This window comes from Cetorhinus maximus, chromosome 14, assembly GCF_964194155.1.
Source record: "Cetorhinus maximus chromosome 14, sCetMax3.hap1.1, whole genome shotgun sequence".
Taxonomy (NCBI): domain Eukaryota; kingdom Metazoa; phylum Chordata; class Chondrichthyes; order Lamniformes; family Cetorhinidae; genus Cetorhinus; species Cetorhinus maximus.
Window position 1 is genome coordinate 101088431 of NC_135892.1, and position 144179 is coordinate 101232609.

The window sequence follows — 144179 nt, forward strand, 5'->3', positions numbered from 1 at the left end:
GTGTCAGAAATTGGACCCATTTGCATTCGTGCTTTTGGGCACCACAGGTGCTGTTGGGCCTTCAAAATGTCACGCGTGCGGAACCCTGGGGTGAATTGTGCGAGCTGCCATTTTGGTAAGGGTCTTGGTGTAACTGTAGTGAATGGCCCATGAAAGCATGCAGAGCGGGTAGATCGTGGCGTTAGACAGTGTGCAACACTGATTTGATGCCAGCTTGGAGCTCAGTGCTGCAGCTACTGACCTCGCAAAGTCTCGCATGGCTGAACACATGCAGGAAGAACCCCCCATTCCCCCTGTCCCCTGGTGCTATTTAAAAGGGTCATCACTACTTCCAGGTTAGTTGCTGGCCGATTTCTTCAGGCTGTTGCTCCAATTCTACAAGGGTTTTGTACTTTCTATTGTTATTTCAAATTGCAAAGGTCTACAGGGAGTGGTGTGGCAGATGCTGTTGCACTTTTTGCTGACTTCAAGGCTTCTCTACAAACCAGTTGCTCCCAGACATGGATTTACATGTAGGCATTCCCTTTACATAAGAACATCAAAAATAGGAGCAGGAGAAGACCATAAGGCCCATCGAGCCTGCTCCACCATTCAATATAATCATGGCTGACCTTGGGCTTCAACCCACTTTCCTGTCCACTCCCCATATTTAGAATTTAGACTTGGAGGCCATGAAGAGCAGGTCAGAGGCTGGAAGAGGGAGGGGAAGGCAGGGAGAAGGGTTTCAGCAGAAGGCCCAATCTGCCCAGGGTGTCAGGGAGCAATTCTCTGACCTGAACATCAGGGAGGAACAGTGTGTCAGACATCGTGCTTCAGTACAGAGGCCCTCACTGAAATCTGCCACCTGTTACACCCACAGCAGCAACTTCAGAGCAGGGTGAAGACAGCATTGCCAGAGGCTGTGAAGGTGACTCGGTGATGAACCTTTCTGCATCTGGCTCCTCTCAGGTTGCATTTGGAGAGTTTGCAGTTTACTGTCCACTGTTGCATTAGGGGAGGGGGGGTCATTAGGGATCTCTATTCAAAGAGAGGCAACTACACTTCAATCTCTCTTGCCACAGATAAATTGACAGAATGAGCACGCAGCTTCGCTAAGATTGCAGGCTTCCTCGTGGAGAATGACCATAAGATCATTAAAAATAGGAGCAGGAGTAGGCCATTCAGCCCATTTAACTTGCTCTATTATTCAATCAGATCATGGCTGATTTGATGTGGCCTGAACTTCACTTTCCTGCCTGCCCCCCATAACCCTGGACTGCTATGGCAATCAAAAATCTGTCTAACTCAGTCTTGAATACATTCAACGATCCAGCCTCCACTGCTGTCCGTGGAAGAGAATTCCAAAGACTAATGACCCTCTGGGAGAAGAAATTCCTCTTCGTCTCCATCTTAACTGGGAGACCTCTTATTTTTAAATTGTGCCCCCTAGTTCAAGATTCCCCCATGAGGGGAAATATCCTCTTAGTATCCACCCTGTAAAGACCCCTCAGAATCTTACATGTTTCAATAAGATCACCTCTCATTTGTCTAAACTCCTAAGGGTATCAGCCCAATTTGCTCATCCTTTCCTCATAAGACAACTCCTTCACCCCAGGAATCAGTGTAGTGAACCTTCTCTGAACTGCTTCCAATGCAAGTATATCCCTCCTTAAGGAAGGAGACCAAAACTGTACACAGTACTCCAGGTGTGGTCTTACCGTGTCATGTATAGTTGTAGCAAGACTTGCCTACTTTTATACTCCACCTCCCTTGCAATAAAAGCCAACATTCTAGTTGCCTCCCTAATTACTTGCTGTACCTGCATGCCAATTTCTTGTGATTCATGTACCAGGACACATAGATCCCTCCGTAATGGAACATTCTGCACTCTCCCTCCATTTAAATAGTATTCTGCTTTTCTATTTTTCCTGCCAAAGTGGACAACCTCATATTTTTCCACATTATACTCCATTTGCCAATTTGTTGCCGACTCATTTAATACTTTGCAGACTTCTTGTATCCCCCACACAGCTTGCTTTCCTACCTATCTTTGTACCAACATCGAATTTGACTACGGTATGGTCTGTCCCTTCATCCAAGTCATTAATATAGATTGTAAATAGCTGAGGCCCCAGCACTAATCCCTGTGACGCTCCACTAGTTACAGTTTGACAACCTGAAAATGATGCATATATCCTGGCTCTCTGTTTCCTGTTAGATAGACAATCCTCTAACTATGTTAATATATCCCCCCAAACCCATGAGCTCTTACCTTGCGCAGTAACCTTTTATGTGGCACATTATTGAATGCCTTTTGGAAATCCAAATGCGCCATATCTGCTGATTCCCCTTTATCCACCCTGCTTGTTACAACCTCAGAGAACTCGAATAAATTTGTCAAACATGATTTCCCATGCTGACTCTGCCTCATTGTATTATAATTTTTTTAATGTCCTGCTGCTACCTCTTTAATAATGGATTCGAGCTTTTTCCCAATGACAGATGGTGACTAACTGGCCATTGACTTCCTATGATATTGGTACCCACATAAACCATGAAAACTGGATCCTTCTACTCCCACTCCAAGTTCCTCTCCAGCTCTGAGGAGATGTCACTGGGCAGGAAACACGACCTTCAGGACTCACGCTCTCGGTTGCAAAGAATAGTATCTATCCCCGAACTATACAGACCCATTGTGCCATGACTGCACACATATTGCTTTGCGGGTGCCACATGTGAACTCTGCTCTATATCAGAATGAAAAGGAATTCCACTCCCTTAACATCCAGGAGTGTTACCATCGATCGCGAATGATGGAGGTCTATGCCCAGTGTCCTGGCAGCAGTCATGATACCTTTATTCTGTGCAACCCACCCTGCCAACTGCATTCAAGCCACCACAGCAAACCAAAGGGTGGCTACTGGGTGATCCAGGGTTACCTGACATGACTGATGACTCTGTGCAGAACTCGCAACTGCGTACAACGAAAGACACGCTACAATATGAAATGTGATAAAGCAGGCCAAATTGAGACTTGAAACGGATACTCTATCAGCAAGGTCCGGCACTTTCAGCATGCTGAAACAACATCTAGGCCACTCCGGAGCATCCCTGCAGTGCTGGTAGAGTGTTTGTCAAGGTTTCTGGTGGTCTGCTGCATGCTGCACCAACCTCACCGCATGAGGGGGCAGCCCTTGCCACCAGCTATATGGCATGGAGCTGAAGAGCAACAGGAGGAGGAGGAGGAACAGAAGGATGAGGAGGAAGTCTTGGAAGAGGATGAGAGGGGACAACCTAGGCATCAATGCAGGGTTTCTTGGCAGGCTTCCCAATGCTCCACCCATTTTATTGTGCATTCCCGTCTTTAGACACTTGACTGGTGCTCCATCCACTATCAATTTTTTATTCATTCATGGAATTTTGGGGCACCACTGATTGGCTGGGTGCTGAAATAATTGAAATGAGCAGGAAGCCCGAAATTGGAGTGCTGCGTGCATCGCATTCGATGGATGGGGGTTAATCGTGAATAGTGACCCCTGCGTCTGTTTTCGGGCGCCGTCAGATTTAGCCCCCAATGTCTCAATGGGAGGATTAAGCGCCTCAAACCAAATTGTAAATTGGCAACTAAAAGCGCTGGACCTTGCTGATAGAGTAGCTGTTTCAAGTCTCAATTTGTGCAGAAAATATGACATGAAAGGGGACTTTGAAGAGCTAATCTGTTAGCATGACCTTTATGAATAGAATTCTCTGGGCCTGTTTGGTGATTTCAATACCTATGTAGTTTTTCTTGAATATGAGTCATTTTTGTTAGCTTCATTTTTTTAACTTATCAAGGTGAAGCATATCAGGGCAGAGGAATCAATGTTTTCTCAGATTAAGCCCTTTGTGTCAGCATCAGGCCACAGGCCCAGCTTCAAGACAGTGTTCTCCAGCATCTGCTTTTTGAACTTTCCCTTTCATTTCCCAATCCTTTTCATCCTTTTCTCTGAATGCGGTTGACATTTACTGCTGGATTATATGCAATTTATGCTGTGGGACCTGTGCTCCCTGGGGACTGGATTGATACCTGCCCGAACTCATTTCAAACGACCCCATACTGGAAAGAGACTCTTTGACCCATTGGTTCGACAGCTGGACTCAAACTCAGATCCCCAAGGTGGCAGGACAGCGTGTTAACCCACTGCACTACCCGCTCAAGCAGTAGTTTAAATCAAAAAGCAATTAAAGTAACCGTGTGCCCTTGTGTCGCACATATTAGGAACACGTCTGGTGGGAGTGGAGGTCAGGGAGTCTTTGTCAGAGGCTTCATTTTACCAGCAAGGCCTACTGCCAGTCAGCTGCTTGCCTGCTTTGGAGGGGAAGCCAAAGCAGCGGCCAACAAAGAGGAGGGAAAGACGACGGAAGGGAGGCTGCCTCCCAGCACCGAGGGAAGGCTGCCACAGGACAGTAGCTCCAGGTTTGTGGAGTTGGAGGGGTGGTGGGGGGGGTGGGTGGTAGGTGTGTGGGTTGTCTTGTAGATGGGGGAGCCTGGAGACCAGGCAGTCGAGGCCTGGACTTTCCGTGTGGGGCCTTAAAGAGAACTCCTGTTCTGCCTGGCCTCACTGCTCTCCTGACAGCTCATAAACTGTTTATAATGCCTTTGGGGGTCGCATTGATGTCACAGGGTGACTAATGTGCATTCATTAATCAGGCTCCTGCTGAAATCTGGCAAGAGCCTCATCCACTGGCAGAACCAGCAGTGTTAAAATGGAGAAAGAGTGGGAAAGCAGAGACATTCCATATTAACTGCTCTCTCACTCCTTTCTGTTGATCAGGATATTTAAAATCACCTTACTGCCATCCATTTGATAAATTCATGAAGTTATATATATATATATATATATATATATATATATCTATTTAATTTTCAAAGGAGAAAAGTGATTGATCTGCCTCGCAGTCATTATAGGTGAACAAGTGGGCTGTAACTGGGCAATACCCACCAGTACCAGCCCGGTCCTATTCTGCCAACAAATAGCTGAGGGAGGGAAGTGAACCTGTAAGTTGTTCCTTCCCACCAATGTGGGTGTAGAAGCACATGAGAGAGTGTGGGCTCTACGAGGGTGCCTATTTTACAAGTGAATATTTTAAGAGAAAGTAAAAGATACTCCTGGCTCACCTGGACGTAGTGCTTAATGTCCAATGTGTATGGGCTCCCCTGCAAAAGCCTCATGAATTGAAGAAACTGGTCAGTACAGTACTAGACCAATCTGGGCCTGGTCTATGCCAGTTTAACTGATCACATCACCAGTGGGGCACCAGTTGGGCTACTTCAGTGCTCCTGGGTTTGGTAGGGGAATTTGTGGGGGGAGTGTGGAGGGAATTACCCAAAGATCCTGCTGTCGGGTCATTGTTCAATGACCCCCTGCTGGAAAACAGCCATTTTGATTTCTTTATTCTTTCCTATGATGTGGGTGTCACCGGCAAGGCAAGTTGCACAAGTTGCCCATCCCTAATTGCTCTTGAACTGAGTGGCTTGCTAGGCCATTTCAGAGGCTAGTTAAGAGTCAACCACATTGCTGTGGTCACATATAGTCCAGACCAGGTAAGGGTGGCAGATTTTCTTCCCCAAGAAAGCAAACCGATGGGTGTTTACAACAGATGCCATGGTGGGATTTGAACCCATGACCCAGAGCCTGGGCCTCTAGATTATTAGTCCAGTGACATTACCACAATGCCAAGCCTGACAGAACAGGCTCGCCAAGTCTTGTTGGATGCATTCCTGGAGGTTTCACTATCCTAGAGACGTCTCATCTTCAACAGCCCTGCACATTCAAATGCCATTTTTGCCCCCTATTTCCAACATTTCCCTACGACTTTTCTCTTCTACTGCTCCCGACAGTATCCTGGATGTTAATCCTCAATTCCTGGAGACTCCAGAGTAGTCCTTGAGGTTTGGTGACTCCATGACAGCAAGGTCAGAATGGTTTCTCCACACAAACAAATGTCCTTCTGACAGTCACAATTGAGGTTTTCAAGTGTAGAGTGGTCAATTGCACAAGGAATGGCGGGCCCATGGAACTGTATTCCCCAGCACGCCTTCAGGAGAGGGAGAGGAAATTAGGGAGACACGCAGTATGTTGTTTCTTCCTCCAATCGCAGATCTTTCAGCACATGGAGCAGGACATCCCATGAGATAGTGGTATCTGGAGTGCAGGAGTTACTTCCTTTCCTTTCCTTCTCTGGCACCATTCTACCTCATCGTTAAGGCGTTGTGACTCAAAGTGTGATGCAGCTTGATGGACAAGTTGTTGCCATTCTAAACAATTGGTAGCAAGCTCCTCCCAGTCAGAGAGAGATTCAGAGTGTATTTGAAGCATTTTCTTTGTCGTCCCCTGGAACGTTGGCCATTTGAAAGTTGAGAAAACAGATCCTGATGGGGGGGGGGCGTTGGTTTTCAGTCACCCAGACACAGTGTCCAGTCCATCCTGGTTGATTTTGCAGGAGTTTTCCCAGAATACTTGTGCAGGTGGCTTCAAGAGGGAACACAGGCATTTGTCTGACAGTCCACCCATTGAAGTAGAGGATCCAGCGGAGACATTACTGATGAAATTTGTCTTGCGCTCTTACATGTTACTTAATACCCAGTCCGGGTCTCACTGCAGCGCCAGAGTGTGGTGGCGACAACTGTTCTGTACACTAGGACCTTTCTTGACAGTGGAGACTTTTGTTGTCAAACACTCGCTGCCGTAGTTTGTAAAAGACCGAGCTGGCACAGCTGATCCGGTGTTAGATCTCCTCGTCAATGCTGGCCTTTTGAGAGAAGTGGCTGGCAAAGTATGGGGAGTGCTCAATATATTCCAGAGTATCTCCATCATGGGAGGTGGAATATTTGGCCGACCAGGTCTGGGTTGATACATGAGTTTTGTTTTGGCAACATCCAAGGACAGGCCGAGTCTCTTGCATGCAGAATTGAAGAGAGCGAGAGTTGCTTGCAAATCCGATGCAGAGTGGGCAATGACACTGTAGGCATCTGCAAACTGTAGATCACGGAATCACAGAATCACAGTGCAGAAGAGGCCCTTCGGCCCATCGAGTCTGCACCCACACGTGAGAAACACCTGACCTACCTACCTAATCCCATTTACTGGCACTTGGCCCATAGCCTTGAATGTTATGGTGTACCAAGTGCTCATCCAGGTACTTTTTAAAGGATGTGAGGCAACCCGCCTCCACCACCCTCCCAGGCAGAGCATTCCAGATAGTCGTAAATCATGTATATCTATGGTGGTCAGTTTGGTTTTGGCACGGTGGCAGCTGAGGGCAGTCGATCTTTGATGAGGCAAATAGCCACTGTCAGGCAGATTGCAGTAAGGTGATAATAAGTAGGGATGATAATTGCAAGAAAACAATCTTAGTAATTTACTGTGTTGACATTATGGACTTGGCCACTGAATTTTAAGTACATCTTTCTTTTGCTAAGGCTGGGGTGCATTTTTATCTGCATTTGGGGAAGTGTGAGGAAACCGAGTCAATACTGAACAGTACTTAACACACAGCCAGGTGAGGTGACAGAATCAATGGTATTTAATGAGATGAAAGGAACCTAGATTCCGTGGTGACAGAATTGTCCAAGAGCAGATCAAGCTGCAAAAAAACGAAACAAGACCCTTCGGCCAGGATTTTCTGGCCTTGTCGTGGCAGGACCCATTGTGGGAGATTGGGCGGCCCAGCCAAAAGTCCATTGACTTTCGGTGGGACCGGACGATCCCGGCGGTGGGCGGGGCCACAAAATCCCAGCCTTCACCTAGTAATATATGGGCAAAGTTACTATCATGGGCAGTCAGGCAAAATGCCTATTTGCAACACCTCCCCCACTTACGATAAGTCTAACAGAGAGGAAAGAATTTTGATGATTTAAAATATGCAGATCCAATCTATCCTCACCTTACCACTCCACACCTAAGTAAAGAATGAATATTTATAGCTCCGATTATACAATCTTAGATTATCTTGCTCAAGCTCACGTTAGTGACCCTATTCTGTACTAAGAAGGAAAGAGGCCTGTAATTACACTTCCAAAAAATTCTGCACGACCAATGAGTCTTGGGTCCAACATTTCTGGCATTTATTAACGTCAAGGAAAATGTCTCCCAAAATAAGTTTCCATCCATCAATGCAGAGAGAAGCATAGAACTCTCTCCATCCATTACCACTTCTTGGCATGGACTTCACACTGCCATTGTAAAAAATTGCATTCCATTCATCTATTAAATTCAATTCAATTAGAACCACAGCTGTAAAGGTGCATAGTTGGAACAAAGCTGGATTTTTTTTTTTTTGGACGGGTTCCTCGAGGTAGATGGGATTGTAAGTTCCATTGGTTTTGAACCTGAGGTAAACTTCAATCAGCATCTGATAAGTCTGGCCCACAAAAACGCTGATGGGTATTTCATGCTCGAAAAGATCAGTTGTGCGCGCACTTTTAGAATTAGGCCCTTTACCTCCTCCCTCTGGTTTCTCTCCTGGCATCTGTTTTTTCACCTCAGTCGCTGCGGTCCAATGCACTGAAATCCCAGCGGGTAGCTCCTTCTCTGGCCCATCCTTCTGCATTGAAGGAGTTTGGGAGGGAGGTGGCTTAGTAAGATGTAGCACCGTATGTAACAACCTCATGACAGCCATAAGTGCTGAAGAGCGCTTAATATAACAGTTTTGAGGCATAGCCGCTATTGTAAATGTAGGAAACATGGCAGGTTTTTTTTCCACAAAGTCCCACAAACAGCACTGAGATAAACAAAGATAATCTGTTTTGATGAGGGCTAAGAATTGGCCAAGGTACGAGGAGGATTCACCTGTTCTTCAAAATATTGTCGTGGGATCTTTTACATTCGCCTGAGAAGGAAGAAGTGGCCTCACTTTAACGTCTCATCCGAGATATGTCACCCCTGACACTGCAGCACCCCCCCTGTACTGCGCTGGAGTGTCGGACTGGGATTTTTACTGGTATGCTTGTAGAGCTGGTACTTAAACCCATGATTTTCTGTCTCACAGGCAAGGACACTGAGCCAAGGCTGACGCCTAACTTCCCTTACAATGCGGAAACTCGTAAATGCAGGCACAGTGTCTCAAAGGTGGCGACCACAGGACCGAGGCCATGCCGAATCTTGGGTCTTGCCAGATTCCGGCCGAGAAAATCGGGCTGTGGGTGGTTTGGGTCAAGCCAGGTCAGGCGGGGTCAAGGGTCACTCAGAGCCCGGGAATAGAGCGGTGCACGAAGCAGCAAAGCCGATAATGAATCAGGCCCCACACCGCGGTAATGTAGCGCCTAGCCGCATTGTCCAGGTAAGGGTTTTAAAAATGTTTTTCCATTAAAATTGATGTTTGGCACATTCTTAAAATGTCCGGTTTTCAGACAGCTCCAGTTTTTGAGACACCCGTGCTGTATAGACAGAACCTTGCACTATATAGCAGAGTATTTGATTCAGAGGTTTATTTATGCAAATTATATTTCAATTCACACAATTTTTCACTCAGCTAACATTTTTAAAAATCGTGACCCATTTAAAATGTCATCAGCCGAACACATTTTATTAAGGACTTTTTCCTTAATTTATTAAGGAATTGCCATGGGGAACATATTACAGAGCTCAGTCTATCAGTTCATTTAACACACATTAAGATGAAATGACACTCAATAAATCTACCAATAAAATGTTGCAGAGAACAGAAATGAGCAGTTTCAGACAGACATTCATCAGATATGGTTGTCTAGGAAAACAAAAATCACTAACCTTCAACTTGGAGTACTTTTTAATAATGAATTGCTATTGAACAATCACACATGGTAAGTAATGTCCCTCGCAGGGTTTTGCACTTAGTCAATGGAATCAATTTTCCACTAAAGAGTGCCACTTAGTTCTCAGCTAGTGTTACTTACACTAGAGACGGAACAGCAGTTTACATAGAATTTCATAGCACTTCACAGCACATAATCAGACCATTCAGCCCAGCTGGGCCATACCCTGCATGAGCCTTCTCTACCTTAGCTATTCTCAGCCTATCAACCTATCCTTAAGGTTGCGTTTGCTGCCTACGCCATGCATGAGCGGTTCTGGTGCTTTACTTCGTGAAGTGATTGTGAGCACCAGAGTAGGCACAGCTGGCAGCCATCACAGTGTAAAAAGGATTGACTTTTGGAGACTGTTTCAAGCTGATGCTCAAGGTTTATGGTATAGATCTAACGGAATGTGTGTAAATCGAGGGATAGCGAATCTCTTCTTGATTTTTATTTCAATTGACTTCAGTGGAACGCGGCGGCACACGGATTAGCAGCTCAAGTGTACACAACCTAATGGTTACACATCGGCGCGTACATTGTCCATACTTTGCCAATGATAATTACCGTCTGAGCCAACTGACTCTGTATAGGCCATTTCTTGAAGTAAGCTGTTTAACTCCTAACTGTTCCTGGATTCCTGCGCACGCGTGGACGAGTGTTCATGCGCAGATGGGTATTGATGGCCATCTTGCACCACCATGTTGCATTGGCAGGAGACGTAGTGTTCTTTTATTCCCTCACGTGTTTACCTAGCTTCCTGTTAAATGCATTCACACTAGTTGCCTCAAATGGGATCTGCAGGTTTTTCCCCTCTCCAGAGCTCGACAGCACTTACGCTGACCTGTGTGTGGAAGGAATTTCGTGGAGGAAATTTGTCCAATGGCTTCCATTTTTTTCTCCTCCCCTAAAGGCCATGACTCTATGGGCAGAATTTAATCCAGGTGACGGGGATCTCGCCCACTTTCTGGAGAGCCGGCGAGAGGCCTGCGCCACCTCATATGGGGAAGGCCTGGCACTTAGGTGGCCAGGACCCCAGGGCTGGAGATCCTTTCCTCCCTGAGAGCTGCTGGTCAACCAGGGGTCATCGGCTGTCCACTGCAGGCAGCACCACCGGCAAGGTGGTGGCTGTTATGGGCAAAGCACCCCAGGTGTGCAAAATCAGCAAGGCACCAGTGAATGAGGGTAGGTTGGAGATCGAGGGTGTAGGAGGGGAGGGGTTGTGCATTAGCTATGTGGGATGGCAGGGGGTTGGAGGTAAGGACATGGGTGGTAGCTCTCAGGGGGCACCCCCCTACCTGATGTTGGGTCCCTTGACCAGGCATTGAGTGGACACCTCCCCCCCCACCCCCCACCCCCTGCAAACCTGCAAGCAAACTTGACAGAATAAGATTCTTAAGTGTGCATTAATTGCCCACTTAAAGCTAATTGGTGTCAGGACAGGAAGGCCTTCCACAAGCTTTCCCACCTCAGGCTTAATTGGGGCTGAGGTGGGAAGGTGACGGGGTCCCCATCCTGCACCCTCTGGCCTGACTAAATGACTCCCACCTCCAGGCTCATCTTTGGTGAGGGTGTTAAATTCTCCAAATCTCACCCAGGAGCGCACTCTGCACGCAGCATGGAACAGTAAAGAGTCAGAAGGCCCTCCAATTGGGCCTATACTCCTGGAGTTCAGAAGAATGAGAGGTGACCTCATTGAAACATACAGGATTTGGATGCGGTTTGATAGGGTAAACACTGAAAGGTTGTTTCCCTTGCCTGGGGATTTAAGACACAGTCTCAGAATAAGGGCTTGATAATTTAGGACTGAGATGAAGAGAAATTTCTTCATTCAAAGGTTGTGAATCCTTGGGGTTTTCTACCCCAGAGGGTTGCAGATGCCCCTTTCAGGGAATCAAGGGGTATGGGGAGCAGGTGGGAAAATGGGACTGAGGCAGAAGATCAGCCACACATAGCATGGCGCAGCTAGGATCCAGCGGCCAAATGGTCTAACTCCTGCTCCTATTCCTTAACATAGACATTTCTATCTTCACAAAGGCATGCTGCCCAGCAGACCTGACTGGATAATGATTTATCCCGGTAGCTTTCCCCTTTCCAAACACATGAGATGCATTTCAAACATTTAGTTTGTTGGCTCTCATTGTCCACACCCTTACATAATCTAGGCTGACACTTCAGTGCAGTACTGAAGGAGTGCTGTGTTGATGGGAGTGCCGGCTTTTGGACAAGAGGTTTAATTGAGGCTCTGCCTACCTTCTCAGGTGGGTAAAAAGGATCACACGGCACTAGTCAAAGAACAGCACAAAAGTCTTCCCCGGTATCCGGGTCAATATTTATCCCTCAGCCAACGTCGGGAACAGATGAGGTGCCCATTTACTTCGCTACAGCAGCGACTACATTTCATAGGAAACGAGGAATAGGAGTAATTCATTCAATTAGGTCATGGCTGATCCAGTTACCCACCTTAGTTCCGTAATCCTTAACACACTTGCCTAACAAAAATCCATCGGTCGCAGTTATGAAATTTTGAATTGATCCAGCCTCAATAGCTTTTGCAAAAAGAGAGCTCCGGATTTCATTGACTGTAAGATGATTTGGAGATCTCTAATAGTCATGAAGGGCACAAGTTCTTCCTTTCATGAGAAACAGCCGCATTTTTTTTTTCTCTGAAATTGGAAAGTCCTACCGAATGCCGTGGATGAATTCCCACTAGAAAGTGGATTGAGGGCACCGGAACCAATATCTTCCACGCATCCACAGGTCAATATTCTCACCTCTTGCTGGACCACCCTTAATTCTGTTGGAACTATATGTTGATCTCTGTTTAAATCAGCAACCATTGCATGGGCTTGTGGTGTGAGCCGAAGAGTTCTGCTTTATTGAACCTCTCAGAAATATTCAAGTGCTTTACATGCAATTATTTAGACGTGGAATTGACCATTATCACTGAGCCATAGAATTTAACAGGGCAGGAGTCCATTCAACCCAGTATGCTTGAAATGGATTCCCTGAAAGAACGATTCAGTAAATTCTATTTGCATTTCTGCTTCACACTTTCAAATTTTTAATTTTCAAATATTTCTCCACTTTTTTTAAAGGGTTGTGGATTCTATTTCCACCATTGCTGTACAGAGCATTGGTGAGACTGCATCTGGAGTGCTGTGTACAGTTTTGGTCTCCTTATTTAAGAAAGGATATAAATGCATTGGAAGCAGTTTTTTTTAATTCATTCGTGGGATGGGGGTGTCACTGGCTGGGCCAGCATTTATTGCCTATCCCCAATTGACCTTGAGAAGGTGGTGGTGAGCTGTCTTCTTGAAACGCCTGCAGTCCATGTGGTGTAGGTACACCCACAGTGCTGTTTGGAGGGGAGATCCAGGATTTTGGCCCAGTGACAGTGAAGGAACTGTTTCCAAGTCAGGATGGTGTGTGGTTGGGAGGGTAACTTCCAGGTAGTGGTGATCCCATGCATCTGCTGCTCTTGTCCTTCTAGATGGTAGTGGCTGTGGGTTTGGAAGGTGCTGTTTAAGGAGCTTTGGTGATTCCTGAGGTACAATTTGTAGATAGTACACACTGCTGCCACTGCACATTGGTGGTGGAGGGAATGAATGTTTGTGCATGTGGTGCCAATCAAGTGGGCTGCTTGTCCTGCATGGTGTCGAGCTTCTTGGTATTGTTGGAGCTGCAATCATCCAGGCAAGTGCAGAATATTCCATCACACTTCTGACTTGTGCCTTGTAGATGGTGGACAGGCTTTGGGGAGTCAGAATGTGAGTTACTCATCGCAGGATTCCTAGCCTCTGCCCAAATCTTGTAGCCACAGTATTTATATGGCTAGTCCAGTTTAGTTTCTGGTCAATGGTAACCTCCAGGATGTTGACAGTAGGAGATTCAGCAATGGTAATGCCATTGAATGTCATGGAGTGATGCTTAGATTCTCTCCTGTTGGAGATGGTCATTGCCTGGCACTTGTGTGATGCGAATGTTACTTGCCACTTGTCAGCCCAAGCCTGGATATTGTCCAGGTCTTGTTGCATTTGGACATGGACTGCTTCAGTATCTGTGGTGTCACGAATGGTGCTGAACTTTATGCGATCATTAGTGAACATTCCCACCTCTGATCCTATGATGGAAGGAAGATCATTGATGAAGGAGCTGAAGATGGTTGGGCCTAGGGCACTACCCTGAGGAACTCCTGCAGTGATGTCCTGGAACTGAGATGATTGACTTCCAACAACCACAACATCTTCCTTTGTGCTAAGTAGGACTCCAACCAGTGGAGAGATTTCCCCTTGATTTCCATTGACTCAAGTTTTGCTCGGGCTCCCTGATGCCACACTTGATCAAATGCTGCCTTGATGTTACTCTCACCTCACCTCTGGAGTTCAGCTCTTTTGTCCATGTATGAACCAAGGCTGTAATGAGGTCAGGAGCTGAGTGATCCTGGCGGAACCCAAATTGATCATCAGTGAGCAGGTTATTTCTAAGCAAGTGTCGCTTGATAGCACTGTTGATGACCACTTTCATCACTTTACTGATGCTCAAGAGTAGACTGATGGGGGGGTGCAATTGGCTGGGTTGGATTTGTCCTGCTTTTTGTGGATGGGATATACCTGGGCAATTTTCCACAGTGCCGGGTAGATGCCTGTGTTGTAACTGTATTGGAACAATTTGGCTAGGGGTGCGGCAAGTTCTGGACTATTACCAGAATATTGTCAGGGCCCATAGCCTTTGCAGTATCCAGTACCTTCAGCCATTTCTTGATATCACGTGGGGGGAATCAAATTGACTGAAGACTGGCATCTGTGATACTGGGGACCTCAGGAGGAGGCCGAGATGGATCATCGGCACTTCTGGCTGAAGATTGTTGCAAATGGTTCAGGCTTATCTTTTGGATTAATGTGCTGGGCTCCCCCATCATTGAGGATGGGGATATTTGAGGAGCCTCCTCCTCCAGTGAGTTGTTGAATTGTCCACCACCATTCACAACTGGATGTGGCAGGGATGCAGAGCTTAGATCTGATCTGTTGGTTGTGGGATCACCAAGCTCTGTCTATCACTTGCTGCTTACGCTGTTTGGCATGTAAGTAGTCCTGAGTTGTAGCTTCACCAGGTGGACACCTCATTTTTAAGTCCTGACAGTCCTGAGTGTCCTGCCATCCATTCTTAATTAGCACATTTTCTTAGATAATATCACCACCTTTAACATGTCTTTGTTCCTTTGTCTGTGACAACTTTTGATTATCTGCTCCTATCACTGCTTGCTTGTCCCTACTACCACCCCGCACCACCCCCCCAACTTCTCTCCCCCCACCCCACCCCACCCCCCCACCTTAAACCAGCTTATATTTCACCCCTCTGCTAACTTTACTCAGTTCTGCTGAAGGGTCATGAGGACTCGAAACGTCAACTCTTTTCTTCTCCGCCGATGCTGCCAGACCTGCTGTGTTTTTCCAGGTAATTCTGTTTTTGTTTTGGATTTCCAGCATCCACAGTAGTTTTTTGTTTTTATCATTTTTAGGTATGCCTGGTGCTGATCCTGGCATGCCCTCCTGCACTTTTCATTGAACCAGGGTTCATCCCCTGGGTTGGTGGTAATGGTAGAGTGGGGGATTTGTCAGACCAGAAGTTTAGAGATTGTGACTGAGTACAATTCTACTGCTGCTGATAGCCCACAATGCCTCATGGATGCCTAGTCTTGAGTTGCATCTTGAGTCTTGAGATCTATTTGAAATCCATCCCATTTAGGATTGTGGTAGTGCCACACAACATGATGGAGGGTATCCTAAATGTGAAGATGGAACTTCGTCTCCACAATGGCTGTGCAGTGGTCACTCCTACCAAAACTGTCATGGACAGATTCATCTGCGGCAGGCAGGTTGGTGAGGATGAGGTCAAGTAGGTTTTCCCCTCATGTTGGTTCCCTCACCACCTGCCACAGATCCAGTCTATCAATTATGTCCTTTAGGACACGGCCAACTCAGTCAGTAGTGATTCTACCGAGCCACCCTTGGTGATGGACATTGAAGTCCCCTAACCAGAGTACATTCTGCGCCCTTGCCACCCTCAGTGAATCCTCCAAGTGGTGTTCAACCTGGAGGAGCACTGATTCATCAGCTGAGGGAGGGTTGTATGTGGTAATGAGCAGGACGTTTCCTTGCCCATGTTTGACCTGATGCCATGAGATGTCATGGGGTCCAGAGTCAATGCTGAAGACTCCCAAGGAAACTTCCTCCTGACTGTATCACTGTGCCACCACCTCTAATGGGTCTGTCCTGCTGGTGGGACAGGACATACCCAGGGACGGTGATGGCGGTGCCTGGGACATTATCTGTAAGGTATGATTCTGTGAATATGACTATGTCAGGCTGTTGCTTGACTAGTCTTTGGGACAGTTCTCCCAATTTTGGCACAAGTCCCCTGATATTAGTAAGGAGGACTTTGCAGGGCCGACAGGGCTGCATTTGCCATTAGCGTTTCCAGTGCCTAGGTCGATACCGAGTGGTCCATCCGGTTTCATTCCTTATAGACTTTCTAGCAGTTTGATACAACTGAGTGGCTTGCTCAGCCATTTCAGAGGGCATTTAAGAGTCAACCACATTGCTGTGGGTCTGAAGTTAAGTGTTGGCCAGGCCAGGTCAGGACAACAGATCTCTTTCCCTAAAGGGCATTAGTGAACCAGATGGGTTTTTATGACAATTGACATCATTTTCATGGTTATCCTCAGACTTTTAATTCCAGGTTGTTTTTTGTTGAATTCAAATTCAATATGGTGGGATTCGAACCCGGGTCCCCAGAGCATTACCCTGGGTCTCTGGATTACTAGTCCAGTGACAATACCACTACGCTTGACTGATACATTGGATGGTGGGGGGGGGGGCGTTATCTGCAATGTAATATTTTATTGTAAATATAGTATCCCCATGTTTGCAGATGATATAAAACTAAGTGGAAGCGTGAGCTGTGAGGAGGATGCAAAGGCACTCCAAGGGGATTTGGAGAGGCTAAGCGAGTGGGTAAACATTTGGTAGATGGAATGCAATGTGGAGAAATGCGAGGTTATCCACTTTGGTAGGAAAAACAGAAATACAGAGTATTTCTGCTTAGGTGAGAGGCTGGAAGATGTTGAACTTCAAAGGGATTTGAATGTCCTTGTTCATGAGTCACTGAAAGCTAACTTGCAGGTACAGCAAAACAAAAACAGAATTACCTGGAAAAACTCAGCAGGTCTGGCAGCATCGGCAGAGAAGAATATTTTCTCCACCGATGCTGCCAGACCTGCTGAGTTTTTCCAGGTAATTCTGTTTTTGTTTTGGATTTCCAGCATCCGCAGTTTTTTGTTTTTATGCAGGTACAGCAAGCAATTAAGAAGGTGAATGGTGTGTTGGCCTTTGTTACAAGGGGATTTGAGTATAGGAGTAAAGATGTCTTAACGCAGTTATATAGAGCCTTGGTGAGGCCGTACCTGGAGTATTGACTCTTCACCTAAGGAAAGATATACTTGCCACAGAGGGAGTGCAACGAAGGCTCATTAAATTAATTCATGGGATGGAGGGATTGTTCTGAGGAAAGATTAAATAGACTGGGCCTTCACTCTCTGGAGCTCAGAAGAATGAGAGGTGACCTCATTCAAACATACAAAATTCTTACAGGGTTCGACAGGGTAGGTGCAGGAAGAATGTTTCCCCTGGCTGGGGTGTCTAAAACCAAGGGTCACATTCTTAGAATTAAGGGACAGGCCATTTAGGACTGAGGTGAGGAGGAATTTCTTCACCCAGAGGGTGGTGAATCTTTGGAATTCTCTGCCCCAGAGGGCTGTGTCATTGAGTATGTTCAAGACTAAGATCGATAGATTTCTATGTATTAAAAACATCAAGGGATACGGGGATAGTGCAGGAAAATGGTGTTGAAATAGAAGATCAGCCATGATCTCATCAAATGGTGGAGCGGGCTCGAAGGGCTGAATGGCCTACTCCTGCTCTTATTTCTTATGTTCTAATGTTCTGTCTTATGAGGAAAGGTTGAACAGGCTGGGTCTGTATCCATTGGCGTTTAGAAGAATGAGAGGTGATCTTATTAAAACATATAAGATCCTGAGGGGACTTGACAAGGCGGATGAGGAGAGGATGTTTCCCCTCGCGGGAGAGACTAGAACCAGGGGACGCAGTTTATCAAAAAGGAGTCTCCCATTTAAGACTGAGGTGAGGAGAATTTTTTTCTCTCAGAGGGCTCTTAGTCTTTGGAACTCTCTTCCCCAGAGAACAGTGGAGGCAGGGTCATTGAATTTAAGGCAAAGGTAGATAGATTCAAATAATGTCATGGTCGGTGGGGATATGGAGTGAGGCCACAATCTGATCAGCCATGATCTTATTGTATGGCAGAGCAGGCTTGAGAGGCTGAATGGCCTACTCCTGCTCCTGGTTCGTATGCTCATTGCTCCTAACCCCTAATAACCTTCTGCATATATAAAAATAAATCCTAAATTCTCCTTGCATTTATTTTGGTACTGATTTTAAATATACGCCTCCAGCTGCACATGTTTAATCACTATTGAGTTAAAAAATAATCTGCTTCATTGCATCTCTCAGAGACACCTTTGCAAGCTTCGTATAAGCTGAATTTGAAGTGAAAATCATTGTTCTCCTACAGAAAAATGGAGCAGCCAATTTTACACAGATTACAAAGCCACAGACAAAAACTGGAGGAATGACAAATTAATCACTTTTTTGCGGGGTTAATTGAGGGAGGAATGTCAGCCAGAAGACAAGGAGAACTTCCTGCCCCTGCTTAACATCCATCGGACCTGACAGAACTTGTAATGATGTCAGCTCCACACAATCCTCCCATCCTACACTGGAATATTGGTTGAGTTTGACAATAACAAGGTCAGGAACTGGACTTGAACCCTTGACTTCCAAAGCGGAGCGCTACAAACTACACTAAATTGACACCCCAATAGCATAAGCATGTTAACACTGAACATTAATATCACTTATAGATCGGTTAGTGGGAAGCACTGCCCCAGATTCATGTGATATTCCACCTTGCATGGCTCAAGAGTGCTGAATGTCATTGTTTTGTGAAGCAAGCCTATTTGCCTTTCTTTTTCCAGCCTATAATCGGGACGCTATTTACTGAAAGACGTTTGGCAGAAGTAACTTGTTGCTTTTCTATAAAAATCTAGATTAATATACTAAGGTTACAATGCTTTACAGGTTTGGAAAGGGCAACTCCGCCTTAATTATCAGTTCCTGACAGTCAGCTTGTTGTAGTAATGCAAACTACCTGGCTTGAAATACAAAACTAATGTAAACTTCTATATCCGAGGAGTCCTTGTATTGGTTACACACAATCTATTTTATAACATGTACAAGTCCGCGTTACACACCACTTAATATTTCAAATCTTTGCAGTGACACAGAAACAAATTACAGATGCACAATTTCAGTTGTAATCATATTGAACTCATAAGATTTTTTTAAAATCTCCTCGGTACCCTCCTCAGCAGCATTCACATATATATTAGTTTACTAGTGGTTTTCAAAAGCAATAACGTTTTCATATTCTGACTTTAATCATCCAGTTTCTAGATTTGAGACACGTTAGAATGGTTGAAATTTTACAAAAATATTAGCCTCGGTTCCGCAGAGATAGCCTTAGGCTGCTGGGTAGGGTCTGGGAAAAAGAATCCAAAGTGTGACACGTTCCCTCTATCTTCTTGTCTCAAGTTAGTCACTGATGTAATGGGATTTGCACATGACATATGGCAAGCCATGCTTCATGGGAACAGGTGAATTTGGATCTGCAACTCCCAAAACTTTCCCTTGATGGGGTTTTCCCTCACCTCACGTCCGGGTTTGTTTGTTGTAAGCTCATTGACAGAGTCGGGTGCTGTGATTGGACTTACCGGGCAACTGCTAGAATGGTGAGGGGGTGACCGAGATGAACCTTAGCCTTTACTCACCCAGCAATTCCTATGTTTTTCTAACAATCTACAAAGTAAAAACGATTTTTTTCATCTACAAAACCCTTACTTAGAAACGCCATGGGGGATTTTTGTTGTATGCAAAATATGGTTCAGCATTTTAGTATAAATGAATTATGTTTCCTCTTTCACATTCCTAGAGAAGCCAAATTCGAACTGTGAAGAAGATCAAAAGCTGTTTAATATTTCTACGTGTGTTTTCATGTTTCTGAATATGCAACGCTGGTGATAATGAAAAACGTTGAAGGCCGATGCCCACAAAATTCACCTCTTCACACGTGGTTTTTGACTCCACGGCTGCCATTTTGCATCCAAATGGCATCCACGGCATGTGCACGCCCTTCTGCTGCGCCCTGCATCGGCTGGCTACTTTTGAAGGTGTTAGCATGTGAGCATGCAGCATTTGCCAGAAGGGTGCAGATTAGGCGGACCATAAAGTCGATCAGCATGTCAACACTAATTTGATGCCAGCAGTGTCATTCTGGAGTTCAACCCTCCAGCAACGCCTTCTTTTACTTTTGTTCAGCAGCACAAAGGACCTCTCCCCCCACCACACCATCAACTCGAGATCATCAACTCCTTTCAGGTTAGTTCACAGAATCACACAGTGCAGAAGAGGCCCTTCGGCCCATCGAGTCTGCACCGACACGTGAGAAACCATTGTTGCCTGATTTCCACTGGTTCTTGCTGTAATTGTAGGAGCGGTTTGTGGTTTCTAGACTTCTTTAAAATTGCTTAAGTCTCCAGGGAATGGTGTAGAACACGCTGAAGGACTTTGTCCCGACTTCAAAGGTTCTGCACAAACCATTTCCTCCCAGACCTGGGTGCAGCAGGATGCATTTTCCTTGGGCAGATAGAATAAGCAGAGGTAGTACAGAGGAGGACAAGTTGTTGGAAGAGGAAGCAGAGGCAATGGAAAAGGGCTTTCAGTTAGAGGCCATATCCACTCAAGGCGTTTGGGGGCAGGGCTGCAATTCACCAGCCTGGACCTTAGCAAGGAACAGTGTTTCAAACAGCTGTGCTTCACAAAGGACATTCTCCCTGAAATCAACCACTTGCTGCAGCCACAGCTAGAGTGGAGTAGGCAATATTTCCCACAGCAGCCAGTTTTGCTATTCACTATTGTATAAGGGAGGTCACTGAGGCTCTCTTCCCAGAGAGCTGAGTACATTTCATTATCTTTTGTCAGAGAGGAGCAAACAGAGGGACCGTCTGGCTTCACAAGGATTGCTGGCTTCCCCATGGTCAAGGGTGACATTGCCTGCACGCAGGTCATTTTGGGGGTGCCAAATGTCAACTCGGACATGTGCTGCAAGCAAAAGGATTCCACTCCCTCTATGTCCAACGGCTGTGCAACCATGCTCAGCAAACCATGCAGGGCAATGCCTGGTATCCTGGAAGCAGTCATATGGGTGGGATTTTCCGGCCACCACACCGGCGGGCATCGTCATGGGCAGGATGGGAAAATTTGGAGAGCCAGTGTTGGGGCCAGAAAATCCCACCCAATGCCTTCATTCTGCAGCAGTCCACTATAGCATCTGGACTTGGTTTTCCACAATAAACCATAGGGTGCCTATTGGATGACAAGGGTTTGTCTCATGACTCCAGTTGTCATGAAGCTATTAATGTACATAATATTTTGGAAAATATTTTTCTTTTAAAATACAGGATGTAATAGAGGATTAAAATAGAGTTCATGGATGTAGGTGTCACTGGCTAGGCCAGCATTTATTGCCCATCCCTAACTGCCCTTGTTCAGAGGACATTTAAGAGTCAACCACTTTGCTGTGGGTCTGGAGTCACATGTAGGCCAGACCAGGTAAGGACAGCAGGTTTCCTTCCCTAAAGGGCATTAATGAACCAGGTGGGTTTTTACATCAATCAACGATAGTTTCACGGTCATCATTAGACTTTTAATTCCAGATTTCCATTGAATTCAAATTTCAGCATCTGCTGTGGTGGGATTCAAACCTAGGTGACCAGAGCATTACCCTAGCTTTCTGGATTACTAGTCCACTGACAATACCGCCACACCACCACATCCCCTGCATAACCGGGTGACATTTCATTATGTCTTGTGCTGAACTATTTTTTTTATGTTTTGCCATGTGTGCCCACATCATTTAGGCATTAGTTCCACACAAAAATTGACATAATTTCTTGCAGAATTTCCACACTAGAGTGATCCAGGAAATTCTGGGTCATTAACTTGAGTGGCTGCAACAGATTTTCTACTGCAGGAAATCACATAAAGGAACCTCCTTTGCGCAACTCAGACAATAAATGACTTCCTCTGATGTCCAAGAGCCCAAGTAAAGTACAAATAGTTTAATTTATCAGCAATTTGATTAGCCAACATATGCGAGGACTCATACTGTGTTCTTTTTTTTTTTACAGTGATACGTATATTAGGAATTGTCTTTGAACACAATCGGTAAATAACATTTGCTTTAACATTCATAATGTAGTGAGAACTTCAGTTTTTATGGTTGGAATAAACTAGCTTAGTTTTCCTGAATCTTCTGGAGATTCTAACTCTGTAACCTGCTCATATGTCAGGGTGTGACCATTGGTTTCTTGAATATTGCTGAAAAGAGAGACATGTTGTCGAATCTTCTTCTCATTTTGACTGCATATTATGAAGCTGAATTGCCAATGTGCACCGTAATTTATTACAATTGACTGAGTGCAATCAACTTACTTTGTATTTTGTTTTTGTAAATGGCGACAAGAATTGAAAATAATTACCTTCCCATAATTACACACGCACCTTAATCTTCTGCCCTTATCTATATGTCACCGACGCATCCCTTAATATCCTCAATTAATTTGTAAACATTTCAAGGCAACTTGGGATTTTAATGCACTTTAATTACCTTCTCATGCAGGTTAAACAATCTTGATTTCAATGCAATTATCTCAGGCACAATGGGTGGAATTTTCTGTCCCCACCAGCGGCGGGAATCACGGCAGGCGGGCGCACTAAATTTGGCATGATGGAAAAAGTCAGTTTCCTGCCAGCAGGAAATTAGTTTGGAATCCTGTTCTCCCGACTCTGATTGCGGGTTAAAGGTGGGACCCGTGTCGGGAACCACGTTGGCATCTCGCCCGAATGCTCATTAAAAGGCCAACTCGCCGGAATTACGTTTCCCCTCCAGGTTTTCGGGTAGGTGGAGTTCAAGGTCAGCACAAGTGGCCGACAGAAGGGACACCTGAATTAACTATGAGGCAACTGGATGTCAAAGGTGCTCACTTGTGTTCTCCTCTCTAGGGTGAAGCCCGCATTGCAGCAGGTTTGTTCCCGGCTCATGGGTCTCATCACAGCTGCTGTACATTCTGTGCCATTTGCCATTGGCTGCAGTCAGAGGCAGAGATGAAGGGAGGGAGGGAAGGAGGTGGGATGCCTCCAAGGGGCACAGCCAGTGGAGGGCAGCCAAATCATCCACACTCCAAACCTCCATCTTCCTGGGTCATGGCTAACAAGGGGTCATGCGGTTAGTCTTCTGTGCTGCTAAGGGAATGGTGTTTCTATAGAGTCGCAAGGAGACAAATGGAAAAGTGTCCTTGTGAGGCTTCTTGCACATGGCTCTCATCAGCCTGATCAGAGAGCAATGTCACCATACGCATTCATGTATGAACGGGAGAAACACCCATATCGGGTCCTCCAGGATATCCTTTACCTGGCAGCAGTGGGGTGGTAGGGGGGGGATGTCATGTCTAAACATTGGCCAGGTGAAGGGCTTAGTACTTGTCTGCTGGTTTTGAGATGGAGGGAAACCTGTAAAGGACGTGCTCATTTAATGTATCACTTCAATTCATTCACACATCCACTGAGGTGTCGATGATGCAGACTGCAGGCAACTGTGCCTTGGTAATGGCTCTTGTGCAGATGAGGAGAAGGAGGGCCAGTTGCCATTTGGCACAGGGCCAGGAGGAGCAAGGACTTGAGCAGCAGAGGCAGCAGGGCATCTGTAGGTCAAGAGGCTGGCGAACATGGAACGCTGCACGAGCGAGCATTGGCCCCAAAGTGGGGGTATCGCCAGCGGTGCTCTTATCTACAGGTGAACAAAAAGCAAAATACAGGAGGCACCCCTTATATGTTCCGGGATGTGGTTCTTCACATCTGTGAGCTTCTCCAGTAGGACCTGTGACCACAAAGACTCTGGAGAAGTAACGTGGAGCTCCTGGCCTGCAGTGACTGAATGTCTGCCCGGGTGCCTTTTAAATATGACACCAGGACATTCGACCCCATGAAGTAACAGTGGGATGGGCGACTTTCTGCCTGCCCACCATGGGATCCACCAAGTTCCTCACTGATGCATAATTAATGAGCTGTAAAGCAGAAGATCACCCATGTTCACCCACCCCACCGCCCAAAAGGAATCACGCCGACTTTCCCGTCCACCACTGGACTTAGTCTCCAGAATGGAAAATTCCGCCCTGCATTAATAATGCCGCTATCCCATCATGACTGGATTAAAACTGTTGGGATAGAAGCAATGGACCTAATTGCCTCCTGTGCTGTAAGATTCTGTCATTCTATGATGTAGGGATAAAAGTCTGGATCAGCCACTTGTGCCACTAACACCAAACACAAAGACAATTCAGGAGGCAGTTCTTCATTGGGCTGAAACATTGTGATTCTCATTGGCTGGCAATAGGCGGTTTGAAGGTGCCATTTCACTAATCCACCTGGGGTGCAAAGGGAAACAAAAAGATCATGAGTGAGATCCATATAAAGCAGGAGAATGCTGTACTGTCTTGTCCTTGGATATGTATTTATAGGGTACAAGCCACATTTCACTTGATAAATACCTTGCATGATGTAACGTCGAGCCATTCAGACCAGTAATGACCCAAATTTGGCCTGTGGTTTATCCTGAGTCAGCTGGTCATTGCAGGCACAGCAGCAAGGGCAAATATACTCTTAGCACTTGTGAACATCATGGTGGGGCGGATGCTGTTCCTAATCATAGTGCCATTTGCTGCAAAGTGGACATTGGACATTGAGTGACGATGAGATTGGGCACAGATGTGATAGTTCCTACAGTTAAAAATAACTACCTTGGCTCATATTTAGGGGAGGTGATGACGTAGTGGCATTGTCGCTAAACTAATAATCCAGGAACCCAGCGTAATGCCCTGGGGATCCAGGTTGGAATCCTGCTGTGGCAGATGGTCAAATTTGACTTCAATAAAAATTAAAAGTCTAATGATGACCATGAGTCAATTGTTGTAATAACCCATCTGGTTCACCAATGCCCTTTACGGAAGGAAATCTGTTGTCCTTACCTGGTCTGGCCTACATGTGACTCCTAATCCACAGCAATGTGGTCGACTCTGAACAAGGATGAACGAATAAGTAAAATCTTAAAGATGGCCACTTTGAGACAAAGTGCTGGAAAAGGGAACACTCTTCCACTTTATTGCCGATGGTTGGCATCAAGCAGAACCAGTTGCTTCAAAAATGTCTCAACTCAACCTCATTACTGCGCCAATGTGCTAGTTATAGTTCTTACAATAGTCCTCTCCAGTGAAGTTGCCAATTTAGTGTCGTTCAGTGCTATAATTTAGCCCTGCTTTTTGCTGTGGAATCACATTTAGATGCCGAAGGAAGGCCTTCCTTGTTTGTCTTAATATACTCAGCATGACGCACAAGCTCCTTATGATGAAAATAATACCGAGCTTTTCCGGAAAGCCTTCCTCTTTCCAGATGGTGAAAACTCAGTTCTGAATGTCCACTGTTCCAACAAGAAAGGAAAGATTACGTTGCTATGAAATCATCAGTTCTGTTGATAGTTAAGGTTGATCCTCCATCTGAATGGTACCGAATGAGTCTAAGAGTTTTTTTTAAAAATTCCGTTGTCTCTCAAGCAACGGTGAGATTACATAATTATTTTGTAATTGTTGTTATTTGTGCTGCATCGGCTGGTACAATTTGAATTATTTTGTCAGATAAAAGGCAAGCCTTGAAACAGACATACTATTCCTTTCAGAGAATTCATTTGCAAATGAATTGTAAACAACTGTAGAAATACACAGCTCGAATGGGTGCAGAGTCACCATCAAAAGGCTGCTAACATCTCGCTGAGGAGGCTAATTCTGAGGTTGTGGTGGGATGGGGGGGGGGGGGGGGGGGGGGGGGAGTTGGGGGTGGGGGGGGTATGATGGTGTGAAGAAGGTAATTGAAGAAATAAATTACAAGTCCTTCTTTCCCTCTGTGGCGTATTGCCTCCTAGCCTGGGAGAGATACCTGAGCCTGGCTCTCTACCGATGTCATTCCGTGAAAGGTGTGCTAGCACATCACATGGTGAGGGAGACGCTCGTTTTACATTCTGCCCACAAGGAAGCAGAATTTGCTGCTCAATGCCTCTCCGCAAATGACATGGCTGAAATCAGAAAGTCACCAGATGAGGAAATCAGACCTGCTGCTGACCTATATCACAGCTTGTCAAATGTCCAAGGCCCTGTTCTGAAGAAGAGTCATACGGACTCGAACCGTCAACTCTGTCTTTCTCTCCACAGAGGCTGTCAGACCAGCTGAGATTTTCCAGCAATTTTTGTTTTCGTTTCGGATTTCCAGCATCCGCAATATTTTGCTTATGTCCAAGGGGTAGTGCCAGGAACCACCCTAAGGATAAGACTATCCAAAAAAATTAACCTGCAAAATTGTAGAAACAACAAAATTCAACATAATCCAATTACAAGGTCAAAGTCCCAGCTCAAAGATTTGGATGTTCCACTTTCAGTAATTCTGATTAGTTTTGTTTTTGATGGTTACTGGGAATACAATACCCCTCAGGGTAATACTGGGCCACAGTGTACTGTAGCGTGGCATTTGAAATTAGTTAGACTTGTCCCTGCACCCTTCAGCTCCAAAGTTGCTGAAGGTATGAACAGAGCATTTGGGATCTGAGGGGACGGGGGTATCTCTTTAAATAATAAGATTTAAGAATTAAGCAAAAGAAAAAGCAGAGGAAGGGCTGAGAAGAAGGAAGAATGAAAAGAGGTGAACTCAATACCAAACCGGGGAAAGAAAGAAAGTGAAAGCAGCAATGGATTGAGAAACAGAGAGGCAGTACTTTTTCTCCTCAGGCCGGGATTCTCCACTCCCACCCACGGCGGGTGTCATGGTGGGCAGGAGTGGAAAATATCGTGAGAGCATAAAAATCCGTTTTACGTCAGTGGGAAAACAGGGTCCTATCGTCAGCTCCGGGCTACAATGGCAGAGCAGGTTTCCCGGCATGCATTGTCGATGAGGTGTGTAACTCACCTCCTGGCTCCCCCAGAGGATTCTCCCAGATCATCGTCGTCTGCTGCGCATTGCACAACCTGGCACTGGAAAGGGGAAAGGACTTGCCAGATGCTGATATGGAGGAGCTGCACATCTCCTCCGATGGGGAGGACATTGAAAGGGATGATGACAAAGAGGCTGTGGAAGCCAAAGCTGCAGGAAAAGGATAGCATGGGCCAGGCAAGGCAGGCATGCGAGTGAGGCCCACTTAGCCACAAGATTCCAAGAGGAGGATGAGGAGTAGTAGTCTGCACCCTCTTGGTCAACTGTCCTCTCTCATGGACCCACATGAACACCAGCGCTGCTAACCCTCTCCTAGCAACCATGCACTTCAATCTGAGAATGAGCTCTCAACCACTCTGCTAACCATTGTCCTGGTCCTTTAAGGATGGTAAAGGCTCGGTAACATGTGTCCTTGTTGAAAGGAGGTCCAACCTGGATAAGGGCATTCCGGCATCACACATCAGGAGGCACAGCCTCTCGTGATGTCTCTGCATCGTTGCAGTCGCCAGGGAAACCTAGTGGAGGCAGCAGCAGCTCCACAGTCCTCAGTGTACCCATTGCTGTGTGCCTTCAGTCTGACAAAGTTCCTCAAGGAGATCCATCTGCCAAAACGGGACTACGCGTTCTGTGTCACCTCGATGGTGTAACTGAGAGGTCCTACTTGCGCCAAGGCAGGTGAGGATGTTACACAGGTCTTACTCTATTTTTACATCCCCTAGGCCTTTGTGCTCCCCTTTTCCTCCATCACATTGACATCTGTCACACTCAGTTAGGGATGCAGGCATGCATTCATCCTGACCTTTCCATGGATTTGGAGCATCTGAGGATCACCAAATTCACACAGTCACTCTGCCCTCATGGCCAGCCCTGGCCCTTGCCAGCTGCAAAATGCAAAGATACCATGAGCCATTCAAGGTAACACTTGGCTGGTAACAAAGAGCACTCATCAGATTCATTACCTTCTGGGTTGCATCCCACTGGTGCCCTCAAAAGTATCAAAAGCTACCGTACGCGCTTCCAGAGCATGCTCCAAGGCTCCACTGACCACAACGCATCGCCTTTTTTATTTATCTTCAATGACCTCGGCGAGGGTGCAGGTGAGGGGACGCTACTCAAAACGTAAGGCTCAACTCTGCATCGTTACATTGTGATGAGAGCCTTGTGGCCACAATGCAGACAACTACAAGGCTAGAAAGGCAGAAGGTTGGAGGTTTGAGTTCCAGCAAAATAAAGTGCCCTGAAGGATCAGAGCTCTGGCATTTAAAGGTGGAAATGTGCTCTCACTTCTTGCTGAGCTTAGCAATTGTGCACTGAGTTGGATACGCACAAGGCGGACAGGATCACACGCAATCCCTGAGTAAGGTCTCATGGACAGGAAATCCTGCCAGATGACAGTAAGTAAATGGAGTGTGAGGGTCGATGACCCTTCTCCATGCATTTACACATGTCTCGAGGGAAACGAGACCTTCACCTTACAATAATGCAGACGAGACGGGTGAACATCTTAGTCTCAATCTTAAACAGGCAAGAATGAAAAAGACATTAAGCAACACATCACATGAAAGAGGTTCCCCACACAGACAGACTTGACATTAAGGACAAGACATCCATGATGTTGGAAATGATATGAGAGCGTACGCACACTGTGGTGATGTGGAAGCTGACAACATTGACCTGAGGCACCTGGTTTCAACATCTGCAATAAGTGGGGGTAGGGACCATTGTGTCACACCTGATGGACAACAACATAGCTGATCATAAAGAGGCAGCATACACAGAAGTTGTGAAATGGGTGGTATTCTATTTACATTAGTACTAAGTATCCAACATGTGCCACCATCCTAATACTTCATAACTTTCCTAATCCTACCGCTACGTCTTGTTGCATCCCCAACATCCACAGCGGAGGCAGACTGCTGACTGTTACACCCTGTTGTCTGTGATGAATTTGGCGGGCGTCCTCTGGAGGGCTGAGACTTGGATGGCCCCGGCCTGCTTTGGGTCTCCTGCTGTGGAGCAGGTGCACCCTCTTCAGCCCGTGGAACTAGAGGTTATGGGGTCACAGGAAGGGGGGATTGGGATCAGCTGGACACTCCCAGTGTCACCTTGGTGGATGGATGGCCCCAGGGTGTCCAGATGCTGGCCCCCCCTCCCTATGGGCGCCCGAGGGCCCGGGCTGACTACTTGAGGAGAAGCATAAGCTGGAGTGAGATCAAGTTGCCCCACCTTTTATCACATTGGCACTGATAGATGCTACCAATGTCTACACCGAGCTCCTGCAGCAGTGCAGGAGCTATGTCCTGGACCAGGATCTCCATGGCGGCCACTATCCTACCAGTGTTGACCTCGGTGCATTGGCATGCTGGCGCTATAACACAGATGGACTCCTCCATCGCTCATTGCAATCTGCACAAAGCAGCTGATAACCCTTCCTGACATTCTTTTGACTGTCACTGAAACTCCACGAACTGTGTTAGGACTGAGTCCAGAGGCTTGTCATCAGACTTGGACTCAGCAGAGTCCTGGCCTCCAGCAGTCCTCCAAGCACTGGCAATCTTGGATGTCCCTGCATCTTTGCTGTGATCAGACAGTGCGATGTGCTCACCAGATTGTGACCCCGCTGAAGTTTGTGTTTCTGCGCTGGTGGAGGTGTGAGTGAGCACTGTGATGGGTCTTCAATGGTGCTCTCCTCTTCTTCTACCTCCGAAGTGTCCTCATGACTGGAGATGACGGCCTGGCTGAATGATGCCCTCAGACGCTTTTCAGGGGTGCCTATGAAAGAAAGTAGAGATTAAGGATGGCAAACGACTGGAAGATAGCGGAATGGACGCATGGTATGATTGTCTGAGGGATGAGCTGATGCAGGCTCCTCCCTTGGGTTGGCGCCGCCCATCTCACTGTCATCACATGCACGGTCCCTGTCCTCTCCGGCCCGCATGATGGCACGCTCCTCATATAGAGTGAAGGCCTTAATTTCAGCCATTTCACCCCACAGTCTGGGACCTATCCCTCCTATTGTGTGTGAGCAAGAAAACAAATGGAGGGATTGTGAGCAGGACACATGCCAAGACAGATGATAAGGATGCTCGCCTTGTGTGCGAGTTGAGTGGACGGGATGAGGACACGATGTCCACAAGACATGAGGCCAGATGGAGATGCGAAGGTGTGTATGAGACAGTGAGTGGCGATATGCCTTCAGCTGGCAGTGTGAGAGATCCCTGTGGAGCGTCCTGGTGGGCTTGTGTATGTGTGAGTTGTGGGTGATGTGATGATTGACTTACCCTGCCGGAAGGGATGAGATCATTCGGAGGAAAGAACCACTGAGGTCACGGTGGGGCAGGCGAATCAGTTCCCGCCCGCCCACGATCCGATGTGCTTCTGGGGTTTTTGCATCGTTAATGAGGCGAGGAGCAGACAATATGGCCCGAAAACCCGCCACTGCGCTCGGCATGAAAATCGCCGCTCATCCCGCTGGTCACCACGCTTAGATCACGGATGGGAAAATCCCGCCCTTAGAGAATGTTAAGAGAAGGCTTGATGGAGGTGATAAAAATCATAAGGGGTTTGGACAGAGTAGTTATGGAGAAACTGTTCCCATTCATAGCAGGGCTGAGAACCAGAGGACACTGATTTAAGGTGATTGGTAAAAGGACCAGAGGTGACATGAGGAAAAACGTTTTACACAGCGGGTGATTAGGATCTGAAATGCACTTCCTGGGAGTGTGGAGGAGGCTGGTTCAATTGTGGCTTTCAAAAGGGTATTGGATAATTATCTAAAGAGAAAATACGTGGAGGGCTACGGGGAACAGGTGGGGGAGTGGGACTAACTGACTTGCAGTTGCAGAAAAGCAGGCATGGACGCAAAGGGTCAAATGGCCTCCTTCTGCGCTGTAGCCATTCTGTTATTCTATGATTCTAAAAAAGACTAAAAGGAAAAAGTAAGAATAAAGTATTAAATGTACATATATCGATTTTTACTGTTGATGCCTTGCCAGGCATATGGCATGGACAATATTGCCTTCAGTCCATGCAACCTGTTTTTCCAGATTATGAATAAGATGGCCACAGACCAGTTCCCTCAAAGCTTCCCATAAAGGGGCCTGGGGGAAAACACGAGCAGTCAGTGTAGCATTTCCTTCTGCTTAGCGCATGTAAAAAAAAACACAACATTTGCACATTTTTGTCTGTCCTTCAAAAGCACTTGCAAGTTACTTTTAAAGCAGTTGTTTACAATCACTTGTCATCAGCAGTTTTACACAATGCACTGGGCCAGTCAGATGCAGAGAAAGCAGATTACTGGAATACTTTGGAAGCAACTGGCAATCAAGTGGCTACTTCCGCACTGAATCAGTTGCAACATCGGACAAGGTTATTACATAGCAAAAATTGGTAAACGCACCCCCTGGTACAGTGCCTTGTTTGCTCTCTTCCCCATGCATAGTTTACTAAGAAAGATGCAGGCGACTTGACTGTGACTGGCATCCCAGTCCCACGGGGCGTCGAGAGGGAGCCGTCAGTTGCATTCACGGATCCTGGCTGCTAACCGGGCTGGGTTCGCCGAGTTGGGAGATATCCCGGCTCGGCGAAACCGACATTTTAAAAAGGTCCACGCGCAGGGTGAGGTTCTCGGTCGGGCTGGGGGTGGGGGGGGCTGGTGCGGGCTGAAACAGGGGTCAGGGCAGGCGAACCCGGAATGAAGGCACAGGCTCCCAGGTGCAGAGGCGGGCTGGGCACAAGGCCTGCGTCTCTAACCCGGCGCTGTGTTTAAATAAATAAAAGACGATAACAAAACAAGAAAGTGTCCCTCCAGACCTTACCCCCTTGCCCCTAACACACTCCCTATGCCCCATCCATGCCAACCCATGCCCCCCCCAACCCCTATGCCAACTTAGTGTTCCTCCACACACCCCCAATGACCATGGTATGGGGGCCATGGCTACCCACCCCCACCGCCATGGCCCCCATACCATGGTCACCAGGGGTGGGTGGAGTGGGGGAGGGTCCCTTGTTTAAAGGGACTCAGTGCCCGATCGAGAGATCTGGCATCGGGAAGGGGGCAACCCGCTGAGAGCCACACCCTGTCCTTGCGGCCAACACATGACCCCTCCAGCCCGCCACCCCTTACCCCTGGCCTGGGTCGTGCTTTGATCTTGGGCCTCCGGTGGATGTATTTCCTGTAGCAGCCAATGCCTCCCCGGCGACCCTGCTGAGCAAAGTAGCCCCGACTGGCCGGCGGCTCTCGGCAGGTGGGATATCCCACCTCTGGGGTCCTGATCGAAGGCCTTAGGTACCTGATTTACTTGTGATTCTGCAAGCCTTCCCCAGCGGAGGCAAGATGGGTCTCTCACCGGCTCTCCAGCCAGCAAGCGAGACCCTCGTCACCTCCATAAAATACCCCCACCCCAACCGCCACCCATCTGCATTTCTCGCATGTTGATTGTAAAAATCTGGTGGCCTTAAGATGGGGCCTGAGCACTTGACTAAAACAATGATTGCTCAGAGACAAATTTCCTGATCCAGAGCCTGCGGCAGTTTTGGCTCCAACATTTAATTATCAGTTGTCTTTCAAGGAGGCTGTATGTTTTTAAGAAGCTAATTCTGCGATCAGTCACACACATTAGGACGCTGTTTGCAACAGGACAAATAATGCCAGCGACGGAGTGTACATGTGGCTGCGAATTAACCGAGCTCTTTGTCCCATAATCATTAAGCAATTGAAGATCGATTGTAAACTGTAGCTTACAATCGGCATCATTGTCACAAGGTTAAGACGCCTTTGCTAGTTTGGAGCTCAAGACTAATCGGGGGTAACACCTTCGAGGGATACCTTCCAACTTCCAATGAAAAGCATCCTTATAATCCAGGGACTTTCAGCTGGGAAAAGACTATATTCACCCCAGAAAGTCCAGTCTCTTTAAGAACCCGTGATGAGAAGCTGGAAGAAAAGGAATTTTTGCTTTTAATATAAAGCAGCTGAGCCGATTTGTAGGTTTAACTATTGCAGTGAAATATAAAAGAAAAACTTTGCATTTGCGTGGCACCTCTCACGAGCACTGGGCGTCGCAAAGTGCTTTACAGCCAATGGGGTGCTTTTTAAAGTGTGGTCATTGGTGGAATATGGGAAACGCTTCGGGCCGTAGTTTCCTGGAGGGGCAATCAGCGTTGGATCGCCACTCCGCGCCCAATTACTTACAATAAATTTCTTCCATGCCTGTCTGGTTGGACCTTCTGGGCGAGATCCAGGCAGCGCAGCTGGTCTCAAGGCCCAGCGTCGCAGACCAGCAGAGTCCAATTGAAGAAGGACGCCCTCGTTTTTACAGAAGGGTGGGGGGGTCATGGGGGGGTCAGGCCACGGAGGGGTTGGGGAGGGTCGGACCTCAGGGGGTGTGGGCGGGGTGGTGGTCGGACCTCAGGTCGGTGGGGGGGGGTGAGGAGGTGGTCGAATCTCGGGTGAGGGGGTGTCCGACCTCAGAGGGGGGGTCGGACCTCGGGGTGATCGGAGGGGTGGGGGGGGGGGGGGTCGGGGGCAGGGGGTCGGAGGTCGAGGAGAGTCGGGTCAGGTCAGGTGGGGTCAGCAGGGAATCCCGTTTGAAGCTCAGGGGGGGTTGGGAGGGTCAACGGGGGGGGCGGGGGTGCGGGAGGGTCAACGGGGGGGCGGGGGGTGCGGGAGGGTCAACGGAGGGGGCAGGGGGGTCGGGCGGAGGTCGAGGAGAGTCGGGTCAAGTCGGGTGGGGTCAGCACGATGTTACGTGCTGGTGGGGGAAGCCCATGGAGGGCCAGCGGTGTGGGGAATAATTTGTGGTGGGGGGGGGGTAAGGTTAGTCAGGGAGTTGGGTGGGGAGCTCTTTGGGGGTATTGCGGGAATCCCACGGGGGTGTCGGTCTGGGTCTTCACAATAGTTACCCAGAAGTTAGGTGAGTTTGAATTCTTCTAACATTTTCTGGGAAACTATTTGTGTAACACAGCCAGAGCCATCCGAAGTTTGCAATTTAAATCGCGTTTTCTGCTGGGTTCCCAGAGCAGTGCTATTGCCCAGAGGAGCTTTGCACTTCGGGCCAATTGCCGTGCAAACCTTTTGCTGTGAAGTTCCGAAAGGGAACTCCAATCCTCCAATCCGACGTTGGGGAGCTTGGAAGTTATGGCCCACAATACCTTCTGAATACTATTTTATATGTAAATAAATGGGGACAGGAACTGAGCCTGTATGACGTAATACACCCGTGTAATTGTTATATTCTTGCTACTGTGACACATACGATTCAGAGACTCAAGACGATGATTTCACCTCACCAAAGACTCAGGGTAGAATTTAATGCTCTCCCCATGGCAAGCTTGGTGGCAGGGGTTAATTTAATCTGGCAGGAGGGTGGCAGGTGAGGACCTTCCACCTTTCCGCCTCTGGCCTGATTAAGTCCTCGACGGGAAGGTCCGAGGATGGCTTTCCCACCCCGCTGCCAATTGAGGTCCTGTGGGCAATTAATGCCCACTTAAGGGCCTTATTCCACCACCACGGGTACTCAGCAGCAAACATGCAATGCAGGAATCCCAAAAAGTAAAGCCTGTCAGGATTGCTTGTGGGCTCCAGGAGTGGGAGGGGAGGGGGGAGGGGTCCAAAGGCACTCAGTGCCTGATCAAGAGACCCATCATCGGGGATGGGAGGGCCTGCTGAGAGCCACCCCTTTCCATCGCTGCCGACAGCCCTCCCCCACCCACCCCCGCCCCCACCCAGCCATCACTCACCTGTGCCTGAGTCCATCAGTGAACCTGGCCCTCAGGCGCTGCTGAGCAATGAAGAGCTTCCGGCCCCTCTCAGCTGGTGGGACTATCTCCCCCCCCACCCCAGGGTCCTAGATCCTGGGGAAGGCCAGCAATAGTGGCATGGGATCTCAAACGTCCACCCAAGAGGGCCTAGGTTTACCATCTCATCTGAAAGTCGGCACCCTCTCTCACAGTGCAGAACCATCCCTGTACTGCACTGGAATGTCAGAGTGATTTTTTTTGTGCTCAAGTCCTGGAGGGGGACTTGAACCAGGAGCTTCCGGTCCAGAGGCAAGACCGTTACCAAATGAGCAGAGCTGAAAGTGCTTCGGGGCACCTGTGGTTATGAAAGGCACTTTATAAACGCACGTCTTTCTTTCTTTCCTTTCTCACTGTACATCTTGACCAAAGAAACCAGCAAAACGATTAAAGTGGAGAATAGAAAAATTATCTTCAAAAAGTGGATTGAGGCACATGGCAGGGAGATTAAATCCTGCAGCTGATCACCTAACCTGAGAGTATTCAATATGAGCCCAGTGATAGAACTGTTAAAAATATTCCACTCACAACATGAACAGCTTTCACCTGGAATACAAATTTCACCCAATTGTTTTTCTATTAAAAGGAGTTTTTGTGAAAGGTATAATTGTAACGCTGAAAGATTAGATAGGCCATGTTTCCTATTTGTTCGTGTTTGGCTATTCTTCAATTAGCAGTCTACACAACTGATAGATTCAATGCAAAGGAGGCACAAAAGGAGGTCCCATTTGAGCTGCTTAACCGGCAAGCCATCACCCACCCCCCCCTCACACCACTCCATACATAATCTTTCAGGGCACATCAGCTGCACGCTCCCTCCAGCCCTCTACAACACGAAGCCATTTCTCAACCAAAGCTAGAGAGACAGATGTGATTAGTTCACTCATGCATCTGTTACTGCGCCTGACCCTAAAAAAATACAATTAGGCCAATAGAAACAATAGGAAGCACACTACCTGAAAACGTATCAACAAAAATAAAATTCCAACTCTATACTTACTTGTTAGATGTCCTGATAAGTGTACGATGAAAAGCTACAATAACATGTCTCTATTTTTTTTACTGCATCGTTATTTTTGAAAAAACTGAGAGGAAAATAAGCTTTCGCCTCTGGTTGAGGGTCCGTCTATAGAACACAAGGCAGAATTTTCCATGCCCGTTGGTGTCGGGCATCATGGCGGACGTGGGTGGACAATATGGCTGGAAGGCCAAAAACTGGTTTCATGCCGTCGTGAAACTAGTTTGCAATTGCCTGCTCCACCCGTCAATGACGGGCCGCGTTTCCCACCACCGAGCGTCGGGAGCTTCATTTTCATACCTCTGCATATCATTATAAGCCCAGCCCGCTGGAATCGGACCTCTGAAGAAGAGTCATACGGACTCGAAACGTTAACTCTGTCTTTCCCTACGCAGATGCTGTCAGGCCTGCTGAATTTTTCCAGCATTTTTTGTGTTTGTGAGAGCACTTTAACGGACTGCAGGACAATTGGACGGCTGGGTACGTTGTTCAATCTCCTTGTGAAAGCTGGCCTTGGAGCAGTCACCGGTGGAGGTGCTCACAGCCCCTCACAATGTCATCATCCCGGTTTGGACCAGTCTCCCCCATGGTTCAAGCTAACAGTGCAGCCTTGCAATGCGGGTTAGGAGAATGCCTGCGTCTGAGCTGAGGGCACAGCCTGCAGCCCAATGGGAAAAGCTGCTGCCAATCGGTCAGGTGGAGTGGGGTGAAGTAATTGGGGTTTCGGGCAGCCATGCAGCGCACTAAACTCTGGCCATCCAAGTGGTGGCCAGCACTCTCTAGGATGCGTTAAGGGGCCTTCAGACTCAGCCAAGAGAGGTTCTTAGTACACCCAAGCTAACCCAAATGTCTCTGTCTTTCATCCTGCAGGAGGAGTACATCAGGAGCGTGGAGCCTGGTGACCTAGCTGTCTGCCTCATGGCTTACAGAGAGCAGAGATGAAGGAGAAAAGAGCAACAGAGGTGCCTGGCTGAGCAGAGGGAGGAACAGGACCTTCAGGAAGAAGGAGCAGCTGGGGCTCCTGCGCATGCTGCTGAAGAGCCACAGCGAGCCATCACTGGTTGGCGCATAGCTAGACCCAGGGTCTATAGATGGTGCTTGTCATTCCTGCAGATGACTGAGAACCAATGTCGCCGAAGATTGCGCATGTCCAGGGAACTGGTCAGTCACATCTGCCACCTGCTGCAGGATTTGGTGTCATGGAGACATGGAGGGCATCCACTGCCAGTGGCTGTGAAAGTGACCACGGCGCTCAATCTTTACAGCAGTGGCTCTTCAGGGTTCCACAGGTGACCTGTGTGGGATATCGCAAGCCTCCACACACCAATGCATTCATGAGATCACGGACGCCATAATCGTCAGGAAGCAAGAGCGCTGGGATTTGTCCAGATCTCAGGTTTCCAACAGGTGCAGGGTGCCAACAAGTGCATTCAAGTGGCGCTCAGATCTCCATGGCAACAAGCGGTCAACTACGTCAACCGCAAGGGCTTCCAATCGCTGAATGTTCAGCTCAAACACATCCAGGAGGCCTTTGCACAGTTCGGAGGCAGTGTCCACGACTCCTACATTCTCAGTCGGTCTCAGATTCCTGATGTCTTCCAGGGTCCAGAGAAGCTGCAGGTTGGCTCCTCGGAGACAAGGGCCAGAGGACATGGCTGATGGCACCTGTGCAGCAGCCTCAGTCTGCACCAGAGAGAAGGCTCATGCTGCAAGTCACACCTTGGTGGAGCAAACCATCAGGATGTTGAAAATGAGGCTCCAGTGCCTGAACCGGTCTGGTGGGGCACGGTAATACAGTCCACAGAGGGCGTCACACATTGTTGTTGCTGCTGTGGCCTTCACAACCTGGCAATGCAACAGGGTGAGGAGCTTGTTGAGGAGGTGATGGAGGCACGTTGTTGAGCATGTCGCCTCCAATGAGGAGGACGTCGACGAGGATGAGGGTGAGGAGGACTTCGAGGATAATAACAGTGATGAGGCAATCATGCTGGTCAGACGAGGCAGGTGCACTCAGGAGGCCGTCATAGCTGCTAGATTTGTGGAGGATGATGATGACATGCAGCGGGGACACTCCATAGATCCTCACACAGCCTCTGAGAATGTCTGACTCCTGTCTGGCTGATGGCAGATTGCTTGTGCTCTGGGAACAGGGTCATATCATGAAAATGCAGCGGGGAAACTCTATCTTCTCCTGATCCTATGGCATCCTTTGTGAGCTGAACCTTCAGGACCACACTGTCACTGGACACAGATGCTGATGAGATGGGGGGGAAGGGGTCAGTCGCATCTCAAAAGGTGCTGAGAGCACAGAGAGAGAATGATGGAACTCTGTGCCGCAGACCCAGGACATTCTGGCAGCAATGATAAGCCCAATCGAGGTGCAGGCATGACTGATGTATCCAGTGACAGTGAAGGCTCACCATCAGTGTGCTGGGAAGGTTGCACAAAGCACAGGGAAGAGGCTCTGGACTGAGACACCTGCCTTTATCTTGTGCAGAGACCAAGGTTTCACACCTGAGTGACACAAACACTGCTCATCATAACAAGGAGCCATAGGCAAGGAGACATTCTTGGGAGTTTATTAACAAAGTGAACATTATGTACAAGTGATTAACACCCGTGTCCAGGCTGTGCAGCTACATCTTCTTAACCTTCTTAACTCTGCCGCTGCGTCTTGGTGCTCCCCCAACATCCACAGTGGAGGTGGATGCGCCTGCTGACTGCTATGTCCTATCTGTGATGACCTTGACAGGCATCCTCTGGAGGGTCAAGACCTGGAAGGCTCTGGCCTGCTTTCGGGGTCCTGCTGTGTGACAGTCGCACCCTCTTATGACGGGTCTTCAATGACGGTCAATAGAGCTGGAGCTGCTAGGTCACAGGAAGAGGGGATTCGGATAAGCCGGACACTCCTGGAGTCAGCTGAGTGGATGGCCCGGGGTGTGCCTGGGGGCATAGATTCCGTCATTCTCTCTGTGTGCTCCCCACACCTATGAGGTGCGGCTGGCTCTCCCACCTCATCAGCATCTGTGTCTGGTGACAATGTAGCCCTGAGGGTTCAGCTCACAAAGGATGCAATAGGTTCAGGAGAAGATAGAGTTTCCCTGCTGCATCTTCATGATATGACACTGTTCACAGAGCACAAACGATCTGCCATCAGCCAGACAGGAGTCAGACATTCTCAGAGGCTGTGTGAGGATCTATGGAGCGTCCCCACTGCACGTCATCATCATCCTCTTGGAATATAGGGACAATGGGCATCTGCTGCGCCTCCATGACAGAAGCCTTATCACAGAGGATATGTGCGCTGCCATCAGCCAGACAGGAGTCAAACATTCACAGATGCAATGTGAGGATCTATGGTGACCCCTCACTGCATGTCGTCATCGTCCTCCACAAATCTAGCAGCTATGAGGGCCTCCTGAGTGCACCTGCCTCGTCTGACCAGCGTGATTGCCTCATCACTGTTATTATCATCCTCGAGGTCCTCCTCACCCTCATCCTCGTCGACGTCCTCCTCATTGGAGGCGACATGCTCAACAACGTGCCTCCATCTCCTCCTCAACAAGCTCCTCACCCTGTTGCAGTGCCAGGTTGTGAAGGCCACAGCAGCAACAACAATGTGTGACACCCTCTGTGAACTGTATTACCGTGCCCCACCAGACCGGTTCAGGCACTGGAGCTTCATTTTCAACGTCTTGATGGTTTGCTCCACCAAGGTGTGACTTGCAGCATGAGCCTTCTCTCTGGTGCAGACTGAGGCTGCTGCATGGGTGTCATCAGCCACGTCCTCTGGCCCTTGTCCCCTGCAGCCTCTCTGGACCCTGGTAGACATTAGGAATCTGAGACCAACGTGAGAATGTAGGAGTCGTGGACACCCCTTCAGAACTGTGCAAAGGCACCTGCTGATCCTCCTCCCTATGGGTGCCCGAGGGCCTCTGGCTGACTCCTTGAGGAGAAGGGGTAGCTGGAGTGAGATCGAGCTGCCCTGCACCCCTCTCCCGTTGACACTGTTGGAAGCCAATTATGGCATCAGCGATGGAGTTCAGCCCACGTAGCAGTGCAGGAGTGATGTCCTGGACCAAGGTCTCCATGGCCGCCATCCTATCAATGTTGACCTCAATGCGTTGGCATGCCGGCGCTATCAACTCAGACTCGAGGTGGACGGACTCCTCCATTGTGTCCTGCAATCTGAGGAGTGCAGCGAACATCTCTCCCTGATGTTCCCGAGCTTGCCTTTGCAGCTCCAGCAACTGAGGTATGACCGAACCCAGAGGCTGGTTATCTGTTTTGGACTCAGCAGATTTCTGGTGTCCAGCCATCCTCCGAGTGCCGGAAACCTGGGAAGTCCCTGCTGTCGCCTGCTGTGGATCAAGCAGTGCGATGTGCTCACCAGGTTGTGACTCTGAGGCTACTCTAAAGCTTGGTCCCTCGGAGGTGTGTGTCTCTGCGCCGATGGAGGCTCTGGGTGAGCGCTGTGATGGGTCTTCAATGATGGTTTCAGAAGATTCCTTTTCTGATGTGTCTTCAGGGCTTGAGTCAAGGACCTGGGTCATGGTGTTTCTTGGCTGCTTCCCGGGTGTGCCTGCGAAAGCAAGGAGACATAATGCATGGCAGTGGCCTGTGAAAGAGGACCTGTCACTCTCAGCATGGTTGTCTGATGGATGTTGCACTGCTGGATCCTCACTTGGTGGAGCATCGCCGACCTCACCGTCAGCACAGGAATGGTCCAGATCGTCACTGGCCAGCTGGATGACTCCGTTTTCAAAGTCTGTGAGGACCTTAATTTCAGGCATTCCTCCACCATTCTGTGACCTCTCCCTTTTGTTGTGTGCCAGCTTGCCCTGCATGAATAGAGATGGAGTGAGTGTAAGCAGGATGCCTGCCAGGCCAGGTGATAAGTATACCTGGCCTGTGTGGGTGTTGAGTGATCCCATGGACGGAGTGAGGACAATGACGGTGAGTGTGAAAGAGTGAATGGTGATATTCCTTGAACTGGTAGTGAGTGAGATGCCTGTAGATGTGTGATGGGTTTGTGAGTGTGTGAGTTGAGAGTGATGAGGAGAGTGACTTACCCTGGCAGAACAGAGGAGCTATTCATCCTCTTTCGGTACAGGGTGGCTGTCCTCTTTTGCAGGACGGTTGCACTGATCACCACTGCCACCACCTCCCATGCTGGGTTTGTCACCTTGCTTACTGGCCTTCAGCCAGAGCGGGGTTAGAGGATATTGCGGTCGGCCTCCACTGGCTCCAGTAGGCACTCAAGGGAGGAGTCGGTAAGTTTGAGGGCAGCACGTTTCCTCCCTTTTCTCAGCCATGACTTTGCAGCAGTTTCCGATCCCCTGATGAGTGCTAGCTCTGTGCAGGGGCAGCCTTGAAATATGTCGCCCGTTTAGTGAAGGACTGATGTGATGGCAGGGTGGGCAAATCAGAGGACGTTTCCCGGGAATGCACGGCTAATGAGGCTGGGTTGGGATGATACGGCGTGAGAAGCCACCATTGCGGCCGGAGGGGAAAACATCCTTTTTCCCCACCTGCCTACTGCACTTAGTGCCAATCTGGGACGATTCTGCTCCCAGAGTTTAATCCATTTCAGGGAAGTTGCGGCATTGCGGATTTATTGCTCCGACGTTGACAAATTGCACGTCCAGTTGAGCTCAGCAATGTTAACCGTTACTTTAGTTTGAGCCTCTTGCTACCAGGTTCTGTAGTTGGTTAGCAAAGAACAGGGTGAAACGCAAAATGATCTCTCCGCCCCGATTCCACGTGGTGGGGGGGGTGGCAGTGGGCGGTGGGGGGAGGGCGGGGAGGCGGTAAAGAGGTAGCGAAGCACTTTCACAGAAGGAAGAAATGAAAATTCTCTTTGTTTTTTGCATGGAGGGGGAAATAAATAAAGCAGAAGGTGCTCCCTGCCACCCTTGCATACATCCTAGTGATTAGAGAAAGGAGGAAAGAGAAGGGGGAAAGGGAGGAAGCAGATTAATGAATAAAATGGGTGTTCGAGGGATTACTAAATTGATTTTTCATTTGAGTTTGCGGTGGTGACGTTTTGCAGACATCCTAGTGCCATGCATTCTGGCCCACACCACAGTGATAATTGCTCTGGTCATTATCCTTTCCAATAATACCTCTTTCTCTCCCCACATGGTAATGTATAATTAGAGAATCTTAAAACTATACAACACATCACTGCCAAATGCCACTTCCTAAAGAGGGTGTAATTTGTGCTGTCAATGTTGTGGTTAATTACACATCAATTTCACTTTGGCATTTTATTACTGCACTGTGGAATAGGGACACTTCCTGTGGCAGACTTAGTAACCAAGGCAGAACTTATTGCTATTTTAAAAGAGAGGTTCTATTTTAGTGTAATGCTAAAAAAAGATTGTTTGTTAGGTAATCTGGATCTTCATAGCCAACAATACTGCACACTTCAGTGAATGATAATTTATTCCACGTTGCTCATCATTTCCCCAAAACTTCTGCACTCGACATAATTTCTTCAATAAATTCAACGAACCTGGTCGCAGAACTGGACTATTATTGTACTGAGCAGAAGTTACAAGGTGGAAGCAGGCCATTTGGTTCGACCAGTGCATGCCAGTTTTTAACCTCCACACGAGGATTTAGTCCTAATGACATTCATCCACTGTATTCACCTAATCCCTTCATCTGTCGGTCAAATATAAGTTTGAATGTTGACATATTGGTGAGTTTCCTTGGGGGCTTCTCCTGCTGCACTACCCTAACATTGGAGGTAGTTCAGCAGAAATCGCACGTATGCACGTAAATTGGGTTTCTGCCCAGGTTGCATAAGTGTAGCAAGGGGAGCTCTGGGGAAATTCACCATGATAGTCCCTGCCTCAGCCACAGCCTCACAACACAGTGTGAAGAACTGTCCATTGCTCTCTGTATGCTTTGTATCTCATGGTCCATCGCAACAGACTGCTTCTATCTGCCCTGTCCTTTAAACGCTAGTACAATATTGCCTCAGAATCTGCATTGTCCTACTGGGAAGAAGCACAACTGCGTCAACCTAATATAAGGCTTTAAACTTTAAAAATTCTACGCCTATTGAAACACATTGTCCTAGGGATTTACTCTGGTCAGCTTTACCACTACTGGTAGAATCAATAGTGACTAAACTAAAACATATATTTATTCTACTCATAAAAAGAAAGTGTTTTTTTCCACCTGCATCATTTTTTCTAAACAGACAAGTTGATCTGGGGTCATCTCTGAATGTCAACAGATGGCATAAATCTGTTCACCTAAAGCTACACAAAACACACAAGGTCCAACCTTAATTGAATTTCTCTTATCACTCTGTCAACACATTTTTAAAATTCTGTTGCGCACTTCTTCCAATACACACCACCCCACACCCCCCAACTCCCTTTGCCTCCCCCACCCCCAAAAACCCCAGGCCCTCAACATTTCAAAATAAAGCAGCAGAAAGCTGCTTATCAAGCTCCATTGATTACTGCGCAGGAAGATTTGTCCAGGTGCCAAACCAGGTTTTAGCAAAAATGAATGCTACCTCAGGGTGAAGAACTCTATCTATTTTTTTTTTTAAATACCGCAGCATCAGGACAAATGCAGTGTGGTTTACACTGCCACGTTTGTGTCGAATAGGTCATAACTGTGGCGCTCAAAAATTGTATCAGCACCATGTAATTTTATAGTAAACCTCAAGGTGAAGCACATTCCAGGAGGTTACGTGACTATTAGTGGGTGGGAATGCCAGAAAGTCACAATGCTTTGCTGCATCATGAATGGGACAGACTCGAGTGACCAGGTAGTTTGTTTCCCGTCCGTCGTTTTGTACATTTGCATCTCGCTTTCCTCTGAGAGAAGGCAAGGAAGCCCCGAGGAAGCGGCAAAGTGAGGGGAAAGTGTGGTCAGAGGGATAGGGTCATCAAGTGGGTCTAAAGGAGAGAAGCAGGGTAGCAAAGTAATTTAAGAAAGTGGGGGGGTGGGGGTGGGAGTCACAATCCAAACAAACCTTTTATACATTTAGTGTAAGGGTGAAAGGCCAGACTGAGGGTTTCAGAACTTGTTTAGACAAGGGAGAGGCAAGTAAAAGTATATTCCGAGCATTCGGATTGATCTGGGTTGTAATATAACCTGCCTGTGGGATGGTTGGGGGGGGGTGGGGGGGTGGTGTGCGGTGGAGCTACTGTGAAAATCTGCAACACTTGGAGCCAAATGGAGGTAAAACTAGTAGTAGGAGCAAGATGTGTGAAATTACAAAGTTCTGAACCAGACCAGAAGCCTTGTTAAATTAATTCAATATTTTAAAAACCCTATCTTTGATATCTTTACACACATGGAACGAAGGAATGGTCAGAAATGAAGGAACCGAAGAACAATATCAATGGAGGAAGGGATACGGGCAGTGAAATATGTCCAGGCTAGATTGTTCAGGGACAGACCATGGAGGGATCTGAAGGTGAGAATCCTGGCATCAATTTGCAGATCACAACAAATTAGTATAGCTTGGCAAGGACAGTTGGTTAGTCATGTAGGACATTGCACAAGAGGATTTTGAATTATGCTATCTCAGTTGAGGAGAGTTGTCTGGCAAAGTGGAGGATTACAGAAATCTATTTGAGAAGTAATGAAAATATAAATTGAGTCGGAGAGAGGCTGAGGTACAGGTTGGCAATGGTCTCAAGATGGGAAAATACAGTCCTGGTGACTAACCAGATGTGAAATTAAAATAGAATAGAGTTGCAGAACACCAAATCTGCACAACATCTGGTTCAGCCTGTGTGGGATTAGAGCTGAAATCTGGGAACAGAAAAGGATGACTTTGATCTTCTGAGTGTTGAGCTCAAGGTAACTTGAGTACATCATGTCAGTCAAGTAGTCAATCAGTAATCGGGGTTAACCTTGGTTCAGTTGGTAGTATACTCACTTCTGAGTCAGGATAAAGAGCCACTTTCGTGAATTCAGCACCTATAATCCAGTTTGGCACTTCAGTGCCATACTGAGGGAGTGCTGCACTGTCAGAGGTGCCATCTTCCATGTGAGACATTAAAAAGAGATCCTGTCTACCGTACCCAGTGACTTCAGTTTAATGTTTCATCCAAAAGACAGTACCATCAATGGTTTGACACTTTCAATATTTGTAATCTTACTTGCAACCTTGCAGCTTTTATTTTAGAGACTGAAGTATCTGAAATGCCTTGGGCTTATTTAGTGTGCAAAGCAGTTTAATAAAGCAGAAATATAAAGTTGATCATTTCTGCATTAAAAGCAAAAACAGATTTGCAGATAAGTTTTTAAAAAATGAAAAGCTTTATTCCTATCTTTCTTTTTCAAAAGTAAGAAAAGGAAAGGAAAAATACAATGATGTTGGTGGCAGCTACCATTGACCAGAAACTTAACTGCATCAGCCGTGTAAAAACCACGGCTACAAGAACAGGTCAGAGGCTGGGAATTCTACAGCCAGTAACTCACCTCCTGACTCTCCAAAGCTTGTCCATCATCAACAAGGCTCAAGTCAGAAGTGTGATGGGATATTCTCTACTTGCCAGGCTGAGTGCAGCTCCAACAACACTCAAGAAGCTTGATACCATCCAGGACAAAGCAGCCTGCCAGATTGGCTCCCTATTCATCACTTTAAGCAGTCAGTCTCTCCACCACAGGTACACCTTAACATGTACCTTCTACAAGATGCACTGCAGCAACTCACCAAGGCTCCTTCAACAATATCTTCCAAATCCATGACCTCTACCGCCTGGAAGGACAAGGGCAGCAGATATATGGGAACACCATTACCTGCAAGTTCCCCTCTAATTCATGCACCATCCTGACTTGGAACTATATCACCGTTCATTCACTATCGCTGGGTCAAAATCCTAGAATTCACTTCCTAACAGCACTATGGGTGTATTTACACCAGATGGACTCAGCAGTTCAAGAAGGCAGCTCATCACCACATTCTCAAGTACAATTAGAGATGGGCAACAAATGCTGGCTTTGCCAGCGATGCTCATACTATTTGAATGAATTTTTTAAAATGTTGGTTGAGCGGAAAACTTTGGCCAGGCCACTGGGGAGAACTCTCTTGTGAAAATGTGTCATGGCATCTTTTCCATCCACCCAAGAGGGGTAGGTGTCTCAAGTGAAAGACAGCACCTCTGACAGTGCAGTATTCCATCAGTACTACACTGGACTGTCAGGCTAGATTTTATGGAATGAGATCTGAACCCAGGGCCTTCTGATTCAGAGTCAAGAGTGTTAGCCATTGAGCCATGGCTGACACCTAGTCATTCAATCTCTCCAGGGTAAAAGTCACTCCACTCAAGCTGTCCCAATTTCTTTCCCCCATAGGCATATACTGCCATCAATAAATTACCAGCACTAGGAAGGATGTGTCATTACTGAAGTTCATTCATGATAACAGCTTGGTAAAGTTTGGTTCCCTCTTTCTTCTCACAAAACTTTGTTCTCTCCTCCTGCTGGAGCACACAATGATGGGCATGACAGCAACAACTTATATTTTTATAGCACCTTTAACATAAATGAAACATCTCTAGACACTTCATAGGAGCATTAAAAACAAAGTATGACATCGAGCCACATAAAGAGATATTAGATCAGGCAACCAAAAGCTTGGTCAAAGAGGTAGGTTTTAAGGAGTGTGTTAAAGGAGGAAAGTGAGGTGGAGAGGTGTGAAGAGGGTGTTCTGGAGCTTGGGGCCGATGCAGCTGATGGCACGGCCACCAGAATTAACAGATATCTTGGAGGGTTGTGGGGCTGGAGGAGATTAGAGATAGGGAGGGGCAAGGCCATGAAAGGGTTTGAAAACAAGGATGAGAATTTTAAAATAAAGATATTGCTTGACCAGAAACCAATGTAAATCAGCGAACACAACAGTGATAGGGGAACGGATACTTGCTGAGGGTTAAGACGTGGGCAGCTGAGTTTTGGGTGACCTCAAGTTTATGGGGAGTAGGGGCTGAATTTTCATCTCGGCATGTAGGCGCGTGTGTGTGAAATAGCGCACGATGACATCGGGTGAGTGTCCCAACGTCATCGTGCACTCGCGCGATATTTCGGTCGGCAGGGGCACGTGGGGGTCAGCAATGCGCCCGCCAATAATTAAGAGGGCTGTTAAGCCCGTTAATTGATCAATTAAATAGAACTTCTCCCTGCCCGTCCAACCTTACGGTTGGCAGGCGGATGAATAGGCCGAGCGGCCTTTCGGTTTTTTGAGGAAACCTCATCCATAAGCGGGATGACGTTTCTGATGTTAATTAAAAATAAAATAAAAGTTTTCATAACTTATTTGCAACATGTCCCTGCTCATGTGACAGTCACACGGAGGGGACACGTTTTCCTTAATTTTTAAACCTCTATTTTTAACGTTATACATCTTCAGCTGCCTGAGGCAGCTCTGTGCATTCAGGGACCTTTCACTGAGCGCACCCGCGCACATGCACCGACTTCCACACTCAGCCTCCTCCCCCCTCACCAACCCGGCCGCACTGAGCGTTGCGGTGTGCGACTCACACTGGCTGGCCGTTAATTAGCCAGCCGGCGTGAAATCGCGGTCAGGGCTCCATCGCGGGCTGCGGACCGTGGCGCGGCTGCTCCCGGGCCCGCCCACCCGGCGAGGGGGAAATTCCTCCCCTAGGATGTGGGAGTCCAGCCAGGAATAGTCCAGTCTAGAGGTAACGAAAGTATAAAGGAGGGTTTCAGCAGCAAATGAGCACCTGACCCACCTCCGTCATGCGAATGCATCGACGGTAGATGCTGGTTATTTAACCAAAGGGCGTATTACAGCTGATCGTGACTCTAGTCTCACCCATATCCGACAGGCCAATTGCAGCACTCTCTTGCTGCACTGGCAGAAATCAATTAACCCAGCACAGGCCATGCACTGAACCTGACGCCTCCTTGGTCAGCACAGCACAACCATTCTCTGTTTAAACCTGAGGCCAGCAGATATCAGACCTGTTAAGTTTAATTGGGTAACAAGATACAAAATAGTCCAAACTGCAACAGGGCACAAGGTTATGCTATAGCATGGTCGCATAAAGGAAAAAAAGAATTTATCCTGGAAAGCAGGAATCAGGTATTGCTGAAGGAGAGAAAGCAATTTAAAATTTCATGCACATTTATGACACATCAGCGCTTTTAGCTGTCACTATTCATTACCCAGACAGTATTGCTCTGGCTTTGTGCCATTGCACAATTGGGCTCCCAAACAAACAAAAAGAGAATAGATGAGAAAAAGAGATGCGGCAACAAATTCTACCTAAACTTCATACACACAACAGGTCTTAAGAGTATTACAAAGAGAATCAGAATATCAAAGTAAGATCACAAAACCAGATTGTGTACAGTGATTCACACCAAGCCCAGTCTATGAATATTCCAACCCCGTCATTACTGTAAAATTTTGTTTGATAAAATTCCTGTAAAGTGCCTTGGGATCTTCTACCATGTTAAGTAAACTAGATCAATGAAAGGTGGTGTTGTTACTGACATAACGCACAAATCTTTACATATCTTCTCTGAATGAGATCCATGGTGGTTTGATCATTCTACAACTATCCACCTCCTTCTTATTCTTAAGCAGTCGCTCGGGATCAAGGAAGATTTGCTTCCACTCTGGTCCAATGGATTCTGAGATGGCTGATAAGTCCAATGCACGATCTGCAGGCTCTGTCACATGCGGGGGCAGGTGATGCTTGAAGACTTAGGGAGATGAGATATTTAGAGGTTTGTGCACTTCCTCCAACACCTCAACTTTGCCTCTCGATGCTCCCAACAAAGTCTCTCAATGTGTTCAGAGCCTTCCCGAATAAACTTTCTCCAGTCAAAAGTCAGGGAGTCCCATGAGTCAGCGGGGATGTTTGATTTCTTCAGGGATGCTTTGAGGGCATCCCTAAAGTGTTTCCACTGTCCTCCTAAGAATCTCATACCACGACCACGTAGAACAATTGCTTCAGCTGTCTGGTGTCAGGTATACGAATGACGTCTTGCCCAGCAGAGCTGGGTTTGAGCGATTAATGCCTCAATGTTGGGCATATTCGCTGCTGTTGGACCACCTTTCTAGCCAGTAGACTTGGAGAATCTTGTGAAAGTACCACTGGTGGTGCTTCTCCAGTGCTTTGAGATCCCTACTCTAGGTTGTCCAAGTTTTCAAACCATCTGGGGTGTGGGGATCACCTTAGGCTTGGGTTTTAGATCCTGGTCCTCAAATACTCTTTCCATCAGTCGATTGAAGGCTGAGTTGGCGGATTGAAGACAATGATATCTTAAAAATTAAAAAGCAGAACCTCCAAGGTAATAATCTTGGGATTACTACCTGAGCCACAAGCAAACTGGCATAGGGCAAATAAAGTCAAGGAGTTAAATGCGTGGCTCAAAGATTGGCATGGGAGGAATGGGTTTCAGCTCATGGGGCACTGGCACCAGTACTGGGATAGAAGGGAACTGTTCCAGTGGGATGGGCTTCACTTGAACCATGCTGGGACCAGTGTCCTGGCAAACCAAATAACTAGGGCTGTAGAGAGGGCTTTAAACTAAATAGATGGGGGAGGATTCTGGAGAGCGGATACATAGGCTTACAAAGCAAAAGGATATGACAGCATTGCAGGGCATCTATTTAGGTAATGATACCCAGAGTGTGACAGGAAGGGACAGAGTGCACAAACATTTAAAAAAGCAGGAATAGAGTCAAAGGGGGAAAAAATGGTAAAAAGGCAAAATTAATGGCTCTTTACTTAAACGCACCTAGTATTCGGTACAAAATATATGTATTAACGGAACAAATAGAAGTTAATGGGTATGATCTTATAGCCATTACGGAAACCTGGTTACAAGGATATCAAAGCTGGGAACTAAATATTCAAGGGCATGAGACTTTTCGAAAGGACAGGCAGGAAGGAAAAGGTGGTGGGGTAGCTTTGTTAGTATGAGATGGAATAAGTACAATAGCAGGAAATGATCTTGGATTGGAAGATGTATTATCCATGTGGGTGGAGGTAAGAAATAACAAGGGGAGGAAGACACTGGTGGGAGTAGTCTATAGGTCCCCTTACAGTAGCTATACTGTAGGACAGGGGATAAATCAGGAGATAATTGCCTGTAAAAGAGGCAGTACATTAATCATGGGTGACTTTAATCTTCATGTAGATTGGGAAAATCAAATTGGTAGAGATAACCATGAGCAAGAATTCATAGGATGTATTCGGGACAGTTTCCTAGGACAATATGTTGTGGATCCAACCTGGGATCAGGCTATTTTGGATCTGGTAATGTGTAATGAGGCAGGTTTAATAAACGACCTCAGAGTAAAAGATCCCATAGGAAACAGTGACCATAACCTGGTAGAATTTAGCATTCAGTTTGAGAGTGAGAAACTTGGGTTGGAAACAACTTTTCTAAACTCAAATATGGGTAATTACAAAGGAATGAGTGCAATGTTAGCTTGAGTGGACTGGGAAAGGAGTTTAGCAGAAAAGATGGTTGATAAATAATGGCAGAAGTTCATGACTCACAATAAAGATATATCCTCGTGAGAAAGAAGGATTCTAGGAAGGGGGTAAACCAAACATGGTTAACCAAGGAAGTTAAGGGTAGTATCAAATTAAAAGAAAAAACATAAAATGTGGCAAAGATTAGTGGTAAGCCACAGGATTGGGAACGTTTTAAAAAACAACAAAAGATGACCAAAAAATAAATAAAGAGGGAGAAAATAAACTTTGAGGGTAAACTAGCAAGTGATATAAAAAGAGACAGTAAGAGCTTCTTTAAATATATAAAAAGGAAGAGAGAGGCCAAAGTGAACATAGACCCCTTAAAGAATTAGGCTGGGGAAATAATTATGGGGAATGAGGAAATGGCAGAGGAGTTGAATAAATACTTTTCATCAGTCTTCACGGTAGAAGACATGAATAGCATTCCAAAAGTACTAAATGATCATGGGGCAAAAGCAGGCAGGGGGGAGGAAATAAATACAATAACTATCACTAGAGAAAAAGTACTAGGGGAACTAATGGGACTAAAGGCCGATAAGTCCACTGGACCTGATGGGTTGCATCCTGAGATATTAAAGGAAGTAGCTACACAGAAAGTGGATGCACTGTCGTAATCTTCCAAGATTCTACAAAAGCCCCAGAAGATTGGAAAACTGCCAATGTAATGTCCTTATTCAAAAAGGGAGGGAGTCAAAAACAGGTAACTATAGGCCAGTTAGCTTAACATCCATCATTGGGAAAAGGTTAGAGTCTATAATAAAGGAAGCAATAGCAGAGCATTTAGAAAAGCATAATATAATCAAGCAGAGTCAGCATGGCTTCATGAAGAGGAAATCATGCCTGACAAATTTATTAGAATTATTTGAGGATGTAACAAGCAGGATAGATAAAGTGGAACCAGTAGATGTAATATATTTGGATTTCCAAAAGGAGTTCTATAAGGTACCGCACTTAAGGCTACTTAATAAGATAAGAGCCCATGGTGTTGGGGGTAGTATATTAGCATGGATAGAGGATTGGCTAACTAATAGAAGACAAAGAGTTGGGATAAGGGGAGCATTTTCATGATGGCAACCTGTAACTAGTGGAGTGCCACAGGTATCAGTGCTGGGGCCACAATTATTTACAATATATATTAATGACTTAGATGAGGGAAGTGAATGTACTAATCGCCAAGTTTGTGGATGACACAAAAACAGGTGGGAAGGAAAATGGTGAGGACAACACAAAAGAGTCCACAGATAGGCAGGTTAAGTGAGTGGGCAGAAACTTGGCAGATGAAATATAATGTGGGACAATATGAGGTTATGCATTTTGGCAGGAAGAATAGAGGAGCTGAATATTATTTAAATGGAGAAAGACTGCAGAAAGCTACAGCACAGAGGGATTTGGGGGTCCTCGTGCATGAATCCCAAAAAGCTAACACACAAGTACAGCAGGTAATAGGGAAGGCAAATGGAATGTTGGCCTTTATTTCAAAGGGAATGGAGTATAAAAATAGGGAACTCTTGCTAAAACTATACAAGGCACTAGTTAGACTACACCTAGAATACTGTGAACAATTTTGGTCCTCTCATTGACGGAAAGACATACTGGCATTGGAGGCAGTCCAGGGAAGGTTCACTAGATTGATCCCGGGTATGGTGGGATTTTCTTATGAGGAGACGTTGAGTAGGTTCGGCCTGTACTCATTGGAGTTTGGAAGAATGAGAGGCAACCTTATTGAAACATATAAGATTCTTAGGGGGCTTGACAGGGTAGATGCTGAGAAGTTGTTTCACCTTGTGGAAAAGTCTAGGACCAGAGGGCATAATCTCAGAGTGAGGGGTCACCCATTTAAGACAGAGATGAGGAGGAATTTCTTCCCTCAGAGGGTAGTGCATCTGTGGAACTCTCTACGGAAGCGGGCTGCAGAGGCTGGGTCATTAAGTGTATTCAAGGCAGAGAGAGGCAGATTTTTAATCAGTAAGAGAATCAATGATCATGGGGGAAAGGCAAGGAAGTGGAGTTGAGGATTATCAGATCAGCTATGGTCTCATTGAATAGCGGAGCAGACTCGATGGGCCAAATGGCCTACCTCTACTCCTATGTCCTTTGATCTTATGAATTTTGTCACCTTTGTCTTCATTGAGAGGAGCCTCCCAAAATATGGAAAATGGTCCATGTTTTCCAGGTTCTCACCATTGATCTTAATTAATGTTGGGGGGTGGGGGGGTGGCTTGCTACGGAAGTTGGCTGTGAAAGGACCTTAGTTCTTCCTTAGTTAACCTTAGTTTTCCAGGTGTTTAGTGAAAGACCCAGAGAAGGAGTTGACAATGACCTGGAGATCAGTTTCTGAGCGAGTGCACGCACAAGATACCATCTGCATACTGAAGCACAATGACTGAGGTTGGAGTGATTTTGGTTTTGGATTGAAGGCAGGATAGGTTGAACATTTTCCAAGTCTGTTCTGTAGACCATCTCCACACCTGCAAGTAATTTGCTGGAGGTGTAATATTGCAACAAGGAAAAAGAGAGTTGTTGCAATGTTAACAACCTTGTTTGATCCCAGAATTCACTGAGATAGGGTCTGCAGTGGTTCCATTGGTGAGGATCAGGGCTTGCATATCATCAGGGAGAAGGGGAAGGACGCTGCCAAATTTCTGAGGGGAGCCAAAGTTGAGGAAGATACTCCATAAGCTTTCGCAGTTGACAGAATCAAAGGCTGAGAAACAACAAGGTATCTGGAGTAGATGGAATCCCTGCTGAAATTCTGAAACATGGTGGAAATACACTCCTGATATGGCTGCACAACCTCATATGCCTCATCTGGGCAGAGGAGTGCATGCTGGGGGAATCTCAGGGCCGCTGTGAATGTGGCTATATTCAAGTAGGGAGACAAGTCTGACTACGATAACTACAGAGGGGTCTCCCTGCTGTCTGCCACAGGGAATATCATTGCAAGGATCCTCTCCCCTCGTGGCCAAAGAACTCTTTCCAGTGTCGCGGTGCAGTTTTCACCCTTTGAGAGGTACCACAAACAGAAGTTCACTGTGCGGTAAATTCGGGAAAAATGAAAGGAACAGGACCAACCACTGTACATGACCTTTATTGACCTCACAAAACCATCCACCATCCCACTTTAAATTATCAATGTTGTCACTACAGTGTATATAAGTTATTCAATATTGAAGTCAGTCCTTGCTTGGTCCACAAACTGCAATTATGCTCAAGTTGTCTCCGGCATATAACCTCTATCAACCAGGATAACCCTTTGCATTGTATATTGCAGGTGCTATAGTTATCACAAGCACAAAGAAAACTTAAAAAAGGATATATCTAGAAGTAGAAACTGGAACGGTATATATGGAAAAGGTCATCGATGATAACACAACAGGAGTGAGGATTGCAGAAGGGAAGTAAACAACCAACTTTTCAAAGATTAACGTTTACAAGTTAAGCCATTTGTGCAGCATTTTTCAATTGCATCTGATTTTAATCATACATATTGTTACCAAAAATATTTTATAGATTTCATTGAAGGACATTGTTTATGAAATCACCTACGGACTTTGTGTGTGGTATCTTCTTGTAACGTTTTGCCACAGTTTTGACTGATAAAAAGTGTTCAAGTGGAATGGAATATTTAACTGAACTATTTAAAGAAACAGCGGAAACATCTTGAGTGATCAGGTGGGTTAACCCCATAATCCCACGTTAGGTTCTTAAAGAACAAAAACTATAATCCTCTGGTTGCACAATAAACCAATGTACACAGAATGTAGCACAGAAACAGGGCCACTGATCCCAAGTGGTACACACTAGTGTTTATGTTCCACACAAGCCACCTTCACCCACCATTGAGAGGGTTCACCTTGACTTCTGGCAGAAAAGTCCCTATCCAGGAACACAGGGCAAATTGCTCCAACTCTGGTTGGACATATTCCATAAGGTGTCAAGAACTCCTGCTTCCAACCACCGTACCTTCACGTGCATGCCATTGGTCACTCAATGGGCAGAATCTTGTGGGGGCGACGGGATTCTCGTCTGCCGGCTGGAGAGGCAGCGGGACCCTTGCATCACCGCTTTTTGGGCAGGCCTGCCACATCTTGTGCCGCTCAGGCAATTGATACGCCAGCAATGGGACTTCTCCTGGGACCAAGGGCCTCAGGAGTGGAAGTGCCACCCATTGAGAGCTGCCAGCCAATTAGAGACCAGCAGTTCTTCTCAACTCAGTAGTGCCACCAAGGAAACGGTGGCTGCTGCCGATACATTACCCGCCCACGGTCTCGGACCAAGGAGGGATCCAGGCACAGCTGAGTGAGGGCGGGAAGGGATCGCAAGAAGGGGTTACAGGGAGGGGGATGGGGTTGGCAGCTAGGGCAGGGGAGTGGCTCTCAGCAGGCACCCCTCCCCCCTTCCTGATGCCGGATCTTTCGATCAGATAGTGAATGTCTTTGAACAAGGGAACCACCTGGAGGCTACAAGCAAACACGCCAGGCTTGGCTTATCATGCCCACATAGTGAGTCCCCTTCCCGAATCTGGATTAATACCAGCAGGGGCAGGATGAGTCCCTTAAGGGGGCAGTAACTGCCTTCCTGCCACAAATTTAACCAGGGTGGAAGTGGGAAGGTGGTGGGCTCCCCACCTGACACCCTCCTAGCTGATTAAATGCCCCTTGTCACCAAACTCACCACAGGGGAGGGCTCAAGATTCTGCTCAACTTCTCCATCTCAAGGTATACCTTCCCACAGCCAATTGGAAAGCCAGCAGACTTTTCGTTAACTGGTCATCAAGCAGCATCTGGTCAGACTAGTAACCTTTTAGCCCCCTGTCCAATATTTTTAAAACTCACAAATAAAAATTTTCTTTGCATATTTTTAAGAAACAACTTTTTATTGCCTCTATTAATTTTCTCCTAAGTTGTTCCTGGGGGATAAGTCATTAATTCCTGAGGACACCCGGGCAATGCTGGAGGGTTGGTAACCCTAGGGGTAGGGTGGATTATGATATAATATTAACAGGTACATGGTTTGGTCTAGGGCAGGACTGGCAACTAAAATTTACTTACCTTTCCCAAATATTTTTAACTATTAATCAAAGTTAACACAGGCCATAAAAATGGGTGACTAATTATTCAAAAGGAAGGCTGCAGTAGAAAAAATGGATAGAATAATGGGAGTGGATTTGCAGGTGGTGGGAGGCAGGGAGGCAAGGGTGGCAAAAGTCAGGCGACATGGTGGGGGCACGGTACCCATCACCTGTCTGCCTCTGTTGGTACTTTACCAGTGATGATGGAGGCGTTAGGCATGCCTACAAGTCCTTGGGCAAATTGAGCTCCTTAAGTGCCAATTGATGAGCACTGAAAGGCCTCCTCTCGCCGCTGTTATTTTATCAGTGGCTGAGTTGGTGGGGGGGTGGGGGGGAAGGTTTTGTGGGTGGGTGGGGCACCCTGCCCTGCCAAAACCAAGCTCCCACTCCCCCTCACTGGGAACTGCTGGTGAAAATTCCCCACTTACCTGGGTTAAAAGCAAAATACTGCGGATGCTGGAAATCTAGAACAAAAAGAAAAGTACCTGGAAAAACTCAGCAGGTCTGACAGCATCAGCGGAGAGGGATACAGTTGACGTTTCGAGTCTGTATGACCCTTCATCAGAACTAAGAAATATAGAAATGTGGTGAAATATAAGCTGGTAGAGTGGGGTGGGACAGGAGGAGCTGGATAGGGGGCCAGTGATAGGTGGAGGCCAAGAAGAGATTGCCAAAGATGTCATAGACAAAAGGACAAAGGGGTGTTGACGGTGGTGATATCATTTAAGGAATGTGCTAATGGGGGCATTAAGGGTAGAAAGCAGGACAAGCAAGTGCCAGATAGCCCTAGTGGGGGTGGGGTGGGGGGAAGGGATCGAAATGGGCTAAAAGGTGGAGATGAAACAATAGATCGAAATAAATTTAAAAATAGGTGGGAAAGGAAAAATATATTTGTCAAAAAAAATTATAAATTATTGGAAAAGGGGGATCGGAAAGTGGGTGGGGATGGAGGAAAGAGTTCATGGTCTGAAATTGTTGAACTCAGTATTAAATCCGGAAGGCTGTAAGGTGCCTAGTCGGAAGATGAGGTGCTGTTCATCTAGTTTGCGTTGAGCTTCACTGGAACATTGCAGCAGGCCAAGGACGGACATGTGGGCATGAGAGCAGGGTGATGTGTTGAAATGGCAAGCGACAGGGAGGTCTGGGTCATGCTTGTGGACAGACCGAAGGTGTTCCAGAAAGCGGTCACCCAGTCTACGTTTGGTCTCTCCAATGTAGAGGAGACTGCACTGGGATCAGCGAATGCAGTAAACTAAATTGAGGGAAGTGCAAGTGAAGTGCTGCTTCACTTGAAAGGAGTGTTTGTCTCACCTATTTTTAAATTTATTTCGATCTATTGTTTCATCTCCACCTTTTAGCCCATTTCGATCCCTTTCCCCACCCCACCCCACCCCCACTAGGGCCATCTGCCACTAGCTTGTCCTGCTTGCTATCCTTAATGTCCCCATTACCACATTCCTTAGGTAATATCACCACCGTCAACACCCCTTTGTCCTTTTGTCTATGACATCTTTGGTAGTCTCTTCTTGACCTCCACCTATCACTGGCCCCCTATCGAGCTCTACCTGTCCCACCTCCCTCTACCGGCTTATATTTCACCACATTTCTATATTTCTTAGTTCTGATGAAGGGTCAAACGGACTCGAAACGTCAACTGTATCCCTCTCCGCAGATGCTGTCAGACCTGCTGAGTTTTTCCAGGTATTTTTCTTTTTGTTCCACTTACCTGGGTGTCTGGCTTCAGCGACGACCGTTGTTGGGAGCTGGATGCACTGTCGGGGTTGGGACTGGACTTCTGCCGAGATGGGAGTGGAAGTCTTGCCCCGAGCCAATCAACGCTCCAATGGCCGTAAAATTGGCTCGGGGCTTCCCAGCCAAGTGGAGGTGGGGTTCACCCCCAACGTTTAAGCTGGGGAGCAGGGCTTCTGCCTCTGCGTAAAATTCCACCCTAGGCAAGTGGGAAAGAAGGTTTCTACACTATGTCCAAGCCTAATTTATGGATCTGTATGTTTTTAGTTAAACAAGAAAGAAAGCAGTGATGGATATAGTTCTAAAGAAAGAAATGAGGCAAGTAGGTAATGTAAGTGTAAAGGAGTATCCAAGAAACAATGATCATAACATTATTAGATTCAATACACCAAAGCAAAAAGATGAAAAACAAAAGGAAAAAAGATACTTGACTAGGAAAAAAATGTATTTCGTATTAGATAAAAAGGGAACTAGCCCTAAATAAATCAGGAGAAACAACCTGGCAGATCAGACAGTTGTCAAACAACAGGAAACAAGCAGGAGATAATTAAGCAGTAAATTAGGTCTATTCCCACAGGCAGTAAAGAGGGTACATCAACGCACAGATAAAAATTAAATTTAAAAAGTAAATGACAAATCTAAGATTCATAAATATAAAATACAACAAAGCAGAGTGTAGAAAACGTAATGGAGAGGCAAAGTAAAAGATTAGAAATGGAAAAAGGGCAAGGAGGAAAAAAATCACGGGACTTAAATGGAAAATTGTGATAGAATGTAGAAAAAGACTTTTAAAAGTTTAAGATTGGGAGGGCCAACTTAAGAGAGAGAAAGAAAACCTTTCACGGAAGATGAAAGAAGAGTGGAAATACCAAATGAGAATTTTATCTTTGTTTTTGCGAAAGATAATGGAAATTAATGAGTGGAGGAGGATGAGGTAGAGCTGAACTAGAACAATTGAGTCAGAGAAGTAGGTAGATGTGGTTTACAGGTATTCAGAACTACTACAGGCTAATATCAGGTGCGGGTAAGCATCTACACAGCTTATAATGGGGATAAGATTACTTGCTTAGAAAAATCAAGTTTAATTAAGGACAGCCAATGTGGATTTGTAAAAGACAGGTCATGAGTGACAAACCTAACAAAGTTCTTTGAGGAGCTAACATTTTTGGGCAGCATACTTTAGGAGGAATGTGAAGGCATTGGAGAGGTTGCAGGAAAGATTCACAAGAATGGTTTCAGGGATAAGGATCTTCAGCTTCATAGAAAGGTCGGAGAAGTTGGGACTATTTTCCTTGAAGAGTGGGTTGAGAGGAGATTTGATATATGTGTTCAAAATCATGAGGGGTTTGGACAGAGTAAATAGGGAGAAACTGTTCCCATTGGTGGAAGGATCAAGAAACAGAGGGCAAATGGGTTTAAGGTGATTCGCAAGAGAAGCAATGGTGACATGAGGAAAAACTTCTTCATGCGGCAAGTGGTTAGGATCTGGGATGCACTGCCTGAGTGTGTGAAGGAGACAGGTCCAATTGAGGCTTTCAAAAGGGAATTGGATCATTATTTGAAAAGGATAGATATACAGTGCTATGGGGAAGAGGCAAGGAAAATAGATGAACTGCTCCTTCACAGGGCCAGCACAGACACGATGGGTTGAATGGCCTCTACCTGTGCTGTAACCATCCTATGATTCTGTGTTTATATTGAGGGGGCTGTCTCTTTCCATTTTGTTACCAATTATTTCATCTGGAAGAATTATTTACATACATTATGTATCATACAGTCACACACATGGGGAGCTGATGAAAATAACTGTCTACTTACTGTATAAGGATCAATAGAATCATTTGGAAGCCTGCCATCACAATGAAGCTAAATCCAGGCAACGATGTGAGTGTTTGAGGATAGAGTGCACCAAATATAGTTGCCCCAATTATAACACAGATTGTTTCTGTAGAAGCCATGCAGGAAAACATTGCACCTACCAATAATTAAAAAAAGACACAAGTATTTGAAATATCAAATGTTCAGTCAGAGAACTAGTATTCAGTTGCAAGTGAACACAATAGCAGGTGAATGATCGCTATCTTTTAGCCTTTGCCGGTATGGTGCATAATTAAAATTAGAATTCATAAAAGCATAACACAAAGGCCTGTAACAAAGATTGAATATTAAAATCTTGGCAAAAGTACAGAAATTGGTTCAGTATTGATGCATAAGTGTCAAAGGTTCATCTGCTCCACTGTGGTAAAGTAGCCATTCATTTCAGGCATTAGCAGTGGCAATTCTCATAGCTGGATAATTGAGTGGGAAATGATGCATTTAAAATGATACTGAATGATCTATAGCACACGAGTCAAAAAAACAAGAAAAAAATGAGGCAAAGCACAATAAGCGACATGGGGGGGTGGGAGGAAAAAATCTTATGTAAACAGAAGATAATTTTACAACAAAAGGAAAAACACCTGGAAAAACTCAGCAGGTCTGACAGCATCTGCGGAGAGGGATACAGTTGATGTTTCGAGGACTCGAAACGTCAACTGTATCCCTCTCCGCAGATGCTGTCAGACCTGCTGAGTTTTTCCAGGTGTTTTTCCTTTTGTTCCAGATTTCCAGCATCCGCAGTATTTTGCTTTTATCTTAGTAGATAATTTTACAAGCCAATTCCAGTAGTGGGTGTACCAACACCACAGGGACTGCAGTGGTTCAAGAAGGCAGCTCACCACCACCTTCTCATGGGCAACTAGGGATGGGCAATAAATGCTGGCCCAGCCAGCGAAGCCCACATCCTGTGAATGAATAAGAACAAGAAACAGAAGTTTATCCCCAGTTTGATGAAAGCAGTTCAGTAAATCTGAAAAAAACGAGTAACAAAGCATTTTAGGGCCTTTGTTCATAAATGGACAACCTGCCTGGAAAGCTTCTGGTTTTTTAACTGAAGGGGTCAAAGTGCAAGACCTTCCTCTCAAATGGTTTTTACCTTCTTTGTGTAGTTTTGGTTAAAATGCAAATATGGCTACATCGCCATCTCTCTACAGCACAACAGAAAGGAATCACCCATGTCTCTGCCAGAGTTACTTTATAAGATTTATACAGGAAGTATTGACTGCTCATGAAAGCTTTAGTGCTTTAATATTAAAGTGAGATTAGGATCACGTTTCAAACCATTTATAATGAATGCAAGTCAAACTGAATTATAACAAAATCATTAAATTTAATTATTTCACAAGCAAACCTGCAGTATTGACCTTGTTCATTTCGTTCCACAATTCTGGATGCCACAGATTGAAGCACAGCTCCAGTGAATCCAGAAAGGCTATTCACTACAGCACCTGAAAGATTCATATTTGAAGCACATGATCAATGTTCTTTTCTTAATTAGCACACATAAATAATTTTTTTTAGACTTACATGAGTACACGTGGGAAGAGTTGTAAGGGCCCACAGAGAAAGAAAGAAAAACATTTTTATAAATTGAGGCAGCACTTTTTGACTTTTCATCTTTCTTACTTCAGGATGTCTCAAACCATTTTACAACCAATCAAGTACTTTTTGAAATGTAATCTGTTCTAATGATAGTGGTTGAGGGGTAAATATTGACCAGGACATCAAGGAGAACTCCCCTACTCCCTTGAGTAGTGTCATGGGATCTTATATGTGAAGGGACAGTTTGACATTTTATTCAAAGGCCACATCTCCAACAGTGCAGCACTCCCTCAGTGTTGCACTGAAGTATCAACATGGATTATGTGCTCATGTCCTGGGGCTGGATTTTATGGGAGGTGTACTGTACTGCTTGCCATCACCTCCCCCACCCCGAACTAAAATGTTGTGCTGATCGGAAACCGATCAGCACAAAAAAAATTTGCCCCTTGGCAACAATGTGCTGCAGGTGGCAACAAGGAAAGTGTGGGACTTTGCCCATCACTGGGTGGAAGTCCTGCCCTCAGAATCAGAGCTCAGTCGCGGATGGTGCTGGGACTGCAAGCAGGCCCGGGATGAAGGACCTAATGGATCCCAGGCTCAAGTAGGCCAGGAGCATTGGAAAGGGAGGGTTCGGGCACCTTAAGGATGAGGGCGAGGAGGGTGGTGGTGTGGGTCTTGCAACACAGGTGGGGAGGAAGGCAGGAACGGGGGGTGTATTATCTTCGGGTGGGGCTCCGTCGATGAGCCAAGGCACCCACCCCCCCCCTTCCCACCACCCCCCACTAAAGATAATAACCTCCTCCATTCCTGCCTGCCTGCCCACGTCAACCATGTTATGTCATGGGCAGCATAACATTGGGGTTAATTGGCTTGAAAATAAGCTCAATTCACCCTTAATTATTTATTTGTATAAGGCAGGTGGGCTGCCAATTGCAGTGCCTGCCGACCACCCGTGTTATGGGAGAACAGCTCGCGGGTGGACCAGATGGTGGTGGGCTAGCTACCCCTCATACTTTGCGTGCCTCTGTGCCGGAAACACACCTGGTGGGGGGGCCGTAAACTCCAGCCTCTGGACTGTGACTTGAACCCATGACCTTCTGGCCCTTTATAAACTGTCTGAACCAACTAGCGTTTTGCAAATTTCACCCATGCAGGAGGTTTAGTTTCAATTTATATAATGGTCTTGACACATTTTCAGATTCCAAAGGTTAACTCCCAGAGACAAACAAGCTACTTGGACCTTTGACTAGGATGGCTCCCAGGATGGGATATCAGACAAGCCAGCCTCCACAGACTTCTGATCGTTTGCTTCTACATGTTACGTCAGAAGGAGATTGAGAGCTTATCATATCACCTGCCTTTATTATACAATGACGTTCATTTATTATGGCCCGCAGGATGCTTAAATAAGAGACGTACTGGAAGAGATTTTAGCTCCATTTGCCCAGCTTGGGGGCAGAGTTAAAATGGAGGGACTGCATTTACCACTTCATTTCTGCTCCGCCGTCAATTTTTCCCCAGTGTCTTCCACTGAATAACCTCCGGAATCTGGTGGCAGCCTCATTAATCTATATAAATCAAGGCGCAATGAAATACTTAGTGCCCCCAACGCCATTTTAACCACTTACCTCAGTTAAACATGACTTACAGCTGAAGAGGTTCAAGAAAGGTTAGTGTTAGAACTAGCTTGTGGGGCCATGAGGAACAAGAATGGGTGCCTATTTGGTGCCTGCAGCATGCCCTCAAAGTGGAATGGACCTCCAGCCGGCACTACTGGGCGATCACCAGCGTACTCCACCCAATAGTTAAAATCTACCCCGGTGATTCCACAAGAAAGGGCAGCTTTTCATTCATAACAGCAACTTTACTCAAAACAAAAACAGAATTACCTGGAAAAACTCAGCAGGTCTGGCAGCATCGGTGGAGAAGAAATCAGTTAACGTTTCGAGTCCTCATGACCCTTCAGCAGAACTGAGTATAGTTAGGAGAGGGGTGAAACTTTACTCAGCTGTTCAACAAGCCAACCCTCAGCAACTAGAATTTGAGATCTGAGGGCACAGTTTTTTTTTTTCACACCTCCCTGATGGACACACAGTCAGAACGTGTCAGAGGCAAAGATCTCTCCCTCTATAATCAGCCCCGGGTGATTGAGGCATCGGGTATGAATGTGCACGTCTCTTAACAGAGCTAATTAGGTGTTGAATAGCTCAGGGACAGCTGGTGAGTTTAGCCTGTAACTGTTGTTTATTTTGTTATTGTATGGTATAAAGTGCAGTTGAAAAATTGAATGTTGTGGTGAAAACAGTATTCTGTTTATTTACATTTTTGGTGCAAACTGAAGTGGGTTTACAATTAGTGTGCCACTAGAGTGAAGACAAGAGGACTCACGCAAGAGCCTGTGCACAATTACAGTTACCAGGAATCACCCAATGTCATGCTCTTAGTGAAATAGATATCAGGCAATTAAAATTTACAAATGATTAGAATAGGCACAAGGTCTGCTATTGTGAATGGCATGTGGCAGCGAGCCTGGGAGGACATTTACTGTAGCAAAATTTGTAAAGTCAAAGATCCAAATATTTTGCAACAATTTTAAGCTTACACCTTGCTGATCCTGTTGCAAAATAATGGAAAGTAATTGCTTTTAATGACTAATCAAGGTGAGACTGTTCATCTTCCCTAAAGTAATGTTGGATTATTGTCAAGAATTTTTAGCTCATTAATCGCAAGTTCTTGCATGAAGATTCAGGTGTCTGTAACATACTGGTGGGACGAATAGCTTGGCTATACGATGCAACATTTTAGAGTTTACAAGCCAAGAATTCCTGGTAATGCTACATCAATTTTACATTATAGCACATGCATAGGTTTAATCTATGAACCTATTCCTGTAATACAATAATTTGACTTTCAAATACACTCCCTTCTTTTTCCTCACTGGGACTTGTAACCATCTGCACCATAGCACACATTTGACCTTCTGCCTCTGAAAAATCCATGGAGCATCTTATTGGTTACATAAGAAAATTATTCATGGCCCTTGTCTAACCTCAATGTTTTCTAATTTCATTCCCAGTCTGTGCCAAAATATCTTCAAAGTGTAACTTTCCATGTATCACACATTATCAAGTATCTGCAAGTTTGCCTTTCCTGAATATTCATTGCATACCAAGTTTAAAGTAAATTTAATCCATGCCAACAGACTTCCAATGAATGCTGTTATATTAGGCTGAACCGGAAGAGATTCTTAATTAGATTCTGACATATCTCACAGCACACCATCCAGAACATTAGTGACACAGCAGCGTTACACAGGAAGTAGCTTGGATTTATCCATGACAAAGTTTCAGTATCAACCTTCTCTTTCAACATCAGGCCATCTTGGCACAAGAACCTGAAACACATGTAAGAGATTTGTAAAGCCTATGCAATGCTAATGCAAGGAATTACAACTTTCCAAGATCTCAGCACTCCTCCAACTCTGTCTTCTTTCACATCCCCGATTTTCATTGCTCCACCAGGTGCCTTCAGCTACTTAATCCTGGAATTTTGTCTTGAAACCTCTCCGCCTCTCTGTCCTCCTTTAAGATGCTCCTTAAAACCTTTCACCAAGCTTTTAGTCACATGTCCTGATGTGTGTTGTTATACAGAACTCTGTAACACTAGGAGGGATCCTATCTTATCAAGGAAAACAAACAAAACTCAATAACCGCAAGAGGTGTTCCAGGGAACAGGAACATCATCTCAAAATTAAATAAAAAGGAGCGAGACATGAACTCAGGGACTATAAATCCACTAGTCCCAACATCCATAACTGGGGGAAAATATTAAGAGCATTATGCATAATGCTGTTAATTTTCACCTAAGGAACGTAAAGGCCTTTAGATATTAAATGATAAATACTGACCAGGTCACTAGAACTCCCTGTCCTTCCTCAAAAAAGTGGAATCTTTTATTTCCACCATAACAAGCAACCATAAGCTCAGTTTAACCTCTCATCTAAAAATCAGTACCTCCAATACTGCAGCACTCCCTCAGCACTACAATGAAGCGATGAAGCTGACATTATATGCATTAGGCTTGAACCCATAACCTTTTGACACAGAGCCAAATGTACTGCCACTATGTCATGCCGACACTTTAGCAAGCATCAAGGTAAGAAAAATTCCCCTTCTCACAGGTTATTGTTATAGTAACTCTGCCCTACTTGAAGTAGGACTAACTTAAGGAGCTTTTTCTGGGCAGTGGTGAGGAGTGGAGCACAGTAGATGCAAATGTTCTGCAATTTACTGTGGTATGGGGGTGGTGGGGCAGGGGGGAACTGTAAAAGAGGCATTTTTAGATAGATAGTCCAATTAATTTTTTTTAAATCAGGAGGTGTGTATCGGCCATGTTATACTCCAGCGAATTTGAAAATTGCACCTGAGGTTAGGCTTGCAAGGTTCCACTGCTGTCAAGTCTAGATGTTTCCTAACTAAAATACTGGCTGTTAACAGCTCCAAAAAGCCAGTAATTTTAGTTAGAAAACCTCTGACTTGATTATTCCAAAGCTGTCCTCTCCTGGCTGGCCTCCCACATTCTATCCTCCGTAAGCTTGAGTCATCCAAAACTCTGCTGCCCATGTCCTAACTCAGCCCAAATCCCATTCAGACTTCACCCCTGTCCTTGCTGAACTACACTGGCTTCAGGTTAAACAACGCCTCAATTTTAAAACTCTCATCATTATTTTCAAATCCTGGCCATGCTCCTCCCTATCTCCGTAATCTCCTCCAGCCCTCTGAGATTTCTGTGCTCCTCTTAAACTGGCCTCTTGAACATCCCCGATTTTATCACTCTGCCATTGGTGGCCGTGCCTAGGCCCTAATGTCTGGAATTCCTTCACGACACCTCTCCGCCTCCCTACTTTGCTTTCCTTGTTTAAGACACTTCTTAAAACCTATCTCTTCAGACCAAATACCTGACGTGGCTTTGTTTCATAATGCTCCTATGAAGCGCCTTGGGACATTTTATTATGTTTAAGGCACTATATAAATATAAGTTTTGATAAACAGCACCACCATTGGCTGTTAAATGTGAGTAACAATTAACTAGCATCAAAACTGTGAAATGTAAAATCCAGAACAATTCCAAAATAAAAACAAGTAGTTTTAGAAATGAATATTGGCTGGAAACTAAATTTTTTTTTGAACAGTAAATTAAGCAGGAATCACTGCATGATATATCACAGACTATTTTTTATTTGAGGGCTCCCAGCACGAGGTATATTAGTTTCTGCAATTTCTCTCTCCTCCTGCTCAAAAAAATACTATTTTAAAACAAAACTGTGAGAAACAAATTTAAGAGTGCTACATATTCCAATTACACAATAGGAAAACAAAAATTCAGATTGCCCAAACCCAAACCTCTACCAATGGAGGTTGCCTGCGATGGTACCGTAGCCTGTGCAAACAATTGCTTGCAAATTGATCAGCTCGAATCCCTTGATGTCAAATATCACTGCCCTCTCAGAACTTAACCAGTAGGCATTGTATAGCCTATTTTTTTTAAAAAGAGAAACGCACATCTGCTAGTTCACAGGACGAGCACATGATAATGCAAAAACAAAAGCAAGCATTCCGGAGAGAAGGAAACACTGCAAAAGGAAAGAAGGAAGAGAAAAGCACTTCATTTATTTTCCATTTGTTGTGAAAAACATTCTAAGATGCCATGGACCAAAACATTTTAAGATGAGATTCCCATGCAAGAAGTCCCTTGGAATATAATATGCAGCTCTAAGGGTAACTGATGATTCCTGTGTATCATATTTATTGGTGTTAGCCTCCACAGAAACATCAGTATTGTGTCTATGCCAGCACCATTTCCACTTTTCTTCAGCTGCCTTCACTCTGACTCAACTTTCTATCCCTTCCATGTGCCTGTTGAGGTTTTTTTCATAGATCAGTGCTGGGAGATAAGTCACCATCAACCTGCAGTACCTTTCCCAGCCAATGTTCAAAACTAGTTTTGGGAAAGGGAAATCAGCAATTCCAATAGCAATGGTGTGATATGGAACCATACAAACCTGGGACCTCCCTGGTTTAGCTCCAGGTGCGCACTGTGTTAGCTGGCTTCAGTCAGAATGGCAATGGGGAACTACGACTGGGGAACTAGAAAAAAAAATCGATGACCACAGATTCCCATTCCTTTTACTACTCAGTAACCTGTGCTGGAAAGTGGACATCAGAAGGGGACCTTTCCAGGCTACGATGGCACTACAGACTAATAAGCTGTTGGTGCTCACTAGAAGTAACTGCCCCAGAACTGCAAAATGCTAACTCCTGCTTTTGAAAGTGGACCACAGCATGAAATATCACCTTGAGGGATAAAAAAATAAATAAAAGGAGAAAATCAGGAGAAAACTAGCAGTGTAGTTGGAGACGGGATCCAATGTACTGACACGTCAGATCTGACTCACGTTTCAATGGATTGAATATGATGCTTCGTTGATCACCAAGCCCCCAGCTCTCACTTTCTCTATTCTCCCTCATCTGATAGAAGTCTGTGTACTGCAAACCAGATTTTGCAGGCATTTCTTAATTCAAACAGTGAGTTCTTTGCAGCAGTAATAATTAGTGGGTTAGTCTCCTCTTTTTCTTGGATTTCAGAAGTGTGTCAGACAGCCCAATGAGACATCAGTAATATTTTCCCCTCTCAGGAAACTCTCGGTGACCTAGTTTACCTTTCTTCCCCTTTGGAATTATTAATGTTCCCAACCACAGCCCCTCCAGTATCCTTATAGTTTGAAATGCCCATGCTACACAAGCTTCATTCTCCCACCATCTGTCTCAGGCTACTTCTAGTGGGCATGGTCTGTGGTGCCATCATAGTCTAGACTGATCTCCTTCTGCTGTCCACTTTCCAGTATGGGTTATTGGGTAGTAAAAGGAATGGGAACCTGCGGTCATTGAATTTTTCTAGTTCCCCTAGTGCCCACCCTTACTAGGCAACACATATTGTTAACTGTACCTCCAAATGTAACATCTCAGAACAAAAGCTTAGCGTATTCTTGTGGTAATCTGAGGTGCAATATACCTTTAAGGGAATGTGAGCAGGTCGACCACGTGACTGTATGACCCAATTGCTGTGTAGCGCGGGCTATAATGTTAAGAGTAGTTTAGAGTAGGGACTGATTGGAGAAAAACTTCTCATGTCAGTGCTCTGTTATCTCTGTAAATAAACAGCATGTGCTTCATCTTATATTGGTCTCTGCGTTTGCAGTATATTGTTGCCCACTCACTAGCCGTTAGATAGGTGTGCAACCCCGTTCGTGAGCAAAGCAACCTAACTGTAGAATATAATAATTCTATTCCTACTATATATCAATTATGAGTCTGATTTTTTCATTATGTCCACACTTTCACCCTTAGGAAAAGGAATAGTTGTTTCTTCCTGTTCACTCTCTTGCTCATTACTCATTAATCTGACATTCAAATGCATGTTCTGAAGTATCAGAATTAATATTAAATAATGAAACAGGATTAAACTGGTAATGGGTTCACTTAAGATCACTAGCAAATAATGAAATTGGAGATCATCTCCCTTAAGTCATCCCATAGTCATTAAGCCATTTCTGATTTTTAAATTATTAAACCATTCTTCATTTCTCAGATGGTCTGAAGAGGTCATTTATTAGTTGCAATGGGGCTCGAGTCACTGCAGCCCAGCACAGGTGCTCATCTAGAATCTCTTTCTTCTCAATAAAAATCTTTGCTCGCTTCACACTACTGTGTTTTACAATCTCACAACTGATGCACATTTCTCAGCTGTAGCCCATTTCACTGGCTGTTATTCCAAAGCACTGCATTCAGGAGTCACCTGAGTAAATCCTCTCCTCAGGAGGGAGGTCATTCTGCACTGACGATTGAACTAAATTTGAAGAAACCATGAAAACAATGATTCCATTTCTTTTCATGTCAGAATATCTCTATAGCAGAAGAAAATACCACACAGGCTAATCTGCAATTTATCATTTTAAGAAAGTACTTCACACCCCAGATTTGAGTTACTGGAACAGACAAGCAAAGCCAATTTATTAATGATATGGCACAGGCATTAACATTTCTCATGGTTAATAACCATTTGCCTTGTACAGAGGGACTTAACAAAGGGAAATTTCAAGATTCAAAACCACTTCCATTTAAGGAATGACACTACTTCAAAACACATTTAGCTCACACCATTTGGTTTTAAATTTGTAGTTTCAAATTAGGCTTTAAAGTAAAGATTTTCCACATACACGTGGAATAAGCTGGCTTTACAACTATTCCCCATTGTCTATTTCTTTAGTATTGCTGAAGCCTTCACCTACTGAATATATCAGAATGCTGCTTGCTCATGAGGGCGAAGGTTCACAGACGTTGAATGAATAATGGAACATCTTCCATTTATGCACTTCTAAAATCAAGAGGAGGATGGCCAGTAATATTCAGCACATCATCAAATGCATCATCCAAATTAATAGGTAACTAGCCTTATATGTGTCAGTTGGTATACATTTTCATAATGGTAACATATCTTTATGTACACATGTATCTCACAGACACACATATACACACACACAGACACACACACAAAGATAAAGGAAATGCATGGAGTGAAACAAAAACAATTTAGTGTTTAGAAACATAAAATTTCAGATAGTTGCACCTCAAGATTTCTACATCAATTTCTGCAAATGGGATATTTGCAATAGGGCATATCTGATCAAAGAATCCTTACAGAAGATGATAATATTCTTTAGAAGTGCAACTTATGAGAGCAGAGGTCCAATTCTGAAAATTACTCAGGGCAATATTATTATGGATGCTTAATGCATTTTACTGAATCCCGTGAAGGAACACAGCTATAAATATGATGTTATAAGAGAGTCCAGCTATAAATACAGAGTTATGAGGTTAAAAAGAGTGATTCTCCTATGAAGTAGGAATTGAAAATTAAAAGCAGAGTTCATCTGCTGGTCAAAGGTTTATGCGTTTATAAACGTGCCTGGACATAATTTTGTGCTCAAGGACACTAACATCCTGTGGGATAGGATATGGTATATCCTCTAACACAAGGCAGTTCCTGGAAAAACAGAAACTAGCCTCTACACCACCTCAGCAAGGCACTGATAAATTGTAAGATACCACAACCTAACAGTGGATAACCTTAAGGATGACCCTAAATAACTTGTCAACTGGAAACTGAGCGTAGCAAGGAAGTGATCACCATCTGCATCTCTCAGTACCATGTTTGCTTGAAGGATATTGACTACAACGAAGGATGTTGGCTAAAATGAAGGATGTTGCCCAGCATGTGTGCTCAGCATGCTTCCTGCTGGTTCAGCTCTCTTATGGTATAAATACTGGAACCACACAGTAGGATTTCTAGATTCATTGGATTCACTCCAGCGTCTCTCAAGAAAAAGGTATAGCTGCTGTGCAGAGCGATGATAGCTCTCCTCTTAATTAGGATGGCGGTATCTCTCCAGCCTCTGTAGCTTTCTACTTGGGGATTTAAGGTAAATGCTACTTTAAATATTGATGGATATCTTAAATATCTCTGTAATATGATTAGGATCTGGATTCTCTAATAGAAACAAGACTTAACTTGCTTTTCCTAGAACTATCAATGTTGCGATTACCATCAAAAGTGAACTGCATATTCAGTTCTTTAATAATTTTATATAATTTAGAAAATATATTGTCCCATATAGTCCTCTGTATCCAAATTCAAGAACCTATCACCATACACTCTTCAGTGGAGAGGCACATTGTTGAGGAGAGATGCCCAGACCCTTATAATATCCAGGTTGTTTATAATGTAGCTAAAACTTGTTAAAGAGGCTATTAGGAGGACAATAATATTCTCTGGTGGCTCCTTTCATTCAGGAAGAGTTGGGTCAGTTCTTCTGACCCATTTAAGTGTCTGTGGGACCTGTCTTTCTCAACCTTAAGTGAGATTGATCATCCGAGGAGTACACCTGATCCGGAATAGTCCCATCAAGGGGCTAGGATGATAATCCGCTACAATCCCTTTGTCTGCTACTTTGGCAGGAGGCACGAACGCATGTAAAATGAAACTCAAAAACATCAACAGCTCAATTAGAATACCAGGACAGAGGAATTTGGCACAGATGTGTTGAAACGTTGATATGATCATACAGCACACCATAATTTCAGACTCTAGTTTTAGAATGCTTACTTACTGAGAAACACCATCCAGGTATGTGTGGAGAAGGCCAGCAGGACAAGAGACACCAGTCTCATCAGTACACCCACTTTGGCTAATGTCATTTCGTTGACGTAGCACAGCATAATTGGAAAAACACCAATCAAGGTAGCTCCCTATGGAGAGATGATATTGTTGAGAAGTGCTGAGATATTGGAACTTCAAAATTCTCTTCAAAAATATATTTTCTAAAACTTAAAAAGCTTTCGACAACATTTAAACCACACATTACGATTCAATGATCCAAATAATTCAGTTATATCTTAATGAAGGAGAACCACTTTAAAGATAATTTTAAGAGGTTTTGCATTTTGCCTGCATTGTTTCTCTGAGACTTCATCCCAGTTGTTATAGCAGCTGTTGGACTCTATAGCCCTCACCCCTCACCACCCCCCACCCCCATCCAATCCAATGGCTCCTCCATGCCAACCCATGCCCTGTCATATCCCCGTGGACCCTCCATTCCAAAACATGACCCCACACACAACCCACGCCAACTCCTAGCCCCCCCCCAGGCACCTCATCCCTCTATGCCACCTCTATAGCCATTCACCCAGTATCCACCATGGGCACACCTCAGGAGCCATGCTGAGATGACAAAATAAAGGAACTTCTAACAATCTAATACAGCTCACACTCTGACATACTTGATATCATACTAGGGGACTTGCACGAGATTAGAACTATTTTCTTCAATGTAACATTAATGAAAATAAAGAGAAGTGGACAAAGAAGAGGCAAACAGGAGGTGGAGGAGAGAATAGATAGAGAAGCATTTGGGTGCTACTGGATCTTCTCCAATGTGGTGGGAAAGGGGAACTGCATGCCTGGGTTCAATTCCTGTAGGGGCAATGTCAGTAACTAGGTGTTTGGTTCAGGATTGGAGGTCTAGTGATCAGTTATCTCTGTGTAAGGGGCTAAAAGAGGCCATATTTGTTTTTCTGCAGGTTATGAGGGTAATTTTATTTTTAGACGAGGGTGCTAGGCTCAGGGGATAGAAATAGTTCTGAATTTTTGAGTAATGGAGGGGGGGAGAATTTGTTCTTGGTGTTACTCGACTCAGCGGTAGCTCTCCCATCTCGTCAGTCAGAAGGTTATGGGTTCAAGTTCAACTCCAGAGAATTGAGTGCATAGTTTAATCTGAAGGCTACTACACTGTCAGTGGAACCTTCTTTCACACGAGGCACTAAGCCAAGTCTTCAACTACTCTCTCAGATGGACATAAGAAATTCTGCGGCATCATTGCCCAGGCTAATATTTTTCAGCTATCATCACTAAAAACAGTGATGTGGAATCATCTCAGTGGGATGTTTCACAGGGGAGCATACTGCTTTCCTCCCACCTCACCCCCCACATTCGAAAAGTTGGTTGAGAACTGACTGACTTAAAAAAATAGGCTGCTCCACAGCAATAATATGCATCTGCCCCTCAGTATCCCGCACTCGAGAGCTAGCAGCGCCAAGGCTCAGCAGTGGATGCTGCTGGGACTGCAAGCAGAATACAGCATGGATACCGGGCTCAGGTAAGCCTAGGATTTTTGGGTGGGGAGGGATCAGACACCCTAGGGAGGGGTGGGAGGGGGGCGGGGTATGGGTTTTGGCAGCCAGATAGGGGAGGAACAAAGGGGGGTACCATCCCCCCCCACTCCCCCCCCCACCCCCCAAAAGGAGCTACCCCTTTCTTTCCTGCTTTTTCACCAGGAAGTGGCCTGCCCACCCTCGTCCACCTTCCACAGCCAACCATGCTATAGCAGCGGAGGCAGAATTAGGCCCTTAATTTCCCCTTAGGTGCGTAGTTAAGGTCCTCACTAGGCCTAAGTGCAGTCGGGCTCGTGGGCGCCTTACCCACCCACCGTATTTTGGGACATAGGTCGGGGATGGGAGGGAAGGTCAGTGGGCTGGCCAGACGTCATATTTTACATGCACCCCTGTCAAAAACAGGCCGGCAGAGGGGGGGAGGCGGGCATAAAATCCACCCCCATCATGTTTGTAGGACCCTACCCTGCTCTGTGAAAGTTGGCCACTGCTTCATTCCAAACAATAAAGTTGTTGCTCAGTTGTTAACGCACTTTTTTGAATGTGAAGGTTGTGGCAAAATAACTCCCACATCTCCAGTGCAGTGATGAAGTGTGCTGCACTGCCAAAGTGCTGCATTGTTAGAAATGCTGTCTTCTGAATGTGACATTAATCTGAGGCCCCTTCTGACTTCTCAAGTCAATGCAGAAGATTCCATGGCACCATTTCAAAGGAGAACGGGTTCTTGCTGGTGTCCTGGCCAATATTTATGCCTCAACCAACATCAGTAATGCGTGGGCCAGAATTTTTACCTCGTCGGGCGGGCGCAGTTAACGGCCAGCCAGTGTGAAACACATGCTGCAGCGCTTAGGGGGCGGGGGGAGGGCGAGCACGCAAGTTTGCGCAATGAAAGCTCCCTGAGGCACAGAGCTGCCTCAGGGAGCTGAAGGTATAAAAACTCAAAAATAAAAATGCTGCCACTGTTAAAAACATAACAGGGACATATTACGAATGAAATTTAAACATTTTAATTTAATTTTTAATTGCTGCTGGAAACCTCATCCCGCCCGTGGGTGAGGTTTCCTAAAAATCCATGAATTGTGCAGGAGCAGCACCAGTCATACTTAAAAATGAGGTGTCAACCTGGTGAAGCTGTAACACAGGACTACTTGCGTGCCAAACAGCATAAGCAGCAAGTGATAAACAGGGCTAAGCAATCCGATAACCAACGGATCAGATCTAAGCTCTGCAGTCCTGCCACATCCAGGCGTGAACGGTGGAGGACAATAAAACAACTCACTGGAGGAGGAGTCTCCACAAATATCCCCATTCTCAATGATGGAGGAGCCCAGCACATCAGTGCAAAAGATAAGGCTGAAGCATTTGTTACAATCTTCAGCCAGAAGTGCCAAGTAGATGATCCAACTCGGCCTCCTCCGGAGGTCCCCAGAATCACAAATGCCAGTCTTCACCCAGTTTGATTTACTCCACTTGATATCAAGAAACAGCTGAAGGCACTGGATGCTGCAAAAGCTATAGGCCCTAACAATGTTCCGTCAAAAGTACTGAAGACTTGTGCTCCAGAACTTGCCGCGCCCCTAGCCAAGCTGTTCCAGTATAGCTACAATACTGGCATCTACCTGGCTATGTGGAAAATTGCCCAGGTATGTCCTGTACACAAAAAGCAGGACAAGTCCAACCCAGCCAATTACTGCCCCATCAGTCTACTCTCAATTATCAGCAAAGTAATGGAAGGGGTCATCAGCATTGCTATGAAGCAGCACTTGATTAGCAATAGCCAGTTCACTGATGCCCAGTTTGGGTTCCATCAGGGCCACTCTGCTCCTGACCTCATTACAGCCTTGGACAAAAGAGCTGAAGTCCCGAGGTGAGGTGAGGGTGACTGCCCTTGACATCAAGGTAGCATTTCACAGAGTGTGGCATCAAGGAGCCCTAGCAAAACTGGAGTCAATGGGAATTAGGGGGAAAATTCTCCGCTGGTTGGAGTCATATCTAGTACAAAGGAAGATGGCTACGGTTGTTGGAGGTCAGTCATCTCAGCTCCAGGACATCACTGCAGGAGCTCCTCAAGGTAGTGTCCTCGGCCCAACCATCTTCAGCTGCTTCATCAATGACCTTCCTTCCATCATAAGGCCAGAAGTGGGGATGTTCGCACCATTCACGACTCCTCAGATAGTGAAGTAGTCTATGTCCAAATCCAGCAAGACCTGGACAATATCCAGGCTTGGGCTGACAAGTGGCAAGTAACATTCACACCACACAAGTGTCAGGCAATGACTATCTCCAACAAAAGAGAATCCAACCATCACCCCTTGATGTTCAATGGCATTACCATCACTAAATCTTCCGCTATAAACAACCTGGGGGTTACCATTGACCAGAAACTGAAATGGACTAGCTATATAAATACTGGACAAAGCAGCCCGCTTGATTGGCACCACATCCACAACATTCACTTCCTCCACCACCAACGCACAGTAGCAGCAGTGTGTACCATCTACAAGGTGCACTGCGGGAATTCACCATGGCTCCTTCGACAGCACCTTCCAAACCCATGACCACTACCATTTAGAATGACAAGGGCAGCAGATAGATGGGAACACCACCACCTAGACGTTCTCCTCCAATTCACTCACCATCCTGACTTGGAAATATATCGCCGTTCCTTCACTGTCACTGGGTCAAAATCCTGGAACTCCCTTCATAACAGCACTGTGAGTGTACCAACATCAAGAAGGCAGCGCACCACCATCTTCTCAAGGGCAACTAGGTATGGGCAATAAATGCTGGCCCAGCCAGCGAAGCCACATCCCATGAATGAACGAATAAAAAAGGATCTTCCCCCTTGTGGGAATGATCAGAATTGGGAGCACATTTTTTAAAAAAAGGAGGCATCCCATTTAAGACAGAGATGAGGAGAATTTCTTTCTCCCAGAGGGTCATGAATCTGTGGAACTCTGTTCCCCAGAGAGCGGTGGAGGTAGATTCAATGATTATCTTTAAGGCAGAGGTAAATAGATTCTTGACTAACAAGGGCGTCAAAGAGTTTTGGGGGTAGGCAGGAAAGTGGAGTTGAGGCCACAATCAGATCAGCCATGATCTTATTGAATGGTGGAGCAGGCTAGAGGGGCCGAATGGCCTACTCCTGCTCCTGATTTGTATGTTCATATGCAACATTATATAAATGAAAAGGTGGGAAGGTGGTCGGATAAGCAAACTTCCAATGAGGAAATATGAAGGACATAGGAATCTGAATGAAGCACAACCAGTCAGCAAAGGCTATTAAGAAAGGAGAAAGAAAAAAACTGAATTTGTTCCAATTATTTGTTTTAGAATATTTTTGGATGCCATCATGCTTTTTTCCACTAAATTGAACACTTGCAACAATTATTTAATGTTAATCTTATTGAAACAATAAAGATAAGAAAATAATTAAAACAAATGAATGCATTTTCTGTTTTGAGATTCCTGTAAATAACTTATGCCTCGGAGGGAAGCTCGAGGCTGAGTTCCATTTGTTCCTAGATCTGTCACTGTTGGTTGATGAAACTTGTGCTATTGACCCTCAGCTCCCACCATACACCTGCATCTGTATCTTCCAGAAGCTTTTAGGATCGACAGCAAAGTTGACTCAACCCTCTTCTGCATTCTAGTGCATCAATGGAGAGTTACTGAGAATTAACACTATGGTAAATCTTTATAAATCACTGATTCAGCTACGGTGTTGTGTTCAAATCTTGGCACCATGCTTCAGGGAGGATAACAAGGCCTCAAGAGAGGGTGCAAAGGAGATTTACTAGAATGGTACCAGGGTTGAGAGACTTCAGTTACATGGAGAAAGTGAGAAACCAAAATTGTTCTTCTCAGGGCAGAGAAGGTGTAAGGGGATTTGAACTGAGATGTTCAAATTATGAAAAGTTTGACAGAGGTGATTAAAAGGAAGACAGACTTGCATTTATATGGCACTTCTCACGGCCACCGAGGTGTCTCAAAACACTTCACAGACAATGAAGTACTTTTCAAAGGGTAGTCACTGTTCTAATGTAGAAAGCTAATTTGTGCTCAGCAAATTCCCATAAACAACAATGTGATAGTGACCAGAAAATCTGTTTTTTTGTGATGTTGATTGAAGGATAAATGTTGACCAGGACACACGGGATAACTCCCCCGCTCTTCTTTGAAAGAGTGCCACCCAAGCAGGCCTTGGCTTAATGCTTCATCTGAATGCCGGCTCCTCTGACCAAGTAATGCTCCCTCAGTACTGCTCTAGCCTTGCTTTTTGTACTCAAGTCCTGGAGTGGGACTTGAACCAGAAACCTTGTGATCCAGAGACAACTGAAACAGAGCTGAGGTGGGTAAAAATTGGCAGGAGGGTCGATAATTAAAGGATACGGATTTAGGATAATTTGCAAAAGATCCAGAGGAAAAAATGGGTTTCTTCTTTTTGTGCAGTTAGTTATGATCTGGGATTCACTGCCAAAAGTGTAGTGGAAACAGATTCAATAGCCTCTTTCAAAAGAGAATTGATACATTTTTAAAAGGAAAAATTTGCAAGACTATGGGGAAAGAGCAGGGACACGGAACAAATAGGATAGCTCTTCCAAAGAGGTAGGGCATAATGGGCCCTAAACACTTCTGCATTCCCCACTCCCTACATCCCATCAGTGGCAGCCTTGCCTTCATCCAACTGGGCCCCAGGTTCTGAAATTCTCTCCCAAAATCTATCTTTCCGCCTGTCTCTCTCCCTTTCAGACCCTCTTTGGAACTTACCTCTTTGACTAAGCTTTTTGTCACCTAATATCTCTTCTTCGACTTGGGGCCCGTACTTTTGCAGAGTCAGGAAGATTCTGCAGACTTTTAAAAATGGCAAGTGAGACCTAAATGCAGAAGTCCCACCCTCATTTCAGAGATATCCAATTTTTGTCAGCAGGGGGAAGAGGACCTGATTCACACACAAGGGAAACCTGAATTCAGCAGGCTATTTTAATTTAGTGCTGAGTTCAAACAGACCCCATTTTGGCAGTCCCAAGGACCTTAACCCACAGTGGGAAGTCACAAATTGATGAAGTAGACATAAAAGCTATTGAAGAGTGAATAAGGTTGATTGAATTTTTCGAGGAGGTGGCTAGTTGTGTAGATGAGGGTAGTGCAGTTGATGTAGTCTATATGGACTTCAGTAATGCTTTTGATAAGGTCCCACATGAGAGAATGGTCAAGAATGTAAGAGCCTATGGGGTCCAGGGTAATTTGGCAAATTGGATCCAAAGTTGGCTTAGTGGCAGGAGGCAGAGGGTGATGGTCGAAGGTTGTTTTCGCGATTGGAAGCCTGCAACGAGTGGTGTACCGTAGGGATCGGTGCTGGATACTTGCTGTTTGTAGTGTACATTAATGATTTAGATGTGAATATAGGAGGTATGATCAGTAAGTTCACCGATGACACAAAAATTGGTGCTGTCGTAAATAGTGAGGAGGAAAGCCTTAGATTACAGGACGATATAGATGGGCTGGTAAAATGGGCAGAGCAGTGGCAAATGGAATTTAATCCTGAGAAGTGTGAGGTGATGCATTTTGGGAGGACTAACACAGCAAGGGAATACACAATGAATGGTAGGACCCTAGGAAGTACAGAGGATCAGAGGGACCTTGGTGTGCATGTCCATAGAAGGCAGTAGCACGGGTAGATAAGGTGGTTAAAAAGGCATATGGGATTCTTGCCTTTATTAGCCGAGGCATAGACTATAACAGCAAGGAGGTTATGTTGGAGCTGCATAAAACACTAGTTAGGCCACAGCTGGAGTACTGTGTGCAGTTCTGGTCACCACACTATAGCAAAGATGTGATTGCGTTGGAAAGGGTGCAGAGGAGATTCATCAGGATGTTGCCTGGGCTGGAGCGCTTCAGCTATGAAGAGAGACTGGATAGACTAGGGTTGTCTTCCTTAGAGCAGAGAAGGCTGAGGGGGGACCTGATAGAGGTATACAAAATTATGAGAGCACAGATAGGGTAGATAGGGTGAAACTTTTCCCCTTAGCGGAGGTGTTAATAACCAGGGGGTATAGATTTAAGGTAAGGGGCAGGAGGTTTAGAGGGGATTTGAGAAAAAAAATTTTCACCCACAGGATGGTTGGAATCTGGAACATGCTGCTTGAGAGGGTGGTAGAGGTAGGGACCCTCACAACATTTAAGTAGTGTTTAGATGAGCACTTGAAACACCATAGCATACAGGGTTATGGGCCAAGTGCTGGAAAATTCGATTAGAATAGACAGGAGTTTGATGGCCGGCACAGACATGATGGGGCAAAGGACCTATTTTTGTGCTGTATGACTTTATGACCAAGGTCTATTTAAGTGTCATGATATGACGTTTTTTTAAAATCCCCTAATCTTTTAACTTGAAAAGAAAACAAACTTAAGCAGTTAGTGATTGATTGACAGGCCATGTGGTGTAGGTTAGAAAAAAACATTACCATCTGTCCCTGCAATTTCAATAGAGTCCTTTGTTGAGATTTCCCAAGGGATATTACGTTATTATCAATGCTTGGCTGAGCTTCAAAAGTTACAATTATCTCAGCCAGGTATCCAGAATTCACAGATTGAAGATAGAAGTTTAATTCCATCTCCACATGGCTCTGGAGGTACAATGGGGGAATGAGTTGGCAGGGAAGGGTCATGGGGGTTGATGGGATGTGAAGGGAGAAGACTAGAGGGCCTAACAACTTCTAAATCAACCAGAAGTGAGGTGGATCTTCTAACCAGCCCTCCCCTCGGCACTCACCTGTCTCCATGGCCATCTATTTCCTGATTTGCTTCCAGGATCAGCAAGCCTGAATCTGTTCCATGAGAGGCCAAAAATCTGTCTATCCCAGTCTTAACTGTATTCAATGACGGAGACCATCCACAACCCTCTGGGGTAGATAGCTCCAAAGATTCACAGCCCTTTGAGTGAAGCGATTTCTCCTCATCTCAGTCCTATCTGATCGGCCCCTTGAGCTGAGACTGTGCCCCTGTGTTCTAGGCCCCCTCAACCAACAGAAACTCTCAGCGTCCCCCCCAACCAAGCTCCCCCACAATTCTGCAGGCTTCAAAGGAATCACCTCTCACTCTTCCAAACTCCAGAGGACACAAACCCAATTTACCCAGCCTCTGATCATAGGACCAATCCAGTGAACCTTCACTGCACCGCCTCCACTGCAACTATATCCTTTCTTAAATGCGGAGAACAGAACTGTGCACAGCACTCCACATGTGGCCTCACCGAAACCCTGTACAATTGCAGCAAGACGGAGTACCTTTTAAGCCAAAAACGGTTTTGTACAACCGTTTTATGTCTGGGTTTTCATTGTACCACAAAAGAATCAATGAAAATATTTCTCTATCACTTGTACCAGTAGTTTCAACTCTCAGGGGAACAGAAATGATAAATTTTGATGGAAGTTTTTTTTTCCCCTACTCAAACCCTACTTAGCACATTTCACTAAACCATTGTAAAAGTCATAAATGTCTACACATGGGTTTTGCCTATACTTTTAATTTGGTCTTTATTCAATATGCTATTAAACTTTGATAAATAAGCTTTTAAAACTAGGCAGATTAATGACTGGAACAATGGATTTTCAATCAATTGTTCAGATTGGTGGGCCCATTGAAATCAGTTGTTCTTTTGCTTCATCATCAAACAAGCATAGGCAATAGCTAATCTATCCAACAGTAATTCCATCTTCAGTGTAGTACTCTTCCTCTCCAAGAATTTGACTGGGTCAGCTGATTTACGTACAAGGATTAATATAAGCCCGTTGCTCCAAAAGAAAATAACTAAACAAGAGCCGTAGAATGATTGGCCTCCTCCTGCGCTCTTTCGGCCCAAAATATGCTACGTCAGCTATATCCAATTAGTCCCACCCCTTTTTCCCCACAGCCCTGCCATTCTTCAAGTATTTTTCGGCTCCCTTTTGAACGTTACTGCCAAATCTGCTTCCACCACCTTTTCAGGTAAAACATTGGCAATCGCAACAATTTGCTGTGGAAAAGGCTGTTTTCCTCATGCCAGCTCTGCTTCTTTTGCCAATCACCTTAGATCTGTGTCCTCTGCTTACCGAACCTTCTGACACTGCAAATATTTGCTCCTTATTTGCTCTATCAAAATTCCCCGTAACTTTTGGACACCTCTATCAACTCTCCTTTTCACATTCTGCGCTCCAAAGCAAAAAACACTAGCTTCTCCAGGGTCTCCACGGCCAGAATCTTCGACTCGGCGAGAGGGGGGGGGTGGCCTGCTCGCCGAGGCGTAAAATGACGCGCCGTGACGCCGGGTGTGTGTCCCGACGTCACCGCGCATCATTCAGGTTTTCAGTTCGGCGGGTGCGCACCCGGGTCGGCTGTGTGCCCGCCAAACTGTCAAAGGCCAATTAAGGCCATTTGAATATCAATTAAAATAATAAAATGAGCTGCTTGACCAACCTTAAGGTTGGCGGGGGTGGGGGGGCAGGCGGAGAACCCAGGCGGACCTTCGCATTTATCATGAAACCTCACCCACGGGCGGGATGAAGTTTCATGAAGGTGTTTAAAGTTTTATAAAAATTTTTAATAACATTCATAGACATCTCCCAGCTCATGTGACACTTTCACATGAAGGGACATGTCTTAAAATTTTTTTTTTCTTTATTAAAATTTTCAGAACTTTAACTAACTTCCCTGAGGCAGCTCTGTGCTTCAGGGAGATTTCTGCGCTCTTTTGCGCACATGCACACGAAAGAACGCACTCCCCGACTCAGCCTACTCCCCCCACCCCCACCCGCACAGGGAGCACTCAGTGCTCTGGGCGCACATCACGCTGGGAGGGCCTTAATTGCGATCGGCTGCGCGCCCGCCCGCGCCCACTCCCACCCAGCCCCCACAACGGGAGGAAAATTCTCCCCATACTAAAGTCCCTCACTCTTGGTACCATTCTATTAAATCGCTTCTGTACTCTCTCTAAGGTCTTAACATCCTACTTAAAACTTAACATAACACTCCAGCTGAGGCATAACCAGTGATTTAGCATAACTTCCTGGCTGGTACGCGGCTTTTCCCTATTAAGAAAGCCAAGGTTCCCATATGCTTTTTTTCAAACAGCTCTCTAAAGCTATTCTGCAGCTTTCAAAGATTGGTGTACATACACTTCCAGGTATCTCTGTTCCTACGCCCCCAATATATATATACCCCAATGGTATACTGTAGCATTTAGTTTATATATTGCCTGTCCTCAATCATCCTGCCAAAATGTATCACTCTACAAAAGTCGTTTCACCGCTTTCAATAAATTGTTAATGCTTTTTTCTATTTAAAACCAAAACATTATGCAACCAGGCTATGTCAGAACCCTGCTGTTCCTGCAGGTCAGCTGAACACACACCTGGAAACCTGGAAGAATTTGTGCTTCCAGCGGAGTTCTAAGGTACATGGCTGAGGATTCTAATTGGAAACATGCACAGCAAGTGGGAATGTGTTATTCTTGGATTCGTGCTCAACGAATGGGAGACGGATATTTCGTACCAGTTGTGAGCATCGCCCTTCTGCTTCCACCACAGTGAATTCCACTGATCCTGCGAACGTTTTCGGATCACAGAGACCACAAAAAGGGTGGATGCACACGCCCAGCTGTCAAAACTGTTTTGAAGAATGCAGCAATGAGGCGATAGTAAGTTAGGAATTTTCATATTTTCACTTGTCAATTTAAGGAACCGAGTAATTCTGAAGGAGCAAGGCGGGTGGAGGGGAATGGGGTGCAGCTTTTTTGTCTTAGTGCTCCACAATTGGTATTAATGCAATTCTGAAAATATAGCCTGGAGGCTAAACAAAGGGTACCCCCCCCACCCCCCCGAGAGTATACCTTGCAACTCTGTCAAGAAGATATAACAATGTTATTGGAAATAATTTTAAAATAGAGTTCTAGTGGGGTCTATGTCTATGGCCAGGGATTTTGTCCTTGCCGGGCGGGGGCAGTCGGGAAGCTGCCCGCCGCCCGCGATCGGGGCCGGACCGCGATTTCACGCGACAATTAAAGCCCGCCCAGCAGGAAACGCACGCTGCAGCGCTCAGCGCTGCCTGTGTTGGGGGTTGGGGGGGGGGGGGGGGGGCGGGGAGGGCGAGCACAGAACTTTGTGCATGTACGCAGGAAAAGCACAGAGCTGCCTCAGGAAGATGAAGATATAAAAAAATAAAAATAAAGAATTTTAAAAATTTTAAAAAACATGTCCCCTCACGTGACTCTGCCACATGAGCAGGGGCATATTAGGAATTATGAAAGATTTTTATTTTTTTAAATGATGGATCGAAACCTCATTCTGCCCATGGATGGGCAGTAAGGTAACCTTAAGGTTGGATGGGCAGCGAAAAATTTAATTTAGTTATATTGTTAATGGCCTTACTAGGCCTAATTGCCAGTGGGCACACTGCCGACTCCTTCCTGCGTGTGCCCGCTAACCGAAATATCGCACAAGTGCGCGATGACATCGGGACGCTCGCCCGACGTCATCACGCGTCATTTTACGCTCGTTTGGGTCAGGCACACACCCGCCCAACGAGCTAAAATTTCTGGGTTATGTGTGTGTCTTAATTGGATTAAGGCAGCTAGTCTGAGTGCTTTGATATATAGAGCAGAATTATCCCCCCGTTGGTGGGGAAGTTTAGGAGTGGGCGCGCGGAAGCGCACCTCCAATCGGCACCCCCGATTGGGGACGTGCCACCATTTTCCGTGGGTGGGCCAATTAAGGCCCGCCCAGCGTGACGTCCGCCAGGAAGTGCTATGTGCCCCCTGTGTGGGCGGGGGGGAATTCCCTGAGCCGAGAGTGCACTGTTTCGCACATGCGCACGAAAGAGCGCACTCATCTCCCTGAGGCTAAGTGCTGCCTCAGGGAGATCAGCTCCACAATGAAAAATCTGAAAAATAGAAAAAAAAATTTCCATGACATGTCCCCTCATGTGACACTATTACATGAACTGGGACATGTTCATCACTTCTAAATACACTTTAATTACATTTTTAAAAACCTACATGAAACCTCATCCCACCCGTCGATGAGGTTTCATGCTTTTTCTAATGCCCGCCAGGGCCAATGGCCTACCTGTCCACCTTAAGGTTGGATGGGCAGGTCCATTAAGTAGTTTAACGACTTTGTCAATTGCCTCAATTGGCCATTGACAGGTCGGCGGGTACACAGCTGATCCTGCTGAGCCCCCGCCTACCTGAAAATTTAAATGGGGCGGTGTGACATCAGGAGTTCTGCCCGACATCATCCCACGTCATTTTACGCATCGGCGAGCGGGCCCCACCTCTCGCTCACCAACTGGGAAATCCTGGCCATAGTATTTTTGAGATGTTAAGTAGATAAATTTAAGGAGGGTAGAAGGTAAAGTGTAAATTTGCATTTGTTAAAAGAAACCATTCAAGACTGTGGGTGAAATCTTGCACCTAGCTAGAAGACGCAAAGCAATGTGTTTATTTTTTTTCAGCTCACTAATAAAATTGGTGGAATGAAAGGATGCTATTGTTAGAAGAGGCAAAGCTAAAAGCCTAGTGATACAATGAAAAATTTACATTCAAAGAGAAAGACATATATAAAAGGGAAGGGAGATTGTGTGTAGAGGCATTTTAAGATCCAACAAGTGTGAGAAGCCTCCAGCCTGTAAGCCTCAAGTCTGTCTGCAAGGACCCAGAGCTGAAAGAAACTCATTTTGAATGCGATTTTCCAGGGTGTGCTTTGCCAGAGGTCTGCTAAATCTATGAGTTTTACTGTTGTCTTAAAGGGGGTGTAACTGAGAGTCAGATTAATTAGGGGATTTTGTCATTATTAGAGTAGTAATTTTGCAGATGTATGTATGTGTTTACAATCTTTCTTATATTAATAAATGTTTAATTTAGTTTTATAAAAAAAACCTCTTGAGACTCAGTAGTCTTATTACTACTGAATTCAAAGCCTGCATCTCAAAACATACAAATTGAAAAATGGGTTATGACAGTTGTTCCATGTTTCCCTCTGGGATTTGAACAACTCGGCCTTTACCATCAGCTGCGTCGCAATAATACTAATAACAAGTTAGTTTGAAATCCTTCACTCTTCTCTTTTATCAGAAACATTAATGAATTTATTCCATTCAGATTAGCATCTGGTAAAACAATGCGGAAGCGAATTTCAGACAAAAGTGCTAAGAAGCTCATACTTTAAATATCCAACAGTGACAGAGAGGATCCAGATAGAAAGAAGCATTTGTGTATTGCTGTCCTGTCACTTATTTACTACTGCAATATCTTTTGAAAATTAAATGAATATGACACCTCAATTTCTTCCCAGTATCTACAAGGCTCAGGTCGGCAACCAAATGTGAAACTCACCATTCACCTAGCTGTGGACCATCTCAGTGCTCAAGAAGCTTGACACAATCTTGGGCAAAGCTGTCTTCTATGCAGTCTACTTGATCAGTACCCCTGCTACTGAACTGAATATCTACACACTATGCCTACAGTACATATCATTTACAGCAGCTTGCCCAACTTACATTGACAGCAAAACAAAAACAGAATTACCTGGAAAAACTCAGCAGGTCTGGCAGCATCGGTGGAGAAGAAAAGAGTTGACGTTTCGAGTCCACATGACCCTTCTTGAAGGGTCATGTGGACTCGAAACGTCAACTCTTTTCTTCTCCACCGATGCTGCCAGACGTGCTGAGTTTTTCCAGGTAATTCTGTTTTTGTTTTGGATTTCCAGTATCCGCAGTAGCTTTTTGTTTTTACATTGACAGCACCTCCTAGCCCTGCAACATATACGACCGTGAAGGTCAAGAACGGCAATGTCATGGGAACAGCATCATCAGCAAGTTTCTTAAGTCACACACCATCCTGACTTTAGCATAGATCATTGCTACTGGGTCAGAACCTTGGAGTTCCTGCAAAAACCATCACCAAATCACTACATTCTTCAGGATAGTCAAGAATGAGCAATAAATGTGGGCTTACTAGAGTTGCCCATGTACAAGGACCAAAAAAAATAAGTTGCATAACTACACAACTCCTCTGCCTAAAACTTTCATAATAATAACGTAAAGAATTGGAAAACAATATGACATAATTACTGCACCGAGGAACATCCTGGTATGAAAGCATTAGTGCACAATTCATGCAAAAAAAATCTACACATTAAGGACCACCACAATCTCACAAAGCAAGAAATCTTACAGGTTTTCTCCAAGGATTTTCCCCAAGGTTTGTGCAAATATTGCTCAGACTAACTGCTGGTTTTGCCAGATGGATGGACCGGGACAACTCCTTTGGAGTTACCCTCTCCATTATGAAAATGTATAGCTTCTAATTGGGACTTTATATCTGATAGCACAGCTGAAACAGGAAATTCAGCTCATAGCAAACCTGGTGCTGCATTTTATGTGCCCCCGCCAGGTGTGTTTCTGGCAGGAGGGGGCGCGTAAAAAATCGTGGGCGCCCACCCCCGAAATCAGCAGCTCACCTTAATAGGTCATCAAGGGTCAATTAGTCAACTGACCCTAAATAATACGCTGCCCATGCCATAAAACAATTGGTGTGGACAGTCAGGGAAGAGCAGGCAGCCCAATTTTTAAAATAATTTTGTGAAAGGGCAAGAAGTAAGAGGGGGCGAGTGCTATCTTCGGGAACTGCCCTTTGTGAACCGGGAGGCAGCCCCCCTGGCCCCAAAGATGGAACCACCCCACCCCCCTCACCGCTTTCTTCTTACCCATCTGCACCCTTAAACATACACCCCCGCCCCACTCCCTGGCCTACCCAAACCCTCTCTGCCCAAGACCCCGATCTTACCTGGCTCTGGGATCCATGGGCCTTCTTCCTCCTACTGTTGAATTCCCGGCAGCGGCCACTAACGCGCTCTTGGTGCCGCCAGGGCTGATGGAGCTGCTGGCCAATCGATTGATCAGCTCCAGAGGGCGGGACTTTCTTCCCAGTGAGGGCCAGAAGTTCCAATCCATCCCTATTTAGCCTGCCCGCAGTGCGTTATAACTACGGGGCGGGAGAGTGTGGAGCGGGTCAGCTTCATGCCTACTTTGCTTCGGGGGGACGGAGGGGCAAGCTATCCACCCCCTGCCGTATTATTCAGCCCATGATCACATTAATGGGGCAGTGATCAGACATGTGACCTTGCATTGATTGTGTACCCTCGTCATCCCCAAACCTCACTAGTTTGGTGATATTGATGCCAATGCCCCAGCTATGATCAACAAACTTAAAGAACAAGGATTGAACCTGAAACCTTCTTGATTTATATGGCACAGTAAAATATTGCAGTGTTCATTTCCCACAAGAAAGCCATCTAAGGAGCACATAATGGATTCTTAATGATAGCAACTTCACTCAGTAAGGGAATTTTAGAATAGAAGTTCAATTGATGAAAAATGCCATCGATCATGCATATTAGGAAATATCCAACAAATGCACGGACAGCCTTGAATAGACTGAAACCCTACACAAATACAATGGCCTGTCACTACAATACTATAAAACTACTACTTCTTAGATCTCTGCTTTTTCCTTTGATCTGTGTCCATTACAGCTGCTCTTGCTCCTCCTTCTCCACTACGTTAGTTTTGTTCTGAAAAAACAGACCTTATATTTTATGGAATGCAAACATTTTCCAGTCAGGTTGAGGAGCCATTCTATTTATTACTTTGGATAACTTCTTGAACTAAGGGATATGGGTGGCATATAACCAGAAGAGAAGTTTGCTGTTCTCACCCTTGTTTTACCCTCTCATAGTAAAATTCCCCTAGGTATGAATCTTGGTGCAGTGGCATCATCCTATCCAAGTCAGAAAGTTATAGGTTCAGCACTGTAGAAATTTCAGCATAGGCTGGCAATGGAGTGCAGTAATAAGGGAGAATTGCACTGTTAGGGGTGTCATCTTTCAGGTGAGATGTTAATATAGGAACAGGAGAAGTAAGCCATTTAGCCTCTCAAGTCTGTAGAATCGCCCTTCAATGTGACAAAGACCAACCTATAATCTAATTCCATATCCACCTTTGCTTCATATCCCTTAATATTTTTGGTTAACAGAAATCTATTAATCTTAGATTTAAAATTGACAACTGACTTAGCGTCAACTCCAGTTTGCAGAAGGGAGTTCCAAACTTCTTCCAACTTATGCTTGTAGAAGTATCACCTAAACCTCCCTCCTGAAAGGCCTGGATTTGATTTTTAAGCTATGTCCACTAGTTTTATAGACCTCCCAAGAGGCAAAAATAATCTCTATATCTACCTTATCTGCTCCTATCTGAAATAATTGATAAAATTCACTCCTAATCTTCTAAATTTCAGAGAATACAATCCTAGCTTGTGTAATTGCCCCTCATAATGTAACCCTCTGAGTTCAGGTATCATCAGGGTAAATCTACAATGCACTCCCTCCAAGACCAATATATCCTTCCTAAAGTGTGGTGCCAAGAGCTGAAGACAATACTGTAGGTATGGTCTCACCAGAGCTTTGTATAGCTATAACATGTCTTCTCACCCTTTGTATTCTGGTCCACTAAATATAAAGGCCAGCATTCCATTGGCCTTTTGGGTTACTTTTCTTTATCTGTTCATGACATTTTAATGACCTAGGTACATATACTCCCAAGTCTCCTTGAACTCCACTGTTTTCACCATTTGGCAAGGACTCAGATCAATCTGTTTTTTAGATATAAAATGGATGACTTCAGGCTTTCCTATATTGAAACCCACTTTGTAACAATCTTCCCACACTCACTTAATCTATTAATAGTTATTTGTAAATTTTATTCTACACTGCTTAAAATGTTGCCTATCTTTGTGCCATCAGCAAACTTGGGCGTGTGATTCTCTATCCCATCATCTAACTGTTAATAAATAGTGAATGGTTGAGCGACACTGCTGGTCACATCCTGCCAACTAGAGTACCTGCCCATTGTCCCACTCTATGGCTGAACAGCAGCAGACAATTTTCTAACCTGGTCAATAATTGGCCTCAATTCCATGAGCTTCAACTTTAGATAACAGTCCCTTATAAAGGGCTTCATCAAATGCCTGCCGGAAGTCCATATAAATATCATCCACAGACATACTGCTGTCCAATACTTGAATTGCCTCTTCTAAAAATTCAAATCAAGTTCATCAAGCATTACTTATCTTTACAAATCCATGCTGGCTCTCTCTGATCAGCTGAAAATTTTCAAGATGCTCACCCACTCCATCTTTAATTGTAGGTTTCAATAATTTGGAACAAAAAATGTTATGGTCTACAAATTCCCTGGTTGCACTCTTTTCATCTTTAAGAAATGGAGGAGTGATAAGTACAATTTCCAAACTAAGGGAAATGGTTCCTGAATCGAGAGAACCATGGAAGAACATAGCTAAGGCACCTGCAATGTTTTTGCCTCCTTCCTTTAAAAACCTGGGATGAAAACCATCTGGTCCTAGGGATTTGTCATTTGAAAGTCTCAAAGCCCAATTTGCCCTTGCAGGTGGGCGTAAAAGATACCATAGCATTATTCAGAGAAGAACATGTGAATTGTCCCTATATGCTGGCTAATATTTATTCCTCAATGAACATTATTAAAATAGATTAGTTGGTCATTTATTTTACTTCTGGTTGTGGGATCTTGCTGTGTGCAAATTGACCCTGTGTTTTCCTACATTAAAAAGAAACTATATTTCAAAAGGTACTCCACTGGCCATGAACCACTTCACAACATCCAGGAGATGCTACATAACTTTTTGGCGATGCCAAAATATTTGATTTCCTTGCCTGTGTCTCCCACTCTCAACGATGCTAATTCCTGTGGCAACACAATTCCACTTGTGCAGCCACTTTCCGGCCACAGTACACAACTTGCCATTCTTCATGGGAAAGTCTGGATGCTAAGAATCAGCAAGTCCACGACCATGAAGGCAATGCATCAAATGCAAGAAAAAGCAGTCGGGAGATAAAAACATGGAAGGAGTCGGGATCATCATAAATCCCATCCAATATCATTCACCAATCTGGCCTACATGTGACTCAAGTCTTATACTATGTAGTTGGTTCTCAATACCTTTAGGCCAACTACAGATGGGCACTAAATAATGCCAAGACACTGTTGCCCACATCGCAAGCAGGATAAATATACTTGACCACCATTTTCGTGGAGGCAGGGTTGGGAGGGTGATTAGTGAGGCGGGGGTTGGAGGGGGGGTGGGGTGGTGCAGCAGAGCCAGAGGTGCCAGGCTGTGTGGTGCAGCAGCCCAGGCCCCTCCTGACAATGGTGCTCTGGCCATTTTTGTTATTTTAAATTTAGAAGAGTTGGAGAGAGGGTGCCACCATTTTGAAGTGCCCTATCAGTCCCTTTACCTCCCATTGTGGCCTGCTGCTCTTTTCATGTTGGAAGGCCTCTGCTTGCCACCCCGCCCCCGCATCCCCCCAGCCCCCCACCCTCCCCACCCCCACCCCCCAGCTTCAAGAGCCTGCCCACCATCCTTAATTGGACGGTGAGCCTGCCCTCTGGCCACTGACTGGCCGCCCCAGGAAAAATCGCAAAAACTAACCGCTTCCCACACCATGCAGGCTTCTGACCCACATTTCAGCCTGGCGACAGGGTTCAAAAGCCCAGAGGGAAAGTCCTGCCCGTGGGGGCCAGGAGCAGGTCTTGCAGAATGGCTTTTGGCACTCTCCACCGAGCTCCACCAAGTTGACTGCAGTCTCAGAGCCCAAATATTCCCACTATCTACAAAATGCACATCAAATCCATATTTATCCATAGTCGCTTTTAATAGAGGTAGACAGCAGGACCTGGCACACTTCTTGTAACTATTGTTCCTTATGTCCACATCACTTGTGACAGGCACTCTCACAGTGGCTCACAATATCCATTAGGTTTTCCACCTGTGACCTCCACAGCAATCTCTCCTCTCCAGCTTTACATGCATCATAGCTCTTTCTTTCTTGCCATCTATCCCCTCCAGAGCAATTCCTTTTCCAAGCACAAACTACCATTGCAACTTTGTAGATACAAGCCTGACAAAGTGTTAACATGACATGAGCTCACTGTAACCACTCCCTTCTGCCTGAAAACACACAAAATTAGACTTAACTTACTAAATATTTATACCATCTGAAAAAAAAAGAGCTCTGCCTGAAGATCCTCTTCCACGCTACGTCATGCATGCATTTCAATGAGGGATTCATTGCGTAAAACCTTGAGATCATGGGCAGAATTTAATGGACCTGCTGGAGCCAGCAGGATGATGAGGGTCAGGGGGGGACTAGGAGAATTGGACAGGAAGTGTGAATCTGGGCGGTGAGAAAGTTGTTCTGCATTTAGCGGCAGGAAGGGCCCACGTGGGAAACCCGCCCACTGATGGCCAGGATGTCAATTGGGCTTTTTTTTCAAAATTCTTTCAGGGATGTGGGCTTCACTGGCTAGGCCAGCATTTATTGTCCATCCCTAATTACCCTTGAGAAGATGGTGGTGCACTGCCTTCTTGAACCGCCGCAGTCCAAGTGGTGGTAGATACACCCACAGTGCTGTTAGGGAGGGAGTTCCAGGATTTTGACCCAGCAACAAGTGAAGGGACCCCAATATAGTTCCAAGTCAGGATGGCGTGTGACTTGCAGGCCAGTAAAACTTGGGAAATGACTGGTAGTGGTCCGAACTGGTCTTGTATATCTTAAAAAGATTCTATGCTTCTAAAATGGAACTCCAGTTCAGACAAGTACCAGTCATTTCCAAGTTTTACTGTTTTTTACTTTCTTGGGCATTGTCGGGGGAAGGGGGCGGCGGGGGTGAAGCTGTTGGTGTTCCATGCATCTGCTGCCCTTGCCCTTCGAGGGTGTAGGTTTGGAAGGTGTTGTCGAAGGAGCCTTGGTGGGTTACTGCAATGCATCTTGTAGATGCTATGCACTGCTGTCACTGTGTGTTGGCGGTGGAGGCAGTGAACATTTAAGATGGTGAACAGGATGCCAATCAGGAGGGCTGCTTTGTCATGGATGGAGTCGAGCTTCTTGAGTGTTGCTGGAGCTGCACTCATGCAGGTAAGTGGAGAGTATTCCATCACACTCCTGACTTGAGCCTTGCAGATGGTGGACAGGCTTCAAGGAGTTAGGAAATGAGTTACTTGATGCAGACCCCCAGCTTCTGACCTGCTCTTGTAGCCACAGCATTTATATGGCTAGTCCAGTTCAGTTTCTGGTCAATGGTGACCCTCAGGATGTTAATAGAGGGGGATTTCAGTGATGGCAATGTCAAGGGGAGTTGGTTAGATTCGCTTTGGTCATTGCCTGACAATTGTGTGGCACAAATATTACTTGCCGCACATCAGCCCAAGCCTGAATATTGTCCAGGTCTTGCTGCATTTGGACAGGGACTGCTTCAGTAGGTATGCCAATGGCACCAGGCCACAGCCAGTGAACACAGCCAGGTGGGGAAGCTCAAGAATCCTGAGCTGGGGAAGCCAGAGCATGTGGTGAGCATGGTTTAGAGCCAAGTGACATCGGGGAGGCCGACGTCGGGAGTAGATCGGAAGCCATAAACAGATGAGAAGCTGGCGTTGGGGGAAGATCAGATGGGTCAGCGGGATGTGATCTGAGAACTCATGGAGAAGATCAGAAAGTTCAGCTGGAGGTTGGTGAAGCATTCACCTCCTGGATCCAGCTATCCTTACCTCTCTCCTAGCCACCAGGTGTCCCAATGCCCAGGAAACTCAGACAGCCAAGATTTGGTTGGCAAGCAGCCTCATCATAATATTTAAATTGCCAACCCTCCTCCCAAAAGTGAGCTGGCTTTCATATCCTTTGGAACCGGAAGTCGGCAGATAAGGGTCATGATTCAAAGTTCTAACATTCCACCCAACCCAAACCCTCCCATTTTCGGGGGTTAAAATTCCCTCTTTTGATCTCTCATCTTGGGACAACACCATTTTAACTTTCTAGGCATGTTCCCATTAAAGATAGCCCCAGGTGGTATGCATTATTCAAGTACGGTAACAAATTTTTTTTTTAAATTACAATGAAGAAATTCAAGTAACATGCCTCACAAATCACTATTTGACTGGGAAATGAGACAATCCCACAAGTAGAACATTAGCAAGGTGAAACCAACCAGATGAAGAAAAAAACGGTTTAATGGGGATTTTTTCCACCATGTCATTCAAAATTTGACTTTCTTTGCATTTTTGATCAGGGAACTTTGTCTCATCCTCCTCTTTGGCTCCCGTCGTGTCACATGGACCAGCCTCCAGCACGAGACCTGTTCGTGGGTGAATGCACTTCATTATGATGTAAGCAAAGTTTCTCACTGGCTTTTCCATCTAAAGGAGGCACTTTCCTTCTACTTGTTGGTCTTTTTCGCTGTGACTTTAAGGGATAGCCCTTAAATGTACTTTAGCAATTATAACTTTTATTGAGAGAAGAAGGTCCAACAACTCTGTCCCAGTGAAATTCAATATCTGCTGCAAATGGGAAACTACTCTATTGTGATATACTGCACTACCCAATCCCCTAGTATAAATGTGTTAACTAGAACAAACAATACATGCATGCGTAGCTGTACAAGAACTGAAAGTGCCAGGCTAACTGCGTGCAATCTTATAAAGCATGGGGAAGAATTCTCCCCCCGTTGGGAGGGGGAAGTTCAGGAGTGGGCGCGTGCGGGCGCGCCTCCAGTTGGCCCCCCTGATTGGGGGTGTGCTGCCATTTAAGGCCCTCCCAGCGTGACGTCCGCCAGAAAGCGCTATGCACTCCCTTTGTGGTCGGGGGGGAAATTCCCTCAGCCGAGAGTGCGCTCTTTCGTGCATGCGCGTGAAGGAGCGCACTCATCACCCTGAGGCTAAGTGCCGCCTCAGGGAGATCAGCGCCAAATTCAAAAATGTTAAAAATAGAAAAATAAAATAAAAATAAAATTTCCCTGACATGTCCCCTCATGTGACACTGTCATCACTTTTAATTAAGCTTTTATTAAATTTTTAAAAACCCTCATGAAACCTCATCCCGCCCGTGGATGAGGTTTCAGGCTTTTTCTGAAGCCCGCCAGGGCTCCTGGCCTGCCCGCCAACCTTAAGGTTGGACGGGCAGGGCAGGTCCTTTAATGAGTTCAATCACTTTTTAAATGGCCTCAATTGGCCGTTGACAGGTCGGCGGACACGCAGCTGATTCGGCTGCGCCCCCGCCGGCCTGAAAATTGAAATGACGCGGGAGTTCCGCCCGACGTCATCCCACGTCATTTTATACATCGGCGAGCGGGCCCTGCCCTCGCACACCAACAGGGAAATCCTGCCCATGGGTACATCATACAGAGACACAGACAGGTGACCATATTCAAGTACAATTGTAGATGGAAAAGGTGTTAACATTAGAAATTCACAAGCTTAGACTCTGCTATCTATCATTGTTAAATAGTGTTCTGCTAATGCGATGTTGCCAATCATTTTATTAATTTCTGGAACAGCCTGGAAATTTGAAAATTTTTTGAGTTACCTAGTCTAACATGGAAGCGAAACTCGAGTAATGAAACATCAGCGAGGACAGGAGGAACAGTGGCTCTCAGCAGACCGATGCCGGGTCCCTTGATCAGGCCCCGTGCCTTTGAATGAGGGACCCCCTCCCCCCCACCAGAGGCCGTAAGCAACCCCACACAGGTTTGCTAGTCATGCCCGCTCTACATGGCGAGCCCACCACCCTGCCACAGACTTAATCGAGGTGGAGGTGTGAAGGCGGCGGGGTCCTCATCAGCTGCCTGCCCACCTGATTAAATAACCCTCGCCACCAAACACGCCGGGGGTGGGGGGGGGGGGGCATTAAATTCCGCCGGACATGTGAATAAATATTGGGTAAATCCAGAATTTGACTCCACTGTGAGTCAGCCCATGGTTCAAGGCATGAATAAGACAGAAGAGTGGATAAGGGAGGGAAAGAACACATGGGCCGGAAATTTCCGGATCCACCCCGGCGGGGTCCGCCATGGGGGATGTGCCAGGCCGGCCAAAAGTCCATTGACATTCTGTAGGACTGGAAGATCCCAATGGCGGGCGGGCCCGGAAAATCCTGGCCCATGTGGTTGAGTTCATCTTCAGGTAGGCACCAAAAGGCGGTAAAGCCAAATTAGCCGAGTTGTTTGACCGGGATAAGGCAGGCCAGTGATGGTGCTCATCACAAAAGTTCATGTTGGCTGATTAAATGGCATCCTCTAGTTAATATTTACAATTCCATTTTTGGTTTGGCGATGGGAAAATTCAGGCTGGGATTTTCCGGCCCCGTCATGGGCGGGACCCGCCGCAGGCGAGGCGACGCCCCAACCCAGAAGCCCATTGGCTGGCGGTGGGAGCGGAAGATCGCGGCAGCGGCGGGGGGGGCGGGTGTGGGAAATCACGCCCTCAGAATGGGTTGGTTAAAAAAAAAAATTGAATTTAAATCACACCTTTCGCAACCTAATGACATCCCAAAGTGCCTCAGAGCAATAAGGTACTTTCAAAGCATAGTCACTGTTGGCAGAAGCCAATTTTCGTGCACCACCATCCCACAAATAATAACAAGCTAATTAGCCCATTTGCTTTAAGTGACGTCTGTTGAGGTATAGATGTTGGCCGGGACATCAGGAGAGCGGCCCTGCTCATCTTCCTATAGTGCCACGGAATCTTTTACCTCCACAGGGTGGGGCAGATGGGAATTTGCTTTGATGTCCTACCTGGAAGGCAGCACGCGTTCCATACTGCATTGGAGAGTCAGCTGAGGTTTATATGCTCCTTGCTGGGGCTGGGATGAGACGAGAGAGCTACACCTAAACGAAGGCTGATACTTACCTACAAACGCAAATCCTTCAGGATACCAGGCGTAGCGGTATTGTCACCGGATTAGTATCCCAGGGACCCAGGGTAATGCTTTGGGGACCGGGGTTCAAATCCCACCATGGCAGATGGTGACATTTGAATTCAATAAAAATCTGGAATTAAAAGTCTGATGATGACCATAGGAAGAATTTTCGGGTCGACAAGCTGGGGCAGGTCCCACTCGCCGACACGTAAAATGACACGCGGTGACATCGGGCAGGCGTCACCACACATCATTTAGGTTTTCAGTTCGGCAGGCGTGCAGCCGGCCGAACTGTCACAGGCCTATTAAGGCCTGTTAAAAACTAATTGAATTAATAAAGTGAGCTGCCCGTCCAACCTTAAGGTTGGCAGGCGGGGCAGGCAAAGAGCCCAGGCGGCCTTCGCATTTTTCATGGAACCTCACCCACAGGCGGGATGAGGTTTCATAGAGCGTTTAAAAACTCAATAACATTTTTTTTTTTTTAGTTCATTGATATGTCCCAGCTCTTGTGACACGTGAGGGGACATGTTTTAAAGTTTTTAATTTCTTTATTTAAATGTTTAAACCATAAGCTAATCTCCCTGAGGCACAGAGCTGCCTCAGGGAGATTTCTGTGCTCTTTCGCACGCATGCGTGAAAAAGCACAGGCCTTGACTCAGGGAATCCCTCCCCCGCGCGCCGGGCAGCTCAGCACTTCCGGGAGCACATCGTGCTGGGCGGGTCTTAATTGGCCCTACATAAAATGGCAGTTGTAAAAACCCATCTAGTTCACTAATGTCCTTTAGGGAAGTAAATCTGCCATCCTTACCTAGTCTGGCCTACACGTGACTCCAGACCCGCAGCGATGTGGTTGACTCTTAAAAATGCCCTCTGAATGAGGGCAATTAGGGGTGGGAAATAAATGCCGGCCTAGCCAGTGACGCCCATGTCCCATGAACGAAAAAAAAAAATACACCCAACCAAACTAGAATTATTTTTCATGCAATATTTGACAGATTGCAGTTACAACACAGAAACAGGCCATTCAACGCAACCAATTCATTTTCATCATTTAACCCTCCACACAACAGCCACTAATACATCTAAACTGGCAAGGGAGAATAAAATACAAAGGAAGTATGCAATGTGCAGCCTTGGCAGACACGCCTGGTACTTACTGCAAGAAACATCTTAATTGCATTGTATATTCCAAAAAGCTCAACTGAGAAGTTTTGTGGTGGGTACGTCAGAAATAAAATCAGAATAGACTGTTCACCTGTGAAATAGAAATGTTCAAAACAATTTAAAACATAAGATTATCAGAATATCATAATTTTCTGACAACCCAGTTCGCTATAGGTCGAGAGTAGGACACCATTTTGTGAAGGATGAGGAGAAAGATAGCAATTGCAGGTATAATAGCAGGAAAAGTCTTGGAAATATTTAAGGAACACAGATATCTTAAAAGGGGAAATTAAATGGGAACAGTGGCGTTCCTCATCCATGTTTCACTGTGAAAATAACCTTAATTTTATTCTAAACATTCTTGAAACATGTTTACAACATCTTAACTTAAGGATCTTGTTTTGTGTATGAGTCAGCTAAACCTTACATAAGCACAGACTATTTGGTAAGGTTCAATGAAAGGTCACAGACCTGAAACATTGTGCTGGGTTTTGTGCAGCCAACTGGGGCGGGCAAAGTGGCAGATGTGCTCAGAGAATCGCCCGCTATGGCGCTCGTCAAAGCCCCCGCAGTGGGAAAATAGCTCACAGTTATGTCAGTGGCAGGGGGGAAAGCAAGCGGGAAACTCACCCATTATTGACAGGAACCTCATTAATATTCAAAATCAACCACTTGCGTCCCATTGAAATGCAATTCGCTGGGATTTTAATGCAGCTTCCCCAATTAAACGAAACTGAAACAAGTATCCCATGCTTTCAATAACCCGCCCATTGAACGCTGGTGACTTAAATGTGGCTTGCCTGACTCACTGAGAGAATTATTTTAACTTGCAGGACAGTGAGTCACAGGGAGCTACATTGTCTTTGGGGATCTTTTTCTCTGTGTTCAAACTTGGTAGCCTGACATCCTGAGGGGCTCTGAGATTAAAGTCTTTGCCCCTCTGCATCAAAGGTGTAACGCTCAGTTAATGATATTATGAGGGTAGGCTGGACAGGTTAGGCTTGTATCCATGGAATTTAGAAGAGTAAGAGGCAACTTGATTGAAACCTTTAAGATTGTGAGGGGTCTTGACAGGGTGGATGTGGAGAGGACGTTTCCTCTTGTCGGAGAATCTAGAACTTGGGGGGTCACGGTTTAAAAATAAGGGGTTACTCATTTAGAACAGAGATGAGGAGAATTTTTTTTCTCTCAAAGGGCAGTGAGTCTTTGGAACTCTTCCTCAAAAGGCAGTAGAAGCAGAGTCTTTGAATATTTTTAAGGCAGAGCTAGATAGATTCTTGATTAACAAGGGGGTGAAAGGTTATGGGGATAGGCAGGAATGTGGAGTGGAGGTTACAATCAGATCAGCCATGATCTTACTGAATGGCGGAGCAGGCTCAAGGGGCTGAGTGACCTACTCCTGCTCCTAATTCGTATGCTCGTATGTATGTTCATATTATAGAAAATAAGATTAAATAATCCCTGGTTTAGTAACAACCTTTATTGCACAGCAGCACGACGACAACTTTTGTTTTTAAATCTGCAAATCAACCACAAATGTATCAACTTCCTTGCTTTCGTTATCTTACAGATTTTACCACAAACCTTGCCTGACACAATTACTAACACTTCCTAACAAAAATTGTCTTTTAAAACAAAGTAGGAAGAAGGTCAAAGTTTCTTCCTCAAAAGTACAACCAAGGTAGAATTATTAGACATCCCAAGCTGGAAAAGAATCAATTAAAAAAAAAAGTTTTTTAAAAATTTAAAATTCAGTTGACAGTCGCCAAGGCTGATGATCTAAGTACCAGTAGCCTTAAAAGCTCAAACACAAATTCTTACATTTTTCCGTTCGGTCACTAGGCTATCTCAAGCAAAAGGAAATATATATGTATACATTTGCAACTCACCTGCACTACAAATATATATCAAGAAGACGCTGAGGAAAATCAGGTAGAGCTTCAACTGGTCTTGTCCTCCTCGTACCTTTGAAAGGGTTTCCCATGTTCTTGAGGCGTACAAAAATATGCTTTTTTTCAAGACCCTATCACAAACTGCAGGAGCTATTTCATCAGTTACATGCATCCTTTCAGTGCCACGATTTGACTCCTGTAACCATAGCACGATATAGAAAATAGATACCACTTGGCAGCCACAATACACACCAAAAACATGTGTAAAGGTATAATTCTGAAGTAGCCATCCACTCAACAGATACCCAACGGTTCCCCCAATATAGATCATTGACTGCACAATGCCAATACGCATGGTACGGTTCCCATCATGCGTGATGTCAGCCATATAACTGGAGACACTGAGGAAAATGGCAACATAATTTCCAAAGATTCCTATTAATGCAGAGGCAAAAATGCACCAGTAGACAGACATGTCTTTAACCTGCACCATCACTATGAATATAGCCCCACCAATTGATGCACCGATACTGGGCAATATCATGCCAAGCTTGCGACCTGCTTGATCAGACCAGGCACCAAGCAAAACTGATGGAGGTATGGACAAAGTGGTCAACACAGCAGTGGAGAGGAGTAGGACATAGGAGGCTTTGCTCTGGATGACTAGAGACTCTTCAGGATGAAGTGAGAGATTGTTGCATATATCATCTTCATTATATTGGTCTTCACAAATCTGAAAAACAAAAACACTTCAGCTAACTATTCAACATTATGTTTAGGTATCTAAACCAAGTTAAATATATTTTGTTGATCTGCACTGCACAATGCAAAGTAATGAGAACTTCAACAAAAACAATATCATTTGCATAATGCAGTTCATTGCTTGTTCAGCAATCAGTCTTATTGAAAAGGATTAAATCATTTTCAAAGAAAGCAGTTTTTTGCATTCAGCCATGTATATACATCACATCCATAGTAATTATATTACTTCTCAAAGCACTAAATAATTAGATTGAAGGACAAAACAATCCACATTATTTCTTTTCAACACTCAACATATCACTGTGCTCTAATGCGCTACTGCACTTAATTGCTTTTTGCACCTTGTTCTATGGGTAAGTCAGAATTTCTGTGCAACGTACTTAGCAACTCCTTGCAAGCTGCTGTGTATTCATCTCCAGTGATACTTCTGACAAACCTGGCTGTTTTCTATGCCCGTTATGATTTTTTGGTTATAAAAGCAGGCAATAATATTGCCAGCTATGGGGCTGTGGGTACATCATGGTTGCTGTCATAACTTTTATGCTACATTTAATGTGCATACTGGGCTGGATTTTACAGAAGCATCTAGGCTCACCACCGAATTCAAAGAAAGCTACACCAAAGACCTAGAGATCTCTGTAGAGTGTATGCCCGACAAATGTTTAAATCTGGCACCAAATCAAGTGGATCTCCAGGGGCAGAATTCTCCTCCCGTCGGGGGGGGGGGGGATGTTGAAGAGCAGGCGCGCGGAAGCACGTCTCCGATCAGCGGCCCCGATCATGGGTGCGCCGCCATTTTACGTGAGTGGGCCAATTGAGGCCCACCCAGCGTGATGTCCGCACGGAAGCGCTATGCGCTCCCTGTGTAAGCAGGGGGGGATTCCCTGGGCCATGATTGCGTTCTTTCGCGCATGCGCATGAAAGAGTGCACTCACATCCCTGAGGCAAAGTTCTGCCTCAGGGAGATCGGCTGTACATTAAAAAATATTAAAAATAGAAAAGAAATATTCCCTATGTCCCCTCATGTGACTGTTACATCAGTTGGGACATGTCCATAACTTTTAAATACACTTTAATTAAATTTTTTAAAACCTACATGAAACCTCATCCCGCCGGTGGATGAGGTTTCAGGCTTTTTCTAATGCCCGCCAGGGCTTCTGGCTTGCTCGCCAACCTTAAGGTTGGACGGGCAGGTCCATTAATTACTTTAATGACTCTGTCAATGGCCTCAATTGGCCATTGACAGGTCGGCGGGCACACAGCTAATTTTGCTGAGCCCCCACCTACCTGAAAATTTAAATGGGGCGGGGTGACGTCGGGAGTTCCACCCAACATCACCGCATGTCATTTTACCCGTCGACAAGCGCCCCCCCACCCCCCACCCCCCGCTCACCAACCAGGAATCCTGGCCCAGGAGTCCAGCGCCAGTAATGTCGTGAAGGAGAGGAAGAGGCCACTCACATTGAAGCATTCTCACAGGCAGCAAACCATGAAGTTAAAAGCACTGAATCACTTCACTTTTAATTTAAATTTTCTGATAAATGATCATGATTGCATTAAGATAAAAGCTAAAATAAATAGACTTTTAAAATATTATTTTAAAAATGTGGAAGTTTATTACAATGGGGAGACTTTACATACCACAAATATAAAATTAGTTTTCCAGGGCAAGTTAGGGTGTTTAGCAATCATTATGATGTTAGTGTGCTGTTCAAAACCCAATTACAGTTCATTCAGCAAGGTGCATCTTTTTCATGAGTTTCTACAGTGAGACTACCAGTATAAAAAGTAGAAGCTTGCATCAATTCACGATTGCTTAAGGATATCCTTCTGGCAGAACCTCATAAGTTCACTCTCTGGAGAAGTATAGGATCACTGACAGTGACTTCTAGTACAGGATTTTGGTAAGACCACATCTGGAGTACTGTGTGCAATTTTGGTCTCCAAATTTTAAAAAGGGTGTACTTGCGCTGGAGGCGGTACAGCAAAGGTTCACTAAATTGGTCCTAGGGACGAGGGAATTGTCCTATGATGAGAGGCTGAATAAATTGGGCTTATATTCACTGGAGTTTAGAAAAATGAGAGGCAATCTCATTGAAACCTACAAAATTCTGAAGGGGCTTGGAAGGGTGGGTGCTGAGAGGTTGCCCCATTGGCCGGAGAGTCTAAAGCACGTGGGCACAGCCTCGGGATAAGAGGCCAATCATTTAGGACTGAGATGAGGAGAAATTTTTTCACTGAAAGAGTTGTGAATCTTTGGAATCCTCCACCCCAGAGGGTTGTGTGAATGCTCCATCGCTGAATACATTTAAGGCTGGGATAGACAGAGTTTTGGTCTCACAGGGAATTAAGGGATATGGGGAGCAGGTTGGAAAATGGAGTTGAAGCCCAAGATCAGCCATGATCATATTGAATGGTGAGGCAGGTTCGATGGGCCGCGTGGTCTACTCCTGCTCCTTTTTTCTTATGTTCTTATGTTTCATGTTAACCTGTGCATTCCCGAAGTTGCTGTCAGTTTCAGCGGAGTAATATCGGCAAACACCATTGTTTCACCATTGTTACCATCGCAATGTCTGAGTCGTTATATTTTTCGAGTCTTCTCTTGGTCTAGTTTATTCAACTTTTATGTCTTAGTGCACTGTCAGAGGTGTGTGTCAACTCCCGATGCATCACAGAAGGGTTTAGTTTTGCCTCGAGATCTTGGAAAGCTTTCAAACAGCCAGATAACCGGTTTGGTAACTGACTTTAGCCCACGGACTATTTTATACCTCCATGAGATCTCACTGCAAAAGCACATCAGGGCCTTATTTAAAGTACAAAGCAAATTATTATTCATTATTTGTGCAAAGGAAAAATCTAAGTGATATCATAGATTTACAGCAGAAAGCTTTTGTCAACTTGCTTGGACAAAATAATAAAGAAATTGTAATTCTCTTAAGAGCCAAGCCAAATTGGTCAATAATTTGCAGATACACGTGGCATTTCTTCTTACAGGAATATCAACTTTTCCCAAATTTTTTAAGCAGCCCCTTTGTCTTCTCTGGACAGAATATCTTTTGTATCCAAGACTGCAAAGTTTTAATTAACCAGCCAAGAAAATTCGAAAAGAACTTCAAATAAATAAAAACTAAACCAATAACTAAAATCTGCATATTCTTGGAAATCATCTTTAGACTCCACATCAAGTGACAGTGTAGCAAGTTTCACAATACTGTATCAAGACTGACTTCGGCTTGAGGGCAGTTAAACTCTAAGTACAATGGTGGTGTTTTAAAGATGGCTACTAAGTCAAAACTTATGCATAAATCATCAACTTCATCACAGTGACTTGGAAATATATATATATAATATATATATATAATATATATATATATATATATATATATATATATATATATATATATATATATATACAGCAAAGATCAAGACAGAAGCAGTTTACATTTGCTAGAACACAGGATGTCAACCACAACCCAACTGTCTGCAAGTCACAGGCAGTTCTACTGATCCGCAGATAAGCCAGGAAGTTTGGTCTGACAACTAATCAGATTAAGCATGGTTGAAATGTCAATTGAATGCACTAAAGTGAGATATGAAGTGAGTCACTAAGCAATTCTGGGCACCAAAAGCACAACTGTGCCTTTGAACTGGCTTGATTGACCATTCACTCTTGGGCTTACTGAACCAGAAATAAATACTTCTGTCTTTCCTGGAATTTTTAGCTCACTTTCAGTAGATCTGTAAATTGCAAGTTACAGCTGACAAACCTAAGCCGTTCTTTGAAGAAATAAAGGACAGAGGAAGTGCAATGGATGTTGTGTACATGGACTTTCAAAAAGGTCTTTGTCACATAGAAGGCTAGTTGATAAAATTAAGACACACTGAGCAGTATTTAATGGAGATGATGGGAAGAGGGGCGCTGGCACCATCGGGAGAACCAGCAAGAGGCCCACATCACCTCTTTTATGCATTAAGTGCCACTCATGCATTAAACTGGACAGCGGCAGGCCTTCCCCTGGTTCAAGGAACCTGGGAGCAGAAGTCCCATCCGCTGAGATCTGATATCCACCGTCCAATCAGTCACCAGCAGCTCTATCAAACAGCAATGCCACCAGGGGAGGTGGTGGCTGCTGCCAGTAGGATACCCGCCCTGTAAACTGCCCAAGAAGTGATCTCAAAATAGCATTTCAGCCTAAGATGGCCATGCAGAATGCAGTCAGTAGTTGAACTTAATGCTAGGAAATCAGAGCTAACTAGAACTCAGGAGGTTGCTTTAAAGAAAACATTCTTTACTGGTAATAAAAAGGCAACACAAGTACTGTGCCTAGGCACAGTTGTTAGGATGGGAGGTGGGGGGCTGAGGGGGGGTGGTGGTGGTGGTGGTGGTGGTGGTGGTGGGGAGGGGGCAGGGTTGGGGGTGGTGTGAGATATGTGATGCCTTGGCTGGTCCTGTGTAAGAGCAATTTATTAAAGAAAAGACTGAGAAATTAATGGTGTAAAAGTGGAATTTTCCATATCTAGGCAATGATGCCTAATTAACATGAGATTTTTCAGGGCATGGGACTGTGAGAAGTGATTGACGCCAAAAAGAAGTGACCTCTCCTGCAATGTGTCACTCAGAATGGTCAATGGAATGGAAAGATTTGAACTTGATATACAAATGAGTAGTTGGCAAATCACTCAGTAGAATTCCAGATTCTCTAAGCTAGTCAGAAGACTTTTTCCCGTCTCCTTTGGTGGTCATCTTTACCGAGGAGATGTACCTTTATAAGTACAAAATTTATTCATGGAAAGAGTCTAAGAGACCTTACCCAAGTTAAATGATGGGGCTATATCAGCCACTCACAGGCAGCAATTATTGTGTCATGTACACGTTGTCTGAGATAAAGCAAGATGACAGTTAAATCAATTGGATCACTTGTGTGCAAATGGGGTTCAGCCAAATTACAGGATAAACCAAATTTAACACCATTACCTCAGCTGATTATGATCAATTTGACCATATAGACTCTATCTCCACAATAAACTGGCTAACTAATGGCGTTAAATTTGTCAACTATCTAAAGCATTTAGCCTAATTTAATCTCAGTTTATAACTTGCACAGATATTGTTTTACATTATTAAGAAACTGAAATACTTAACTGAATCGGCAGTCATAGGGCAGGAACTTCAGTTCCCAGCGGACCTCAGGTCTCCTGCGCATGCGCTGGCCGGGGAGTGGTCGCACATGTACAGTTAGTGCTTTTTTCCAATCTTCAGGCGGGAAACTGGCCCTGCATGCCTGTGCAGAAGAAAAGAAGAGCAAACGGTGTGGAAAGCAGGTCAGGTAACCTGAACCGGATAGCCATTCCAGAGAAGATCTTCCAGGGAGCAGGATACGGGGAAGGGAACAGGGTGGGGTCCCAGAACAAAGCTCCAGGCAGGGACAAAGACAGGGATCAGGAAGAGGTCTCAAAAGAAAGTCCCAGATAAGGGGCAGGGACAGGGGTCAGACAGAGGTCCCGAGAAGTCAAGTTAAAGAAAGGAGCTCAGCTATTGGATCCAGGCTAGAGAGCTGCGAGGAGCAGACTTGAAGCAAAGCAGACTTGAGAGAAGCCCTGAAGATCCAAGGAGGCAGCCAAAGGTTGGTGGCTCCTTACTGCAGGCCTTTAGGGGCAGTGGTGTTCTGCTTGGCACAGCCAAAGATTTGAAATTGTGCTTGGAAGTTGAAGCTTGAGTGCACTCAGAGATCCAGGGGAAAGGAATTTCAGAAGGCTAGACTGAAACCCTGGGAATGGATCCTTGTTGATGCCGTCCGAGGGGAGGGGGGACATTTGGGAAGAATTCCAAGATGTGTTCTTCAAATGTGGAGATTGCAAACCCTTGTGAGAAAGACAAACATTCCGTGAGACTGCTTAGCTCACGATGCGACAAATGTCTTGGTGGGTTGTTGAAAAATCCATGGAATCTGCTTTGGTCGCGTCTGTCATTTACGCTGGAGTGCGGTGTGTCTGACCACAGTTGGCAGCTGGCTTGTTAATTCACGTGTACCTCATATTCGCCCTGAATATTAGAGTGTAAGATAGGTGTTGTAAATTATTTTATCATTCTGAATTTGTGTGTGTCTGTAAAGACATTACTGGGATAAAGGAATAGTGAATGTTTAAAACATCTTTTTGCGCTTGTATTGAGATTTTTTTCTAACCTTTCCGTCTGGTGTAATTTTTCTTGTTCAATAAATGTTTTAGACTTTGTGTTAAAATTTCGTCAGCAACTCCTGTGAATTTTCAGTAACTTCCTCCATAGTTTTGAAAAAGAAAGGACAGAATTTTCCGGCCCAGTTGGCGTCAGGCATCATGGTGGGCCAGGAGGGGTGGGGGGGGAGGACACAATATGACGAGAAGGCCAGTTTGCGATCATCCGCTCCACCCGTCAATGGTGGGCCGTATTTCCCACCGCCGCACATCACAAAAGTCATTTTAATATGTTTGCATCTAATTATGAGCCCGACTGACTGGAATCATCGCCCCACGTCAAGTTTACTGCCAGCGTTGGCGTGACTTCAGAATAGCGTGCTGCACGACTGCCTTTAAAAGGCACGCACCTGGCGATCTGAGCACTGAGGGGAATTCGGAGGTGAGTGCACACAACCTTGCGCAGCGCTTGTGAGCATTGCCCGTCGGACACCAAGAAGCACTGCGATTTTGTGGGGGGCACAGGCAAGTTGCTTTATTCTGGCTGGCTTTCAGTGCGGTGCCAGGGTAAGGGTCCTAGTGTGGGTCGGACTCAGGGAGTTGGGAGGAAGGCAGCGCAGATAAAAGACTAAAGGAAATACCCAAACACATGCTGGAGGTGGGAGGGGGGGGGCAGGGTGAGGGGGGGAGTGGCTGTGCACTTGGAGAAGCTTGTCAAAAGTGGGCATTTTTGTGCAGCTGAAACCGTTCAGCTGCAGCTCCATTGATATGCCTGGAATCAGGCCTCTGAAGCTTTTCTGCCCACTCAAACAACGCAAAAGTGTGAAAGTGCCGCCAAATGCTCTAGAACTTTTCAGCCCTCGGGCGTAGGCTGCAAATTAATGCGCATTTTAGGGGGCAGCAGAGCAATTGGCCAACTGGACAAGTTGCACAATTCCCTTGCTAAAGGTGGCCATGGCACAGTCACTGGTGGAGGCGTTCACAGCCCCTTGCAATGTCTATCTTAAGGTTTGGACCAGTATCCATTATGGTTGAACTAACAGCGCAGCCTTGCGCTGTGGGTTAGGAGAATGCCTGCGCCTGAGCTGAGAGCACAGCGTGCAGTCCAGTGGGCAAAGCTGCCGCCAATCGATCAAGTGGAGTGAGGCAGAGGTGGGTGGCTTTTGGACCACACACTGGCCATCCAAGTTGTGGCCAGCACTCTCCTGCATGCATGAAGGGGCCTTCAGACTTAACCAAGAGAGGTTCTCAGTACACCAATGCTAACCCACGCATTTCTCTCTTTGAACCTGCAGGAGGAGAACATCGGGATCATGGAGCCTGGTGATTTAGCGGCATGCCTCTTGTCTTACTGGGAGCAGAGAAGGAGAAGAAGAAAGTGGTGGAGGCGCCTGGCTCAGCAAGGAGAGGAGCACCTCCCCCAAGATGAAGGGGTAGCAGTGTCTGCTGGACACAAAGCTGAAGATCCACAGCAAGCTGTGGCTTGTAGGCACCTCGCTAGATCCGGGGCCTATAGACGGTGCCTGCCATTCCTGCAGATGACCGAGAACCAGTGTTGCCGAAGACTGCGCATGTCCAGTGAACTGGTCGATTACATTTGCCACCTGCTGCAGAACCTGGTGCCACGGGGACATGGAGGGCATCCACTGCCTGTGGCTGTGAAAGTGATTGCAGCGCTCAATTTTTATTCCGGTGTCTCCTTCCAGGGTTCCTACTTGTGCGGGATCTCGAAAGCCTCCACACACAAGGTGTATCCAGGAGGTCACAGGCACCATCTTCACCAAGGCACAGAACTTTGTGCATTTCACCCGGGATCAGAAATACCAGGAAGTAAGAGCGCTGGGATTTGCGCAGATCTCAGATTTTCCACAGGTGCAGAGTGTCATCGACTGCACTCACGTGGCGCTTAGATCTCCGTGGCAACAAGCAGTCAACTATGTCAACCGCAAGGGCTTCCACTTTCTGAATGCTCAGCTGGTGTACGACCGCCACAAACACATCCTGCAGGTCTGCGCACAATTCCCAGGCAGCATCCGTGACTCCTACACCCTTAGCGGGTCTCACATCCCTGACATCTTCCAGGATCCAGAGAGGCTGCCAAGTTGGCTCCTCGGGCACAAGGAGAGGATGTGGCTGCCCACGCCCATCCAGCGGTCTCAGGCTGCAGCAGGGCAACAGTATAATGAGACTCATGCCTGTGAGCCCAACTTTGGTGGAGCAAACAATAGGCGCTTTGAAAATGAGGTTCCGGTACCTCGACAGGTCTGCTGGAGCACTGCAATACAGTCCCCAGAGGATGGTGCGCACCACTGTCGCTTGCTGCGCGCTCCACAACCTGGCAACGCAAAGAGGGGAGGACCTGGCTGAGGGGTAGATAGAGGAGATGCACATATCCTCCAATGAGGAGGATGTCGAAGCGGATGGTGGAGATGAGGTCCTCGAAGGCGAGGATGCCGGCGTTGAGGCCATCGCACTGGCCAGACAAGGCAAGCATGCTCAGGAGGCCCTCATAGCCACAAGATTCATGGAGGATGATGATGAGATGCAGTGAAGACAATCCTGACATCCTCACCTTGCATCTGCAAATGTTTGACTCCTATGCGGTTCATGGCAGCGCACATACCTTCAGTGCTCAGGCTCATGTCATGGAGATGCAGTGGATGTTCTAATAGTTGCTAGATTCCAGGAGGATGATGACAGCATGCAGTGAGTACAGTCCATAGATCTTCACATTGCCGCTGTGAATGTCTGACTCCTGTCTGGCTGATGGTAGCTCGCTTGCGCTCTGTGGAGAAGCAGCCGTGAAACTTTAAATACACCTCGTCTTTTGTCAGCCTTCAGCACCTGACCCCTTCAGGAGCACAGCGTCACCAGTCACAGATTCTGAAGATATGGGGGAGGCCAGCCCCACCACAAAGATGCTGAGAGCCCATAGAGAGAATGACGGAATTCTGTGATTCCTGCCCACGACATTCTGGCAGCAATGACAAGCACCATCAAGGTGCAGGTATCACTAATGTGTCCAGTGAGTGCAAAGCCAGACCATCACTTTGGTCTGAAAGTTACACAAGGCACAAGGAAGAGGCCCCAGATTGAGACAGCTGCCTTTATTTTGTGCAGGAACCAAGGTTTCACTACTGGTGAACAATGGTCACCAGCCAGCTGGATGATTCTATTTTCAAGGTCAGTGAGGACCCTGATGTCAGGCATTCCTCCACTAGTCTGCGACCTCTCACTTTTGTTGTGTGCCAGCTTGTCCCTGCATGAATATTGATGGAGAGAGTGCCAGCAGGACGCCAGCCAGGCCAGATGATAAAAATAAAAACAAAAAACTACTGCGGATGCTGGAAATCCAAAACAAAAACAGAATTACCTGGAAAAACTCAGCAGGTCTGGCAGCATCGGTGGAGAAGAAAAGAGTCAACGTTTTGAGTCCTCACGACCCTTCAACAGAACTGAGTATAGTTAGGAGAGGGGTGAAATATAAGCTGGTTTAAGGTGGGGGGGGGCGGGGGGAGAGAAGTTGAGGGTGGGGTGGTTGTAGGGACAAGCAAGCAGTGATAGGAGCAGATAATCAAAAGATGTCACAGACAAAAGGATCAAAGAGGTGTTGAAGGTGGTGATATTATCTAAGAAAATGTGCTAATTAAGAATGGATGGCAGGACACTCAAGGTACAGCTCTAGTGGGGATGGGGTGGAAAGACTGACAAGGTATTAGTTGTAGATTTTAAAATAATGGAAATAGGTGGGAAAAGAAAAATCTATATAAATTATTGAAAAAAACAAAAGGGAGGGGGAAGAAACAGGGTGGGGATGGGGGGAGGGGGAGTTTAAGATCTAAAGTTGTTGAATTCAATATTCAGCCCGGAAGGCTGTAAAGTGCCTAGTCGGAAGATGAGGTGCTGTTCCTCCAGTTTGTGTTGGGCTTCACTGGAACAATGCAGCAAGCCAAGGACAGACATGTGGGCAAGAGAGCAGGGTGGAGTGTTAAAATGGCAAGCGAAAGGGAGGTTTGGGTCTTTCTTGCGGACAGACCGCAGGTGTTCTGCAAAGCGGTCGCCCAGTTTGCGTTTGGTCTCTCCAATGTAGAGGAGACCGCATTGGGAGCAATGAATGCAGTAGACTAAGTTAGGGGAAATGCAAGTGAAATGCTGCTTCACTTGAAAGGAGTGTTTGGGGCCTTGGACGGTGAGGAGTGAGGAAGTGAAGGGGCAGGTGTTGCATCTTCTGCGTGGGCATGGGGAGGTGCCATAGGTGGGGGTTGAGGAGTAGGGGGTGATGGAGGAGTGGACCAGGGTGTCCCAGAGGGAACGATCCCTACGGAATGCCGCCAGGGGGGGTGAAGGGAAGATGTGTTTGGTGGTGGCATCATGCTGGAGTTGGCAGAAATGGCGGAGGATGATCTTTTGAATGCGGAGGCTGGTGGGGTGATAAGTGAGGTCAAGGGGGACCCTATCATGTTTCTGGGAGGGAGGAGAAGGCGTGAGGACGGATGCGCGGGAGATGGGCCGGACATGGTTGAGGGCCCTGTCAACCGTGGGTGGAAAACCTCGGTTAAGAAAGAAGGAGGACATGTCAGAGGAACTGTTTTTGAAGGTAGCGTCATCAGAACAGATGCGACGGAGAAGAAGGAACTGAGAGAATGGGATGGAGTCCTTACAGGAAGCGGGGTGTGAGGAGCTATAGTCAAGGTAGCTGTGGGAGTCGGTAGGCTTGTAATGGATATTGGTGGACAGTCTATCATCAGAAATTGAGACAGAGAGGTCAAGGAAGGGAAGGGAAGTGTCAGAGATGGACCATGTGAAAATGATGGAAGGGTGGAGATTGGAAGCAAAATTAATAAATTTTTCCAGGTCCCGACGAGAGCATGAAGCAGCACTGAAGTAATCATCGATGTACCGGAGAAAGAGTTGTGGGAGGGGGCCGGAGCAGGACTGGAACAAGGAATGTTCCACATACCCCATAAAGAGACAGGCATAGCTGGGGCCCATGCGGGTACCCATAGCCACACCTTTTATTTGGAGGAAGTGAGAGGAGTTAAAGGAGAAATTGTTCAGTGTAAGAACAAGTTCAGCCAGACGGAGGAGAGTAGTGGTGGATGAGGATTGTTCGGGCCTCTGTTCAAGGAAGAAGCTAAGGGCCCTCAGACCATCCTGGTGGGGGATGGAGGTGTAGAGGGATTGGACGTCCATGGTGAAGAGGAAGCGGTTGGGGCCAGGGAACTGGAAATTGTTGATGTGACGCAAGGTGTCAGAGGAATCACAGATGTAGGTGGGAAGGGACTGGACAAGGGGAGAGAGAAGGGAGTCAAGATAACGAGAAATGAGTTCCGTGGGGCAGGAACAGGCTGACACGATCAGTCTGCTAGGACAGTTCTGTTTGTGGATTTTGGGTAGGAGGTAGAAGCGGGCCATCCAAGGTTGGGCGACTATCAGGTTGGAAGCTGTGGGAGGAAGATCTCCAGAGGAGATGAGGTTAGTGATAGTCCTGGAAACAATGGCTTGATATTCAGTGGTGGGATCATGGTCCAGGGAGAGGTAGGAGGAAGTGTCTGCGAGTTGACGCTCAGCCTCCGTGAGGTAGAGGTCAGTGCGCCAGACAACAACAGCACCACCCTTGTCAGTGGGTTTGATGACAATGTTGGGGTTGTACCTGAGAGAACGGAGTGCAGTAAGTTCAGAGAGAGACAGATTAGAATGGGTGAGAGGAGCAGAGAAATTGAGACGGCTAATGTCGCGCCGACAGTTCTCAATGAAAAGATCAAGAGAAGGTAAGAATCCAGAGGGAGGGGTCCAGGTGGAGGGAGAATATTGGAGGTGGGTAAAAGAATCCGTTGAACGGGGAGAGGACTCCTGCCCAAAGAAGTGAGCACGGAGACGAAGACGGCGGAAGAAGAGTTCAGCATCGTGAGTTCAGATGATAAAAATGCCTGGCATGTGTGGGTGGTGAGTGTGCCATGGACGGGGTGAGGACACAATCCGCAGGGTAGGTGAAGCTGTGTGTGAGAGAGTGAATAGTGATGTCCCTTGAGCTGACAGTGATCCCTGTGGATGTGTGAGTGTGTGAGTTGAGAGTGATGAAAAGAGTGACTCACCCTAGAGGAGATCATTCATCCTCTTTGGCACTGGGTGGCTATCCTCTTTTGCAGGGCATTAGTGCTGACCACCGCTGCCACCACCTCCCATGCTGGATTGGTGACTTTACTTGAGGGTCTTCATCCGGAGCAGGGATAGAGGACTTCATGGCAGGTGCCCACTGCGTCCATTAGGCACCCAAGGGAGGCGTCGCTAAATTTGGGGGCAGCATGTTTCCTCCCTTTGGCAGCCATGACTTTGCAGCAGCTTCCGATGCCTTAGAGAGTGCTAGCTCTGCGAAGGGGCGCCCTTTAAATATGGTATCCAGATTACTGAAGGCCTGAGATGACGGCGGGGCGGGTGAATCAGAGGCTGCCCTGCCAGTGACCTGTGTTTCCCAGGAATGCATTGTTAATGAGGCGCGACGCACAGGGAGTGGGGCGATCCAGTGCGTAAACCGTGCACCCTAGTTCTAGATTTCTCCCAGGAGGGGAACATTGACATGGAAGGATCGGAGAAAAAAGTACAGGGGTGCAGTTGAATTTACCAGTTTCATTAACTATGAAATTAATGAGTGATGATCGAATTGATTCAGCCCAACTTCAGAGCAACTTTTAGCCTTACTTATAATTTTAAGAAAGGGTCCAGTACAGGCAGCTTTTAAGGTTTCTGATGGTTATCAACCTGCCAAAAGGGGGATTGAGAACGATGGACAGCAAGGCTGGTACCATCACTTTAAGGGATGAAGCACTCACTGTATTTTTCACAAGCCATTGGATGGACAGGCCAGATTAAGGAGCTGTATGTAGCATGAATGATCCCCACAGCTTTGGACCCAAATTCCAGAAACTTGCAAGTGCAAACCCGAAAAGTTTGAGAGTTCAGCAATGTCGTTAAGGGAAAATAAATGATAGAAATAGAAAATGCATGGAAACTTGGTGTTAAGGGGGATGCAGAAGAGGCCTGCAACATTAGGAAAGTAACAATTAATATATCATTTTCTGCAGGTGTTTCTAGAAAATTTTAAGGTGTGGCTGCTTCAGCATGGGGACAGAAATCCAAAAATACCTGGCAATATGTTGACGCATGGAAACTGCTAACAACGCTGAACTCACTGAATTTTCACTTAATTTTTAGCTAATGGGACAAACAATTAGCTCAGAGAGGGCCAGCAGGATGTGGGTTGTAGACACGCACAGATACAGCTACAACTAAAGTAGCCCTGTAATAATAAAGTGCACTATGAAAGTATTTTTGACAGTCTCTAGACGAACAACGCAAAACACCTGTAATTAGTCAAACTAAACCTGCCATTTCTTACACAGAACCCCGCCCCCACCCTCACAATAATACAACAGACAATTACATATAATCTGTAACCCACCTTCACCAATACAAGCCGCTGTAAAGCGAATGTATTTAAAAAAGTCGAAGCCAAGTACAGAAAGATCACCGGCTCCACGGTGACAATGGTCCTCGGATCCATTGGGGGGGTTAAAACTTCAGTCAAAACTAGTAGAGGGGGTGAGGATCGACAGACGGTCAAAGTTATGAGGTGAACTGAAGGAAGTGGCTTCTAAGCTAAACTGCTCGTGGGGTCATATGATTATTAGTGAAAGTGCGGGGGGCGGGGTGGGGGGGTGGTTTGGGTTGGAGACGTTTCTTGCAAAATGTCATAAGTCCTGCAGCGGGGCGGGGCGGGGCGGGGCGGGGCGCGCGGTGGGGGGCGGGGCGCGCGGACAGGTGAGGCTGGGTGAACACCTGGCCAGCACTTGAGCCGTCCCCAGGTTGTCCCTCCTTCAGCCCCATGGGTGGTGGTGGTGGGGAGGGATGAAGACGTTGGCTTTCTTCCAGCTTGGCTTACAATTTAAAAAAAAAAAATTTTTTGGCACTTCGGGTGACAATACTTTACAAGTCAAGAACCTGCCCTTGCATCCTGGGAAGAATTGTGCAGAGATTGTGAGTTGTATTTTTTTTTTAAGTCACATGAAACTTCTTTCTTTTCTCGCATTTCAGGAGGGCCGGGGCAGAGGTCAGAGAATTGTGGTTCCATATATGTGCAAACACTCTAGTCCTACAATGTGTCACTGCAGAGGTGACAATTGTTGCTCATTTCGGTTGCAAGGGCTTCCAGTTTTGACCTATGTAATTCTCTCAAAAGTACAGACACGACTCTGTATGAACCGATTTGTGATCTGGCTTACCCCTGCTCACATCGTAACTTTCGTTTCCCTGATATTACAATAATCACTCGACATGTGTGTACATATATCAGTCATGTTAACTTCGGTGTTGGGGGAAACTTCCAGAAACGATGCTCCAGGACAAAATTAACAATCACAAGGACAAATGGGGGTTAATTATGGAAAACCATCATGGATTTCTTAAGGGAAAATCATGTTTAACTAATTTGCTGGAGTTCCTCTGAAAAGGAAACCAAGGGTTGATGAGGGCAAATGCTGTTGATGTGTACATGGACTTCCAAAAGGCATTTGGTACAGTGCCACACAACAGACTTGTGAGTTATAGCTTATGGAATAAAAGGACAGTAGCAACACAGATATGAAATTGGTTGAGTGACAGGAAACAATGAGTAGTAGTTAATGGATGTTTTTCAGTAGGAGGAAGGTTTGTAGTGGAGTTCCCCAGGGGTCAGTATTGAGACCCTTGCTTTGCCTGATATATACTGATGACCTAGGCCTTGCTGTACAGGACACATTTTCAAACTTTGAGGATGATACAGAACTTGGAAGTAGTGTGAACTGTGAGGCGGATAGTGTATAACTTCAAAAGGACATAGACAAGTTGGTGAAATGGGCAGACAGGTGGCAGATGAAATTCAGCGCAGAGAAATATGAAGTGATCCATTTTGGTATGAAGAACATAGAGAGATAATATAAAATAAAGGGTACAATTCTAAAGGGGGTGCAGGAGCAGAAGGACCTGGGTGTATATGTGCATGAGTCATTAAAGGTGGCAGGACAGATTAAAAGAGTGGTTAATAAAGCATATGGCATCCTAGGCTTTATTAATAGGGGCAGAGGTATAAGAACAAGGAGGCTATGTTGAACTTGTATAAGGCACTAGTTCGGCCTCAGCTGGAGTATTGCATCCAGTTCTGGGTGCCGCACTTTTGGAAAGATGTTAAGGCCTTGAAAGCGTGCAGAAATGATTCACAAGAATGGTTCCAGGGATGAGGAACTTCAGTTATGAATGTAGATTAGGACTGTTTTCCTTGGAGAAAAGAAGGCTGAGAGGAGATTTGATAGAGATATTCAAAATCATGAGGGGTCTGGACAGAGTAGATAGGGAGAAGCTGTTCCCACTTGTGAAAGGATCAAGAACAAGAGGGCAAAGATTTAAAGTAATTGGCAAAAGAAGCAAAAATGAAATGAGAAAAAACTTTTTCAGGCAGTGAGTGATTAAGTTCTGCAATGCGCTGCCTGAGAGTGTGTTGGAGGCAGGTTCAATCAAAGCATTCAGAAAGGAATTGGATTGTTATCTGAAAAGGAAGAATGTACAACGTAACGGGGAGAAGGCAGGAGAATGCAGGTGCAATGGGCTGAATGGTCTCCTTCTGTGCTGTAACAGTTCTATGATTCCGTGAACATGTGTTTGTGTATCTACACCTATACAGTTGGCAAGTAACCTGAGCTTCTAACCTATTTTCAGAATGAGGGCGGTCACTTAACCAATAAAAATAGCAAAGCATCAAAAATATGATGAGGGAGACTAGACAAATTCATTAATGTATTAGAACATTAATTCTCTCAATCCTCTTTCATGTCACTTGGGGGTTTCTCAATCTTGTTATTTTGAATTTGTGCTGCACATTCACAGTGACTTGTCAATCCACATAGCACACTAGCAGAGTTTACTTATCTGTTGTTTTTGAAGGGGAAGAAAAGAACCAGCAGTGTCCTTAAGATTAATCTTTTAATTCCTGGAGACTCCAGAGCAATCAAGAAGGGTTACAGCCCTAGTTTTTACCGTTGCTCCCAATTATTTCCTACTCCAATAGACCAGATTTCTTAAAAACACAATTACAAAATTGCTTCAATGCCCACATAGCTTGCCAAATGACAGTTCTGGGATAATGATACCCTTCATTTGACAGTAAAGCTTGATGACTGTAAATGCATTAGGCAAGGTACTTGGAGACCACTCCTTAATGTTGACATCAACCATCATTTTTACAAGATTTAGAAAGAACTATTTGAGCTTTATTTGATCTTCTGTCCAGCCAATTGTCTTGTCTCTCATCTTATCTGCCACTTTCAGTTTGTTTCTCCTTCACTCTTTTGGGCCTCAGTATGTCTATCATACTTCAATTATCTCAGAGTTATCTCTCTCACTGTCTTTTTCTGCAAGTCTCTTTTCCTCTGTCTCCTTTCTTTCTATTTCTCAGCACACTTCATGAGCAAAATTTAATCCAAACTGTCGTGGCGGGGAACCTGGTGTCCAGGCCCGCTTCATCGCCGGGGAGGCTGCGCTCAGTCTCTCAGCAGGGGAAAGCCTCCTGTGATTAATTCAGAGGCGGAAAGGGGCCAATGCAGGAAATTTGCCTCCTCTCAGTGGGATGTCAATTAGGTTCATTAATGAGCCAATTAACACCAATTAGCCCTGAGCGCACTTGAATTTAGTGGTCACCCAGGGATTAAATGGGAGTCGCAGGCTTTCCTGTGCCTCCCGCAGGCCATCCTGTAAACCCTGTCCGGTGTGCCAGCAGCCTACTGGTGTGGTTTCTCATCACCAGGCACCCTGTGCCCGATCGAGGGACCCAATGACAGGAACGGGGAGCTGCTGAATACCTTCCCCTCCACTTCCAATCCCGCCTGCACTTCCCACTCCCCGCACTCCTCCCACGACCCCCAGCCTGCCCTCACCAGGGGGAGGGAGACAATCCCTGGAGCACTGCTGGCAGCAGCCACCGCTCCTGATGGCACTGCTGGCAATGGAGAGCTGCCGGCCTCTGATTGGCCAGCAGCTCTTGGCAGGTGGGGTTTCCGCCACCTAACTCGTGGGAGTGGCCCCGATGCTGGCAAGTCAAATGCCTGAGAGGCATGTATTTCAGTCGTGCCTCGCCCACAGAAGCAACTCGGGTTTCCCACCAGTTCTCCAGCCGGCGGGCAGCGTCCACATCGGGGGCATTACATTCCGCCCATTTTTTTAACGTTCTCTTCCATGTAGACTGCACCACAGCTCCCATGTAGCTGTGGTTTTCTGAAAGCTGCAAAAATTAAATGATCTCTCCTTCTTGATGAAGAAAGGAGTGGGGGCCAGGGTCTGGTAACATTGGGGGTCAGGGTGAAATGTAGTGGGAAGGCTGGGTACTGGGAAAGAGGAACAATGGTGCAAGCTCCTTTAAATTTATATCTACATGCTAGTATAGTATTGGGCAGTGAAAAAAAAACTGTTGAGGGTTTTGCAAAGCTGAACTCAACCTAAAAGATCTTAAGTGCGCAACAACTGAAAACGACAATATTTTTTTCCTAGTTCGACCCTGAGTTCTCTGTAGCTCAGCAGCTTGTCGTTTGTAAGTTACTGCATCATCTTACTGGGTTGCTCGTGAGAGTCTGGAGCAAAAATCCATACAGTTTTATCACGCAATTTGTGCAGTTAGCACCATTTGACTGTATTACTCAGCACTTCCTCTCCCTCACAATTTATGAAACTTCAGGCTTCCACTTTTTGAGCGTAGCCTCACAAATAGCTACTGCTCCATCTGGAGACAATGAGGAGGGGTCTGTGTTAAATAGTGGTCAGGTTTCTGGGTGAAAGTGGACATGAGGTATCCTTTGTTACAGTACAATATTTTGGAGAGTGACAGAGTGGAAAGCAATATAGTGCAGAGCCTGCACTGTGAATGGACCGTTCCTTTCAAGGCTTCTAACCAATAGCGCAGCGCCAAAGAAGGTCAGAACAATTAGCAACACATGCCACAACATTGCAGTGTCCTTAATAAAAATGGGAATCGCCAGAGACACTTACCCTTGAATCAGCCATTTTATATCATGGGCAGGGGTTGTCATGAGCAGGGATTGTCATTCTTAGCAAATGCAAAATACTGTGGGATGCTAGAAATTTGAAACAAAACAGAGAATGCTGGAAACACTCAGCAGGTCTGTCAGCTTTTGTGGAGAAAGAAATAGAGTTCTGGGTGGAACGTACCCACCCAGAAGGAAAAAAAAAACCAGTAAAAACTGGGAAATAAAAATGCTGGTCCGTAATGGCCTTGTATACCTTTAAAATGGAATACCAGTAAAAACTGGGAAATAAGAGTACTGCTCCGAACTGCTTTTCCCTTCTACGCAGTCAGGTGGAGATAGGTTTGCAGGGTGAAATCCGAAGATAGCGTCCTGGTCGGCTCCCCAACGTGTTCCCACCTCCAAGCAATCTTGTCGAAGGTAGGGTCAATGCGGCAGCAGCTACCTGCCTGGCAGTTACCGGTGGCCAATTAGGTACCAGCTGGAGGGGAAACGCCACCTCCAGGATCTTCCTGATGTTGGGCGGGCCCCATGCCGAGGTCAAAGCCCAGTATGTACCTGAAGGCAGTCTCCCAGCAGCTGACCAAGGGAAAATTGATGCTCCCTCTCAATCCCCCCTCATTGCAGAGCTGCAAGGATCAAAGGGCCACAACCACGGCCCCCTCCACAATGATGGCCTGACAGCTGTGGGCATTCTTCATTTTTAAATTTTCATAAGACTTCAGAGTATGCCTCTATTTTGGGGCCTTCACAGTCCCCTGCCTGCCTCTGGAGCATATGCCTCTCCTGGTGGGGCTGGCAGCCAGCCAGCACTTCGGGCCCTCTGATTGGTCTCCTGCCTCGAGAACCTGCCCTTTAATTGGACAGCAAATGCAGAGATGGCTTCTGCTTTGTATTGTCACTATGACCAGTGTGCTCTCAGCATGGTTACTGGTATGCATGACCTATCTTTCTTAGACAGACCGTAGTTTTACTGTGGTACTGCTCCAAACTAGTTTATAAACTCTATATAAAGAACAGCTTACAGATTAGGTGCAGTGTGTTCCATCCTCCCTCAAGAGAGTCTAGCACATGACTGCCTAATGTCACTGATGCATCATCATCTACATCACTCATTAGCATATCCATCTATTAACCTATTATACTACACCTCCCCCCCGCACTCCCAAGTATTCTACCAACTTCTTAACAACAATTTGAAACGATGTTTTAACTATTCACATTGCATTTCTGTAACTCCCTTTTACTGCTACAACTCCTACTCCTACTCTTCCCCTTCCCCAAGTACCTGTCCTGAGGGATTCAGTCTCCCACAGTGTTCTCAGCCTTTAGCGAAGATGTCTTGGAGACATACAGGTGTTCTTCTTTTCCTTGCAGGTCATCATGGTGAGCGAAATGGATCAGGAACTTTGCAGCATTGCTGGTAATCAGAGTGCAGACTTCAGGGCTGCTGAACTGTAAGGCCAATAGCCCTTTGTCAACAAAAGACTGATGCAAGAGAAAAGACTGAAGGACAGCAACCTTTGGACTCTCTTGAACTAGAAGTGAAGAAATTAGGACTCTCTGAGGAATGTCCTGCTCCCACAAAACAAAGAGCTGAGAAGGGGAAGGATCTTCAACCCCAGTGAAGACTCAGATGTATCATTCACTGCTTCATCAAAGACGATTAAGGTATCGAAGATCTGAGATTCTATCAAATCGAGACAATGAGAAGAAAAACAACAAAATTCCTGAAGACATTACAGGAAATGAAGAAGAGATGAGTTCCCAACAGCATTTCGGAAAGATGTCTACTTTCTGTAGACGGTGGTAACATTGCCACAATTTTCTCCCTGTAAGGCTGCTCCACTTTGGGCAATAGGAAGAACTTCTGAGGATATGAAGATAAAATTTCTCTGAAGATAAGAAAAGATATTTTCTGCAATGGGATGAATCTCTAAGACGATATGAAGGCTAATTTCCTGTAGACAAGTTCCTTCTACAGGATTCTGAAGCTTTAGAAGCTCTGAAGATTCTCCCTCAATTTCTTTGCTGAAGAACAGTTCAAGTAGGAAGATTTTCAGCTGAGGCTGAAGTATGGGCTTCAATTTTCTTTCATCCCTGGAAATAGGTGCTACTAACTCTGGTGGTATGACCCTCTGTGGAATCTAGCATGGAATTAAACATGTTGTTCTCCCTGGCAGATCCTTCATGGTTAACCAGCAATATACCAGGCAATGCATTGGTAGGTTCAGTGAAATAAAGATCTCAATGCTGCTCAGCCTCAAGAGACACAACTGACTCCAAAACAAAGAAGCCAGAAACTTTGTCTGACTCAGCAGTAGATTGGAATGGCGAACCAACCCCTTGGACCTCATCCTGCAACAGGTCTCTCAGTGCTGCAACATCCTCTTCCTCATTACCTCCTTCAGGGAAGAGCCAGCTTAGGTCCAAAAGGTCTTCGTGCAGATGGCCACTGTCTGCTATAGTGCCTTCTATATCCGCTACCTCTGGCCTAGCTTCATAAAGAACTGAGAGATCCATAACCTCAATATCCGCAACGTCTAGTGGATGGTGCCTCTGAAATCACTGCTGATTGAATAAAACTTCTCAGTTGCTGCGTGGTTCTACATAAAACTTATATACATCAGGCAGTCATGGATACCCTCTTCTGGAGAACAGGGGAGAACGTCCACTTTGAGACAGACGGCGGGATCTTCCATTCCGGGACTAGGTCCCATGGTGGGGGGGGCGGATATTTAAAAAGCTTCCGGACATCAACTGACCCAACCTTCAGGGAGGAGATGGCCCGAAGGAGGACCGGGTGCTCTGGCGCCTAAATTCAGCGATGCCTCCCTAGGCATCCTGCTCGACAAAGTGGAGGCCAGGAGGTACATCCTCTATCCAGAGGAGGAGGCCAAGCAGGGAGATGAACCCAGCACAGGAGCAAGTCTCCAGGATAGTCAGTGCCCAAGGTGTGCACCAGAGGACTGCCCTGCAGTGCAGGAAGCAGGTGAATGACTTCATCCACTCCAGCAGGGTAAGTGAACACTCAACTGCGCTCACTCACTTCACAGAATGGTAGAGATGACATGGGCCTCAGTGGCAATGTTGTAAGGTGATGCCTCATAGCCTCATTGCAGTCCATCTACTCTGCAGGTGAGAGGACACTGTGGGTCCTTGACCCTTATACACATGCTGCCTGGCAGGGGGCGTGGAGAAAGACATTCAGACATTGAGGGCACCAACAAACACAACTAATGACACGCCTCTGTGAGCCTTATCCTTATATCTGCATCAGCTCACCGCTCTGGAGGCTGCTGCCCCAGCAGCCTGCAGTGCATCATTCAGATGGCACACAACCCAGTGGGTTATTTGTAAAACTGGGAGCATGAGTAAGATACCTGAAACCTAATTGCTCTCAACACCCTCTTCACTCTTTGTGCAGGAGAAGCTAACCCATATTAGGGGTGGGAGGGAGAAGACAGGAGGGGGCCTGGCACATTTCAAAGACCTCAACGACTTCGAGGAGGGGGCAGCTCAAAGGGAGGGGTGGAACAGGACAGAACCTGTGGAGATGGAGAGGTCAGTAGGCGGCCTCCATCCAGGAAGGATCTGTGCATGTCACATTGAAACCTAAGGGTCAAGCGTTCCTCCATACTGGAGGCAGCTCATGCTCTCTCTCACTTACAGGTGGCAGCAGGAAGAGGGCAAGGCCCAAAGAACACGAAGCCCTGTCCAGCACTCAGATAAGCCCAGAGAGGACTGAGGACATTGGGGAAGAAGAAAGTGCACCTGTAGAGGTGTCACAGCAGTCACCAGCCCAAAGGCACAAACCTCAGTGGGTATTAGATCTCGTTTAGGAAGGGGCTCATTCTGGTGGGCACTGCACAGACACATGTCCACAGCAGGAGGAGGCAGGGTCAGCCAAGCACTCGGAGGACTGCTGGGGAAGAGGCATCAGCCAGCAGGTGGACAGACGCCTCTGCCTCGCGTGCCACTCTGTTGAGCGCCTCCGCTACCTCTGCCTGATGTTCCCCACCTCTTGCTGCCTCACCTGCTGGGAAGAGGCATCTGAGACGTCCATGTCGGATGAGGCGTCCCTGGAATCGGTCATCCACAAGGTGCTGGTGAGGCAGCAAGAGGCGGGAAACATCAGGAAGAGGTGGTGGAAGCGCTCAACAGAGTGGCATGCGAGGTGGAGGAGTCTGTCCACCTGCTGGCTGTCACCTGGTGCTGACCTGTGCGCTATGAAGGTCTCCATGGGGAGGGTGGTGAACTCCATGGAGAACCTGGTCCAGGTTCTGCCAGAGATGCACACAGACTTGCACTCCATCACTGTAGCCATGGGTGAGCTTTTACAGTGGCTACATGAGAGGGGGACAGGGCACCTCGACCTCCCACCAGGTGATCCTTCCCCTCAAGGAGTCAGGCAGGGGCCCTTGGGCACCCAAAGGGAGGAGGAGCAACGGTTGGACACCCCTGGGACCTCTATTCAGGGCTATTATCTGAGGATGTCCGGCCCTTCTGAGTCCCCTCTGTCTGTGACCCCTTCAACTTTGTCATCTGTAACTGCAGAGGGGCAGCTGCCCCACAGCAGGACTGCCAAAGTAAGCTGTGGCCCTCCAAGCCTCGTGCCACCAAGGTCATCCAAGGTAACAGGGCCAACTGGTCAGCAGCCTGCCTCCACCCCTACAGCAGATGTCGGGGGAACATTAGAAGAAATAGCAGGGAAAGAAAAATTAAGACATTTGAATTTCATATGTGGTTGCACGGGTGCACTATGATTGTTAAACCTATCGCACTTTAGTGAATATAGTTCACTTGCACTTTAATCATGTCTGGTGTGGTTTATTTAAAATAATCCTTAAGCCTGTGTGCACCCCTCACCCACCCTCTTCCTAAGGACAAACCATGACCCCCAGAATCAGGCACATGCAGAGAGGCAAAAGTATTCACCAGGGCCCTTGCGAGCCATGTGCAAGGAGACCCCCACACACACTGAGCCTTTGCCCTTCACACTCTCACCATTCGCAATGCCCTAGCATTGTAAGTACTACATGCTGCGGGTTCCCCTTCAGTTGTCCAGTTGAGATGGCCTGCATCTCCGACCACCCCCGATGACCCAACTCCAGTGCAGCATCTTGAGATCTCCACCACAAGGCTCTGCATAGTTGTGAGCAGCCATGGTGCGAGTAACAACCCAAGTTGAGTTGAATACCTTTTCCATTCCACCCCATAACCCATTGACCCCCCAGGAATCACTTTTAACCTCCCCATGCTGATTCTTCAACTGTCCCCCATCATCCTCTGACCCGCACAGGTCAATGTTGACGTCCCCTACCTTCCCGAAGAGCCCACCTGCTTCACAGTAGATCTGCTCCCCCCCATTCTTCCGATCCCCCCCCCCAAGAGTCTGTTTCTTGTTCTGCCTCCCTTCCAACAACCCTCAGTGCCCCTTTCCCCTGCTTCGCAGGACCCTCACCCTCCTACACTACCACCTCCCACTGCCCCCTTTAACTTTCATCCTCCCTTCCTATCACCAATTCCCTGAGCTTCCCACCCCCCCACCCCCCCACCACCACCTCCTCCCCCCCCCCCCCCCCCCCACACCCCAGGATGCATCAGTTGACACCACGGACTCCTCCCTCATGCCCACTCACACCACCCCCACCCCACTGCCACCTGCACTCTAGCACGGTCCTTCCCACCCTCCCACTCCATACCACCTCACTCATTCCACAGCCCCTGTAGAATCCTTCTCTTTCCCCTGCCTCCCCGGCCCCTCTCGGCCTCCACGCCCACCCCACCTCTTCATCCCTTCATTCCTCTCCTCTCTATCTAATTCCTACCACCCCCCACCCCCACCCCCACAACCACCAGCACAGACCATCGCCACCCATTGGTACCTCCAGCAGCCATCCACCTGCAGCTTGAAGATCCACCTCCTGGAAGAAGGTGAGTAGATCCATGTGGTTGATGCTCCACCCACCCATTGCTGCACAAGGTGTTCCAGGGTCCGATCGATGGAGGCCTCCATCTTCGATTCCGAACTCCGGAGGCTGCCGCAGGCCCTCTTCAGGTAAGTGCCAACATGTACACGCTATGTTGGCCCTGACGTGTTCTGGACTGGCGTGACTTCCCGCTGGCGGTGCAGACGATCAGACAGGGGGTCGTTTCCAGTTGGGCCTTCACCTATGTCCCATCAACAGAACGCGAATCAGTTCCATGCCGGCCTCTGGCAGGAATCGCAACCTGCCGTGGCAGGCGGGAGCGCAAGATCTTGCCGTCATTTTACATCGGCGGGAAAACGATTTTTCAGCTCCTGCCGCATTGCCTTCACTCTCCACCACCTGCTGTTAAACCCCCTGCGGTGGGGACTGGAAAATGCCACCCAGCGAAGCCAGCACAGACACAGGTCTGTGGGGTTTGCAGTCATCAATTGATTCCCTCAGGTCCAGAGGCTCATCAACTGTACCCACATAACCATCAAGGCCAGTCAGCCAGATTCCTGAACAGAAATGGCTTTCACTCAATTAATGTCCAGCTGGCCTGTATTGCCAGGAAGCGCATCTTGCAGGCCTGTGCTCAGTTCTTGGGCAGCTGTCATGCTGCCTTCATCCTTCATGAATCCCAGGTGCCGGACCTCCTTCAGGCCAACATCCATACCCCATGGGTGGCTGCTGGGGGTTGGGGGTTATCCTCTGAAGAGGTGGCTCCTGACCACTGTCTAGTACTCAGCCACAGTCGCAGAGAGGTGCCAAACTCAGCCATCTACTAACGTGTACCTGCAATGAAAAGACCATTGGCATTGTAAAGGTGCACTTCCATTGCCTTGACCAGTTGGATGGTGCCCTCCAGTACAAGATTGTCTCATATTGTGGTCATCTGCTGTGCGCTGCACAAAATGACAATACAAAAAGGCCTGGAGCTGGATGTAGAGGAGGACATGGAACTCCACTCTTCCTTGGAGGAGGGAGAAGAGAAGAATGAAGCTGTTGCTCCAGAGGAACCCGGCACCCAGGCATTGGAGGAAGGCCTCCATTCCATTCTGACCAAAGTAAAAGAAAATGTGTTTAAATTAACCAGAATATCGGGTAATTAATCTTAGCCTGAAGTCATTGCCATTTCTGGAAGTGAAATCACCATTTGGTTTTTTTAATCAATTGCAGAACAAGGTATGATTGGCATTGCCATTAACACTGTAAGCACAAACCTGCAGGGAATCACACTTCACAGTAAACAAAAAATATATTACGTTAACTAGAATTTACAGTTTATGGAACAAGTTATCATAAATAACAATCTAAGAGAGAGGAATATAAGACTGAGAAAAACTGGATATCATAACAATCAGGACGTACAACAGTAGATCTTGAATGAATACCTAGTTGGGGGGAGTAAAAGAAAGGTAAAAGTGCAGTCAAAAAGGACTAATGAAGTTTTTTAATGAGAAGTTGGTGTCCTAGAAACAGATAATACACACAAGGAGATATGGTTTGGGAAAGGCGCAGGGATAAGGGTGGATGAGATCATGGAGCAATTCGAAGGTGAGAATAAGAATTACAAAGACCAAAATAACTTTAAGCAAGGTTTTCTGTGGCTTCCACTACAAATCCTTTTTCTGGTTTTCTTCTTCCTGTACCGTCCCCTTCAAGCTGATGACTCTTCCTGGGCAGCAGTTCCAAAGGTACCAGAAACTTACCGCCTTATCCAAGTGGTCAATCTTATTTTGCTATTCATTTTCAGAATGTGGACATCATTGTCAAAGTCTGCATTTCTTGCCTATTCCTTGTTGCCCTCAAGAGGTTAAGCGGTCTTCTTGAACCGCTGCAATACATATAAAGGTATTTCCACATGCAATTAGGTGGGAACTTCCATCATTTTGACCCAACAGCAATGAAGATACATGTCCAAGGAAGAGGGTGTTTGACTTGGAGGGGAACTTGGAGGTGATGGAGTTTTTTATTTTATTTTATTTTTTGCATGGTGTCCTGAATGTCTCTTTGATGAATGCTACACAGAATCACAGAATTTTAACGGCACAGAAGGAGGCCATTCAGCCCATTGTGTCTGCACCGGCCCTCCAAATGAGCATTATGACCTAGTGCTATTGCCCTGCCTTTTCCCCGTACCCCTTATCATTGTTGCTATTCAAATAATCATCTAATGCCCTCTTCAATGCAGTCAGGAAGCTATTAATGTATATATTACTGGAAAATATTTTTCTTTTAAAATAGAGGTTTAGTCTGTGGGTGTGTCTTAATTGGATTAAAGCCAGCTAGTCTGGGTGCTTTGATGTGTACTAGTTTTGAGATGTAAGAGAGAAAGAGTGCATTTACATTTTTTGAATAGCACATTCAAGAAGGCGAGTGAAATCTGGCACCTATCTAGCAGAGACCAAGCAATATGTTTATATTACTAATAAAATTGGTACTACGAAAGGGGTTTTAATGTTAGAAGAGATGAGTTCAAAGAGACTGGTGATACAATGAGAGTTTACATTCAATGAGCTGCGCTAGGTATAACTTAAGCAGTTTTGTGTGTGCGGGGCAGAGGCAATGTAAGATCAAAGTGGCTGTAAGCCTACACCTGTACCACAGGAACCAAAGTGAAAGCAACATCATTTTGAATTTGGAAGGTGAAAATGCTTTGCCTGAAAGTTTATGGGTTGCTGTTGCCTTAATGGAGATTAGTCTGGGAATTTGTTAAAAGTTATGATGGTAGTAATTTGTAGCCATAGGGAGAATTTTCTCCCCATCGGGGTGGGGGGGGTGTTGTTGTACGGAGGCGGGCACGGGTGGGCTTGCAGCCAATTGGCACCCCCAATCAGCTGCGCGCTGCCATTTTACGAGGGTGGGCCAATTAAAGCCCGCCCAGCGTGACACACGCCCGGGAGTGCTGAGCGCTCCCTGTGCAGGCGGTGGGGGGTTGGGGGGGCGGGGGGGGAGGGGTTGCCGGTTGCCTTCAATGTTGTGAAATGTGTGTTTATCACTCCACAGAAACTAAATTGCATTTGGCACCAGCACTCGATTGACAATGAATGATTTCACATTCTCATTCTAATTTATCATATGATAGTTTGTGGATTGACTTTGAGTTAATTTGAAAATCTGTTTGATAACAAGCTCCCTCAATTGTTAAGGGAATAAATACATGGTTTGTCGGGGTTTTGAAGCATACAGACCAAAGGGACTCCACATTCAATCTCTGATCTGTGTTGAGTTATCTGATCATTGCTTGGGCAGCAACCAGTGAGCTACAATTGTGCTCTCTGCCTCTGGGCTGGGGTAGGTATAAATGTTTTGATAAAAATTCAGCCATGGTTTTAATGACCTCTACTGGGAAATGTGTATTAAGGGGCTAATTTTCAACTTCACCTGGGGCGTAAAACTGATGCTGGCAGATCAGCCGCTCATTGTACCACCCAACCCGATTTTCCTCTCCATTAAAAAGCCAAAGCAGGGTTCCCACCAAAATTCAAAATTATGTCCTTTGTGAATAATAGCCTTGCTTTGTTGTGATGCTCTCCATAGTGAATTAATCTATCATCACTCATTCTTCAAGCCATAAAAAGAATGATTTCTTATATGAAGCACACATGCTATCAATTTAAAATATTAAGTTGATAGATGATTCAGTTCAGTCGATGCCTTCTGCCAAATGAGTGAACTATTTAATTTTTAAAAGGTACTTAATTCAGTTGCTGAGCATATTCATCCCATTTTTGGAATATAACTACTCCATGCAGCTCCTAAACCACAGTTCTGGTGAAAGATCATAGCCATGAATGGACACAATCTTATTTGCTATTTGGCCTAATGGTGACAAGTTTATAGAATGTCAGAGGCTGCAACATCAGTGAGGTTGACTTGTAGGCCAACATGCCGGTTTCTATAATGAAATGTAGAAACAGCAGGCCTCAAGCCAGATCAAAGATCAGAATGTGGGCATAGAAACACGCTCTGGGAGGCATCTTAGTCAAACAAAACAAACTTTATTTACACGAGAGCTTCCATGGCTGCCTTGTATCCAGCCAGCCCCTCCCTAGAATTTATTGCCCCCGCGCTAGCCACACATTGGTTGAATAAATCACGTGACCCCCTACTCAGTTGAATTGATCTTAAAGCGACAGTCATCGCAGTGAGCTAATTTGGGATCTGCCCCTTCTTTTCCCCGACTGATATCTAAAATTTTTGCCCTCCATCTCTGCTCCTAAATAAGTTTGCATCTCTCTGAACAGCCTGGAGCTAATTGTTTCAAGAAGAATGAGGTGGCCTTGGTAAGGTGCATATAAAGTTTCACTTGACCTGTGGCCAACTATAAACCCTGTGCCTCACAGCTGAAATGCAATCCCAGGTAGATGCACCAGTATAACCGCTTTGGATGAAAGATCCTTGATCACATATCAGTATGCTGCTGTAGTCCTCATGTTTATATGTAAATATATCAGAACAGCAACTAATTGTATAATTAGAGATTGCAGCCTTACAATAATTCATAGCCATATTTCCTCTTATTTGTGATGCTCCCGCTGTTAACATAAATTATTTTACAAATTCCAGAGTCCAAAAATCTTCCCTCAATGCCAATTTTCTAAGGATATGTTATGTTCATCATAATAGCATCTCCCAATAATGAGTGAGGAAGAACAGAAAATCCTGGAAATACATAGGTAAGCGATCAATGCTTAAATTCAACATTGACCCATCACTTGTCTTTACAGGTTTTTCACATCTCCAGCAATTTTTGCTTTTCCAACATTTGTAGTTTTCTCTTTTCTCTTTAAAATTTCAAAACTGAGATTGATAGACTTTGTTAGGTGGGAATATTAAGGGATATGGAACCAGGGCAGGTTTTTTGGGGTTAAGATACAGATCTACCATGGTCCAATTGAATGGTGGAACCAGGCTCAAGCAGCTCCTGCCGTTGCTATCGTTCCTGTGAATGCGAGAATATAATGTTGGAGTGTATACCTTTCTGGTGGCTGAAAGATTCTACCCTTGGCACAGAGCGGACGTTGTCCAGCTGGTAGGAGTCAAGGCATAAACTACCATAAGATGCTTATTGCACATAAAGCATTGGGTGAAATATACAGCTTAATGAAATTTTTAAAAAACAGCTGATGGAGAAACATTTATTGAGAATTGCATTGGTGCCATAGCCATCAACCTTCAACAGTTTAGCTGGGATCATCTATCAAGTTCAATTCTTCTAAGGATATTTCTTTAAAAAAAAACCAAGCCTGGAAGTGGACAGTCAGCTGCAGTCACATAATGCTGAATATATATTAAAATCCTATTGAGATAACACTGAGAAACTTTCAATGAACATTGCCTATGAATATTTCAGAGCCTTTTGTCCCCAAAGATTTTCTCAGAAGCTGGAGCAGCAATGATACTCTCTACCCCGGCAGATGTTTTTACATTAAAATACTAAGCGTTTGTAGTTAATTATGCAGGCAAAATTACAGGAAATGCAACATTCAAGTATATTAAGTAGAGAGTACAAGGTGCAGCAGGTTTAATTGAGGATGATGTCATGCAACATGTGAGCCAAGTGGTTTATAGCCATCCTCTTGAATCCCCAAGATTAGATTATCTGTTTAGTAATCACTGCAGGAGATGTATTGTAACATTTTATGGAGTGAATTTGTTTAGCCTTGAGTCAGTTTTGATGTCGACAGCTGCTGCCAGAACATATTGGCCTTCAGTGTCAAGACAATGTCATTGATGTGCAATGGCATTCACGCTGAAAGATTAACAATAGTGATACGGCAGATTTATTAAGGAATAATTTACAATTGATTGTGGAAAATGCCATGTAAAATGATGGTATAAATTAAGAATCTAAGTAATGTAATTTATGGCCCCTCTGCCCGCCACCCCCCCCCCCCCCCCCCCCCCCCACTCCCACCAGCCCCCCACCCCCCCTCCCACCAGCACCCCACACCAACCCCCCCCCTCCCCACTGACCAATTCCCCCTTGGAATGAGGTGTATTGGACGTCTTGGTATTCTGTAGAAGGAGATTTTGCCTTCAAGATGGAGAAAATAGTGAAAAATGGCACTGGGTTAGACTTATGATTGTATTTCACCACATCTTGCTCCATTTCCTTATTCATCCTGGACACAATCACTGATTCACAATTTACAAAATAAATGTTATTTCAGGTGGTAATCTTACAAGGACATGGGCTGAATTTTCCCCCTGTCGGGCGGTGGGGGGGGGGTGGATGTTGATGGGCGGGCGCGTGCGGACGGGCTTCCGATTGCCGCCCCCGATCGGAGGTGCGGCGCCATTTTACGTGCCCCGCCCCCTCACTCACCGACAGTAAAATCCAGCCCTATGAGGGAAAAGGGAATAGATGGTTACAATGATAGATTTAGATCAGTAAAGATGGGAAGAGGCTTGAGTGAAGTATGATCACCCGTGTGAACTGGTTGGGCCAAATGGCCTGTTACTGTGATGTATTTCATTTGCATGTATGTAATCTGTAGGCCCCGGAATTAAGCAGAGAGCATCCTGTCCTGCCCCGTTTGTAGCTGCTGCTGCCTGGAGACCTGCTGTCATGGTATGTCATGCTCGCCTGTCTTGCGCCATCCGCAGACACCCATTTTAGCTCGTCGGCAACCGCTCCGTGATGTCCGTCATTCAAATCCCCTTGGCTGATCCCTCTCTCTGCCGTCTTCTGCTTTGGCCTCCAGAGGAGACCTCTGCCCGCTTTTCAGCTCTGATCAAATGCTGATGTTTTCTTTCCTGGATGTCACATTTTAAGAGTTCTTTTCACCCTTGCAATTTCAAGCACCTTTTCATTTGTCTTATGGCCTGTATGTGGAATTTTAAGCATTCGTTTTAGCATCCACATTTCAAAAGCCTCCATTTCCTTCCACAGATCTTTGTTTATTGTCCAGGTTTCTGAGGCATCCAGGAAAGTGGGTAGAATGTAGAATCTTATGATTTTTTTTTTCATTGTTACAAGCTTGAGTTTTCTGGTTGTTAACACCATAAGACCAAAAGACCAGAAGACCAAATGACTAGGAGCAGAAATTAGGCCATTCGGCCCATCGAGTCTGCTCCGCCATTCAATCATGGCTGATAAGTTTCTCAACCCCATTCTCCCGCTTTCTCCCCATAACCTTTGATCCCCTTAGCAATCAAGAACCTATCTATCTCGGTCTTAAACACACTCAATGACCTGGCCTCCACAGCCTTCTATGGCAATGAATTCCATAGATTCACCACTCTCTGGCTAAAGAAGTTTTTCCTCATCTCTGTTCTAAAAGGTCTTCCCTTTATCTTTCATTAAAATACTTCTGGCCATCTCTATTCTTCTGACTTCACCCGTCGAGAGCATGGGAGAGAAACAATAAATGTGACGGGCAATACTTTTTTGAGCATATGGAGCTCTTTGTAAAAGTTTTATTTTCTATTTATAGCTTTAGCTTTTACTTCAGCCTAATATTTTTCTCATCTGTGCCGTATCACAAATCTTGAATACAAGGCTATTATGTGGCTATTTGACTCATTTCATTTGTACCTGACCCTATTTCATTTCAGAAAAGGAAAGTTGTTCCTGCGGTTATGTTAGGGGACCAAATAGTGTTTACATTGGTTACAATGAGCTGGAATTTTCCACTGCCGCTGGTGGCAGGCGTAATGGAGGGCGTGAGCGGACAATATGGCGAGAAATCAGCTTGCAATCGTCCGCTCCGCCTGTCAATGGCGGACCACGTTTCCCGCCACCGCACGTCAGGAACCTAATTTCGATACCTCAGCAACTCGTTATAAGCCCTGCTTTCCAGAATCATCCCCCCCACACCCGATGTTTCACAACTGTACATAAGCGACATGAACCTGGCGAGCTGCACTTCGCTCAGGACTTCGAGGGCTTGTTTGCCCACCTTGCTTCGGGCAGCACTCGCAGTCATCAGCGCCAGGCTTCGCAGGCAGCGCCGCATCACTTTTAGGAAGGGTCACCTACCAGACCAGCCATAAGGCGGGGGGGGGTGACTTTTTAACAGCTGCAGGGCTAAAGCTTGCTTGGGGAAGGGGGAGATGTGGCCTCAGGCAAGGGAAGAGGCTATAGGGTGAAGGCTGTACTGGGGTATCCCAGGGTGTGTGTGGGGCATATATTGACCTGTGCAAGTGGCCTCAAGATGGTGAGGGCTGAGGAGGCAGTCTCCTGGGGAGATGAGGCCAGATGGGGATGTGAGGGTGTGTGTGAGAGAGAGTGAGTGGTGATGTCCCTTGAGCTGTCAGTGAGTGAGATGCCAGTGCATGTGTGGTGGGTTTGTGAGCGTGTGAGTTGAGAGTGATGAGGCGGTTGCCTTACCCTGACGGCACAGATGAGATCATTCTTCCTCTTTCTCCACTGGATGGCCGCCCTTTTCTGTGCAGCGTTGGCACTGACCACCACTGCCATCGCCTCCCAAGCTGCAGTGGTGAGATTCCCAGAACTCCTGCGGCCAGTGCGGGAGTGGAGGGCATCATTTGGAGGTGGGCCGCCAAAAGACGTTCCATTGACGGGTCACTGAACTCTTCTTGGCTTTCAGGGCCATGTCTTCACCGGAGCAGTCCTGGGCTGCCAGCATTGAGAACTGCGTGCCCAGCAGCAGTTTAGATATGGCAACTAGAGCGAGGTAACAGCGTGGTGGGCGATTCAGAGGCCGCCCGCCAGCAAGGCAGCATGTTTCCTGTGGCTGTATAATTAATGAGGCGTGAAACGGATGACATGGTGCCAGGGTTCACCATTGCGGCCAGCGGGTAAAACCTCTTTTTTCACAGTTCCTACTGCTCTTAGTGCAAATCTTGGACGATTCCGCCCACAGAATTGATAGTACAACATTTCCATAATATATTAAAAGAAGTACAAGTCACGGCAGATTTATCACTAATTTATAGAAAATGGATTCCGAAAATTAATTTATGCTTCACAATAAAAAAGTTATAAAATAATAAAATTAATTCTAATTTTAAAAATTGCATCGAAGATGTAATGTACTAGATACATTTGTACCAAGTGACTACAGATTTCTGGTGAAGCTTATTGCTAGGCTCATTACCAGAGCCTATTCTATATTCATATTAGCAAGTCTAGGTAGGTTGCTAGCCAAACTCCACCAGAAATATTTTTACTGTAAAACTTCAAACCTCCCTTTGCAGAAGAAAACGTGAACTGGGTGGTTCTAGTCCATTTCAGATATCTGAGGATATACTGAGGGCTGATAAAGTGGAGTACGGAAGGAACACTGCACCGGAGGTGCCATTTTTAGGGCGGAATTTTCCGTGCCCGCTGGCGGCAGGCATGATGGGTGGCGTGCGCGGACAATGTGGCGCGATCGGTTTCACAACGGCAGGAAGACTGGTTGCGATTGTCCGCTCAGCCCACCGACGGCGGGTCACATTTCCCACCAACGGTCGTCGGGGAGCTCATTGTAATACATCAGCATATCATTAAAAGGCCATCCCGCCAAGCTCTTGGACCCCTGTCGGATCGCACGTCCACGTCGGCGGGAAAGCACATTGACGTGTTTCGCAACAGCACACGGGCGATGTGCACTTAGCGGCCTTCGCTTTGGGGGAACTGGGGGTGAGTGAACAGCATCGTCCTGCAGAGCTCGCCAGGGTCGCCTGCTGCTTTGCAGGCTTCAGGAGCACTGGGGGGGGGTCGGGGCGAAGTGCCGCCCTGCCACGGAGGCAACTTTTGTCAGGGGGAGCTGGGGTAACTGCTGCCCAGCCTCGGATGTGTCTGTGATCGGGGGTGGGGGGGGGGGGGGGTGGGGGGGATGGGGGGTAAACTGCTGCCCTGGCGTTGGATCTCGTGTGCAAGAAATCGAGGTGGGAGGCAGGGTAGGCAAGGGAAGTGGCCATGCAGTAGGGACACCTGTATAAACTGTCCATTCTTCTGCAGCTGAGGGAGTTCAGCCGCAGCCACTGTGATGTGATTGGGGTCGGGCTCCTAGACTGACCACCCACACAAGCAAAGTGGAGGCACCGAAGTGCCACCAAGCGCTCCATATGGCCCGGGACCAGGACAGCCAGGATGCAAGGGCCATTGGATGCTCCTGGATCCCTGGATCTCAGGATTCTCACAGCTGCAGGGTGTGATTAACTGCACCCATGTGACGCTCAAGTCTCCGTAGCTACACATGGTGGACTACATCAGCCGCAAGGGATTCCACTCACTGAACGTGCAGCTGCTATGCAACCACCAGAAACGCATCCTGCAGGGGTGCACACGGTTTCCAAGGACTGTGTATGACACCTACATCCTCAGTCAGTCACAGATCCTTGGAGTCTTTCAGGGTCCACAGAAGCTGCAGGGGTGGCTCCTTGGAGACAAGGGCTACCCACAGAGGCCGTGGCCGATGACAGCAGCAGAGTGATGCTATAATGAAGCTCATGCTGCAGCTCGCAACTTGGTGGAGCAGACCATCGGGATGCTGAAGATGAGGTTCCGGTGCCTGTACTGGTCCAGTGGAGCCCTCCAATACAGTCCACAGAGGGTGTCATGCATCATTGTCGTCTGCTGCGCCCTTTACAACCTGGCGCTGCAATGGGGAGACGAGCTGGCTGAAGAGGAGATGCAGGAGCTGCAGGTCTCCTCCAATGAGGGGGACGCCGACAGGGATGAAGCTGAGGAGGTCCTCAGAGGCGACAATGACGGGGATGAGGCCCTCGCACTGGCCAGACGAGGCAGGTGCTTGGGAGGCCCTCATAGCTGCTAGATTTGTGGAGGATGATGGCGACATGCAGTGAGGTGAGCCCATAGATCCTCTCATCACCTTTGTGAACCTTTGACTCCAGCCTGGTTTATGGCGGCATGAATACCCTCTGTGAGAATGCTCCTGTCATGGAGACGCAGCGGAGGCCCTAATAATCACTCGATTGCAGGAGGATAATGACGACATGCAGTGAGGACACTCCATGAATCTTCACATAACCTCTGAGAATGTCTGATTCCTGTCTGGCTGAGGGCAGCTCACTTGCGCTCTGTGATCGGGGTCACATCATAGAGACGCAGCCATGAAACTTTAGAAGCATCTGATGCTTTGTCCGCTTTCAGCACTGAGCCCTACAGGAGCTGGAGTATAGCATCAGTGGTCACAGATTCTTAAGAGATGGGGGCCAGCCCCTCCTTAAAGGTGCTGAGAGCACATTGAGAGAATTAGAGAACTCTGTGGCGCCTGCCTACTACATCTGGCAGCAATAACCAGCACCGCTGAGGTGCAGGAGCGAAGTCCTGGACCAAGGTCTCCATGGCAGCCACCACCCTGCCAGTGTTGACCTCGCTGTATTGGTATGCCGGCGCTATCACCTCAGCCTTAAGGCGGATGGACTCCTCCATTGTGCCTTGCAATCTCAGGAGTGCAGCGGACATCCTTTCTTAATGTTCCCAAGCTTGCCTTTGCAGCTCCAGCAACTGTGACATGGGTGAGTCCAGAGGCTCCTCTTCTGACTCGGACTCAGCAACGTTCTGGGCTCCAGCAGTCCTCTGAGTGCCAGATACCTGGGAAGTAACTGCCACTGCCTGCTGTAGATCAGACAGCGTGATGTGCTCACCAGATTGTGGTCCCAGGGCTACTCTAAAGCTGGGTCCCATAAAGGTGTGTGTCTCTGCACTGGTGAAGGGTCTGGGTGAGCGCTGTGACAGAACTTCAGGGAGGGTACCTCCAGATTCCTCTCCAGAGGTTTCTTTGGGGCTTGATTGGAAGCCCTGGGTCATGGACTGTGTCGGCTGTTTGGCAAGTGTGCTTGCAAAAGCAAGGAGAGATAACTGGTGCGTGGCAGTGGCCAGTGAAAGAGGACACATCACTCACGGCATGGGGAGTGAAATCAATGGAAACTCTGAAAAGGGGGAATCCGCAGGGCTATAGGGGAGAAAGCGGGTGAGTGGCACTAAGTGCATTGTTGCTTCAGAGACCCAGCACAGATACGATGGGCTGACTGGCCTCCTTCCCTGTTGTAACCATTCTGTGATTCTAGTGGCAGCGATCAGTGCAGAAACACCGATCGTAAAAAAAAAAAGGTCACACACTGTAAGCACAATTAGGAATTCAGTCACAATATAATGATCCGAAAAGCTTTTTTTTTTAAAACAAGTACTTCTTCACTTATTCTGACAAAAGTTGTATTCAACTTTTTTCTTTTCCTTCTCTGATTACTTGCTGATTTATTTTCAGTGCTTTACTGGAGAAAAATTATGTTAGTAAGTTCTTTATTGTGGCTAGGTGTCATCTTGTTGAAGGTAAGGCTCTTCTAAATGCCAGCCTTGCTTACAGCTTATTCAAATCGCACACTGAGTCTCATTAAGTCAAAAGCAGTACAGAATTTTATGTCGGATATGTAAGGCATACAAATATTCAGTGTCAATATGTGCAAAGTCGCTACATAAACTTAGACAAGCGTGTCATATTTATGATCTCTCTTCTGCTGGGTTACATAGTCAGTTCAAGCATGTGCCTTTTAAACATGGTGAACTACAATCTATCTGAAGGCTGTTCACTGTGCACATAAGCCTTGAAGATCGGGGTAATTTTCAATTTTGCTGTTTGCCTGATAATCTGCTAGAGCAGACCACCTATCCATGATGGAACCCACCCTCCGTATCGCCCCAAACCCGATGGAACCCACCCAATTTTCATCCTTCAATCTTCTGATTTTTTTTCCCAAGGTCTTTTTTACCCTGTGGCCAATTATGCTTCACCCACTTGGCTCCAGTGATTGTCTAGCCATCCCATCAAGTAATAAAATACTTCCACTTCCACCAACTCATTCTGTCCTGGATGGATCTGCATTTTCATAAGTCATTTAGTAAATGCTGCCTTGTTTTTGTTGTTTTTATTGGTTGGTTCTCACCACATGTTGCCTTAGGCACCAATTAATACCTTATTGGAGTGTTTGCGCACGAATCATTGGGTATCTGTTTTTAATTGGCATCATAGATCAAATTAGAGTATCTTGGTAAGATAAGCATCACACATCATACCACTAAAGTGCTTAGCATTTCAGTTTGGGTGTGCACAACTTGTTACCCGCTAAAGGTATGTTAAAGGACTTCAGCACCAATATAAAGTTGTAAAAGCAAAATACTGTGGATGCTGAAAATCTGAAACAAAAACAAAAATAGCTGGAAAAACTCAGCAGGTCTGACAGCATCTGTGGAGAGGAAGGCAGAGTTAACGTTTCGAGTCCATATGACTCTTCATCATATAAAGTTGTAGTTTAAATCCAGAGTTGACACTGGAGAGAAAGATACTTTGGAGGGTTAATCACCTTGTTCTTCAGGTTGAACCACATGGGGTACAAATCTAGTGCAGGGCTTTATATAAGTGTATGTGTGGTAGTCATCTTCACAAGGATTGTTTGTTTTCACAGATGGAAGAGTGGGATAGGTCTCAGCTTATTACTTTTCCTCGACCCTTCAAACCAACATCAACCTTCATTAAACCAATTTGGTCTGTTTGGCAAGTTCACTCTGTTTTCAACTGGTCTTGAAAGTAATTTTGCATACAACAATGCGCTACTTCTCAATCCCCAGGCAAGTAAAGACATTTATTTCACACCTTCAATACGAAGCTTTTTGTTTTTGTTTGAAAATCACTTTCACGTGCATTCTCTTCATTTTTTTGTAATCTTTTGGGCTACACATGTTGGAGGACCACATATATTGATGGCCCCACCATTCTCCCTGTCAATGGGGCTTAATTCTTGGCCAACCGATATAGGATATTGAAGTCTAACTCATGGTGTTTTTTTCTTTACTGTGCCATTAACTCCGTGCTTTGCATTACAGTCCGAAATTAGGAACCCAGAGTCCGGAGAAAGTCTGAATGCAGAGGTCTTAGTGAGACGGTGGCAGCCTGGGACATGACCTTTGCCCTCAAGCCCTTTGAGAAATAGGTGTTACATAGCTTGCCTTAAAATCAAAACTTTTCTCAAACAATGTGTTGCAACACTGCTTTATGGCTGTTGGTTGCCCTTTGAAACCATATATACTGTTATCTTTGCTGCAAATGAAATTTTATCATTGGGTTTTATGTGCTTTTGTTGCCTTTCTTACAGTGTCCCTTGCCAGTCTATACATACACACGTGCCTTCCAGCCTTTGTCCTACTCCCTTACCACCAAGAGAAAAACATTGCCAGTGTAATTAGAGGAGTGGAAGTTTTTTTTAAAAATGTACTTTTACTACTTCTGTTACTAGGTAAACTACTAGACAACTGAAATCAAAACAGAATCTACTGGAAAGATAACAACTGCTCTGTACACTAGGACTTCTGTTGACTTGTGGAGGTCTTTGTTGACAAACACTCATTGCTGTAATCTGTAGAAGGCTGAGCTGGCACAACTGATCCGGTGTTGGATTTCCTCATCAATAGTGGCCAATTGAGATTGATGGCTGCCAAGTTGTGCGAAGTGCTCAACATATTCCAGAGAGAAGGGAGGTGGAATATTCAGCTGACCAGGTGTGGGTTGATATGAGTTTTGTTTTGGCAACATTCAAGGAAAGGCCAAGTTTCGTGCAAGCAGAAATGAACAGATCGTGAGTGGCTCTCAAACCTGGTGCAGAGTGGGTAACAACACAGCAGCTATCCATAAGCTGTAGATCATGTATGTCTAGGGTGGTCAGTTTAGTTTTCAGTTAAATTGTTTTCCATGCAGACAGTATTTAATGCTGACACCAGAAGGCAGTTGATCTTTGAGGTGAATAGCCACTGTCAGGTAGATTGTAAATAGTATGGGGGGCTATCACACAGCCTTGCTTGACCCCAGTCCAAGTTATGAAGGTGGCTATTTCAGATCTCCCACTCAAGACAGTCACAGTCATATCATCATGAAGCAACTGCAGGATTGTGATGACATTTTTTGGACATCTAAATTTTTGGAGCACCATCCACAGAGCCTCATGATTTAATGACTAAAATGCTTTGTCAGGTCAGAATGCAATGAATAGTTCCTGGTGTTTCCTCCTGTACTGCCATGAGACCTGGACTGCTTATCAGTGACACATAAATTCCATCAGCAATGCCTTTGCTGCATTCTCCAGATTCAATTGGAGGACCGGCAAGCATCCTTCTTGAAACCAGCCTCTCAAGCATTTGGACAAAACTGCTACCAAGTCAACTTCAATGAACTGGACACTGTGTTCAGATCGCTGAAAACCATCTTCCCCTGCCAGGTCCTTTTCTCTCAACTCTCAAATGGCCAACGTTCCAGAGAAAGGCAAAGAAAACATTTCAAAGACACTCTGAAGCTCTGCTTAAAATGAGGCAATATTAATCTTATTGATAGGGAAGAGCCTGTTACCAATCATTCAGAATGGCAACAACTTGTCCATCAAGCTGCATTATTTATTGAGTCTCAATTTCTTCATGATGATGCAGAGTGGAGACAGAGAAGGAAAGAAATAGAAGCAAATCCTGCACTCCAGATCCCACTGCCTCGTGGGATGACTTGCCCCATGTGCCCAAAGATATGCAGGTCAACAATATGCCTGTTCCATCACATGAAGACCCATGGCAGAAACTCACAATCCTGAGTAGACATCATTCTCGAATTGAGGGACAGCAGGCAGCTGGGAAGATACAACAGGTCTGTCAGCTGTAAACAGAAATGACAGATTAACAGTTTGGGTATAGGCCCCTTTTCAGTGTTTTCTTCATCCTCTGTGGGTCAACCTGGACCACTGAAGTAAATCAATAGCACGTGTGCAGTTAAAGAAAAATTGCTGAAAAGAGAGACATGTTGCTGAAGCTTTTCAACTTGCACTACATGATCCTGAAGCTCCCGGGTAATTCAAAAAAGGTGCAAAGCTTGAACATATACCTTTTGATCCCAGAGAACTATGCCCTGTGTATGAATGCATGTCACAAGCATAAATGAGCCACATTATGAGCTCAACTGGTTAGTTACACTAACAACTGTTACAATCCTAGACCAGACTCCCACATTGTTGGCAAGATCTGGTTAGGCACCAATAACTCTTTGTTTAAAGTAGACAAAGCTTGAGATTCAAGACGCTTGATCAGTGAATAAAGCCGCAAGATTCCACAGGCTTTGACCAAACAAAAATAAACTTTACTACACAAGGTCAGAAAGATAAAAAAAAAACATAATATCTTATACTCCCTAACATTCAGGCTAGGTATGAGGCACATGTGAATTAACAGGCAACTGTGGTCGAACACACCACACTAGACAATAAAAGGCAGATGCAACCAAGACAGAGTCCATTGATTTCTCAACAGCCCACCCAGATGTCAGTAACACTGTAAGTCAACCAATGTCGCTGAAACTCTGTCTCTGTCATGAATTATTCCAGTCTTCACCTTCAAAGAACTAACCCCGGATTTCTCTCTAAGATTCGCTCCAACTCGGACAACCTCCCAACTCCCAGGGTTTCCATCTCGTCTCCCGAGATTCTGTTCCCCTGGATTCCTGAGTATACACTCAAGCACTAACTCACAAGCACAATTTTAGATCTTCAGCTGTGCTGAGCAGAACACTATTGCTCCAAAGGAGTACCTTTGCCCCAATGGCCCACAGCATGGAGTCATCAACCTTCAGCTGCCTTCATGGATCTTCAGGGGTTCTCCTGAGCTGTCTTCGATTACCAGGGCTTCCGTTGAGCCATCTTCACTTAAAGTCTGCTAACCGCAATCTTGATTTAGAACCTTTCTTCTCTGCTCGTCTCTTTTTAACTGAACTGGGATCTTTTCCTATCCCTGCCCCTCTTTGGGACTCTATTTTTTTTGGGACCTCTCCCTGTCCCCTCTCCCTTTGGGGCTTCTCCCTGCCTGAGACTATTCTTCTCAATGGCGCTCTGCTCCAGGTCAGATGACCTGGGTTTTTATGCCATTTCCTTATGCAGAAGCACACTGGGTCTAAAAGAAAATGTAAAAGTGGCGATCTGTGCATGTATAGCCAATTCCCAGTCCGTGCATGCGCAAAAACTCTGAGGCCCATTGAGAGTTGAAGTTCTCAACCTCCACATTCTCCAACGAGGTAACTTTGGGTTTCATTACACAACCAATTTAAGATACTAGCTCACTCAGGATAGTTCAACAAGTGCTGACTAATTGTAGAATCATATCTAACAGTAGTCTAATAAAACATTTACACATCAGACAAGAGTTCAGGTGGCACCTAAGTGAAAATATTGATGATAAAAAGGCGGCATCCATTCACAACTGTGATTTACCAGGGTAGTTCTCCAGTGTTCCAGGGAGCACCTAAACGACCAAAGCTTATCTGTTGCTATCATTGATGCAACCTTTTGTATTGGTTGGGCAGACTAAAGCCTTTCCATGAATTCCCATAAGTACCAGTTATAATTAATCTTGAATAATAGGTTAAATATATGTAGATAGGGGACTAATTTTTGAGGGAAGTAGTGTAAAAATTAACTTTCATTTAACATTCCAAAACAGGTTCCAGGTCCTCAGTTATTCTTGTAGTTAGAGAACTTTATTAATTATAATTAACATATGGTCTCTCAATATTTGTAATTAAATATTCATTCTCTATATATTCTATTTATCATCAAAGGAAGAACAAACTTACATTTGTGTAGCACACTTCATGATTTCAGAATGTGCCAAACGCATTACAGCCAATGAAATATCTTCAAAGTATCGTCAATACAGGAAAACATGGGGGAGAATTCTCCCCCCGTCGGGAGGGTTATGCGGAGGCAGACAGAGGCAGGCACGGACCCGATCGGTGCCCCCGATCGGGTCCGCACCACCATTTTATGTGGGCAGGCCAATTAAGGCCTGCCAAGCATGACGCGCACCCGGAAGCGCTGAGCACAGAGCTGCCTCAGGGAGATTAGTTTAAGTTCCCAAAATTTTACTAAAAAAATTTTTAAATTTAAGACAGTGTCACATGAGCTGGGACATGTCCATGAGCATTAATGAAAAAATTTATTTAATTTATAAACCCTTCATGAAACCTCATCCCGCCCGTGGATGAGGTTCCATGAAAAATGCGACGGCCGCCTGGGCTCTTCGCCTGCCCCGCCCGCCAACCTAAGGTTGGACGGGTAGCCCAGTTTATTAGTTTAATTGATATTTAAATGGCCTTAATAGGCCTTTGACAGTTTGGCGGGCACACAGCCGAGTCGGCTGCGTGCCCGCTGAACTGAAAATCTAAATGACACGCGGTGATGTCGGGACACCTGCCCAACGTCACCGCGCGTCATTTTACACCTCGGCGAGCGGGCCCCACCCCTGCTCACTGGTCGAAGATTCAGGCCATGGTAACCAATTTCCACCCAGCAAGCTCCCACAAACAGGAACATGATAAATCAGATTGTTCAGCGTTGGAATATTCAGCCATCTATTCCAATAATGTTTTCCATTTACTGTTCGTTCCATTTATTTTATTCAAGTTAAGTGGTTAATACTACAATCCACATACACTTCATAGGGACTATTGTCGGTGCTGAGCTTCATGCACATGTGACTGGCATCCAAAGTTGATAAAATGTCTGACTTTTCCAGAACCACTTTATCCAATCAGGGTCACAGTGAGTCAGAAGCCTATCCTGACAGGCAACGAGTGCTAGATGGGGTACACCCAGGACAGGGCACTAGTCCATCACAGGGTGCATACACACACACACACTAAGGGGCAATTTAACCATAGCCAATGCACCTAACCAGCATGTTTTTGGTCAGTGGGAGGAAACCAGAGCACCCAGCAGGGACCCACACAAGACACAGGGTGAATGTGCAGACTCCACACAAACAGGCACCCAAGGTCAGAATCGAACCCGGGTCCCTGGAGCTGTGAGGCAGCAGCACTAACCATTGCACCACCGTACCACCCCAAAAAAAGTTCTAATCTTCTCATTTTTTTTTCAAACTATCACTAAATACTGATAATGATATCAAAATCTGAGCCTGAAAATTCAAATCATCTAAAGCAGCTCCAGACTGCAGTCGGGAGCCATGCAATTGTTTAAAATAACACTGAAAAAGGACATTAGATGACCACTTGTTGAACTGTTGCAGATTGGATATTACTGAGAAAAATCAATTTGATTAGCTCGGAACTGCAAAGACTCCTACACACGAGGGACGCTAAGGGATTGTTGTATTAAACATGAGAATAGCTTAAAGCTTGCTAGTTCACGACTACAGTATAAGATATGGCTTACACATACAAGATTCAACCAGTGTATAGACAAGGAAGGCCTGCTAGAAACCCAACAAGCAGCCAGCGCAGCTTACAGGATATCACTTAGATGGATTGGTAAATTGTGTATATAATAACTGAAACAAAGCACAAAGGAGCAGCACTGCACCAATTCAAGCTTCCAGCATTGCACAATAAGGGAAATGAATGTCCTGCATATGTCAGTAACATTGCACTGAGCATTTGCTGTTGCTTACAGTTTAGCAGGAACCAAGTATTAAATGATGATAGTTAATATCGGAAAATCTGTGTATGAAAATGTAGGACAAGGCCTAGTTAGCGCTCATTTATTTGGTAGATATAATTTGTACCATTAAAAATGTAGCTGTGGCACCCCTTGGAAAGTATCTAAAATTAGCACCAAACTTGCACATTTTCGTTGCTGTAATTAGTGCAGCTACTAATTCTTCACTGGTACTTTTACTTTCTTACTCTGTCATTGCCTTGAGTTGGGTAAATTGGGTAAGTGCAACAGATTACAATTATTCTAGAGATGTTGGGGAATACGACAGGATGTTGTACTACAAGGCTGCCTAATTAGTCCAGATGTGTCAATTGATGCTTGAAAAACTAATGGTATATTTGATTGTTCTGATGGCTGCATAAGTTTGTTGAGCCAATGTGTTGCTCCTGTATATGATTGCAGTTTAGAAAGCCATGGCAGCTTAGGATGGCCTCAGTTTTACAGGTGCCATCTTTCCTTTCGGGTAAGAGTGGCACCTATGATTGCCTTGAGATGAAGGTGTCATTCATGCTTCTTGTAAAGTGTTGTGAAAGAATAATTTTCATAATATTATTCTGGTTTATTATCAATAGGTTTATGGGTGTGAGTGTAGATGGTTCTGTCTGTGTGATTTAATTGCATTTGGAGTCAGGGAGACTGCAAGCTTGAAATTATCAAAAGAAGCTAGGTGTAGAAATGTACTTGAAATGCTAATGAGTAAACATGGATACTGCCTTAGCATGTAAGGTGTGACCTGAATTTACATTTTCAGATAAGTGAAGGAGTTGTTTGGATTTCAAAGGGATGTTAGGATGTTTACAACTAGCCAGATAAGCAAGGCCAAGCAGTGTGTTTATTTTTCCCAAAGGATACTGGCAATAATGGCAACATGGAAGTTTTTATATTATGGGAAAAGTACATTTCCAAAGACATATGGAACAATGGAATTTACAGATTAAAGAGAGAGAAACATATATAAAGGGGAATGAAAGTCTATGTTGGGGGGGGTGATATGTAAGATCTAACAGGGACTGTGTGAAATAGCCTTTGGGAAGCCTCCAGCCATTTGTGCATAAACCTGCTTTGTCCAGTGACTAAAGTTGGAGGTATGTTTTTGGAATTCCACTGTCAAGTGGGTGCTGTGGTAACTTGCTGGCTTGCTTTTTAAATTTAAAATCTATTTTGGACTGTTGGCCTTAAAGGGATGTGCAATTTAGTGTCAGGTTAATTAGGGATTTTAGGATTTGCTATAGTATTAAGTAATTGTAGTCTTATGTACGTGCTTGAAACCTTTTCTTTTGTTAATAAATATTTTAATTTAGTTTTTTTAAATCTCTAAAGGTCTTAGTGGACTCATTACTTCTGAGTTCAGTGCACACATCTTCTCGTAATAAATACAAATTGCAAAACCATTGTGATATAGGGTGGCCAGGTTTCCCTTGCAGATTTGGTCCGCCTGTCACACATCACCTGCCACATCATAACATAAGTGTG

The 144179-nt window shown here is 45.8% G+C and overlaps 1 protein-coding gene across 1 annotated transcript; it reads right to left on the reverse strand.

Annotated features, from left to right (window-relative positions):
• Positions 1-59022: 59022 nt before the first annotated feature.
• LOC144690162 (lysosomal proton-coupled steroid conjugate and bile acid symporter SLC46A3) lies at positions 59023-112778 on the reverse strand. Its single transcript, XM_078557616.1, has 8 exons — positions 112677-112778; positions 98279-99014; positions 96383-96480; positions 78149-78234; positions 72319-72325; positions 70854-70992; positions 60451-60534; positions 59023-59183 (listed from the first exon to the last, which is right to left on the reverse strand). Exons 1-8 carry the CDS (start codon positions 112776-112778, stop codon positions 59023-59025), a joined length of 1413 nt encoding a protein of 470 aa, XP_078413742.1.
• Positions 112779-144179: the final 31401 nt, after the last annotated feature.

What these genes read in the sequence shown, in the direction of transcription:
- LOC144690162 (XM_078557616.1), bottom strand. Translation starts at nt 112,778, where the DNA reads ATGGATCCGAGGACCATTGTCACCGTGGAGCCGGTGATCTTTCTGTAC. An exon ending in AGCGGCTTGTATTGGTGAAG is followed by an intron (nt 99,015 to 112,676) that starts GTGGGTTACAGA and finishes TTTGTTTTTCAG; the next exon opens with ATTTGTGAAGACCAATATAA. An exon ending in TGTGGAACGAAATGAACAAG is followed by an intron (nt 59,184 to 60,450) that starts GTCAATACTGCA and finishes AATTATTGGTAG; the next exon opens with GTGCAATGTTTTCCTGCATG.